Genomic DNA, 144,179 nt, shown 5'->3' with positions numbered 1-144,179 from the left:
TCGATATGGATATTCTCCACATCTACTTGAATAGGCTATATTTCAATAAATAATCTGACTAAAATAACATGTTTGTCTCTTTTTCATTCTTTGATTTTCTAAACAACACATCAACAGCGAAACGCACAGAACCTGCTTGACTTGTCATTTTACTGGAATAAAGACAGATGTGGGTCTGGGAAATCAATTTGCAGCATTACTTGTTCTACTTCCCATTAAAAATGAAATGTTTTCAATGTAGTGTTGTCACTTCTCGTGTAGTCACACTGTCTACAATGTTTGGGTCAGTTACCATAATTCACACTGTCATTCTACCACAAGCATGTTTTCAGTAAACTGTTTTTTATGTCTCCGTTGTTCTTTTTATACCTCTGATGCTTGCGTAGCCATCATTACAAATCCTATAGCTAAGTTGCCCAACGTCTATTGTAGGCATGGGTTTCTTATTCTATGTACAAACAGAAATTTAATTAGCTGAAATCTTTGTACTGTGCTGTCCTTTATAGAATTAAATTTACAGTTAAAGAACTGTCATCAAATGTATTTAATAACAGTACATGACTTCAGCTGGAATGATTTGTGCAGTTAACCCACTGCAAAAGACACAAACATGCACTTTAAATATAACATATTACTGCCAGTAATGAATACATCACCTATTACTGCCAGTAATATGTCAATGATAGCCAATATGTTGTTATATAATGTGTGTATGTTTGATGGCAAAGTGGTAGTAATATCATGCTGGAATATAACAATGGCATGCTATTGTCATAAGTTGCCATTACCTAGCTAGCATGGCATATTGCAGCAGTAGCAAAATGCAACTAGTAATAACATGTATATTCATATTTTTGAGAAATCGATAATGCAGTTATGCATTTACATACAAGACAGAAAAGCAAATGGAGTTATGGAGTTTATTCGGCCTCTGCATCACACTCTTTCTTCATACTCTCACTCTCTTTTGCATAGGAGCCCACTTGAAAGCTGAGATTGCTAATTTCTGCCCACATGATATTGGCAGTCATATAATTAAATGAGGGCATAATGACCATGTTCTTAGATGACGCACTGCATGAGTCACAACGCACCTTAATTTTGTTTACTCTGCTGATGGCATCTTCACAGGGATTATTTAATGAATGTAATGTAATGTTATCACAGGCTCAGAGGTCAAATGCTGTGTGCACTCTTGTGCTAAGAAAACCCGCCTCTGATTCTTACCATTCACTCGATTATGTCGCGATACATTATATTCTGTGGAAATGACCGGTGCAAGGTCTGTGAACAGTTTTAAAACTACCAGAGGCCAGTTCCCTGGATTTTTCCCCCCTTGCCCATTAAAATGTCCTCAATATCCTTTTGGATTCTGTGCACTTACTGATGGCTAAAATCCTCTCAGTATTAACTTTTAAGTCAATGTTGACCTCAGGTTGCAATTTGCTACATTTTTCATAGATGGCCAAACATTTGAAAATCACTAGAAATATGTAGAGGGTTGTTGTAAGTTTGACATACAGAACAAATGACCCAAGACGGACCCAAGAGTTAATTTCCCGAAAGTTGTAACATTTCTGACTCCTTCTAAAAAGTTTAAACCTACAAACTGGATGAACTTTCTAGATGATAATTGTGGGGTTGACTGTGAAGCTGTCTTTGCATGTTTAATCCTTGGTAGTGTTATAGTGTGGATCTTAAGCTTGTTTGGTCCTGGTAGGATCATAATGATCTCAGCACTAGGGCAGACAGTATCTGATCTGAGGCCAGCTCTCTCTGGACTACAGACCACTAGGAAGGAAGGAAGAATAATAACAGAAGAAGAAAAAAAAAGCAGTCGAATAGAGATTAATATCACAGCCTCTGGTTGTTTTGACGTTTTGTTCCTTCCGCATAAAAAGCACACCTCCCAGAGCTGACTCAACCAGTGATTTATCTAAACAGGATTGAAGACACCAAGCCCCCCCATTGATCTTGTCTATTTTCTGTGTGTTTTACTGCTTGCTTGCCTCCCTACTCTACAAAATAAACAACCAGAAGTTTCAACTCAGCATCACATGTTCCCGTGACCAGGTTTTAGGCAAACCATAATCATTTCAAAGGACAATGTTCTCAATTGGACGGTTTGTGGAAGGTCAGGCACTATAACATGAAGAAGTGTGATGGTGAACAGTGTAGTGTGGTAAGTGTCTTGAAGGTGAAGTAGAGGTCAGATCACTGTGTACTGGGTAAATCACAATAATTTGGAGCATAATCTGTTACGTATTGCTATTTGATTATGTTGGCTCGTAGACTTTAGGATATTAAATGTGATCACATGAAAACATATTTAAAAAACCATCCTGTATGAGTCATATGGTATGACTAAATGGAAATATCCCACTGTTCCCACCAACTATGATCTTCTGCATATAATTCATTAAAACATTAAAGCATTGTTAATCATATAGCAGCAATATTACTGTGTTTATTCAGGAAGGCATTACAAGCAGCCAGGGCTTAATAAACAGATAAACACTCATGCTTTAAACTAACTATGAATTTAATGTTGGAGAAATCACTGTAGTGCACCCATAAGTACCAGCACACCTTGCATTGCTGTATTCTGTTAGGACTGTATCACCAAAAAGAATATAAGAACAAGAGAGTAGGCTCCTGCAGACTTCTGTGTCTGGATCGTGCTGCACAAAGGGTACAAGAGTCATCACTCAAAAAACAAGATAAATGTAACAAGAATTTTTTTCCCCCCAAATCAAGAATAACCTATAAGAGCCATTCATGACCCAATCAAAACTACATTGTATCAGAATTTAAATATCATATTCCATTACAATGGACCTTGTCTCAACTATGCCTGTATTTTGGAGGTCTCCTCAGAGATGAACAATGAGATCAAATCAGTAGGAACCTGTGGTATTTGCGCATTTTATAATGATGGGAAATCACCTGGATAATTATTCCAACACAGCGGTAATTATCATACCCCATTCCAGGATGAAAAGGGAATGCTTTAAATGATACGTCACATCACAATATGACACAAACAATGGTGAAATATGAAGCAGTCCTGGGCACTAGTGTATAGTTGTTTCACAAGAAAAATATCTGCTTTAAACTGCCTTTGGAGGACAGTTATTTTAAACAGTTAAATTCTAAATATCATGTTCTCCAATGGATGATGCCCCCAGTGAATTTTTTATGAGGTTTAAATTGGATGTCTTCAGAATATGATTCTTTTTTTCTTAGGATGCCTTCATACTGTCCAAGGTAAAATGAATTAAAACCATTTTAATGAGTCGCTGATAACCGCCAGCGTGGGTGCAAATCAAGACAATATTCTCAAATAAAAATACAAAAATGAATTATATGCTGGTGGGTGGGCTCAATTAATTGCCTCTGACTTTGTGAAAAGTTGGGGACTCTGTAGCTTATAATTAGGTGTGCTCCACAGGCCAGACAATCATGCGCTAACCTGAGCTCAGTGCGTAATGAATGCTGGGGACACTTTGTTCCGGCATGCTAATTCAACTCTATGGGGAGGGGTCACAGAGAAGTAGAGACAATTAAAACAGGATGTCATTGTAATAGTGGGAGTTCTGATTCCCCCTCGTGGCTCGACCTTATTTTAATTCAGAGCAACGTTCAGACTCCAAAATGGACCATTGAATATGATATAATAGCAGCAGCAGCGACAACAACAGCAACAACAACAACAATAGTAATGATAATAATAACAACAATAACAATGACCAACCACCACCAATATGTAGCACCCACCTCTGTGATGCATGGCAGCCATTTTGTGCCAGAATGCTCAGAACATCAGTTGGAGAGAGAGAACTTTTTCATTTTTAGCCAATAGCCTATGTGAGGTTGAGCCAGGTTGGGAATTAAGCTAGGACACTTCCTACTCTTTGCAATAAGTGTCATGGGATATTTAATGGCCACAGTGTGTCGGGTGATACTACTATTATTACCAACACAACTATTTCCTATTACAACTAATAATAATAATTATTATTATTGTTATTATAATTATTATTAGTAGAACTAGTAGTATTTCAGACTACTTAAATAATTAATCCCGGTGATTTCAGAAAGGACTACTAACTTAGATAAAGCAATGGAAATTAGATGAGTACTGTAGTTTTTATTGTTCTGCTTTCTGCTGCTGCTGCGTTTGTTTCTGTCTCCCCTACAGGTGGCGATGAGGACGGCATGGTCCCATTGGGGACATCCTGGTCTGGAAATGCGCAGGAGCGGGAATGCATGGCAATCCTCTTCAGGACACACGTAGAGCCGAGGACACTGTTGACCATGGTCTAGCAGCCAGATTAAAAAATACCATTTCCTGGGAATGGTGAGGACCATCTCAGAACAGCAGAATTAAAAAGATGTAGGGTTATAAATAGTTACTCTGCGTCAGCTTCTGTCATTCCAATGATTCTGCCATAGTGATAACTCTCACAACTTTTTCTACAACAAGCTTGTTGTTGCACATTGGCTGTCCGGTCAGACTCTAAAACCTGTGCTGCGCTTGTAAATATACTGATAGAACATTTTATGTCTCTAGGATAGATAGCTTCCTTTAGTGTCTGTCATAATGAATACCCGTTTGTCTGTTTTTATATCACTGTGTGCTCAACTTATGCTGATGTGGCACAGTGTTTTGTCCATTACTGTACACATGGTTAGTGTAACACAGGTGGAGACCCCAGTCACTCTCCTGTTGAAGAAATGAACTCTGCTGTCCAGAAATATTAGCCAGTCTCTCCACTTCTGTTTTTCTCCAAAATCCTAAAATGTGTAGCATCGAATCAACTGTCTGACTTCCTCTCACAGAGTACCCTTCTTGACCTCTTTGAGTCTGCCTTCAGGGCTGGTCACTCTGCTGAGGCTGTCCTCTCCATCGCTGCACAACTTTAATCAGTTTCTGCTGCTCTAATTTTACTGAATCTTTATGCAGCTTTTGACACCATGGACCACATTCTCCTCCCTTTCACCCTAACCGCGCTCAGGGTCTCCGACACAGCACTTATTTCCCCATTTCCTCATCTTTTTGAAAAAGGCCTACTTTCTGTGATACTTTGAGGGCTCAGTTTTTTGTGTTCTTGTATTATACAGACTTTTTTTTTGGTCATTATTTTTTTCGCCAAGCATGTGAATGATTTTGGAGGGCACCATATATATATAAGTTATTAATTTACATGTTATTTTAAACTTTACTGGTCATGCAATGCAATCACTGATTGATAAAAGATGATTCACCCGATGATCATGCTAGTGCTCTTTTAGGTTCAACTGCTTCTTTAAAGAACAGCTTTTTGGCAAAGCAAAACATAATTAAATACTGGCCATATTTGCATGTGCATACATGTTAAATATCAGAAGTCATGATGAAAATGATAAAAAGGACACATAACTACAGACAGGCTTCACAGACGGGGAGGTGTGGAGGTGGTTGCCAATGATAAAATATGCCAGCCATGTTATGGTGGATGGGATTCATTGTTTGACAGGCCCAATCTTCTCTCAGGCATGGGTGCATGACACATCCTAATCTTTTGTCTAGAGCTTTCTTGCTATATTGTGAGGCTGATTCTGCAGTCAGGGAGGTCCTCCTTCTCCTCTTCTCTTGTGCACTCCCCCCCCCCCCCCCCATCCCCGCTCTACATCTTGAGCCCTCACAGTGAGTGGGTTCTATGGTTTCCCTGGCAACTGGGTTTCGAGGTGAACGACAAGATGCATCGAAGTTCCAGTCTGTTTTAATTGCAGATTCCCTCTGCCAATTTCACGTTGAGAGATTCTTTAGAGAGATTTCTAAAATTATCATTGCAAGGCTGAAGGATGACTTTGATGGAGCTATTGAGAAAATCATGTATTGAAGCATATGACAGTGTATTAAAAATGATCATATGCACAAGTCCCTGGCAAGCAATTATAATGTGATATTACTGATGGTTTCTTTATGAAAAAGGCATCATTATGATATTTAATTTTCTTATTCTGCACAGCTGTAATCTGTGGTCTAATGGTGGGTTACATGAAGTGGTGTGTCCCTCAAAAACTTCATGCACCCAAGCATACTGACTGTGGCTCTCAGACTCTGCAAAAGGCGGGCCCAATATGCATCTTTGGGAGAGTGCCATTGCTCAATACTGCAGACCACCATCACGGTGAAATCACAGAGCACCCCAGAGACCTCAGCGCACCCTTCCATTTGCAGTGCTGTAGTTTCATTTATTCAAATCGGGCGCTGTAAAATGCTCCAGAGTGCCAGTGAGTCACGTCACACAGCAGGAGGGAGGCGGATGGGGGGTAGATCACCTGGAATGGCTTTGGATAAGAAAAGGACCCCAGTCCGTCCCAACTGTCCATGTGGGGCATTACGCATAAGACCAGCTCCCATTTGATTACTTCTGTAAGACAAGGAAAACAATGAAATGCAAATGTGCATTTACAGCGCAGGAGCCAAAGCCCAACAATCATCCTCTTTCTGTGCAAACATACCAACCCATGTGATTGCTTTGGTGGTGGCATACATCCACCAATAAACAGTGTGTCGGGCTTAATATTTTCAATTAGATTCTTTATTCTAGCTTCTTGGCATCAGTATTCTCACTCAGTGTGCATTTTGTTCCTTTGTGTACATACTTACGTTGCTTTCAATTCATTTAAAAAAAGTCCTTTTTCAGTTAATATGCACTATGTAGTTATGCCCACATACCTTGAATCACTCCAACTATCCTGTTTCTTTGAAATGGTAATTTCTTTGGAATTCTAGAGACATTGAAAAAATTGTGAAAATTATGTAAATAAATATTATTATTTTTAAATATCACCAACAAAAAACATTTCATAACTGTCCTGTCCTTGACCTTTGATTTTCATTTTTTGATTTATCTTTCCATTTCTCATTCTTTTTTCATTTTCTGATTCACAAACTACATGTTAAAGATTTATATTCGAAGGCATAATGACAAAGGAGGAGTGTGTTGTATGTTTCCCTATTTCCATTTCCACTAACAAATAATCACTATTGTCTAATTCTGTGCAAATGTGTTTTTGTGCAGAGCCCAATGCCCTCATAAGACTACAGGACTACCTTTTTCTCTCATACCAATTATTGTCTTGTACCAAATGACACTTATTACACTTTTTCCCGAGCACATCAAAAATATTCCGTTGCAATGGCATCCTTTTTAGTGTCCTTTAGAGTCGGCATTATGTATAATGAAACATTATACCAATATGAAGATTGCAGCACAAATAAAAACATTATGTTTGGTTGCATTCTTTGTAATTAAATTAGCTAAAAAAACAAACTCTATGCTGTCGCTTCTACATATTAAGTAATCTTTTTCAAAAATGTTGATATTTGTCTGCAGCCTAAGAGCAAATTCTTTTAAGACAATTAAATACTGTTGCCCCGACTGTAAAGTAGTTGGATAATTTACATATGCGACGTGCTAATGAGAGCTAAGCATGAGCCTTCAACAAAGCACTGGGATACAATTCATTAATGTGACTGTAATGCATTTGCCTATTATTGTAAGCAGCAAGACACTATTTTCCATTTTTAACTCGACTTTTGTGCTACGTCTCATTTTAAAATGAAGCAATTACTGTTGTGCTCCAAAATTAAGAAAAAATTGGTTTGATCTCAAAACAAATTTAAGAAAGACAGAGCCTATACACAAATTACAAACATCTTGGGAACACAATTTTAATCATTTTTATTTTTAAATATATAAATTTGGCACCCAACAAAGGCCACCCCCATTTGGAATGGCCGACTATCTGCAACTGCAGCCTTATTCTTGCACGATCCTCACGGCTGATTCAGGAGAGTGTAGACATCCGTGGTTCTCCTTCGAAATGTGGTATTGCCAGCCTTCTTCTTTTCACACTATAGACTACAGCCAAGCATGCATAGAGTGGAGTCAGAGGAAGACCTTTTATTTGCGGCATGTACACAAAGTCCATGAGTGCCTGATCAACCATTAGGGGTCGCTAAAGAGCTTTGAAACATGGACCCCTTACTGACTGAACCCTCCCATGCCCTGGGGGACACAATCGGCATTTGGGTGTCGCCCTGTGGAGCTACCAGCCACAGCTGGTACTCGCACAGTCCAGATTCGATCAGAGACCATGTAGTAATTGTCAATTCAATTTGATAATTCACATTATGTCAATTGAATAATTATAAAATCAACAAATGTCCACTAAATGATCCATTAATGATTCTGTCTCTGCTGAATTAATCAAAACGGCTTTTCTGTCCACGTACACAGCAAAACGCCTACAACTCTAACAGAGTACATATGGGTCCAGCAGTGTAGACTGTCTTAGCAATGGTTTGTTACATTGACACTGCCTTTTGTTCTTCAGTACCTATACCTCTGCACCACCTTTTTAGGAAATCCTTATGGAATAAATGTTGTTTTAATATTAAATGTAATATTTAAATGATTAAAATAGAAATTAATACATTATATTTTGACTCCTGTGCATCCCTGCCACTTCCCTTTGCTGTTTTAGTGCTGTTACATCCTTATACTTACCTACAATTCATTGATTTTATATTGTAACGTGCAATATATTCCTGAAATGGGCAACATGTTCTCTGTTCCTTCATTCTCTTAGCCAACATAAACAGCACTTCAAAAGGAGGGAAATTCTCTTCAGCTGAATTTAAAATCGAATAAACCAAGCATTGCACTCTATAGGTACAGTATATCACCGCATTAGTCTATACAATGGATTTCTTTACCCCAAATATAACATTGAGGCTGTCCACACCTATACAAAGCAGCTGTCTGCCAGTTTGAGAAGGGGCTTATTCATTTGTAGACAAATCAATGAATGCATGTATTAGTGCTTCAATGCACAATACCGGTTTTAGCTCTAATGGGCTTAGAGCATTTTATTGAGTTGCTGCTCGATTATTATTTTGCTGTGCTGTAGGAACTGAAACCCCTGTTTTGTTTGGGGTGGGGGGGGGGGGTTTGTTGATTTTTTGTTATTATCTTAGTCATTGAAAACAGCAACACAAAAGAATAGCATCAGTGCATGGAGTGTTCAGCTCAGCACAGGTTCTTGCTGTGTTTTCATCCTTTGTCAATGGTGCGCATTGAGAAAAAAATGTTGTTTTGAGGGTGAGAGTGGGGATAGTGAACAGAGAGAATTTGATTCATATGCTTACTAAAAATATGTGCCTAAACCCCCAACTGTTTTTGAACAAAAAGCCTTAAACCTATAAAACAAGAGCTGCAGGATTTTAAAAGCTTTTAAAGGTCACAGAGTAAAACTGTTGACCACAGTCAATGGCATTTACAGCCATCAAGCTGAGTATAAACTTGTTGAAACTAAAATAATCACTTTTTTGAAGGCCTGGCCTATACTGTAATTGTAAAAAAATTGTCCACATTTACATTATCAAAAAAACTAAATATATATCACGACAAGCTTTTTTAGTGTTGATTCCCCACCCCTGCCATTTTCTCAGTTTGTAAAGCAGGTGAAAAGCAATCAGTGAAGTTTCGTGTAGTCATTAAAATTTTATGAATCAAGAGGTACAACACTCATACAGAATAGCACTTGACACAGTATTAATTCAAATTAGTTTACTCTGTTCAAAACCTCACAACGTCAATAAATCATTAATCATTACGAATGAGAAATTAAGTCAGCATTGTTGCTGACTAACTAACTTTGGGTGCAGTGCAAACACTGTACCTAAGTCAGTTTTTAGGACTTTGCCTAAAAAAAGACATTGCCATGAACAAAATTTCTGCATGACCTTGTACAATATAGTATGGCAATTTATATTCTGCTAGTTCTCCACCTCTTAACTGCTCAATATCAACTGACATCTGGCCTTTGCAGCAGGAATTCTACATTTCACACCTGCACAACATGTTTATAATCTGCAAAGTAGCCAGCGCCTTGAAGCCGTGAAAAATATAATCTGCGTATGTGTTCGAATGCATTGGCTGTTTTTGAGTACAGCTCTTTTCTGATCAAATTTAAATTATGCAAAGGATCATCTTCATATTTTTGTGATGTCCATTTCATATGTATTATATATATATATATATATTCTTAACTGATAAGGAATAAATGTAGATTTTTTGAAATGGTTTAGCTCAACTGTATAGGGATGTAACTGAAAATACAAAAAAGTTAACAAAAGTATGAGAATGGTTTGGAATCTGACTTTGATGAATAGTTGAGAGCTAGATGTTAGTTAGGAGTCTCCAAGAAAAGCAAACCAAGCCCACAAAACATTACTGCACAAACTATTGTTCTATTGCCTGATTGTAAGCATTACATCATTTGATGGTCAGCTGAACATAAAGAAGTCATTGTGTGGCTTCCAGATACATTCCTCCTTCTCCAGAGATCTTCTGGTTGTTGAGATTTCACCTTGTGAAATGCTTTGATTGAGGTTAATTATCTTCCTGCTGGGTGACTCAGAGGTTTTAAATGAATGTCACAGCCCAGTTGGATGCATATTCTCAAAGGTCGCTCTGTGAGGTTGAGTGGATTTTCTCCAGACTCCAGCCAAAAGAGCTCTTCAGGGCAAACAAACACCCGAGCTGCTGTCAGCCTTGACATGGCACTGATAGACCTAACATAGATGGATGAGGTTGGAAGCCTGGCATTTAGGCTGTGATGTATGGGGAAATAGATCTTACTCTCACTCCAGGCACATGAAGGCATCTGCTGGCCTCTGTGCTTGTGTAATGTCTTGGCTTGTTTCCATTTTGCTGTACATCTTGCTTCACCATGGGAAAATGAGTGCCTGATATGAAAGAGCCTTTGTCACGGTACAATATTTCAAGCCATCACTCAGGAGATAGAATGCAGGCCATGGGGAGATGAAAGATTTGGCCAGATATTGCTGGAAGAAAAAGGGCGGCATTGAGATGCTGGATTTATTCTGTCCTCGTTTTCCTTGAGAGGGTTGGAGAGAATGGAGAGAGAGAGAGAGAGAGAGAGAGAGAGAGAGAAAGAGAGAGGATTAAAACAGATAAATTAATTTCATCATTATTATTAATTGCTGAAACAATTAGTCTGGGGTCACTGGTTGTTGGGGTGGTCAGGGTCAAATAGTGAGAGGACACAATTGTGAGGTTGCTAAATGCAGGCCTGTCTACTCCAGCAGTCTGTGTATTGGATGCCCTGCTTCATACGGATGCACTCAAGCACACATAGACATGCACACCCTAAAATGTTTCGTGTTAAATAAGCCCTTACAGAATACATATTATTCCTATTGGACTCATATGTACTCTGTTAGAGTTTATTTAATACTGAACATTTTACTGTGCGAGCAAAATGCAAAGGAGTCCAAGCTGAGCCTTCTGTCCTCAGTCTAGACCCACGGATCACTGAGTGTGTGTGTGTGTGTGCATGTGTGAAAATATAGACACTAAAATTCATCAGTAACTAGTATATAGTTCTTCTTTTTGACCATATACTAGAGTTTCCACATGGCTTTCTGAGGCTTGGCATTCTCTTTTTGAGGACATCTGGACTCACAGTCTGAAGGATTACCAAGGAATTGTAAGCTCTCAAAGGGAACCAATTCAACTGCTTTCCTATGGAAAAAAAAACCCACTGTTTACTTATTTTGCCAAGCATAATATAAAACCGGACAAACATGGATTGAAAGATAAGAACATAAGACAACTACGCTGCAAATGTTGCAACAGTGCGGCCATAAATCTCATAAACTGCTCCATGAGATAAGAGCCTACATATGCGATATTTCGATAACCATTGTATATGGGTCCTGCAGGGCAGAATCAAGGAATACCTGAGGCCTCAGTGATAAAGGAGAACAAACAAATGTGACTTTGTAGCTACTTATTCACAGCTATGGTTGGACTCACAGGTCGATAGTGCCCTGTTATTTATCCTCTCGCAAGCATTCTGTCTTGTCAGGAGGCCCGAGCTCCATCAAAGGCACGAAGGAAATCGATGGCTTTGCTTAAACATACGTGTGTAAGTGAAAAGCGCAGTCGTGCAAAGTTTGGAATCCATAGGAGAAGAAAAAAGAGCCACAAAAAAAAGGCAGGACTTTAGGATATGAACACCACCCCCCCAATGCCCCCCTACCCCCATCCCCACACACACACACACACACCCCTCTCCAATGTCCATGTCTTCATTATTTCAGATAGGTTGAAGAAACCCTACAAAACCACAGAGTTTTCTCTGAAGTCCCTGGCTTTGCTCAGGCTGCACCTCCGGTGGTGAAAATGGGCAATTAGCCCTGCCACTTTGAGCAGGGAGATTAATGGGGTGAGTGTGCAGAGCATCGATGGCAGCGGCCTTATTGATAACCCGCATTCAGAGCTCCTCCGCTCTGCTCTGGGAGCCTTTGGTGAGGAGCAGGGGTAGCACAACAGGAGACGATCCCTTTTCTTTCTTTACAAAAAAAAAAAAAAAACAGGTTTATTGATGGGTCAGCAGTTGCTGGGTCAGCACTCCTGTCCACCCCTCCCCTGGTGTCTGTCATCAGCTTGGGGTGCTGGCACTACATCCCAAATAACCTTGGGCTGCCAGTGATGTCAGTGAGTGAGGAGCTAAATGCCAGCTGCTGTCATTTTATTAATTTATTTTTGCATTTATACATCTATTGATCATTTTCAGCCATGTGATATTAGTCAATGTCAAGTAACAACTGTTTACATTTTTTTACACAAATAGAAGGACCATAACAGCCGCAATCCGTACTCTTGAAACAGAAACAAGGAAATTTTACGTGTTTCTGTTTCAATTTACATTTTAACTGAGATTAAAATGACATTTTCAGTTATTCTCCATCTCAATTACATCAGTGCCAGTCAATGTTTGTTGACAGGACAGTTGAACAGGTGCAAGTCTCTAATGCTGTGACCATAACAGAACCAGGATGATAGCTAGAGGTTTTTACTTTTGAATACATCCTGAGGCACCAGACTGGAACTCACCAGCTGGGATTTGATTATGGTCGTGGGACTGCCTAGGTGTAAAAAAGCTGGCAGACAGTGGGATAAGAAGGACTCATGACCTGCATGAAGGATTAGCTGGAACTTTCCTGAAAGGTTATAAGGTGAACAAATGGGCTGCAAACCAATCAGAGAATGATTTGTAATGCTTCTGATACAAGAATCAGTGACCTTCACAGCCAACACTATTGAGTGTAAACAATGAGTTCTGCTCCAAAATTGGTTAAAGAACTTTTTCCTGTACTAGGCCAGCACATGCTAAAAATCATTAACACATCCCTAGTAACAGGAGATGTACCTGAGTCACAACACGTGCTGGTTATTAAGTCATCACTGAAGAAACCAGACCTCGAACCTGACAAAATGGAAAACTATAGACCTATTTTAAACCTTATGTTTTTATTGAAATTATTGGAGAATGCTGTTGCTAAGCAACTTACTGCATACCTTAGCTCAAGGTATCCATAAAATATTCCAATTAGGGTGCCACTGCACTGAAACCACACTAGTGAAGGTTACTGATGACTTACTAATATCAGCTGACCGTAACTCTGTGTCTGTTCTTGTACTTCTTGACCTAAGTGCAGCTTTTGATGCAATAGATCACAAACGTCTATTAGACAGACTCCAAGCCTGTGTTGGACTTCATGGACAGGCACTCACATTGTTCAGATCATACTCATGTGACTGGAAACAGTTTGTTAAATTAAAAGAAGAAGAGTCCAGCAACTCAATGATGAAATATGGTATTCCACAAGGATCAGTGTTAGGACCAGTACTTTTCTCATTATATATGCTACCCCTTGGCACTATTATTCGGGCACATGTCATAGAGTTTTACAGCTATGCAGATGATATATTTCAATGAATCCATGTATCCAGTACAATAGATATCAAAGTTTAGATGCTTTCTAATTTTCTGCTTTTGAACTCAGATAAAAACAAAATTTTGGTTATAGGTCCCAAAATACTAAGGGAGAAAATGTGTACTCTTACTCCAAATTGTGATGGTTGTGTTGTTGTACCAAATACGGCTATGAAAGACATTGGTGTTACCACTGATCCAGATTTAACATTTGACACGCTCATGAAAAACATTGTTTTGCTTTCTTTCAGTTGCGGAACATAGCTAAAATCAGGCACTTCCTTTCACTACCGGAGGGGGATGGGTTCCCCCCTTGAGTCAGGTTCCTTCCAAGGTTCCTTCCCATCTGTTACCAGGGAGATTTTCCCTGCCACTGTTGTCTTAGGCTTGCTCCTGTGGGGGTTTAGGCCTTGGTCGTCTGTGAAGTGTATTGTGATAATTCTTTGTGAAATGCACTATATATAATAAATTTAGATTTGATTTGATAAAAGCTAGTTTTGAAGCACTCCTCACCAAAAAACACAGAACAAGAGTTGCTAATTCACACTTTAGATTTAGATGGAAAACACCTGTGAAATTAACAGCAAGAGAGGGTGGGCAATGCTTGCTTAGGGTGGGTACGCTAGATTTTGAGTCTTTTAGACTTGAGGTTTAGATGCAGGTGTATTTATTAAAATTGAGGATTAGGAATAATTTAAAATGGGTGCTGGGGTAGGTTTAGCTGTATTAAAATAATATCTCTAATAGAATGAATAATGCATTTTTTTATGGAATTTATAATGAGAATTATGGAATGGCTATCAGAGTTGTTTCTTTGTAGTTATGTTTAGGTAAGTCAAGTGAAACAGTTTGAAGTAGACAAATTATACATGCAGCATTATTAACTGCTTGGAACTGCATTGATTCTTGGAAGAAAAGTAGATTCATCCACAAATATCCAGTACATATGTAGGTAAAGGACTCAATTTCATTACAGCAATTTATTTGGTATATACCGGAGCAGAAGATGTGATTCACATTCCCAGCTGAAGCTGAATGCATCTATCACAAATTCATGTATTCATAACATGGGCTTTATATGAAAACATCTGCTTGCTTTAGTATGCTAATTGACGTACTTTTCAATTTGTCAGAGAGGTGTAAAACATCATGTCAGTCTATCTGAAAAGATTGCCTATTAGCTCCATGTATTCAAGCCTATATTTGTGTATGTTGTAATTAGACTGATAGACAGAATGCTCTGCTTCAGTGCACAAAATCCCAAGAGGTCAGTAAGCCCCTAACCCCACGCAGCCTCACAGTGGCCTCAGTTAGATGGGGTTGAAGGTTGAGGGTTCGATTCCCAGGTGGTGCACAGGCTATCATACCATTGAGCAAGGTTCCTAACTTGAATTTTGTCTGTAAAATGCCCTGCTGGATCACTGAAATGTATGTAAAAAAATATAAGGTGTGTATGTTGCTCAGAATAACCACCTCTGCAAATGCCTAGAATATAAAAAAATATGGATGTCAGTTGACCTTTGCCGTGGCCTTTGTGGAAATCTCCTGCCTGAGCATATGTGTGCAGTTCACATACTATAGAACCAGATTTAATCTAGCCAGCACAATTGTCTCTGCATGTGAATGACACATCTACTCAAGCATTAGTGAAATGTATGTTAGTAATTCACAGGACACTGTGTTAGTTTACTTTTTGCAGATAAATAAATGAAAAGGACTTGTACAGCGTTCAGAGAACTGGGCCAGGGACACTGCTGTTGTTCATTTGAATGTGGTACTTAACCTGAATTGGTCCAACATTTTCAAATGAAAGCTGTGTACATTACCTTGGAAAAGAGCATCAGCAAGATAAATAACTATTATATGATCATCAGTAGAACAATGTCTATGCAGTGCTCTTATCTCCACAGAATAACCTGCAGTACATGTTTATCTGAACTCCATGGAATATTGAAAATTAAAGAGCAAATGTGTTTACGGATAGAGCAAGGAGGCAGTTAGGGTATGAGGTGGAAGTGGGTATGCTCAACATGGACTGCAGTGGGGAAAGGGGCAATGTGGGGGGGGGGGGGGGGGGGGGGATGAATCCAGCTGATCTATCTTAATTACTCATTACTTTATTATGTATCACTTAAAATGCACTCACTGGAATATGTACACAGTACAGTACAACCAAACAACGGCCATCTTAACTTAACCATTGCTGTTACTTCTATGGCATTTTGAATAAAAATCTATCCATTCCCCTCTCTGTTAGCTTAAAAGTTTATCCAAAAAGTAAAATGTAAGTAAAAAAGTAACCCTGATGGCTCTGCACTTTATATAAGCCATTTAGAAGAAACATTTTCCAGATATAAACACAGAATTAATCTCCATATCTATCTCATGCAGTAGAGATCCTTCAAACCTCATGATGGCAACTGCCAGCAGATTTGAATTATTCCTCCAATGAAGAACGCATTCAGCACTGTTCTAACAGACTCGGTTGGAGATACGACTTTTCACCAAGAGGGATCGGATATCTTTCAAATGTCACCATGACAACGAGTGTAGCTGGGGATTATTTATTTATTTCCCATTCCTGGCAAGAAGCAGACGGATGTGTTGTGTAGACAGTCATCTTACTGTGAGGCCTCTTTCCAGCTCTATTGTGTGTCAGTGCTTCTCTCCGGAGAATAGCTGCATAGCTTTCCAACTCTCCAGACCCCGTGATGCCTGACAGAGGTAGCCCCATTTGTTCTTCCAGACCCCCACGAAGGCCAGGGGGAGCTCGATAAAGCAATCTCAACTCTAGCAGATAAACTATTCTTAAGGACTCAATGGCAGTGGGAAGCTGTTCCTAAGAGGAGGGACAAAATAAGTAAAGGTGGTGTGAAGACCTGTGTGGAGGCTGTTAAATTTATGGCTCTATATTTTTTCTTCCATTCCTCCTGTTTTGTTTCTGTCTGTTGATAACCACTACAGCACGATGCCAGAAGCCAGTCTCTACAGAGGCTCAAGCATTGTGGGGATTACATTCATTGCTGTTTGTGAATGACATGGTTTATTTGTCAGATTTTATTGCAGGGGAGGCCCTAGTGGAACCTGATAGACACCCAAATGAACTCATATATTCTGGACCCTGTAGACAGGCAATGTGTTTATTACTATAAGCATTGGGACAGTGACACAATTTTTGTTGTTTTGACTCTATACTCCAGCACATTGAATTAGAAAAGAAACAATAAAATGAGAGGAGAAACCAGATAAAATGAATTGGTGAATACAATATACTTGCAGAAATGTGCTGAAAAATTGTACAAAAACAGTATTAGTCAGGGAGAAACCTTCACATCTCATTTTATCTCAATAAAAACTTTAGAGCAGTTATTTATTATATTATGAATTATATAATATTAATTGTTCTTTTACAGCAACCTTCCATTTGGGGATAATTTCCTCCTATAATAAAAACTTCTGTTGCACATCTACATAGGCAGGCGATGATCTTATATATAAAAAATTATATCTCAGATGAACATTGTTTTTGTAAACCATACTATTGATACAATTATCACAGGAAACAATCTGATATTAGTGGTGAATTTTAATAGCATTTTCTTCAGAGTTGGCTTTAGAGTACAGCTCTAGGAATGTTCTTCTTTGATTACAAACTTTGTTCCCCTGTCTTGAACAGCTTTATTTCTGCAGTCAGATTCAACCTGAATGTATTTTTGACATTTGTGTTGACTCTCTAGTATTTGTACTTTATTTTGGGTCAAAAGGGCTGAAATGAACAAACCGAACAGAGACGGAATTAGAAAGTTGTTGAGAATTTCTGTCACCACACTCACATTGCTAAACCTGTGTATTTCTGTCACCACACTCACGTTGCTAAACCTGTGTATTTCTGTCACCACACTCACGTTGCTAAACCTGTGTATTTCTGTCACCACACTCACATTGTTAAACCTGTGTATTTCTGCCAACACACCTGGTGCTCTGTGTTAGAATCTGTGAGAGTGCAGGGAGATTGAATGAAGTCACCAGAATGGTTTGCACTGTATTTCTGCCTGCAAAGGCAAACTGAGAATTAAATAATTTTGAATATTTATGCACTTTCATTACAAAATGAACTGCTGCATGCTTTCTGTATGGAATTGAAGTGGCTGAAAGTGCCTTAATTTAGGCCTGCTAGCCTCGCCCCCAGAAAGAAAGTGTTGTTTTAACAAATCCTTTTTGCCTGAACTTAAATCTCATAGAAGTCTTCTTGCATGAGTTCAGACAAGAGGCATTTATTATGTTATTGAAGCTTCTTTATGATTTTTTGACAAAAGATATTTCCTTAAGTTGTGTATTTTTATTGATGGAAACATATAAAAGCCATATGCACTATCACTATCAGCCTATGGAACAAATGTTTCATACCTCCTGCTCTCTATTACTTTCTCCCTCTCCACATTGAGAGACAGACGTCATTTTACCCCAACCTCCAAACAGCTAAGGATTATTCTTGAGGAATGATCATTTTAATGCTATTAAAATAGTCATACTGATATCCAGCATTCTGTTCTTCATAGCTTCCATGTGTGTACAACATAGTGAGGTACCATGTGGAAAACTGTAAAAAATTACATCTTAATGCATTACAGTGTAGACCACAATGTGGCAAATGTTAATATAAATTGTTTCAAATCCATCATTCGTCAGCAGGTTTGACCTCCAGCTAAAACACTAGTTGTCAGTACGAAGATGCACCCCACACTTTGGAATCAAATCCTAGCTAGGCTAATGCTATTTGTGCCAAGGTGTCCCAACCCTCACGTGCAATGATTGTGATGCTCAGCTAATTTTGTCCAGTACCTTAGTGAAAATCAAACTTTCAGATGTTTTCCCCACCAAATATAACGGTCACCACAACACAATGCAACACTCAAACACAAGGCTTTCATAACCAAGGGGAATACCCGAGAAAAGGCCTAGATGGAAACATGCAGTACCAAACCGTTAGGAAGCTTGGGCCTCCATTGACTAAAAGCGCAGCCATGTGGCTGAGATGAGCGCTCCAGAGATCTGAAACCATGGTGATAAGAGGGACACAGCTGCCCAAGTTAACAAATCATAGCACTCAGTAACTGAAGCCCAGCTGGACATGCTAAAGGTCTCTGTTCACGTGCCAAAACCAACGATAGCTTACACTGCATTCCATGATCATGGAGTCGCTTTAAAATCATCTCTCCTGATCCCTGCTACACTTTCTTTTTATCTATTGAAACAGGTAAAACGTTTTAAGTAATGGAAAGACAGTGTCATTTTTTAAATGTTTTTGCGATGTTTTATTGTTACCAGGGAGATTATATTACAGCAATTAGCCTGAAGGTACCTTATGCTGCAGTAACTCATTTTAGTCTACAAAAGCAATATGCTCTGGTTTCAAAGACAAATCCCTTTTGTGAAAATCCTGATGCATTATTATTGCTTCTGTAGCTGTTTTTATTTTTATTGTTAGTGGTAGAAGCAGTGTTTGGGGAGCATAGGCCTCTCTGTAGCACCCCCTTTTTTAACACAAAAAATAAATGGTTACTATTCTGGAATACCCTTTTGACTACAGGCATAATCCTGGTCTCTTCTGAAAGATAACCCTTGGGAGGTTGTTTTCCAAATTCAGAATTACTCTAAATATTTCTGAAACAAAGTAACAGAAGCGCAAACACAAGGGAAGTGGAAGTTCTGTTCTCATTTAAAAGATTATTTTTTAGTGGATACAGATGCTTCTGGCTGCGCCTGGTGGGTTTAGAAATACAATGGAGCCACCGCCCCAATGTCAGGGAAATCCTGGATAAAATTTGATCATTAACACCAGAAAGATCATACGACATTGTTTTCTCTAAAATTACAAACATGGAAGAAGTGTGCTGAAATTAGCTTTCTTGCCCTCTGCATGTCACACTCCCTGTCCATCTCCATCTTCCCCTCCCTCTTCAGCATTGTTTCTTGCTCTGCCCTTGCCAACTCTGGCAGCAGCGAGTCTGGAAGACTATAGAAAATAACTACATTAGCTATCTAGCTAACTAATCCACTGATTGAGGTTTTCATCAAATACTCCAACCCCTTTTTTCATGACTATTATTCAAAATCCAGCCCACTCTTTATTTATAAGCATACTGAAAAATAATGAAAATATTTTGAGAATGTATTTAATTAAATATGCCCTCTACTGCGGAGTCAAAGCTGTCTCTGTCCTGCTCAAAAATATTCACTCAGATAAGTGATTTCTTCTAAGGCTTCCAAATGCTGAGTCTTCTGTTTAGACTTACAGTAGGAATTGCAATAAAAAAAATTTGTTGGCAAGTGTTAAGAACTTTTTAGCCGGCATGTAACTTTCACAGCGAGCATACTGAAAAGATATGGTGGAGGAGAAGATTACGTAAAAAACAGAATGAATACAAAGAAACCCTGCCTGGCAAAACTTACGGTAAGGGGTTAAAATTAATAAAACCATTGTTCTCAGAAAGACTAATTTAATAGGTCTCACAAATAAATGGTTTACATAAAGTCATGTCATTGTTGAATGTAAAATGTTGATGTCCAATTGTCAAAGAAACTCACTTTACTGCACCATTTCAAGATGTTTCATTTTTAACTTGATGAGTTATTCACCTCTAACCCAGTGTTCCACTAACGAGACTTTAACTGTACCTTAAGAAGGAGAGCTCATGTGCAAAAGCAGAAAGATGAACAGAATGAAACCAGTTATACCACAAAAGGCTAATGGTATGGTGGGTATGAAGGAGAACCAAAGGAACCCATGTCTGGTCTTTTGATTGAGAAAAACCAATTAAGCCATAACACATTATACTGTCACCAATAATGAATAATCTTGGCTGAAGCACGCTGGTTATGTCCATGACTGTGGTTCAGGAAGAGCTCTTGATCAATGCACAGTTTCCACGATGGAAATACATTTTGTACATTCTGTGATATTTCTGATCAAATAAAAAAGTGCTTCACAGACTGAGCAGAGTGACTGTCGCTAGCAGGAAGGGCAGCGGGCTCATTTTCACATAAATCCTCTGGGATAATTCAAGGTTCCCAAGCAATCTAACCTGAGAGCTTAACATAAAATGCATCCTCCTTGTGACCCTTTAAAAAGATCTGCTTCACAGCCTTGCTGCAATTTGCTGTCACTCACTCTAATTCTGCCCAGATTTATGATACCAAGGGCTATTTCTCCTGCGTTGCTGGACCCCACCAAAGCCTGTTCTGTCTGTGCACTGCAGGCATCACAACCAAAGAAATATTCATGGCATTGCAAATGTCACCAAAATATAAGGAAGGGAATTTGAATTGTGAAAACGCTGATTCAGAATTGATACAGGAATTCTGTCAAGTTTATTGTTGTAAGAAAAATAAAAACAATTGGCATGAGAAAGATGATACAAAATTCAAAATGTTTTTTTAAAGAAGTCCAATAATTCAGAAATCTGACAAGAAAATCTGACGAGTACTGACAATTGCTGCTAGATTTCTAAAAGAACAATTATAATACATATTCCTGAATCACAGAACCTACCCTGGGTAAATAAAGGTTAAATAAAATAAAATAAATGAAAAGCTTACCTTGATAACCTTGAAAGCATTTCCTTTCAAAGCACTATTGGGCTATTAGAGAGATATTTAAATGCTTTAATGTACATTTTTGGCTTTGATGTGACTTGATTAGATAACTATACTTTTCATGTATGCATTAAATTCTCTGTGCATTTGCATGCTGTATTCAAAACACTCCTTTTGACATCTTGGATGAAGAGGTTTTCATTAAAGGCTTTCAAATCCTTATTTCTAATGTGCAAGAGAAAGTGCACAAAGGAGAGAAACAGAGTCTACATCACATGATATTGGCTGCAGTTGAAATGTTCAGAAATAAGGGAAAGCACAAAAAGAACATATAATTTTTATTTGATAATGATCTAATTCTACACAGCTGACCCCTGACTTATTTCACACATATTTCACACTTATTTTGCAATGTAAAGGACCTTTTAAGTTAAGATTTCTCATCTTCGGAAAGTTTATTTTCCTTCAGTGACAGTCAAAATCTCACCCTTGAACATATTCACCAGGGAAATGAGTGAAATGAGTTATTCCACTGGCTATCAATTGATGTTTTGAGTTGCTAGGCAACCCAAGACATGAATAAGGCAGCATGGACGATGATATCACCCCATTTGGAAAGCACAAAAGCATTTTTTAAATCATGAAACAGTTGTACTGGAAGAATGTTAGTTGTAGTAGTTGGCTAGAGACTGCCAGAGAATCAGACCAACCAGGTTTGGATGGGAGTTAGTCATGGGTCTGTTTACCAAGAAATATCTGCTTTAATAATCCTATTGCAAAATTCATGCTTTCTATTCTCATTTTGTTTGAGAATTAGAAATTTGGAATTGGCAGGTAAATGTGTCAAGGAGAATGAAGATGGGATGTGGGGGTGGGGTGGGTGGGTGAGGTTTCTGCCTCAGCTGAAGAAACTGTCTATTCTGAGCAGAGGTGCTAATGCAATCACCTCCTCCTGAAAAGGTCTCATCAGTGGCCACAACTGCTGCAGAGCTCATTTAGACATACTGCTAAGAAAGGGCTCTCACCTTGAGCTGTCACCCTTGACCTCGCTTGCCACCAGACACTTTGTTATGTTCAGAATTTCCAACGCTATTTTCACCTTCGCACATCTCTCTTCTGGCTCCTTTTTCAAGAGCTTGGCTTGGATGCAATTTATTTACTACTAACAAGGTCACTCTATCAAAAAATTACACAAAAAAGTCGTAATCATTAAGTTTTTCTGTAATTTCTTCCTATAATGTAGAATCCAAATAGTAAAACGAGCATTTCAGAGCAGGATTGGATGAGTTGTGGTTTTGTCATGTTTTAAATACACTTATTCTGATCATTTATCTCCCAGTTCCAAATCAGCATAGATTTGACTCATATTACATACTCATAGACATTGCTAAGCAACAAAACAGCAAGCCTATTCCCAGTCAGCATGGTTGCCACATCTACATAAAGAATTTAAATAGAACATACAGAAGGGTATAGAAAAGGTAAAACCAGGTTTCTGCCTCACACATGATTAGTAAGTAACTGGCCAACAAATGACGTAAAACCTACCAAAATTCATGATTGGCTGAAAAAGGTGTAACAGCTCACAACACACCATGCACTGGCTGGAAAATAGAACCCTAAGCAGCATTGAGGCATAGCGGTCCATGAGTTAGTCTTATTCATAATACACACTAGGTTTTTAAGTCACAATTTTGCAGTTTTCAAGATCTTGAGAAAATCCAATGCACCCACCTCTAATGGTCGTTCAATGTGAGATTGTCAAAGACTCAACTGCAGCTCTCCCAAACTAGTCTTAACCTAGTCTGCGATTCTTGGAAGAATATCAAACTGATTTGATTTTATCACAAGTCTTTAGGCATGGCCCATCTAGTGGACCCCCTGTGACTATGTGTGATGTAAGATTTCTTCGGATGGAAATACCAGGGAATTTTTTAAGAGATGGTCATTAAATGTGAGATGCTCTCTGTTGTAAGGATTTTGAAAGTCATGTAGTGTACACAAGGCATTATCCACAACTTTACAGTGCTGCATCTCCCGGGTTCATCCCTGATCAAAGTGCTTAACCTAAAACCCTTTGGGAAATACTTTTACAGCAAAAGGAGAATATATTAAATTGGAAGTTAATATATAGTTCATAAAAAGGTGACATTTCAATGGAGTCATTTCTGTAGAGAAAAATCCTCCTTTTTCTCCTCTTCCATCCTCTGCTGTGTTCTGTCCTCCTATTTCTTGTCACTATCCGCATGTCTCTTCGTCCAAAGATAAACATGTCTTCCTTTCCTTCACTCTCCATTGACCTTGAATTAAATTGCATATTTAATTCCTGGGAAGCGCTCAGAATGATTATATACCACAAGACTGCATATATTACATTTTGACAGGCACTTATTTGGTTCTTTTTTCCCCTGTGTTTCTCAATGAATACTGATTTACAAGACTGAATGTCATATTCCTTTACCCTGGAGTCATAATACTTTTCCTAGATGACATTGCACTCCAGTGTGGGCTGTAGCGCAAGAGCTGGAAAGTGCTTTGGAATTGGGCTAGCAAGCTAGTCGCCGAACCAAAATTTCTTTGGAGTAGTATGAACAGAAAATACGTTCAATGCAAAAATTGTCCATGATAATAGCATGGGATGGAAAAACAAATGCAGCTGAAGTAATACAGTGCTGTGGGTGCCTGCACAGCTATGACAATACACACACTGCAACAATAGTGTCCCTGAGAGTATCACTGTGTTCTGCAATTTTCTGCAATGACCTCAGTGCCTTAGACAGGTAGGGGAATATGCAAGGGGCACCCGCACTTCCTGTAGAACCATTAGCCCCCTTTATGACTGGATCCGTCAATCAATAACCCAATTACAAACACAATGCATGCAATTTACTTCGCTGGCGGGCATTGAATTGTGACATGGAAAGGTTTTGTGGACATCCTTGGTTTGTTCCGTGCGCCCGTTTCTAAATTATTTCTTGCCGTGAGATGGACGTTGCCGAATGGTGTATCTTGTCAGGGATTAATAGCTTTGGGAAATAGCGGTGGGAATATTATTGTGCAGCATTCGCTATCTGCGTGACGGGTATTGTGAAGGGGAAAACACCTGGTGTGTGGCTCCCCAGTCATTTCCTGATAGGAAGAAAGGTTTGGGGAAGATAAGATATGTCACCGAATCTTCTTCACAGGTCTGTATTACAAACTTAATAAAGCAGAGAAACCTGATACTTGTGAACTCTGCTGGTTATGTGTGATCAAAACTTCAATTGTGAAAGAATGGCACTAATGCTCCTAAATATCATGGCTCTTTTCCTAATGTACTCTTCCACTAACACTGCGGTAGTATATGGAAATTTACTACCATTGTGCCGTTTTTATGAGATGTGGTGTTTGAGATTCTGAGGTTGGAGGAAAAGAAATAACAACACTTATTCACTCCATTGCTCCCCTCTACCAACTCCCATACCTCCTGCCTCACCTCTCTCCTTCCTGAAAGCTTTCCCTGAATTAATGATGTCATTAACACCCCCTATTTGCGTGAGAGAGCTGCAATGGGTCATTGCTGTTCGCCGCCTGAGAAGAAACGAGAGAGCATAAGAGGTGATTATCCTCTGAGCCGTCCTTCCACTGCAAGGCTCTCGTCCTACGGCCTTGCTTTAACTCTCCCACCAGGGTTAATATGTTGCCACAGTCCTGATCTCCATCACAATGGGCAATACAGGAAATGGGTGTGAAAACACAGGTCAGGCGGCCACCGATCTTCGTGTTCATCCATATATCAGATAGAACATAAGTACATTGAAATAAAATGTAGATATGAAATTCCGACAACACATTAGATCAATGTGGATTAAGAGTGAAGATCATGGTAGGTTTATGTAGGTTTATATTGTTCTGTAGGAATTTTTATATTTAATTTTTCTTTGGGGCTGGGATAGAAGCGACATCACCAGAAGTTGTCACTCACTAATGAATTCATTGATAATTACTGATGGCCTTTTGCCCCTGGAAAACGTTCCAGCCATTGCACAGTACCTGTATTTAATCTTATGGGCAGCAGTATCCTAAGGGTTGAGAAATATCCTTGGTAGAACCTTGCAGTTACACTTGCTTAAGTAGATCACTTGCGCTGAATTATGCTTCCTTTCCAAAGTACCTGCATGCCTCCGGCACTAAAATCATTCAAAGATTCATATTGGACTCTGTTTAATGTTCACCAAAAAGTGCAAGTGTAATATAATCACTTCACATTCTGATCTATCTGAGCAAAAACAACTAGAGAATGAAGCAAGGTGGAAAAAAAACTATATATAGTGTTATTAATAGATAAATGTAAAAATTGTGATCGGTTTCTCAAGGAGACATTTTTGTTTGCTGCAGAAATGGAATCGATAAATAAGCATTGTTAAAATGACCGGTTGCACTTCCAGCATGCAGGGGGACAATCTCAACTGTATCACAAAATTGATGGCGCCACCATTAATCTCAACCTTTTTAGGTACTCTCCAAAGACCTCTTTCATTGGTGTGTACCCACTATGATATTAGTGTGAAATAGATCATCAGTGTTCTGTGTGGATAGGATTGAGCACAGATGGCCATTTAAGCTTATTGCTTACTCTGAGCTACCCACACAATTGCGCAAAGTTCTGCTCTGTGCTAGCGAGACGCACACTTAGAGGGTCCTGGGTACATTTGCATTTATTCATTTAGCAGATACTTTTCTCCAGAGCAGCATTCAAGTCATGACAAACATTACAAGTACAAACAACAAGATAAGTACGAACACCCGAACAGAGCTGATAGTGAGACTAGTAGATATGTAGTGCAAGCGAAATGAGGTAGAAAATATACATATACTTGACGTGATGCTTTTAGCACAAACCCATATCATCATGAAAGTAGAATTAAATCAAGTTCTCTCACTGTAATTGTAAACTTATTCAACTTAATTATAAATTTGTTGATTACATAGTGGTTGTCCACAGCCTTACCATCAATGTACTGATATCTTCTGTTGATAGACAGGACATTGAAGGAAATGTATACATTTTTTGTGCCAAATCAGATACTTGTGATCCTTAACTTCATCGAAAATACACTTTCTCCAGGACATGAATCAATGGTTAATTAGTAAGCCCCCCCCCCCCCCCCCAAAAAAAAAAAAAAATCACTTCTACAATGTCACGGCTATCTGGTTGTGACACCAGTTCATCCTGAAATTAAGCACTGCTTATGCAGCTGAAGCAGGAGATTGGTATTGACAGTGGGCTATGCAAAATGCATGCCTGCATCACGACGGTGTCCTGAGGATATAAATGGAGGGGACAACAGGATCAGAGGTGAGAGAAAAAATGCCCCCAGGGAAACAGCAATACAGAATACTGCCCAAAACAAAGCCCCAAGCATGTTGATGTTATTTCCTTTTTGAGCATGTGGGAGAACCGAGCAAATTGACAATATATTAGTCCTATTGATATAATCAGTCTCCATAAATTAATGCACTTCCTAAACAGCAGTTACACAAGTACAGGAAAATCCACTCACTGGCCCACCTGCTCAAATGACTTCTCAGTTGCTTTTGGCCTTTGTGTTTTTAGTTCTTCATAATTCCTCCTCTGCGTTTGCATGTCTGTCTGCTAAGAATGAGGGGAGAAGATGGCAGAAGCAAGCGGTTGACTGCCAGTCCCTGTGTAAATAGCACATGGAAAACATTGCAATACAACTTGAGAACTCCCTGCTGTTGTCTTCGCAGTGAAAACAGATGCATGTTTCACTGTGCAGGCCTATTATGGAATTATTTATTTGGTGTCAAACGAACAAACAAACAAACAAAGAGAAAACCCCAGATGAGATGGCAAACTGAATCAATATTAGTCTCATTTTTAGAACTCTTTTTTAGTGGACAGTTATTGACTCTGATTTTAAAGGCAATTTCAAAGGCGGGGGGGGGGGGAGCCATTCAGGGTGTTTCTCGCAAAGAAAATGTTCTCCCTCCCCAAGGCTGAAGCCACATCCTGTGATAGCTTCCAGGTGGGTGTGTCTGGCACGTTTTTCACACTGGAGACCTTAGTATGCCGGGGACACCACTAAGGGAAGGGGGAAATAACCTCAACAAGGTCACAAGCGGCCACCCTCAAGACCTTAATGAAAGGGTTACTCCCACAGTGGATTGGGATGCCAGGTATGCCATATGCCACCAAGTTACAGCTTGGTGTCAAACCAGAGTACCCAAAGGAAACCCACGCAGACACAGGGGGAACATGCAAACACCACACAGAAAGGCCAGATTCGAGCCCAGGACCTTCTTGCTGTGAAGCGACAGTGCTACCCACTGCACCACCATGCCGCCCTGCTTGCTAACTAATAATTGGCAAAAATGTAAAACTATTGGTTTTACAACTGTAAATTATTTGCGGGGAAATTCATTTATATTGCTGAAATGCATTCTCTATCATTTTATAGGCAAACCCCACATAATATCTTTTCGTGACTAGGGATGGGACTATTTGATGATGCCTGTACTGAAACGATACTTTTAAAATGGTACGGTCCCTAGACAGCGCCTGAACTAGTAGTGTACCTTCTTTAAAATAATACTTTTAACGGCTGGCCTAGATTTAGCAAGTTTTAATAAATGAGATAGACAGTGCTTTGTATGCATGAGTAACTTGGCATTTTTGTACGTTGAAAACATATTTTGTTGAGGTGTGATTTTACAGCGCCAACATATAACCACAGGTTCTGCCTCCTACAGCTTGAAAGCCCTAAAGTAAGACAGGGTCCCAGAATAGCACTTCAGAAATCCCCCCACCCTCCAGCATGTAAACAGCATTGTTGACCCTGTCCCATGGGAGGAACGCTCATTATGGTAATTCAATGTAAATACAAGAGACGTGTGGCTTGCGATTTATTGTCCTGCTGCCGCTATGACTCCTGCTGATTAATAGTATTCTCTCCCACGCACAACACTACAGTAATGCATTGTGCAAATTTTTCATTTGCCTTTCAGTGATGCTGCATAGAATCACTGCTGGTGGCATGTTCGGAAGGGGATAGGGTGAAATGGCGGGTCAAGAGTTCAAAACCTGAATCAGGCACTTTTGCTTGTATTTCATTACATTACATTATAGGCATTTAGCTGACGCTCTTATCCAGAGCGACTTACAACAGTGTAACCAAACTCAGGATCAAGTCCACTTAAGTCCATTGAATAAAATGCAGATAAAAAGCCTTTACTATAGTAGCATACAGTAAGGAGAAACAAGATAATCTGAACCAAAAAATTTTTTTTTTTTTTTTTTTTTTTTTTTTTTTTTTTTTTTTTTTTAATAGTTATGGGAGAGGGTTTAGGGAAGAGGAGAGAGGTATACAGAGAAGAGGTGCGTCTTGAGTTTCCGTTTGAAGGTGCTCAGACACTCTGCTGTTCTGACCTCCACTGGAAGATCGTTCCACCATCGTGGGGCCAGAACTGCAAAGAGTCGAGACCTTGTTGCTGCTCGTGTAGGGGGAGGAATCAGCCGCCCTGTAGTAGCCGATCGGAGCGATCTGGCCGGCTTGTAGGGTCTGATCATCTTCTGCAGATAACCAGGAGCTGACCCCTTGACTGCTTGGAAAGCAAGCACCAGTGTCTTAAACCGGATGCGAGCTTGCACTGGTAGCCAGTGGAGGGAGATGAGGAGGGGAGTGACGTGGGAGTCACGAGGGAGGTTGTAAACCAGACGTGCTGCTGCATTCTGGATGAGCTGAAGGGGTCTGGTGGCTGATGCTGGGAGGCCAGCCAGGAGGGAGTTGCAGTAGTCCAGACGTGACAGTATCATGGCCTGGACCAGGAGCTGTGTGGAATAATTGGTGAGGAGTGGTCTTATTCTGCGGATATTGTACAGGATGAACCTGCACGACCGGGTGGTTGCCGCGATATTCTCAGAGAGTGCCAGCCTGTTGTCCAGCACAACTCCAAGATTTCGGGCACTCTGCGAAGGGTGTAGGGGAGTGACTCCTAAAGAAATGGGCAGATGAGAAGTGGGAGAGGTAAGAGAAGGAATATGGAGAAGTTCCGTTTTGCTTGTGTTGAGCTTGAGCTGGTGTTTGGTCATCCAGCTCTGGATGTCACTCAGGCAGGCGGATATGCGATCGGAGACCTGAGTGTCTGTGGGAGAGAAAGAGTAGAAAAGTTGAATGTCATCTGCATAGAGATGATATGACATGCCATGGGCGGCAATAACAGGGCCAAGGGACCTAGTATACAGAGAAAAGAGGAGGGGACCAAGGACAGAGCCCTGAGGGACCCCAGTTGTGAGGGGACGAGGAGCTGATACTGCACCGGCCCAGGCAACCTGGAAGGAGCGGCCGGAGAGATAGGATGCAATCCAGTTGAGGGCTGGTCCGCAAATTCCCAATTCTGTCAGGGAAGACAGAAGTGTAGGATGGTCAACGGTGTCGAAGGCAGCTGAGAGGTCAAGAAGAATTAGGACAGATGAACGGGATGCTGCGTGTGCTGCGTGGAGAGACTCAGTGACGGAGAGCAGGGCAGTCTCCGTCGAGTGACCGGGTCTGAAACCAGACTGCTGAGGGTCTTGGAGGTTATGTTTAGAAAGAAAAGAGGAAAGTTGGTTGGACGCAGCACGTTCGAGAGTTTTAGATAGGACACTGCATTTCCTGCAGACACATGGCACTGGATCTGTAAAAAAAAAAAAAAAAAAAAAAAAGTCATACAACCATCTTAATGCAAGATAAGATTGGGTACAGTAGTATTTTTTAACCATTTTCTTTTTTCCTTTCTTTTTCACAAATCTGTAACGTGACAGTTACTAATATTCCTCACATGCAAGTGTTGAGAGATTTATCTGGCTCTTAGCATCTCTGTAATGCCATTTTCCATTAGCAGGAACAAGTAGCTTTGGACCAGAAGTAAACAGTTTCATCACTGAAGGGGCTCTCTGCCCCAGCAACCTTTAAGTCATTTACTACACAGTGTTATGCCAATGGAAACATGATTCACAAGTTTAAAATTGCCTTGCCCAAAATCGCCTTGGTGCGGGAAGTGGCAGGGATTACACGTAGGGCTATGATTACTGTACTTGTCTATTCTTGGGATGATTTTTGAAGTAATAAGAATCCTGACAGCAAAAACCTCAGCAATGATTCAAAAAGCACCCCATGAGTAAGTGGAGAACAGTGTACATGCATATGACACCAGCATACAATTTTGAATAACACAGTGGGCCATCTTGCAATAAATTAACAGTAATTTGCTACTTAAAAAGTACTTTTAAAAATAAATGTTTAAAATAAATTTGACACAAATTGGTTGATGTAAATGGTGTAAAAGGTTTCATTACTGTTATTTAATGGAGGTAACTCAATCAAGGGTGATGCTTTTTTGTGCTTTTATGACTATTCAGCCACAGCTCCTCAGCGCCAAACTCAGAGACATGCAGTCTATCTGTCTGTCTGTCTTTCTGTCTGTCTGTCTGTCTGTCAGTCAGTCAGTCAGTCAGTCAGCCAGCCAGTCTGTCTCTTTGTCTATCTATCTATCTAACACATTTTTCTCTGGTGTTTATGAAACTATTTCAGACACATTAGTGGCATTACACCAGAATCAGTTAACAGTGGTAATAGACAATGATAATTATAATTTCTCTGACATGACATCTAGTGAGTAGGGAAATCACATATTTTGAAAAGCTGCACACACAGTATGTGTACTTTTTTATGTCACCTGTTTCCTGAATTCATCCTTTCCTCCATATCTCCTGTACAATTCTATCAGTATAGAGGAGTGTTGGGCTGATGATCACTTATTTGTCTCCAAGCAGAAGATAGCGTTAACCAATTCTATGGCTGACATACTGAATCTGTTCTTGTTGTTTATCTCTTTGAAGTTCACTGAAAACTCATTTCTCGACTGAAGCACTGCCGCTCGGAAAGCTCCACTCTGAGGTACTGAGTCTCGTGCTGAATTTCACTGAAGAACAAAAATGTATGATTTCACTGCAGGACGAAAACACAAGCCTTACTGTGTGCAGTGCTCAACATTTCAGCACAGCTCCAGCCCATTTCCTCCTCAGGAGGGCACTTCTCTGTATCTCCGTTATCAGATCACATCACTCTGCAGTGCTGGCCCAGCTACCCCTTCCGGCCTCCCCGTGCACTTTGTGTGACGCCGGCCCTGATTTATGTGCTCGGTTTGAGCTGAATTAAGTACATTATGTGGTGTGAGGTTTCTCAGAAGCAGGTGCTTTTAGTTTTAATTAGCACTTTTCACCAGCGCACGGGGAGGGGAAGCTGGAGAGATATTTGGCTTCAGGCTGGAAGAGGAACGAGAAACAAGGTGCAAGGTGAAAGTAGGCCATCTTCATTTTGGCAGTGAAAGAATTCCTCTCTCCACTGTGCCTGCTGTCTGAAGTTTGCTTAATAACATGATATGTCATGAGAATTCTGGTGCGAAATGCCTGGAAGCTGAAAATAAATGTGCTGTAGAAATGATTGAAATTATATTATTATTATTATTAGTAGTAGTAGCAGTAGTAGTGGTAGTATTCTTCTCATTCTTCTTCTTATTATTATTATTAGTATTATTACTATTATTATGTGTTCTCTGCACTCTCTTTCATCACTTTTTGTACTCCCCATTTGCCATTCTCTCTCTTAGCCTCATGTTCTTTCTCTCTCGTACTCGCAGCCTCTCACTCTTGTCCTCTCTTTGCCTGCCAGTCATCTCTCCCCGTCTCTTCCTCTCTGCTCTTTGCCATCAGCGGAAAATGAACCGAGGCTCTGAAGGTGGCTTTCTGCAGACAGGCAGCGTGACACGAGCCTTTCTTGCATATCTGTTTCAATCACATCTCAGCTTCTGCCAGCTCGGGCCTCACAAGCGATGCATCTTGCTTAAAGCAAACAGACAGGCACTACGAGCTTGACAAGCGAAGGAGAACATTATGTTTTTAAAGCGCAGTACACAAAGGTTCTAGACCAGCTGGGCCCAATGGCCCATGGACCAAGGACTTAAAAGTCTGTTGGCCCTGGCCCTGGCAAAATAACACATTGATAAGAAAGTTCAAAATGACATTGATGGGTCTCCCAAGAGTTTGTTACAGCACTAGCTAAATTAACTGGTCAATTCAGCGTTCTGTACTGTCAAATCACCCAGTAGATTATTGCTGTTTTTCACTTGTTCACCACCCTCCCAAAATCCCCCTGATAACGGCCCAAACACCTACAGTACTAATCATAAAAAATCGAACAAGTTAGCAGTTTATGAGATGGTTATATGTTTAAAAAAATAGCTAAATAGCTTTTATGTGTCTGTGATTAGTGCTCTATAATGTGTATGCAGACTCTGCTTAATGAATATTCTGCATAGAAGGGAACCATTCATATGGATTCCAGGGCGAATCTTCTGTTTGGCTTTTATAATGAGAATTTGAGCATTACTCTCACAGCTCTCCGTGCTATTGTGCAGAATAATTAGAAATTTTACATGTCAGTGAAGTGATAATCTGCTGATTGTATGGCAAACAGTACTCAATGTACACAATAATAAATGTATCTATTGCATAGATTCTGAGGATTTTATAGCCTTTTATTGATAAAGCAGACAGAAATAGCATTCAAACAGTTAATGAAGTGCTGTTGTTTATTTGCTTCTGTATAATACATAGAATAGAAAAAATCTATAATACAAAAATAATACCTAAAATTTTGAGTCTATAATTGCACATGCAATTAAATATTCATTAAAACTGTTCATTGTCAAATGTGACAGTGAAAATATTGTATGCATACAGTTTCCCTGTAGCTGAGCTACGTGATACATTAAAATCCCCCCTTTTAAGAAAACGATACTCCGTATTTTAAAAAAAAATGTTTGCTTTATTGATTACAAAGAGTCAGATGGAACACTATATATCCATTTATTTCCAGCACAATTACGAAAGCAGGTTTCATCACAATTTGTTTATAATATACACCCAAACATAGTAAAATGATGACATCATAACAGCCGACTCATGGAACTGAGAAGATCGGTTATCTTACAGGTATTTAATGGTTATTGATTAACCTTGAATTACATTGTGAATAATTCTGCCAGTGTATTTTTTTACATGGTATTATATCATGTGGATCATGATGTTGCCACTGAAAACTAAAGGTATTAGAGGGCAAATATGATACACCATGCTAAAAATAACACATTTTAACCACGATCCTATGTATTATGCTTACATCCCTGAATCAGATGTATCACAGGTAAAATATGATATGCTATACTACAAATAACAGTTCATCCAACGATTAAAAAGCCATGTCCTACAGTACATGTTACACTATTAGTATATCCTATTAATTTAGCAGTAGTATTTAATATCCACACGAAAAATAGATTGGCCAATCAAAAAAGGATGGCAATCATGTCACATAAAAAAACATGATTATGTTACAACTTTGCTGAGACAACAGTATTTTTGAATTACCTTTTCCTTGCCAAAATTCAGATCCAGACAGCCAAATCTCCTCCAATTCTTAAAAAATATTTCTAATTATGAAAGTAAATGTAGGTCACAGCTGGTATTAAATAAGGATTCACTGTAAAAGTTAAAGTAATGCTTGTGTAATAGCAGGCACTCAGTTATGAATGGGCTTGTGTGTGTAGTTCTTCAGTATAACATTCAGGGGGAAATACATGAAGATATGAATCAACCAAGACACTTTCCAATGCTCCAAATGTACGGTACCTCAAAAATGTTACTGTACTTAAACTAGCTGACCAGTTTACTAACAAGAGTGGCAAACTGGTCAGCTTTGGTAAATATTTTTCTGTGTGACTGAAGTATGATAAACTAAATGTTAATGAAACTACGCCACTTTGTCACACTTTTGATGCTGGTGTGCAGGATTTGCATTTACTGGATATTGTGCCACAGTTCTGATGCCATACATCCACATTATAGAACATGTACAGAGACAATGAAAAATTAATGAGCTAAGTGAGACCATATGAGCTGTAAAGGTATTTCCTCAATTTATGAAATTTAATTTTGTAGAATTTGCTAGCCACTGTGAAATTTAAATTAAACCTGGAGGGAAAAAATTTAAACAAAATTTAACCCGCCATGCTTGTGCACATTACCACTAGATGAGGGAATAAGGTAATGTATTGTATTTTAGTGTTTTAATAATTAAGCAAACAACACAAAGATGTGCATTGGCAGGGTATAAGAGTACTAATAGTGAGAGGAAATAGGCGAGTGTATCAATGGGTGAGTGAACGGGATCAGTATTCATAGTGTGTCTGCAGTCTGTGGTTTGACCAAGGCTGGCTGGAGGAGGGTTATTTAATAGAAACAGCTGCACAGAATGTGATTTGCAGTTTTACTGATGATGACGGTGATAAGCAGGTGGCTTCCAGCAGGAATAGAGAGGGAGGGCATGTGTGCTACGATATGGCCACATCTGGCTCTGTGTGGGAGGAGACATGACACAAGCAGACACACAATCATGTGATTCCTACCATATACAGTGCAGTATGTAAGTATGTAAGTTTAAGTACAATTACACTATTTTTTGTTGTTTTGACTCTGTACTCCAGAACATTGGATTTGAAATGACACAAACATGAGCTTTAGTGCAGACTGTCAGCTTTAAGTTGAGGGTATTCACATCCATTTTGTGTGATCCTTGTATAAATTACAGTCTTTTTTATATATAGTGCCCTAATTTGAAGGGAGCACAATTGCATCACTGTCCAAATACCTACGGACTGCACTGTACAGTACAAACCTTTCCAGCAAGGTTACACACCAGGATACACACGGGTTCTTGTTTCCACAGCAAGCTGTGGAACGTTGGTAATAAATCATTTACAGACCACTGTACCGGTGGCTGTGCTGCAATATTAATGTCTTCTGTGAGATCACAGTCATTCTGACCCTTGCCGCTTTCCCCGGTGGAACCAATATGCATAAACTCTGGAACCATCTGCACAGACAGTCTTGTTCAATTGCTTGTACACACATCCACACTCTTCCATTGTCTCTCTCATGTCAAAGTTACTGCTTTAAGGGCATGAAACCTCTTTGGTCTGAGAGCAAAATCAAACAAGTTCTGTTCGACTACATGTCCCAGCTTCAGAAACATAATCAGCTCAGTACATTACAAAGAGCCGGAGTCTGTCCCAGGGAGTAATTCCATGGAGGTGATCCATCCATCGTGGCTCCATATCCACACTCAGGTCCCCAGCACATATACATACTCTTTAAATTGCTTTTTATATTCCAGTGTTCAGTCTGTACTCGCATGCTTTCATTTTTCACCCACACCAATCTGCTATCTACCACTTCTGTTTTCATTTTCTGTAATGCTAGTGGTGTCACATTCATTTTTAATCTAACCAAATCAATATTTAATATCAGAAAGATATATGGCCGTTTACCATGCACTCTCCTGTGTATTGACCAGTCTTTGGCTATTTTCTTTCACTTAGGCACAAATGAGGTCAGTGAAACTGATTGCTTGTTGAACCAAATCTATACTGCTGAATTAAAGGTTCTTTCTCAAAATCATTCAGGATCCAGTTCTGAAATAAATCTCTTTTTTGCCAATTAAATGAGCAGTTTTGCACTTATTTCCAAAAAAAATAGGCTGACATATAATTTCTGGCTTTACAGATGAGGCTTCTCAGGTGAGGCTTAAAGCCACAGCAGCTGTAGTGGTATTTTGGAAATGAAACTTGGACAGAAAAGAGTGTGTGGCTCTCTCTTTTTCCTTGAAAAAACCAATACAATGCTCTGTTTGCTGTATCACAAAATTCTGCCCTGCTCTATCTGGCTGTATCACAAAATTCACTCACCCCCACCCCCATGTTTCCTGTTACATAGGTACCGCTGATTTACACCATTCTTTGCCTCTTAGCAGCATGTTATCTCCTCTGATTAATGCAACATCACTATTTTTAGAATATATATAAAAGAATATATTTTAGTTTTTTTTGTGACCACATTTTTATTATCCATTTCATACATTGTAGGTTTGCACGTAAATATTTATATCATTTAGAATGCACTTTTTGTATCCTGCAATGTTAAACCCCAGGATATGCAAGGTATATAAAAAAATACAAGTGCAAATGTGCTGGAAATGTCACGGTGTAATGCATAGGACGGTCTTCATGTGAAAAGTGCTGTCGTGGAAAGAAGGGGTGGTGACAGGATTGAAGAAAGAATAAAAGATGAATGTGGGCGAATGTGTGGACGAGGGACAGGAGGAGAGAGGATATTGTGGCCGACTAATGCAGATATGCTCTGAATATAACCTGGGCAGTTGCTTGTCCTGCCATCATTATTATTGTCCAAAAAGGTTGATGCATTATAATAAAAAAACAATCTCTTTCATATAAATGAAAATGTGTTCTGATTTTTTGGTCTTCTGAGATTTTGATAGTAATCCCCTAATGTATCTATCCAGAATACTTTAAAGCCACATGAATAGGCTGACATTGAAAAGTAAGATTTTTTTAATAATCTGATGAAGTAATTTTGACAATGAATTATGTATTTTTAATCTGAGTGGAGTCCTGATAAACTGAAATGTCCATTAAGAGAACTAGAATGGTTAATGGTTAAAATGCATTCTCTGTTCGCCCCCTCCCAAACACTGTGATTGATTCAGTGTTTCTAAGTAATGGATCATGTTTTACAGACAACAAGCAAAACTTGCAGGTATCATACAATATGCTCTTTAATAGGTCAGCCTGAGAACTGATCTGACTGATTAGAAGTCCATAATTTAAAACAGGATACTCATTCTTTTTCTGCTATAATCGTTTAATTTATTTTTATTACGTAAGGTCAGAAACAATGTTTTCTGAAGGGTAGGAGAATTCTCATGTTTGTTTCACTAACAAAGCAGATGCCACTGTGTGCATATATCAGGAACCCAGAGCGGATGTGTGGCATCGTAATTTAGTCTTGTCAGGAAGAGAAGGTGGCACAAACTCATGAAGTCGTTTACATTACAGCCAAAATATATTAGTGCAGAGGTTCTAATTGGCCAAAAGTTGTAATCTAAGTTGTATTTTTGCGATACTGTGAAGGTATGCGACTGAAAAACTACTGGGGAAAAAAAATCATAGTTGTTGATTCCAGCAACAGTTCCTGAAATGTTCCTGAGGTCTCTGCAATTTTTTTAAATGAGTCCTGCAATCTAGCAGGAGAATATGGAATGTTCTGCTTTTTGAGTCATAACTTGATTTGAGTAACTTTTTGCATATTGCATGCTCAGACGCTTACAAAAAGTGTAATATATTTGCAATTTCAACCCGACATAGTAATTTTACTTTCACATCATTTTTGAAGTTACGAACATCTCCATTCTTGATACATTCATATCTCTGAGTTTCTACTGCATGTTTTCTTCAAAATGCACTACAGAAAGAAATATTTCATTTCCGTATTTTCACAAGGAAAAATATGTATGTCTATATTAATCAATTAGTACATATGTGCAAAAAGAAGGTGCAAAAGTACATTAAGCTAATGTTTCAGTGGAGCTCTAGTATGTCTATCAATGCTTGTATTATCAAGAATTCTGAGACATATTAATAATATAAGAATATTATTCATTGATTAAATCCAACTATTCATTGATTAAGTCCAAGATAAAGTCATCATTCAACTTTTGTTTTAAGTACTCAGGTGAAACACAATGTGATCATAATTCCGTAACCCTAGGTAAAATGAAATCTCTCTTTAGCTGAGTTCAAAATATGATGACTCAGGCCTCATTAATTTGACATATTAACGTGTTACTATAAAATATTTTCTTTTTTTTCTTTGAACCCTAAAGCCCCTAAATAATTTTCAATCATATAGAAATACAGAAGATAGTTTTAATTCAACTGAGTGCATGGGGGGCAGGAAAAGACTTGATTTGATATATTCTGACAGCAGGGTGGGGGCTGGGGAGAGGTAATTGCAGCTGGGGGGGTATGGGAAATGTCAGATCACGGTCCACAAAGGAGCCCTGTCTGTGCTAACATCAGAGCATCCCCCCTTCTGAAAACCTCTCCAATTATGACCATGGTCACCATGAACAGTCCCACGGGGTCAGTCCTGTAAGACAGCGACCTCAGTGAAAACAAACTGGGGAGGATATTAGTGTGATCTAATGAGGCTGGAGAAAGGGGAGAAAATGCTGTCCCAGGGTCAGAGAGACAGGTCATTAGGCAGTAAGTAGGCGATTGTGCAGCTGCATCGCCAACCACATCCCAATTCAGACAGAAGTGTGCGCAAACATATCATCCTTTTGTCAAACAGAGACAGAGAGAGAGAGAGAGAGAGCAAGAGAGAGAGTGGGGGGCAAGGGTTCGCTATTAGAAGAAAACAAAATAATTATCATCAGACCTTGTTGTGGTTCAAAAAAGAGCTTAATCATAAGAATATGACATTTTTTAATTAAAGTTCCTTTTGTTATTTGGCTGTTTTGAATGATTGCACCCCCACCTAAGGACCATGATCATTTTGAATGCACCGCACATGCCGTACACAGTGCACACCACAATAATCGAATGTGTGTTATCTTTAGCCAGTGGGCACTAGCCGGAAAAAATGACAACATTTCAGATATAAAGTTAAAATCACACGTTGAGCAGACTCAGATTAAGTCCCAGTAATGTAAGCATAATTATTGAGGCAGGACGGTCTTTGTAAATGGCTGTAATCCACGGTAGTGTCACTCGCTGCCTTGGCATTCTGGGTTTCGATTGTTTTGTTCCGTCAGTGGCTGTGTTTGCCGAAGGTTTTGGTGCACTGCTGGGCGAAGGCTGTCGATTCAAAATGCTGAAGACGGCACAGATGGGACCGGAGCAAGCCGCGTCTGAATTTCATCCCAACAAAACACAGCAGAATAAAGTGGATTAAACGAGGAGGAAAAGAGGATAAAAATCCCCTCTCCTTGTGCCGTGCTCAGATCAGACAGACTACCAAAGAGTCTTTGCTCCTTTGTTCATTGGTAAACCAGTACACAGAAGTTCAAGGACAGACTGATGTGTTGCAGAACCCTGCTCCTAACTTCAAATTATTCAACTGTTTGTGGAGATGTACACGTGCATACACACACACACACACACACACACAAAATGTATACCTGATTACGAATCCTCTTTGAGTCCTCCACAAAAGCCTTTTTACAAATTATTACACAAGTAAACCTGAAGATAAGGACAAAAAATGAGACCAGCGCTGGGCTTGTGCTGATATCTGCTGAATTATGTTCCCATTCCTTTATCAGTATTTATTTGGGATTTTATGTTTTCTCTCTGCAATTCTAATAGATTTCATCACCACATTTTCTGATATAGAGGTACATTTTCACCTGAGCAATTAATATAAAGAACTTTGGGTGATCCAAATAGAAGTGCCTTATCTAACCTTGGAATTCAAATTAATTAGCTACAGTTTCAGAATCCACTGACTTAACTATTACCTCACCTTTAGCCTTTAGGGGACCTCTTCTCATAAAGGCATCATGGGTGCAGTCTAGTTACTTTCTGATAGGCCTAAAGGGGTTAATCAATCTTAAACTTCTAAGCAAAGGTTCAGTTAGTTCATATGCATTACTTTTGCCCTGAGTAACTCACATTGGTCCTTTATTATATGAGCACATAGACAGCCATTCAGGTCGTGTGACCCTAACAATTAAACATCTACTGCTCCTTTGTACTATTGTACACTCCCACCTACTTAATTACATTTTTCATATTAACATTTTTCCAGTTTCAAAGCTAAATGTATTCAGAAAAAAAACTCATGCAAATTATTTTAAGATATTTTGCGAGGGCCGAAGACAGCCACAGAGGATTGCGATGGGAAAATAACCTGTAGAGAAGATGCTAATGGAGCTGCCATGGATTGGATACTGCACAGTGATACCTGGCAGCACAGTGACTCAATCAAAAGCCAAGCTGTGTTATTTTGATATCTCACTGTGTGCGGTCTCACCCAGCATGGCTCTGTTTTTAACGAGCTAATTAATGGTGACTTGTAGCCTCACCATGGGCTGTGTTTTCTGGACATTGTTATTTCTCTCATATTTCTCCTCCATTTGAGGCTGGCAGGCACAGGGAGTCCTGCTGTGTTTTTGGGGGCCCTTAAAGGAAAACAAACCATAAATCTGCGGGTCTGTTGGAGTCATTTTGCAGCCAGCTTGTAAAGTACCTGCCATGTTGCTGTGATATTATTGTGTTTGTGCTATACAAATGGCACTATGCAAATTATACGGAGTATTTGGAGGGGGAAAAAATGGCGTTAGTGATGGGTGATTTAGTCTACTGTGCAAAGCAAGATGCCGAGGGGTGCTGTCAGACGGTTTCAAAACGGTGGGGAAACAAAAGAGAGTGCTGCCTTTGCAGCAGTGGACATTTTTTATGAGAGGCATGAGGCGATCTTTGTCTGTGTCCAGTGGCCCAAAGAGTGCAGTTCATCTATCCTGGGTGATCTCATTCTCTCAGCAAGAATGTAACAAGCACCTCAAAACTTTAGTTTGGACCAATTAGGGCGCGAGGCACATTGTGCAGCCGCTCCTGTCCTCCTTTCTGGCTCTTCTTTTGAAATGAGTTGATTGGCACGTGTTCTTGACAACAGTGCCTTTCAGATTGCCATAGTGACAAGTCAGAGTGTCAGAAGCCTAAGCAATAGCAGTGCAGGTTGAATAGCCTCATTCCAGGATATCATTTCTTTTCTGAAAAAATATTTTACACGAGAGGGATGGAAACATGAATGTTAATAGGCAGTTAGATCCTTTCACTGTAATAGATTGGCGAACCTGTCCCCGGTGTATTCCTGCCTCTCGCCCAGTGCATGCTGGGATAGGCTCTAACACCCCCCGAGACCCTGAACAGGAACAAGCAGGTATAGATATGGATGGATGTATGGAAAGATACCCTCACTATGTAATTATTAAGACTGGACCTTGCTAATAAGATTTTGGCCCACCCAGAATGTTTTACTGTGCTATATGTCAGCTCTGTTAAAGATGTGATCTTGCCTTATTCTCTAAGTCAGTGTTTTTTTCAATCAGGGAAGGAATGTTTGAAGAACTTTTTAGTCTCATAATGATGAAATCCTGGAGTCAAACTGAGGGCTGTCTTACTACTTAGAGAGGAGAATCCTGCTGGCGTGGCTATTTTACTCAAGATATCTCAGTCCTACTCATCTTTTTACAGATTTGTCAAGTTTCAGAGGAGGGATTAAGAGGTAAAGAATGAAAGAAAAGCACAGACTGTCAGAGAGGGAAGGTGGGGGGACAGGCATACAAAAACAAGAGTAGAGAGGGGGGAGAGAAAGAGGGAGAGAGAGAAAGAGACAGGGAGGGAAGGAGGGAGAGGGAGGGAGGTAGCGAGAGAGAGGGGCAAGACATGCAAAATAACTTCAGTGCTATTATTATCTGAACCATGCCTGGATTACTGCAATGCATCTTGCATAAAACATGCAGTGAACCAATTTAATAGATCTCGGTTATTACAAATAAGCCATTGTAACAAATAAGCAAGGACCAGGGGGATAAATAATAATCACCCATGAGGAGACAAGGAAGCCAATTGGAGCAGCAGCCTGGCATCTCCAGATAGGCAGAGCTGTGGGCTTCATCCAGGCCTTTTGTTCAGGGCTTGTCATTTTCTCTGGGGATGGCTAGTTATTTACTGTGGTAAAATTGTCCAGAGAGAGACAAAGCAACTGATTTATTGTGTCTACACAGGAGAGTATGGGGGACTTTGTGAAATTTAATTAATGCTCTTATCGCTGTTTTTCAAATGCTCTCTTCAGGCAGGCCAGCCCTGGGTGCCAGAAGCCAATGAATCACGGAAATTGCTGGAAATTTGAATGTTGATTTCCACAGTGTAAATGGGCAAAGCATTCAATTCCGTTGTTTCAGTTCTTCATTGGTGAGCCTCAGTGACTGAGTCAATGACACAGAGGAATGTTCCTCGTTACCCCTTCACACATAATAAAGCAATTACAGACTGAAATAGGATGCCATGTTCATTTCCCTTTTGCATTACAATACTGCATACTACGAGGTGGATTTGCTTAGTTGTGGCTTATTCAGGGTGACCTTGCAGTTACTTGACTTCACAGATATAGAGGATGAAACCCATGCACCGATCTCTGCCCTGGTCACTGTATCACTCCTGCTCCATGTCATGTACTCTGTTTAAGGCCTGTTATTTCAGAGTGTTTAGTTCTGGTACTCTAACTTCATTAGGGTCTGTTATTAGAAGGTTTTCCCCCGCAATCAATATGTCTCTGTGCTAGTGACAGAGTGCATTAACCTCTGTTTCTGCAAACAAACTCCAAACAGGTGTCTGGGTGAATCTAAAGCAGTGTCACCACATGTCCCAAGACAATAAGCTGACATTTCTCCGGAAAAAATCTCTTCAAAATTTTGAACCCCAGTCCCAATATTTGAATTAAATATGCAAAAATCCAGAATCCAAAATGAGGTACCATATATTTCAACTATTTTCTTTTACCACCAAAAATATAATGTTTGCATATATTTGGAAGTGAATGCAATCAAAATTATTAGAAGCAATGTTGCACACTCACAATACAAACTCAGTTGGTCTGTGGCAGCTCCATTGATTTTACAGTAAAAGATCAAACAAAAAATATCACAAAACATAAATCAACAAAATAAAGTGGAATAAAAGAAATACAAAACAAACATTAATCTAGAATTGAGGATATCATCTAATGGTAAGCATTCAGGTCTCCTGCCATCCAATGAAATTATGGAAAACAGAAAAAAACATTCAATACTCCTCACTCCAGTAGCAGAAAAGAGTAGTCAAGAGAGACCGCTCCAAAAAATCTCAGACATAATTATGAAATTACTATCAGGTGTCCAGTTCATGTACATGCATTTCAATTGATAGAATGAATAATTTTTACAGTATGAATTGATGTGAATGGTGCTGAATTCCATGCTGAAAAGACTTTTGTTCCAAGCAGGATTACTGCTGACTTCCTCCTTGTGTTGGATCCAGAAAGCATGTAAAGACAGTATCATCAACTGAATGTATATAGTGTTTTTAATGACTAAAGCACTTTGCATTAAGTGGGTTGCCTTCACTATTGACATGTAACACCTGCTTGGGTGATGGATGCCATTTATTCTGCTGAGGTAGAGTAGTAGGGATTTGTTCAGCCAGTTCAGCTGGGGAATGGTCATATGGTAACAATGAGACTTCCAAATAAATTTGACCAGTATTGTCTTATGATGTGATTAAACGTCTCTGTAAATGTTTTTGCAATTTTTTCACAAAGCAATTTTAATGCAAAACAGACCTATTTGCTTTAATTTCATTTCTCTAAATACAAACAAAAAATGTCATAAATCCAACTCAATTCCAGTGTTTTCAGCAGTTAATACGGAGAAAACTGCACATAATGGTGGTCTGCAGGGAAATGCAAAAATACTCGTAGACCTGTCAGTTAATTAATCAGGCACCAGGAGTCCTCCTGAACCAACTGGGCATGAAATCCACTCTGCCAGTGCATTGGCAGCATAGCTGGTGGACTGCAGAATTAAAGTGGCAGTTGGGAGTCTGCACTGCTTGTCTGTCCTCTCTAGAACTACAGTGTGTAACAAAGGTTAATGAGACCTACAACTAAGACAGGCCTACGACGATTGTAAAAATCCTTGAAAAAGTGGACTGCATTCTGATTACAGTTCAGCAAATAGTATAAGTTCATTTGATTTTCCACAGAGCTCAGGAAAAATGGGCAGATGTTAACAAATTCACTGCTTTAATGTGGAATGTCTAGTACTCATTACTGTAACATCCTCCATTAATTCAAGGGGGCAGATGCTAACAGTCCCATCCTCTGCTTCTTTTCAGTCTGCACTCGCCGTGTTGTGCAGTAATTGCTCCAGAAGAATGCACCACTCAGGCATTTAAGGCTGAGAGCAGGTGCAGGCAATAGGAGCCCAACAGACCTGATGAAGTGCTGTGCTGTGGCTAATGCTATCCTTATTGCCTTTCAGACTGGAACTGTCCCTCCCTGAGTGATGCTATGTCATCATCATGCTGCTATGATGCCCTTCCCTGTGGGAGTCTGGGTTGGCACCTAGCTGGCACTGTCATAGTCAGCCATTGCATTGAGGACTGGTGCTATTGTTGGATGCCAAAGTATGTTTAAACGTCATTGGAAAAGCTCAGGTGCCAAGCAGTGACGATGTTAGTCTAAGAAACATGCAGTTGGGTCAAGTGAACGGCTCTAGACTGTGTGATCAAAGTTTGTAAAATATTGTGTCCAGAGAAGTTTATTTCCATCATTGGCTCCCTTCCAAGATCTCGATCCTGCTGTCAGGAAGAAAAAGAGCTTGCATGTTAGAACAATTTTCTTTAGAGAAACATATTGGCATAGCAGGACCGTGCCCCGAGAGTGCTGACTCTGACAGTTCAGTGCAGATGGATCATACCCATCAAATGCAGTACACCCAGACTAATGCATCTGATATTCTGCAATTCTGCAAGCAGGCTGGGGGCTGAGGCTATCAGTTTCGAAGCCCCTTTGGCATCTGTTTGATCACAAAACTAGATGCATTTACAGTATATCTATTTATTTGTTTATCTATGTTTTTATTTATTTATTATAGGGAGTTACTTAATTTATTTAATTAATGGATCTGACATTACTCTATGCCATGGTGAATAGTCTCCTTTCTGCAGAGGCTGCCTGTTTCTCTGTTAAACCATCTTAGTAAGATTATGCAAGAAGCAGTTTGGGGCTGAACAGTGGCATAGCCATTCTTTTCAATTACAGGACATTTACAAAGAAGTCTTTCGACAGCAAAAAAGCTGTTTTTTTCAATATCTTTCATAATTAACACTATGGATCTGAACAAAACAAGGTAGTTTATCTCAATGACACAGCCGCTGCGGCAGGTATTCAGTGCCTAACACCTGTAATGCTAAAAAGTCCTCTTCGAGCTTCTTGTAAAATCACTTTCCTTTTAGGATCTGAGAACCTTTTATGAAAGGACACCTTGGGCGGTTTTTAAAAAATGTTTTCTTTACCATTATCACGTATCACATAGGATATATTTCACTTGAGCTTCATGAAAAAAGTTTTAAGTAAGTATTTGAAAATGAACCCCAGAGGAAGTCTAGGGAAGGACGTGCTAAGCACAAGTCAGCTAACGGACCTGTGCAAGACTGATTTATGAATCCTTGGTGCTTCCAACCAAACACGCCCTAGTTTTTTTCTTCTTCTTCCCATTTAACAGCTCTAGGTGCCTTTGAAAGTCTTTGACATCTCACAGTTAAAGCCACCCCTGAGAATCCTGATATGGCAACTGTCTCCTGAGCTTGCTGAAAATATGGATTTCAAAGACCATCTTGCTTTTGTTGGATGGCTCCCAAGATGCCTCTCTCATAATCACCAACAATGCAAGAATGAGCAGCCTATCCCTGTCTCTCCCTGCAAATGCCAGGAGGCTGCGCTGAGAGCCATTAAAATGTGAATGCAGCTTAATGGCACAAGCCGCGTGTCGACAGTATTTCCTGTTCAGGCTTCCATCTGTGGCTGTGCCCCTGGGCAGCAGTACAGCAGGTTTTCAGTGCATGGCACATCTGGGCCAGCAGGGATAGGAATCCTGCCACCCTCAGGAAGACTCTCGCCAGGCCCTGTTCTGTATGAAACTACTTTCCTGTACTTACTGGCAGCTGGTCTGCAGTGTTTATCATTTAAATGCAATCTGGAAGCTGGCTTGGTGGTGCTTGGTGTTACCTTGAGTAATTATGTCAATGCACCTTATGAGTACAGCAGTGTATGAATGGTAACTGTGTGATGGACAAGCATGAGTTTTGCCTGTTATGGGGTTCATGAGGTCTCGTTTTCCCTTCAGTATTGATTTGAGCTCTTGCCTGTCTTCATGCTACAGAGTGCCTTGTGAGTGTGAGGTCAAACTCATCTGTTTGTTCTGTAATTATAAAGCTCAGGCATCAATAGCATGGGCAGGCAGACAGCAGACACCTAACCAGAGGCAGCTACAGCAACTTTAATCCCACTGCCACCACCTAGGGTGTTTAGCTCTTGTGTGCTCTTTGAGCCTCTCTCTTTGTGCAGGAAAATTGAATGAAAGATAATGTCTTTGCCGATTTAAATGAGAGTTTCTGTTGCGTTCCACTGAATTGGAAAATCAGATTTCATCTGACTGTGACGTGCTTTGTCCTTAACTTGTCCTTAGTTCTGAAAGCACAGACGGAAGGCATTTAATGAAAAAAAAAAACTATAAATAGGGGGCATGGTGGCATAGTGGTTAGCATTGTTGCCTTGCAAGAAGGAGGTTCCGGTTTCGAATCCGGGTCCTATCGGATCCTCTCTGCATGGAGCTTGCATGTTCTCCCCATGTTCGTGTGGGTTTACTCCGGTTTCCTCCCGCACTCAAAGACATGCATGTTAGGTGCGCTCCTGCAGTTGCCCTTGACTAAGGCACTGGCCTTAGAACTGGAGTTGGTCCCCGGGCGCTGCACTGTGGCTGCCCACTGCTCCTAAGTAACTAGGATGGGTCAAATGCAGAGGACAAATTACCCCACGGGGTTCAATAAAAGTATATCTTATCTTAAGTAAGAAATATTGAAAACATATGTTTGTTTACATGTGTTACTCAGATATTAATAATATAATATAATAATAATAATAATAATAATAATAACAGTAAATAAAACTTGTTTTCTGTTAGCCAAGGGCATGTTTTGAAGTTTTGTTGGGTTGATGTGGTGAAATATTTTTGAAAAGTCTTTTCTCTAGTGTAACAGTCAGAAATAGTTTTTGATACTATATCACCACCCTTTGGTGCAAAATGAAAGTATATTACTGCCTCAGAGATACAATCCTATCAGTTGGAAAATAAAAGTGTGCAGAACTTTTTTTTGCTTTTTGTATGTTTCATTTTATATTTAATATATTTTATTTATGTTATGATATTTTTATCAAGGCTGTTGTATCCTTTTTATTATCTGTGAAAGCAAAGTCAACTTTTAATATAATTGTAAATTAATATTCATCCACCCATCCATTATCTATCCCCACTTATCCTGGGCAGGGTCGCGGGGGCCTATCCCAGCATGCATTGGGTGAGAGGCTGCCAATCTGTTGCAGGGCACACATACCATTCACTCACATACTCATACCTAGGGGTGATTTAGAGTCTCAAATTAGCCTACCTGCATATCTTTAGACTGTGGGAGGAAACAGGAGTAGCCGGAGGAAACCCACACGGACACAGAAAGAACATGTAAACTCCACACAGAAAGGCCCCGGCCGGGATTTGAACCAAGGGCCTTCTTGCTGTGAGGTGACAGTGCTACCCACTGCCCCTAACTTTGAATGCATTTAATAAAATGACAAATTAAATTAGATTGTTTGTGTTCAAAAATGTGGTAGGAGATACATTTAGGGTTTTAAGGGAATGTCTGCAGTTCACCAACCAAGATTCAAATCCATAGTACATTAAGGTTCTCCACGGCACTACTCTGTTATAGAATGCATTCTCAATCATTTGCATTCCCTCCAATGCTGTTTTTCAGATTTTTCCGACAGCAGTGTGTTGCCCTGTGGAATTGGCCTGACAGCAGACAAACCAGTGCTGCATGTTTAATGCCTTCCCCAGGTAGAGCATGGTGCGACTCAAATACGCCAAGAGACACCTTTCACTATGACTCTGAGCTCTCTCTCCTTCTTTCTCTCTTTTTCTCTCTGTCTCTTTTTTTCCCCTCCCTTATGAGCCCCATGTCCCTCTCTTGTGTTCCCAACAGTAACCGAAGGACAGGAGGAAGCCAGTTCCGTGACACTGGGGGTATTCTACAGCTCTGCACAGACGGAATCTATCTTTGGTGATTAAAGACAGGTGCGTTTTAATTTGTTTTGTAATGAGTCTTTGGGCGGTCTGGGAAAAGGTGCAGAGGAAAAGAAGATATTGGACATATCCTACATCCTCCTCCTCCTTTGTTAATGCCTTGCTTGTAAAATGTGAGTCACAAATTAGTTACATTAGTAACTTCCCCCAATATATGTCCACCATTCAAAGGCAATCATGCTTAATACAGTGGGTAAAAATGCATCATTTTGGAATCTATGTCAGTTTTGTGTGTACTACATAGGAATGATGCCATTATAATTTCTCAGTTTGTCACTTTAAGATTGCTGTTTATTATAAATTAGTCGGGAATAAGATTCACAACCATGGTTGCCGTGGTTGAAGCTGTCTAAAGTGAAGAGAAGAAAATGTCTGTTACATTAGAACTGGTACAAGTGTTAGTAGTAGTATTGCCAAGGACAACTTACAATGTAGTGTGGTGGCACGGTGGTGCAATGAGTAGCACTATAAGAAGGAACCAAGTTTGAATCCCAGCTGAGGGCTCTTCTGTGGGAAGTTTTCATGTTCTCCTCATGTCCACATAGGTTTACTCCAGGTTCTCCAATTTCCTCCCGCAGTCAAAAAACATACATGTTAGGCTAATTGTAAAGTCTAAATTGTCCTTGGGGTATGAATGTGTGAATGAATGATGTGTGAGCCCTGCAATGGATTAGTAACATGACCAGCATGGATTCCTGCCTTTCACCAAATGTATGCTGGGATAGGTTCCAGCCCCCCTCTGAACCTGCCCAGGAGTAAGTGGTTTAGAAGTAAGTGGTTTAAAAATGGATGGATGGATGGAACCTACTGTACAATGTAAATTAGAAGGTACCACATACCCTAACAGACGCTTAGTAGTAGTTGTGACTGTGGTAGGAAGTATTGAGTCTAATAGCTAGAATATTTTCACTGCAACAAGCTTTTTCATCCAAGATACTTGAATTATGTCAAAAAATAAAGATACTTAAAAAGACTTTATTCTCTGTCGGGTCTCAGAAGTATGAAACCTGCCAATCAAAAAATAAATAAATAAATGCTAACACTGGGTTCAGATAACATTCTTCAACGTTCAACATTCCTCTTGACTTTCAATTAACTGTCACAACCTCTAACAAAATTAAGCTGATAACATTTTCCAAACATTCCACTGAACAGTTCATTCTCAAGACCAATTGCACATTTCCCTAGGTAAAATTAAGAGTGACGCGTCCCCCAGATTTTTATTTTCCTGAAAACTAGCTTAAAGGCCTTGTAATGGAGGAATGAGAAGCAAAGTCATAAGACTCGTCTAGAGAGACAGTGGAAAAAAGAACCCTGGTTTTCCGTTCCGTCGGGAGGCTGTGCAGAGGCACACTGGCTCTCATCATCGTCCACTGATGGTGCGCTTTGTGCCAAAACTCCTGTCTGATGAGCTAAAAAAACAGGTACAGAAGGAGTGAGAGTGAGAGAGAGAGAGAGAGAATATTAAGAATGTTTAGTGAAAAATGTATTTGTGGACCACACTTTCCCTCATACTGTATTCATTTTGAAGTTCACAGATCATTTTGATCAAACAAGGATGCAACAGAAGCTGCATTTAAAATGAATGAAGCCAGAGGTTTCCAAAAATAGACATTTTCGAGGCATTTTTGCCTGAATGTTTCAAGCATGTTAATGTTATTATTATTATTGACATGAAGGTGTTGCCAGATATGTAAGGGGTTTCAATAGTCATTGTCTTATCCATAAGAATTCAGTTAACATTAGTTTTACTGTGATATATCATATTATACCTTTATTGTTGCCGTTTGCAAATATGGATAAAGGGAGAATATGCAGACAGAGCAATGTTGTGGATGAAAACTGTGGTTTTAGTAGCCGTTATGTGTGCACAATCATATTTATGAATAAACTACATGCCTCCTTGTAAAGGCAGCCATGAATGCAGGTGCATAAATAGGTGTGTTTGGACTTGTTATCAAAGTCATCTGTGCCACTTCAGGCCAACGTGAGTGATATGGGGAAAGAAAATGCGGTGGAAGTAAAGTGACTGAAATTACCTTGCCGATCAGTATTGTGAATGTGTCTGCTGTATGAATGCACATTAGCAATGGATGGACTCGCAGGCAATCAGGGAGCTGTCATTGCGCTGACAGGCCAGCGAGCCGAGCACCGCTAGACTGATCCACCTGTCTTCAGCTCAAAGGCCCAAAGAGACTGGTTGCTAATTGAAATCCACTACCTACCTTCAAGCCATCCTGAAAATCTATTTCATGCTAGCGCAGTCATTTTGCTGGCTGGGCGTATCACTGTGGTCGGATAATAAATAGGTTTTTTTTTTTCTTTTTTTTTTTTCAAAATCCATTTTCCAGACGATTTTTCTTGACCGCTTTCATAGGGCAGCATATGACTGTCAGCATGCCCTCTTGTAAATTTTCAAGTCTTGTATCACTTTGTGGGGGTGTCTTTGAGCCTCCCAAAGAACTTGTCTCTGGCATATAACACTGTGTTATACTGAGACTGAGTTCTTTTTAACTGCTTTGAAAAACATCTCACTCATCAGCACAGTACAGAAGTGGTTTTCTATGGCCCTTTAGGTGTTTGAAATTGATGACTGCAACATTGCTTTCATACGCTTTTAAAACGTTTTTTCTTTTATTGGCGAGGGCAGTGCTTTCCATCACTAGCATAACACTTCTCAAGCCATGTATCCAGATTTAAGACAAATAAAATTAGGACCTTTCATACCAGTCAGAGAAATGTTTCCATTTTATAATGATTGTGGCCCTCAAAGAGGCTGACATCCCTCTGCCTGGCAATGCTCGCCATTTGCACTGAAGATGCAAGGAGCCCCTGCAGACACCCACTGGCGTGATACACTCAGTCTCATCTCTACCTGCAAGATGACACACGAGTCTAACCTCAGTGCGTGCAGCAACACTACACAGTTCTGTTTCCTGCGGGATAACATTGGAATGACCAGAGGGCCCTGATAACCAAACATCTGCAGGTTCCGTTCCCATATGAAGGACACATCTTAGGGTAAGTGCTCTGTGTAAGTGTGCAACAGCTGTGCCCCATTCAGGGTTTCTACCGATTACAAACTCAGGTCTGTTACCACCAGTCCACATTGGTTAAAATGATGCACATCAGATGAGCAGAACAGCTCTTAATAACATTGTCCTTCCCCTCCCACTAAAAGTGCCATTCCATTTCATCAACTCACTGCCCCTTCCCTTTGGCAACATAGTCATCTGACTTCAGAGAAGCAAATGGCATTAAACTGAAGACGCAGGCATGTTTATGCACCATAGCGTGGCGTAACCTTTTTGATTTCAAAACACTCTCTCTCTGTTGTGACATGTTTATGTAGGAAAGGAAAAGCAGCTGAAAGAAATGATTTTAGGCTCTTTTCATTCTGTGCATTCATTAGAAATTTAATAATAAAATACATCAGTATTGGATTCATTGTCTGCAGCATTGCATTGATTTCAGAAACCAGGACACAGTCACTCAAAGTCAATATAACCACATAATGCTTCCACTCATTTTATGTTCAAGGAAAATGTTCAGATCATTAAAAAATGATGAATTAACAAGCAAGCAAAAAACATTTATTATTTATTTCACAAGTCATTAATAGCAATTACACACAATATAGTAACCGACTGGCAGATCTGCTGTCCTCAGGGTTTTGAAAATACTGCTTACCTTGTGATTCATGCTCTTTCACCACCCCTTCTGAGTTTGTTAGACCTTAATTACCGATAAAGCCAGCTGCCCTGGTGAGTCTTGGGAGCATTGTCATTCATGTCTTTCCAAAAATTCAGATTTTTTTCCCTGTATACCTAATACCATCCCTGGTACCTCCTGATTTTCATTATCTTGTTATTCATGAAATATGTACGATTCAATGATAAGCAAAAATAATAATAATTTAAAAAAAAACGATAATGACAAAGACTTACTGACCAATGAAATGCAAGTGAGGATTGCTGAAATCAAACGTATATGATTCCAGGAATTGCAAATATTCTCTGTCCAGACAGGACGTTCCAAGAGGACTGTACTACTCACAGATTGTTCTGCTTTGCTCTTTAGGCCAGGAAAATAATGGCTATGCGATATTAATCAGCTTAAAAGGCAATAATTGATACACTTCCCTGCCTGGCTAATTTCTGGAAGCGATACATAATCAGAAAGAGACCTTATTTGAAAAGAGAAATTTCCGCACCACCTGATTGGATTAATTGTGCAGATATAGCCACGGCTAATTCATGTTTGTTCTACTTTCTGCAATGACTTTTACAAAGTTTTATTCTGAACTCAATGAATGTGTATTAACTAACTCCAATAAACATATCTAAAATTTGATTTGCAATGTTTGGCCATTCTCTGGCACCCCTTTGACTTTGATAAGGAAATTGTTCCACTCAAAGAGCAATTGATCCTAGATTTAAAAAAAAACACATTTCTGAGACTTTCTTAGGAGCAATCAGCAGAGGTGCCTACTGTCTTTGAGAGGCATTTCACAAAGACGCAGGCTGCCGTGCTTATGGGAGAAACACATTTTGATGGGCAGGCTGGCTGTGTTAGAAGTTACAGTTTTTATTTTTGTTTGTTTAGACTTTTGATGAGCTGTGAGATTTCTTTTGAGCTTGTCTTTGGTTTGTTTTACCGCAAGAACTACGGGAATAAAATGGTCACTGACCAATTTATCCATTCAAACACCTCTATGGCACAGTGGCCAGCACTGGCCACACTCGCCGCAGTGTCATGGAACATAGCACGGAGGGCCTTGACTTTTAACCTGCTCCTCTGAGGATCAGCTGGTAAAAGTACTCACACTGACTGCTGCCAGAGCCTGATAACGAAAGCATTGCAGATTCAGGTCCTCTGACTAAGACCGGGAGTCTGCAGTAGAGGGATCCAGGGGGCCTTATCCTGTCATGTAATGGCTGCAAACGTTCCCTCCCATTACTCACTTCAATTGCCTTTACCCCTGTGCATATGTTACAGCAAACCCACGAAACCTGTGATGACTCAGTGATATTGATGACCGTTGTTTCAGCAGCCAATTCATTTGTGGTCTTAATTTCCTTTAAGCTGCTCTAGATCTTCCAACAAACTATGACATTATTTTCTTTGGCAGTAATTATGTCAGTAAGTGTGGAAAATAAATTTTGCAGCCTGTCAGAGAGGCACTGTGTAACGTCGTTACAGCATCAATGCAACAAGACAAAGCACTGCTGCTTCCTTCATTTCAGGATCTCCCAATGATTCCCCTTAACAGGAGGAAACATGACGGCACAATCTGTTCTGCTTCCCTTCTTGTTTCACAGGTGCACGGCATTGGTACATTAAATTGAAATGTTTTCAGGGGATAACAACATCAAGACAGACGTGATGTATCACATCTATTCTATTGCATTTAAACAGCAGAGAGCAGGGTTATAAACATCTCAGTCTCTACATTTATTGTAAAGGGTTTCCACCTAGAACCGCAAGCAATTTCTTTGAAAAGAAGAAAGACAAGAACCATTCACGGCCAGTCAGCTTAATGCCCTCTCACACTGAATACAGCTTGTCCAGGATGGAGCCCAGAAATATCAGTTTCCTGGCTGCATTATTATTGTCACCAATCTGTGTCAAGCAATAGGGAAAATATCGATGGAGGCCCAGCTTTGTCAAACAGATGGAAATGAAATGGTCTGTTCCTCTCCATGAAGCATGCAAAACTGCCGGCATTGTGAAATCACAGTACAGAGTAAAAATGTCCGTTTTAAATTTACAGAGAGTGTGCCTTCTGCTCAAACTAATGCAAATTATGTGTGCTTATTCTCCATTTAATTGGTACTTTTTCATATATGCATAGAATCAAATATTTATAAGTTGCAGTTGTCAGATGATACATATTATAAGGCATTCTCCAGTGTCACAGCAATTTTTACTGTGTATAACTTGCCAGTTTATTATGGAAACCATTATTAAGTGCACTAAGGGTACATTGAGAAATAAATTCACATATTAATTGTGGTTTAGCTACCTGTGAAATGAAAGTGATACATGTAAGTGATCTCAATGATATGAGTAGGGTTGGGTATCGAGAGCCAAATTTCCAAGAACTGGAAATTTTTGAAGAAATGTGCATTTTGAATCTGCTTATCAAACCAAATGTATTTTCAATGCCAATTGTGATAAGTAAAATGCAAAAAAATGTACTCAATTGCCAGGACCTATAACGCGTACAGCTACGTCGCAGGTTACGTACATACAGTATGTAGCGATGCACCTGTAAAGCACTGATGCCAGATTTGCCCATTTGGGTTATTTTAAATGTTATTGTGCAGAGAAAATGGCTTCCGGTGGTTTGTCATAATTCGGGCTATTTTTGTTATATTGGGCAGGTTTTTTTTATCTTCCTCTTTCAGGTAATCATTTACATTTGTTTTTGCAGTTTGTCCCTCCTCTTCCTTTTCATAGGTTGCTATTCTACCTTTAGCAAATGATTGATTAACACAGCAGTCCACCAATCCCTGTTTAGAAATGGTTGCTATGTACTTCTTCCTTTGACATATACTGTAGCTCCAGCACTGTCTGCAGCAGTATAACTAGTCTAGCTGACTCCAGAAAAAACTAAATCAAAACTATTTATTTGCATTAATCAATTATATTTGAGAAATTGGCTGCATGTTCTTATTTTTTATTTTTAGAGTATTGTTTTCAACGCTCTGTCTTTAAAGCCTTTTCAATTATGATTGGATGGCTTTAGTCATTTTTTAGTCAATAAAATTCTAATGATTTCATCGTTAATACACTTAAAACATGACAGTACATTTAAATGACAAAATCAATCAACCTTTATTTATTTAGTGCAAATACTCACTACATGATCAAAGTACAGGATAGAGCAAAAATCCCCAGTGGAGTTGTTCCCTTATGGATCAATATGTATGCTTGCACACATGCTTTTTCCTCTGTGATAACAACTGTGATTTTTTTAAATTAAATACATAAAATGAATATACAATGCCACAGCATGCTACTGCCTGTTGTTACTCAGTCCAGTTGACATTGATATATTACAATACCTGCTAGACTGCTGAATTGTTTATTTATGGTTTACAAAGTCAAGCATTTGTGTTCATTTACTTTGCATAACTTTGTGCAAAAGTTTGACTGCAAAGTTTGTATACTGCTTGTGTATGCTATATACAAGTGCTGTTACTTTGTTCTGAAACTGAAAATGGACACATTGTAATCACTGTGTATTTTTTGAACTGATAATAACTCAATTGGTCCTGTGTGAGATTAAAGCAATTTCCCTTCAGGGGTAGGTGTGCTGACGCGGCAGAGTTTTCCTGGAAGCTGTTGCATTATTTATGAATTTCTTAGGTGTTATGCCTCGCTGTGTGCAGATGCACAGTCCAGGATGAGGGAGAGAAGGCCAGAGGAGGGACTCAGCTGAGCCCATAAACCACAGTAATGCCCATCAGAGGGGGATGTCCACAGTCCCAGTCTACTGAAAATAGAGACCGAAGGGCTATGAGGACAGTAAAAAATATTAATTAATTGATAACTGAAACTGTTTAGATGTGCCTGCACACTTAAAAAAGAGGAGTGTAGCCTTAAAGATAACATTTTCCCTATAATACTGAACTATGAAAATTTCACACCACCAATAGCAGGGACAGACCGCTGATGAACTTTGGTACAGAAATGTAACATAGAGATGGATAATTATTCTTCTACTTATTTTGGTTTATTCTCTGTTTTCTTAATCAGCTATTCATCATGTATAAACTGCTTTCAGTGACATCCTGTATTATAATATTAGAAAGGAAGATACATTGAATGTAGATTTTAAAATACCATTATACCACATTATACTATAATGTGCAACAAGACCAATTTTCACTATCTGAAAATCATAGATGCCTTAGACCCAAACAGGGTTGGCATGTCTCATTCATGAAACATGAGACTCTCTGGTCAGTGGATAGGCCATACACAGACACACGGTCACTCAGAGAAGAAAAAGAATTCAAGGCGGCATCCTGTTGTCTCCTGATGATGTATCGTTTGTAAGAGTGTGAAACTCAAGTGATTGGGAGTGCTTCATCTCTTGGCTGATGACACGAGGTCGCAGTGTCCTCTTAGAGAATTACGGAGATCTGTATGGGGTGGGAATTAGTGTCTGGAATCCTCTGCTAATGCTTAATTCATATAACATGGTCACTGCTCTTCCATTTTTAGTTGTTGCAGATTTGAAAGAGAGACCCAAAGGAGCACTGTGTGTGATGAGGCCTTATGAGTACGACATAAACTGTAAATATATGTTAGAGTAATGATTAAAAAGGTAATTTCGAATACTTTATTAGATCCCTACTTCAACACGAATTTGATGGTAGACTTCAATACACAGCCATTTCATATATAAATGTAATAATATAAACAATCGCTATAGTGTATAGTTATTCACGTAAAGGATTGCAGAGAGATCAAAAAAATTAATTTAGACTGCTGTGTGGATGCACCCTAAATTAAAAAAAAAAAGTGAAAAACAAGCAGTCAAAATAAAAATACAAAAGAAATCCAGTGTTAAAATCCCTTTCATGGGAATTTTCTTTAAAAGCTGAAAGTCAGGCATCACAGCCCAGATTACGTGTAAATAAAAATGCAGATGTGCATAGCTATGAGGCAGCGTGAGCAGATGAACATCACTGCTATATAATCTCACAAGAGTCTGACAGAGAGAAATCCAAAGACGTGTGACAGATGTCAGACGCTAAGGTCAGCCTGTCGAAGCCTGACTAACCCCTACCTAAATGCCACACAGTTTTTCTCCCATGCTTGGCTTGTTTTCCTTTCATGTTCAGAAGCGGCTGATTGAGAGGAAAGCTCCTCATTAGCACTCCTTGGACAGGGATCCATGTTAGCGTCGAAAGGCCGACTCAAGGAAAGGTCAGTTGACCTGGGAACATGCCCAGAGCCTCCATCCGTCACACTTTGAGAGTATGACCTTTTAAACACCTTTTTAAAATGTTAGAGGGAACGCCTAGCCAAATGAATCTGCAAAAAAAAACAAAAAAACATACTGCATAGTTTTAGCACTGCCTCTCTGTACCCATTTCAGATTGTCATAAATGCCCATATATATGTAAATATATATGGGCATTTTTTTAATGGCAACACCATAATCAGACAATATATACAGACACAAGTCATTTCCTGTCTATCAAGGAACAATCCATTGAACTATGATACACTGGATAAGTAATTCAGTACACTGTGGAGAGATTTTGCTTACTTCGGTTATAATTTATCATAATTTAACTTTTCTTCCTGTGTCAGCTCATTATGTACTGCCACAGCTCGGCACGATCGTTTGAATATTTTGACTCATTAAAATTAAACTGAAAAACTCACGACGGCAACCAGTCTTGAAAGACATTTAAGTGATGGAGAACACCTGTGAGCCCCCACACTCTTCACCCTTATAACAAATAATGTGTTAAAAAACCACATGTGAGCACTTAACATGTGAACTATAAAAATAATCCCACTTACAAGATGAGAGCAGGAAAAGGTGACCTATGCTACATGTTTTGTTTTCACATGTGAAAATTGTCACATTTTAAGAAGCCAGTGACATGAAAATGTAAAGAAAATGTAAAGACTTAATGTAACCTATTCTCTTTTTACGCATGGACTTATTCATTCACATGTGAAAAATGCCAATCAAATGTGAAAATGTCCAGTTCACACGTGATGTTTTCTTTTCAAAACGAATATTTTAATTCACTCTACTGTTCACTCCAATGGGCTAATTTTTTGAGTATTGGCAAATCATGGAGTCTGAATAGTTCCAAACATTGCAGCATTGCTGTTGAGCAGCAATGTTTTTGACTGTCTGTTCAAAGGTAAAGAAGATCAAATCAAGCATCATTGTTTTTTATACTTATCTTATTAGCACATTTGAATCAAAGTAACAATGTGAGTTAAAGGATGATAGCTCATTATTTTCTGCCAAATTAATAGTTTTTGCTCATGTTAACAGATAATGTTAGCTCAAACAATGGATGAAGTTAGCGACACATAATAATCTGGTGTGCTTTTTTGACTCTGAGGAAGACATCATAGACCTTGAAATGTCAGTCCCACCCTGTCCTAAGCAGTGTGCGCTCCATTGTTCCTTATTTTGGGCCAGTCCCCATGAAGTGTCCAGGAAAGGGTTTTTTCCAATACATGCCTCATCCAGCCACCTGCTGAGCAATTATTAAGACAGTATCAGTGTTTTGGTTGGCAGAATTGTCTTGATCAGTCCTATAATTAAAAGCAATCAAAAAGTTGCATCTCAGTTCAGAGAAAAGTGCTCATGGCAAGTATTTTCCAGTTTACTCAGCTGCATTCACAATAATGTGTCAATAATACATACATGTTTCCTAAGGGAATTTGTTTTGGCTGCTGATTGAAAGTCATTTAATCATTTAAACCCCTCTACTGTCATGAAGCAATGCTGGGTTGTAGAAAAGCGTGCTGTTTGTGCAAAATAACATAGTGTTGCAGCGATTGACTAACTAGCTAGCTGTTGCGTCTTGTGTATCGTTCATGTGCACGTGTAAAACTTCCTTGTGATGAACAGCTATTCTAGGACTGGGCTGAATAATAGCCAGTTTAAGGTCGTGGTGATTTGTGTCAGTGATTTGCATGAGGGACCGAATGTGGGGAATTAAAAGAGCTTGTAGTGAGCACGTGCGGCCAGTTCCCTCCAATCTCATGTTTATGATTGAAGCCGCATTTACATGGCGTGTTGATGAACGAGTGGTCAGTTTCTCAAAGAAGTGATCTGCCTGGTTTGTCCTTTGCTGAAATCGCTTAAATGTCAATCAATCTGTCTCCACTAGGCTGATATTTGCAAACACAATCTTATTCACTGAAAGGTTGCTGCTTCCATTATCAAGTACGATGCCTTCAGTTACCATGGTCGTATGTTGACCTACCCCAAACTGATGAATGGTCTCTTGATTGAATTCATGGCTTCATCATGGCCAGTTACTTTGCCATGTATTTGGCTACAAAGGCTACAAAGACACATTAAGGATATCAACTCAACTGCAGGTGTCATATAGAAATCTTACCACAAAAAATAAGAGCCCTATTTATCACGTATAAAGCATATGATCATAGTAACAATGGCAGCAGTGGGGCTCGTGAGCATGCGGGTTCATGGAAGTATTTATTTCTGCAAGCCTTGCTTGCATTCTCCGCCCTGGTCAGAAAGCTAGTTAACAACGATCCAAGGTTCAGCAGTAATTCGTAATTCTCCCTGCAATCACATTTATATTGACTGCAAGCTCTTTTCTCAAGCACTTGTGAGATTTTCTCCAATCCATGTGGGGTTTTTTTCCAACTCAATGCCATTAGAGAGAACAGCAGTCTAATCAGACACTGTAAATTGGGTATCACTATGTTCTCACAACATCGCTAATGTGTTCTTTTTTTCTGTTCTTCATTTTCAGGCTAAAGCCAGCAGTGCTCTTGTCTGATTTTCTCAAACTCGCACTAATGAAAAAAAATGTCCTCTCCCATTCGCAGTGATTGCTCTCTGTATTGTTCCCGTGTAAACTTTGTGATAGATGCCTGATTACTGGCTAATGCTTTACTCTCCGGAGATCAAATCTGACTTGAAATCAATATAGGTGGAAGGTGTCCATCATGACAGAGGAGTGACTATTCTAACCTTTATACTAATCAACCCTCCACCCACATGTCACCACAGGGGATGAAGGAGAAGGTGAAGAAAATCAGGACTTCCAATGAACAACCATTTTAGTTTCAGAAATGTGAAACTTTACATCAAGGATAGAGTCAGGTTTCCATGTGCTATGTATGCACCAAGTCCTTGGCTGTTGATAGGATATTATACAGTAAGAAATGCCTGATACATTCAGCCAAAGGTTAATGTCAGTGAATTTCACTCTACCCCACTGAGCTATCAATCTATCAGCCCATCAATCCATTAAATGCAACAGCAGTAACAGGAAATGAGCTTGTGGACAGCAGTCAGACAAGGACAATGAAGTGTTCAGTGCCACTTTAAACTGCCCATAGCCATACATCTGCCCTGCTCTGCTGACTGGTTCTGGGAGTGCAGGTGAGGCTGAGTGAGAGGAGAAGGCGACCAGGCAACGGCATCAAACGGTGCTGTCTTCCAACTGTCATCCCTGCTCGTCAGACATAGGGTCAGAAAAAAGACATGGCGTGAACTTGTGTGTGATGGACTGGTATCCTTGTAGGATTAAACTAGATTAAACATTGAGCTGGGCCTGTCTAAATGATTGGACAGAGAGAATCTGGACGTGTGGTGCAAATGTTAGAGAATCGCTCTCTATAGGAAGAGCTTGGGTAAATCTTGTTCAATAAAACTATTCTTCTCCTTTTCACTTTTCAAAGGGGCAATGGGGTCTTAACATCCTGTGAATGAACTGAAAAATTGAAAATGATCTATGACACTAACATATTAATCTAATTACCCATTATGCTAACTAGCACAATGGTGCCAGCACCATTATATTTACATGCTCAACTTCCCATCAGCCTTAGGAAGAGTTTTTGTTTCAAATAAGAAATTGTGTCTGGCCCTGCCTGGCAATGTAATGGAATTTGTTATTGGTTGGGGAGTTACTTTTGAGTTAGCTGACCTTCTGTCCTCTCTCTCTCTCTCTCTCTCTCTCTCTCTCTCACACACACACACACACACACACACACACTAAAACCTGAAATAACCTTTCAATGTAGTCTCTTACAGGATGGTTTTTCCTGCATGGTGACTTTCATATCAAATTTTATTTCAGTTGAAGGAATTGATGCCGGTCTCCAGGGTTCAGTATTTGTCTGTTCCAGAATTTCAGCCTTTGGTTTCTCTTGACAGGTCTTCAGTCCTTCTTTATAACCACCATCTTGCTTGCTGAAGGGTGAGCCACAATGACCAAGCTCATGCAGGAGGTACGGGAAACAAATTTAATGTTGCATAAAGTTCAAATATTAGCATGTTTAAGCTCAGTTAACAATGTGGTAGGTAATATTATTTTAACTTGCAGCATTTGTTTAATTGGCAAATGGTGTGGAAAACACTATTTACTGTAAGAATATTTTATCTCATAAAAAATGTTTGTGTGCTCTGAAAAAGCCAGACACTTCTTTTATGGTGCTTTATGATGTGTTGAAAACCGATACCAAAGGTGCATTACAGGCACTCTGAGTCTCAGTCAAACAGCTGCAACAACAAAGCAATGGCACGAGGGTATAGCCAGGAGGACATTTTTCGCTTAAGCTGATTCAGGAAGAAAATGTTATTTCCAGGTTAGATGACAAGACACAATGATATGTGGCAGAATTAAGATTTGTTTGGACCATTCTGTTAGCTAGGCCTCAATCAAATGACATTTGCTATTTGAAGCATATTTTGTATATGCATGCCATCTGTCTTATATCAGTAAGTTACTTCCACTTTACTAAATTATGAACCTTTGTTTGAATTAAGAGTTCATAATTTAGTAAAAAATAAAAAAAAACTTGTGGGTGTAAATACTGTCAGTGTTCATACCATGCAGTGTAATGGAAAGTTTCTTAATTTACAATATTAGAAAACAGTTTTAATGAATAGAAAACTATTTAGTGAGAAAGGCATGGAAATCGGCCTGTGACAGTATGGAACATGAAAGGACTCTGGCAAACAAACAGACAAATACACATACAGGCATCTCTTTAAATCAACACACAACTCATAAATGACTGTTTATCTGCAATGTTTACAAAGTTTTGCTGTTGTAACTTTAACTGTGTTTGAGCTCCAGGGTTCCGTTCCTCTGGGAAATCCATACACGTATCAAAGCATTACGAAGAATACCGAAAGCAATTTAATGCTTCAGACATTAGGCATCAGGCACATATGCATTTATATGCATTTTTAATATCTCCCTCTGGAGCTGAGATATTCTGCTTTTGGATGATGATAATCATCCTTCATGAAATTAGATTCAAATGCAAGATTACCAGTATGGCATAACAATTTCCGTTCTTTTATTTGGCAGGCTGCCGTATGCAGGACGACTTACAGAGCAATTACAGATGTACAGTGCAGTCACCAATTACTCTATGAAGTGCCATCTGCTGCAGGTTCATTATGTGTGTGCAACAAATGATTTATAATACTCAGACTTCATAAATGTCTGATTAGTTTCTATGAAAGCACAAAGGGCCTGCGTTTCTCCGACACGCGGAGTAAAACAGGGCCTCAAACTGGAATGCTGCACCCATAATGTTGGAACCAATGAGGCATGATGCTCCAATTTTTTGTTTTCTACCAGTGACCACTGAGAATGTGACTGACTGATTTAACTCGATGTACCCCTGGAGCAGCCCCACTTCCGAAAGGCAGTCACTGTCCCTCTCTGCACGCCATGTCTGCTCCTCCCCAAACTCCAGCGGAGACCAGCCGGAGCTCATCCGGTGGCTGTTGGGACAGACCTCTGTGCTGCAGAGCACATGGGTGCACGCTCTCTGATGAGGGGGAAAGGAGGAACGCCTCACCATGGCTGTTTGGTGATTGGCTGTGATATTTGTTTCTTTTACTAGCCGTTTCTAATGATCACCTGTGCATGAATGCCAAGCTCAAGCAAAATCTAATCTTGAGCCAAATGACATTCTAAATAAATTAGAAAATGTGTAAATAGTAGTAAATCTATTGACAGTGTGGCAATGCATCCTTCTGCAACATTTTTAAAGCTAGATATTTTTTAACAGTTAGAGGGTTAAATTGCAGCCCAGCAATAACAGAAAAATGTTTTTTTTTTTTTAACAATGTGTGTGTGTGCTTTTTTAAAACCAGAGAGTATAAGACAAATTCTGTGAAACCATCAGCACAGTACATCCACACCATCCAGTCAGACAGTCACATGTGAAATTTGAATTTTCACACAGGGAAATCACAATTTCACATGTGAATTTGAAATGTGGACCAAATTGCTTATCTTTTTCCATTCTTATCTTTTAAGTAAGATAGTTTTTTCATAGTTCACCTTTATGCCAGTAAAACTCACAACCAGTATTGAATATTATTCTGTAACTGAACCTCTTTCCTCCCAAGGCTTTATCCCCAGTATGCTTTTATGATGTTTGCCCTTTTCTGATTTAATATTATCTATTAATACTTAGCTTTATCTCAAGAAGCCCCTTAAACCCTCTGAATTACCCTTGGGGGTACTTATGCCTATGCTCAAAAACCCCTGATCTCACTGAATGGAATTGAATTGCATTTCATTCCTCATTAGCAACGTGGCGCTATCGTGTAAATTTCAAATTAACGTTCTCAAACCACAGTGGGATTACTAATGTTAGCTTGTAGTGCTTGTTTTGCATGCACATTGGGAGGCTGAGGGCTGTGGTTTCTACCTATCTTCACAGCACCTGTTGTTAATTGGAAAAAAACGTTTGATCAATGCTGGGGGGGGATCGGGGGGAGGGCACGGCTGATATCTGACATTGGCTGAACAATCCAAAAGGATTTTCTTTTCCTCATGGGAAGCATCATGTGCCTAGTTGTGCTTGCGTGCTACCAGAGCAGCCACCAGTCATGCTGAAGAGCAATGTGTTTAGAGATGGCGCTTCATGGAAAGAGATTCCTGTTTCCTTTTTTCTTTTGGTCTAAATTCATTTTAATCACGATCCACTTTTTCCCTTACTTTGAAGTTTGTCTGCCTTTATGTTAGATTTTATTCATTTGGACTTTGGAGCAATTGCTCTGTCATGAAAAGTAAATGTGGTCAAAAGATTTAAGATATTAATTAACAAAATATATGAAGACTATGAATACGATTTTGATCTTTTATTTACATTTATGGATGAAGTGCTTCACAATTTGATCAAATCTAGTTCTGCATATAAATGACCATGGTCAACAGGCTAAATGTGCACATGGTCAGAAAACTTGAGGAAGAGATTTTCTCTTATATAAATCATATAGATTAAATCAAGAAAAAAGGAAAAGATTATAAGCAGAGAAAGAAGCAGTTGCAGTGTGGGAATGCATTATTACATCATCTGCTAAGTATTGAGAAGACACCCTCGCTTAGGATAAATTGCACAAATGTTCGCTTTGTGGACATTTAACAAGATTAACATTTACCTGAATTTTTGCTGGGGCAATTGTCAAAAAGAATTAATCAGGGGTACAACTAAAACATCCCATTTGGGTGTGTGAACATCCACTAGACAATGCGGTGTCACCCCTGCAGGATCAAGAAGATGTATTTAGTTCCCTTGGATGGAGACCTTCAACATCACTTCAGTGGGATAATGATATATCTTGCTGTGTGGAGCAGTCAGCGAGGGCTGTAGTTCTCAGCACTTAGTGGACCTGCACCTGTTAAATATGGATATTGCGTAATTTGCGTCAGATTGGTGCTATGAGGCGTCTGAATTCATAAAGCATGATTCCGTTTTTCTAATCCATTATCCAATCTGTTATTCTAGGGAAGCTCCAATGACCAGTGGATCCTAGGTAGGTTTTCCTGTCTCTGTGAAGGAGTATCCCCAGTTTCTTCTGTCAAGGCTAGTCCCACCCTGCTTAATTCTACACCTCTCCAAACAAGGCCTTCATTTGGCCATGAGCATCTTCCATACACCACTCCACCCCAGGGGCCACAGGGCCTGCCCTGTGTAGACTATCAGGCATGAGAGACAAAATGTCAACAAGATCACAGCAGAGAGAAGGAACTCCTGATAAGCTACCTGGTGCTCGCACTAACAAGCCGGTCCAAACAACCAACAACTACCCTCTGGAAAAAAAGAACTTCTTCCAGATGGTCATAATACACATAAGGATATACTTTCAGATACAATTCCTCCATTCAAATGTTAGTAAACAGGGAAATCTGGGATGAAATGAATGCTGTTGCAAAGGGGGTGAAAGGAGAAGATTACTCAGAGGCAAAATTTGCATTTCAAAAGCCTCCATGGACCCAACAAACAGCAATTTTACTGCATAAGAGCCCTTTCCAAGGCTTTGGGGGCTTGGCCCCTTCTTTCAGTTCCTAGAAGTTTTTGAGATGCTCTCTGATTTATCTATACTGTATAAGTAAATAAGCCTCCAGAATCCAGACTCAATGTCTGGAAAAATCCTGCAAAATCGGCTTATAAACTTTGAGCAGAATTCAGTTTGGTTCCAATTTTATTTGTGTCTTTTTGGTTTGACATCTCACATCTGTGTGTGTGCGTGTGTGTGTGTGTGTGTGCGTGCGTGCACGCGTGTGTGTCATTGGGGTTTATGTGGGTTTACTCTATGACAGCCCTGCTAACCAGAGGCCTGACCTTTTGTTTCACTCCCGCAAAGAAAGTAATTCTCTTTGGGCTGTACACTGAGGTCACCCCAACCAGAGACTGAGATTCCCTGTGGCAAGTAAAGACAAAGTATGCTGGCACAAAGCCAAGGCCTAAGACAGGGTATTGTGTTCTTTTACACTGGGAGGTTGGGGGGGGGGGGGGGGATCAAATGATGTATCACAATATCTACAGCATATCTAAAACTATGAACAAAATATAAGATCACCATCACCAGCACTGCCCACTCCTGTGTATATTTCAGGCAATCACGAGACAATAGAGCTGCTACTTATCTTGCGATATTGAACTGCCACTGGTTAGCTTTGATAAATGAAAAATGAAGAGATGTCATAGAAACAGCAGAACGTGATCTTTTTTATTCAGTCTTAATGGTGATAAATGCCACCTTTTGCCATGTATCATCTGACTGTACAGTATGTGCGTTGTGCCTCAAAATGCAATCAAAGTGACAAAATTTGAAGGTTGACCTTTTTATTCTTTCATTAAGGCAGATGACAGCTGGGTCATGAAACAAACACCGTAACTGAAAATATGATTTAAGTTATTTGTGCATGTTTGAATCAAGCAAGCAAGCCATTTGAAACCATTCCATTTTAAGTTTCAAGAAGAAACAATATAGCTGAGTATTTAAAACATTTAAAGGGAAGGTAATATACTCCTCTTGTTTTAAGGATTAATTATGCATGACTTTTACATTATTTATTGTTATTAAATTGATTTTTGTTCTTAATCATTTATTAGCCGCAGCAGAACAGGTCAACCTTTTTTTTTGCATAAATGATGCTCGTACATACTGTTTCTTTTTATAATGCTGACCAACATGCGCTCCAGTCACTATGAGGTATTTTGCAAGACCTAAGTTTCATGTGGGGAATGTGAGCTCGCTTAACTTGTCCATGAGCATTTTAATGGCAGGCAGTAGACTTGCACTGTGAAGTGATGGTGGGCCCGGTACCACTAAATATACTATATGCCACTAATAACTACATAATAGGAGTTTTATAGCTGTATCCATAAAAAATCTTCACAGAGAAATATTTCACATCAAGTTAGAATTAGCTTATAAGGGGAGAAGCAAGCCAGTGTCGTTCCTCCCAGGAAATGTCTTTATCATTTACTGTGTGCATAACAGTTATGGCGTATTGATCCTCCGGCTTTATTTATTAACATTCCTAAGTGCTTTCCGATGTTAATCCCCTCGGAGCACAGTCCGAAAGTCGAAGGCCAGTGTTGTTTCCACTCGCTGTCATTATGAATACGGAAACGCAAGTCATAATCCCAGACCTCTGAATGTATTCACACCAATACCTTTTTTTACACTTCCTTTATAGCCAACAGCCCCTCACACATTAAAAACAGCACAGTGCGCAAATAGATACATATGGCAAAAAGTCATGTGCATCTTCAGTGCAAAAATGCACTAAATGTAGGTACTACTAAAGATTCTGGACAATGAAATGCTGGCGTTGATGCACTAATATTAATTGGAAAAAGAGCTCCTTAATGTATCAACTTAAATGGCGACAGAAAGTAGATAGCCAGCCAAAGGGGCACAGAATGCATGACCTCCCCAAAGATAAGAAATCTCTGTTCTTTTCTTGTTTTTACATGGCATATCCTAGAATCTTCCTAGGCACACACTTAAATGTGTTCAGGACAACCTGGCCCCAAAGCCCTTCATGCCACATTAGTACCTAATTGGCTGCCTGTCAGAGAGACACAGCACCCAGCTGCCCAATCACAGAAAAAGTCATATTTGCAGGTTGTTTTCAGTCTGGGCAAGATTTAATCCCCAAAGGGACTAGCATGTTCTAGACCTTTTTTCACTGCAACCTACTTTCTGTGTTATCTCTACTGACACCTTGCTGGCAATGTGTGAACTCCAGAGATAATAAAATGCAAAGACTGTCAATTTATTGTATATTTTATTAATAAATATGCTGCTTCCTCACATTCCAAACACCTCCTCTCACTTCACCCTGATTTATTCAGTGCCACCACACTGTTTCATAATTCAAATGTCTTCGTTCTCTCAAACCCAGTTTTAACTTTCTTCTTCAATCTTTTAAAGAAAACAACCAAAGATTTTAATATTCCAATGAAGTGAGTCATTTACATGTTCACTGTTGCTAGACAAGAAGAATAATCAGTAATCGTGATTTAGCATTGAAGTTACAATGGTGCATTTTACAGAAATCAAATATTTTGTTTCCGATGTATTGATCTAATTAACCCATTTTCACATTAAACGTGTTTGTTTTACTTTCTTAAAACAGATCTATAAATTTCACTAGCAACCAAAGAGAAAATAAATCACCATTAAAATAATAGTTCTTTGTCTCCTTTCAACTATAATTTGATTGGTCCTAGAATATTCCTTCATCTTGAACCAATGGGGCATGGTGAAAAGTCAGCCATAGTTGTTCACTGTTGAAGAGGCAGAGGAATCAGTAATTAGTGTGCCCCAGTGAAAAAGGAGAGGAGTTATTAATCAGCACACTCTTGTGAAAAAGTGGGCGAATTCAGTAATCACTGTCCTGGAGAAAAAAAAACTTGGAGTAGCCGTTACAGATGGCACAGCTTTCCAGCTGATTAACTTCAAAACACCAACATCAGAGGATCCTACATAGCTTGCACAATGTATGCTTATTTTAGTGCTTATGCTGCACACCACACTTTTTAATATACTGTATGATGATCCATTTTCAATTTAACAAACTGTATTAAACATCCAAAGGAAGAGAACGAATGTTGGCCATTTGTATCAACCAGCCTGACCCTTCTGTCACTGCAGACAAAAGAACATTATACAGAACACAATAGCCTCCCCATCTGAATCTCAGCAGAAGCATTGTTGCTATGCTTTGATGTAGGAATTTGCTGTTTTCTGCCATTTTAACTCAGTTTGCTCAGTCCTAGAGATCCACTGTATTGTGCATATTGCTAAAAAAAATTTCCAAGAACTGATTTTAAATATTGTTCGCTTTGATTGGCTTACCGTTAGCAGGCATTGTTATAATGGGCTTTTTGTGCCATTTTTGATTACAAACATTAAGATACGAAAAGCCTTTTATCAAGCATTTTGTGAACTATTAATTTATTTTAAGAGGCTGGTCATAGTTTCCTACCAGGCCAACAGATACCATGGGATGATACATGAAAATGCACATCACTGAAGCAACAAGAATGCCAATAGCATAAGTATGATTATACTATAATGATACAGCTATGATTGTAGCAGGTATCAATACAAACAACAGTGGATAACACTATAAGGATAACATGCCAATGATCTTTATTAGCATTTATATAATACGAAACCAAACATAGATTCAACTATTATCTATTAGCAATCACACAAAATGCCATATTACCACATTCATTAACCAAGTGCTCCTAAACAGCTAAACTCAAAATTCACTTATTAACAGGGACTTTGAGCATTAGTTGTTGTAGTATCAATTGTAGTATTAATAAAAATAATACGCAGATGAATAGCAAGTAATTAAAAAAATAGATTGAGCTCATTTTTTCATCCACATTTTTCATCCTGATAACTCAAATCTATGAGGACCATGAGCTCTGTTCGGCTCCACACAGTTGTGGGAAGAGCGCTGTCATGTGGATATTCTGTGCTTCTACTGGGGAGTAATGTGAATATAGGCACCCTTACACCCTAGTGGGAGGTGTCTTCCTGGCTGTATTTCCCTCAGAAAGGAATATATGCTCAGGATAATCATGCATTTCTATAAAGAACAGAAATAATGCAAAAGCACCTCAAGCTATTAAACCAGGGCTGGGTCCTACCCTGTGTTTTCATGTTCCGGTGTGTCTTCATTAGTTCATGCTATTTCATTCTTGTTTAGCCCAATTAGGAATAAACCCTTGTGCATTTCTGGGAAATATAATTTTGGTCTATGCCCCAGCAAAGCCATTTCATTTTCATTTGTCTCTTCGTACTTATATATGTTATGATTGTGTTTATATTAGGGTGGATTTATGCAACTTTAGAAAGTTGGTTTTCAGTTTTGTGTGACTTGCCTAATGGAAACAAGCACTTTGTACATTCAAAACGAAAGTATTTAGAAAGTATCATTTTCTCTAAGTGTACGGGGAAAATAATGTGTAACAGGTCTAAATGTGCATTAAGGCAAATATAGCTGCAACTCTTAAACTACCCTGAATTTAAAGAAGTGGTGATACCACTTTTTTGTGGCCAAGAAATTTGGAAATTGCTGTCTTGTAGGTGATCTGTGCACAAAAATGTTGATGTATATTTTTATTATTCAATAATTACATTTCAGTCTGTACTTTGGCTTTGGGATTCACAGACCTAAACATAATTATATACAAATATTCAACATTAAATCGTTAAATCGTCATAAAATTCTATGCGGACAATCAGGATGTTTTCAGAAATCCCAAGATGTATAGAGGACGACATCAAACAGGCAAACCCCTTCTGGTGCTACCCAGCTTTTCACCCATGATACTCATTGTTAAAAGTTTCATACATTTATTTTTTTATCCATACATTTTCTTACAGTATCCAGATTATATGTTTGCTTGTGCCTGCAGAGACATACATGCATTGCATAGGTATTACATAAGAATGACAAGTCTATAAGTCTAACTCAATGTCCCACCTAACAATAAAAGGTCCAGGGTATGTTTACATTGTCCTGGAAAACACTATTACATTTATGACTAGCGTAAATCACAATTAATCCACACGCTCAACCTTTTCTTATTAGTGAAGTCCTTTATCCTCACATGCAACTGCATTGGTTGGGCAATATTGCTACCAAGTGGTGACTCCGTGTAATAGCTTATGACATATAATAAAGTACCTTACAATGGTGCACAGTAATTCACCTTCAATTGCTCAGGGCAAACTCACTGCAGATACATTCCCTTTATTAGTGTGTCACATTCAATTTTTGTGCTAAGGATAGCATTTATTGCATTTTGGGGCAGGGCTGTGTTCAGCATATTGACATATCCATATTAAAGTTAGATTTATATATAAAGAGACATGGATTGAAAGTATGTCACTCAGCAATTCTTAGCAAGAGATTTCTGATTTAATAATTTAATCGATCAAAAAGTAATTATAGCAGAAAACATAAAATATCAAAGCAATGATGTCATCTAAAAATATTATGTTTGCTTACATTATAAAAAGCTGCAATAAAAATTAATAACACCAAATATGAAACAGTATATAACCCAGAATTTTTAAAAAATAAAAAAAAACACTTGAAAATACAAAAATATTATTTACAGAGACTGTTCACAAGTCCGATAAAAACAATAGCTGATTCACAAATAATTCAAATAATTATAGTACAATACTTCTACACTACAGGGAATACCTTGTCACTTAATCACTGATTCTGCCATAACATTACATTGTGTGATCTACAGATGCACGCATATTAGTAGCAAATATGGGAAAATAAAGCAAAGTGCTATTTGCTCGTTTTACCCTGGAGAGACATTTTACAACTGCAATTACTTTACAGCTATCATTAAACTTACTTAAATATAAATGCATAAATGTACTGGGGTTGTTGGGTGGCTCATCCTGTTAAGGTACTGTTCTAATTTGGGGATGGGACCTGCAGCCCGGCAAAGTGACACATGATTTGCTGCAGGGTGACCTAAGGAGGGAGAGATTCACTCGGGCCATGTCTTATCGCTCACCAGGCTTCAACCCAAAGTTTGCTCGCTTAGGTTGCACATGTCTTCCTCCAACTCATGTCTTTGCAAGCTAAACTCGCAGACTGTGGTGTGTAAAGAAGCAGCAGCTTAACATCATGTATTTCAAAGAAGAGCATGTGCTTGTCTGCACTCTGTCGATTTGATAGCAAAGGTTACTAAAGCTGGTGAATGTGATTAGGCATTTAAAATTCAGGGAAAGGGGAAATGTAGGGTAAATGCAGAACTTTATAACAAGTTTCATATTGACATACATATTATTTCAACTTTTAATAGACTTTGTTTAGGCATTACTAATTAGGACCTGGGTTGATATCACTGCAGTCAAACAGTGTTCATTTGAAACAATGTGAGTTACAATCCATTGTAAATATGTATCAAACACATAATTAATTATCTCCTGGTATGGAGAGTACACTTGCCTTTAATAAAAAATAAAAAGGACATTCCAAGAGAGTGCTAGCAACTAGCAAGTAATTTCTGAATGCCTGAATCATGTCATTTTAAATAGAAATGTAACTGTTTGTAAGTACTTGTATTGAGATGAAAATACACAAATCTACCCAGTGACATTATAACATGTTTGTGTTATGACATGGAAACGGAGGGCCCCACTCTTACCTTGCCTCATAATTAGAAATACCACAACGCAGAAGCGTCATGGCACTGGTCACAGGTTGTAAGCCATCTTACAAACCACCACACATAGTGGCCATGAACGATGGCCCTACAGCTTCACTTTAATTTTTTTACAATGATAATATAAATTTGATACATTTTTAAAATAACGTATAACTAAACAAATATTTATACCATTTCGTAGTCTACATGATATGCATTAGTTTAACTGCTCTAATTTCCCCCGCAAGAGTCATTTGCGATATTCACAATGCAACATAGCCACATATAAAATATAATGTGCACAATATTATGGAATGGATTTTTGAGCGACATTATCGATTCTCACAATTTGGAATCACTGTGGGGGCATTTCATATTAACGTTATAATACCAGGCAGCGTTTCGAGGGAAGGGGAGGGGAAAATAAATCTCCGACATCATATTTGTCCAAGCGAGGCTTCCGTTTCTCTCCGACATATTGTCTGCGGACAGCAAATTCTGGAAGGCTGAGAGCGCCCAAGGATTACGATTTATTTATCGTAAGAAACGGAGCTATCGGACACATCTGATAAAATGGGTGAGTTGCAAATGTTTGTCTTCAAGGCAGGGTTAGAAATAGCGTAAATTTTAAAATACTGGGTGAAAGAATACCTATGTCGTGATTGTCTGGCTGGTTTTCGGTTTTACGCTTGCTAATTTAGCTACTGTTGGGTAACTAGTCTAAGCTCTTGGTTGAGCAGCGGACTAGCTAGCACATTGTTAGCTAATGTTGAATGACGGGGACACGACATGCTTCCTTTAATCTTGTTAGACTGACTAACTAGCTAATTCTATTCAGACCAGTGATTTTGGCATTAGTTATCTAGCCAACCTAATCGTCTAAGGCTTGACCAAGCCTACCCAAACACTGATTTTGTGGTAGTTTGCTAACAGTTAGCTTTTGGGTAACGTGGTTGGTCAACGTTGGCTAACGTTAGCTAGCTGTAATGGAGACGGATGGTTCGTAACTGAACCGCCAGTCGGCCTTCAGATTGTAGCCGGCTAGCGCTTTAACGTAGCTAAACGGCTTACTAAAGGGGCAGATCTATATAAGAATCTAACGTCATGTCATTTTCAAATAAAAATATTGCTGGTAACTAGCTCGCTACGTAACGTTCCGTACAGTTAGTAATGGCTAACGTTTGTTTGTCAACTATTTAACTTCTAGATATTGTAATATTGATATAACAGAACATTAACCTTAAATTTTCAAAGGTACTGCGACTTGATGTAAACTCAGAGAACGTACAGCGTAGCGCAAAGCTAGACAACTGGCGGCCCCAGGTTCAAGTGCGGCCCACCGTTAGCCGTAGTTTACTCTTGGCCCTGTCAACACCGAGGGAAATAAGCAGGTTGGCTAACGTAACATATGCGTTGTCAGCCTCCTTAGAAGCGATACCCATGGGTATGTTTTTTTAAAAAAGATGTCTACTATGTTTACATAAACTTGCATTTCATTTGCACATTGTTTTGTAAGTACGTCAATGTGTGGGAAGTGTTTAACGGACTATTAAGGAAAAAAGGAATCTAGACTCTAACCCCCAAAAAGAAGCAAACTGAAGAATGGTGGTGTAAGGGCTCCACAGATGATGGCTGTTTTGGATTATGGTGTAGGCCTATCTGAGATAAGACTTACTGGGTGGGGTAACGTTATTGGAGTGTACTTTGTCTTATTGGTGTTTTTGCCATTGTAGTTATATGAACGTGTACAGTAGGAATGCATTGTATCTGGGTATGTCATTGTTTGCAAAGCAGCACATTCAAAATATGGTTTTTCTACATTTGATTTTTTCTATGTTTGCCTCACTTTTTCTGTGCACTTTATAATACTTTGCTGTAAAGTGTTGTCAACAACTTGAGTTTTTCCTTTAATGGGAGGTCAACGGGTTGATTTGATGTTATTCAGCCATTCTGGTCCCTACCAATGAGTACTGAAAAAGTGCAGTGATGGGAGGCCTGTAGATTTACTATAATAATTATGTCAGCATCATTTCAGCCCTGCTCTCGTGCTGATGCCCTTCTCTTTGGATGGTGTAGAAAGACGTGTCTCAGCATTGCTGGATTGGTACAGGGCTCACCTTTTGTCTTTTTTTCCCAAAAAACAAGGTCCTGAACTTTATCTTTGAATGGGTGACTAGTCAGATACTACACATGTGTTAGGCCTGTATGTTACTTGCATCTTTTGGCCCATGGATACCTCTCTTGTGTTGTTTGGGGGAAAGGATATCTTGGAAATGTTTAAGGGGTGAAAAAGCAAGGCTTTTTCACCCCTTAAACAGGCATAAGCCTGATTTATCTTTTGTCGTGCAACCCTTTTGACAAGTGTTTTGTGTTTATGCTTCGGCAAAGGGCTGTGGAGAGGGTTCTGTTGCCTATGGTAACGAGACGCGAAACTGCTGATGTTTACATCCGTGAAAGCATTGCAGCGCCCCGTGAAATTACTGAGAAATAGGGGAGGAATAAATGTAATATCTGCTTTTGTTTTGTTTTTTTTAAAAATGATGCAAACAGCAGGAAGAAGGCGGTCTGTCACTCAGATAAACCGAAAATAATGATATAGTCAAGACAGTGAATTTTGGTGTTCCATTTGGCTGTCCAGTCAACACTGTGCGACAAAGTATGATGTTTTAGTTTTACAGGCATTTAGCAGACACTCTTATCCAGAGCGACTTACGTTGTATCCTCTCATCTGAAATAGCTCTCGTGTGACGGTCTGTGGGCGCCCTTCTATTTGTGAGAGCCATGTGATAGTGCACTATAACAGGAACACTGACTGATCAGAGTCGGTGCTTAACTAACATCGGTTGCGCTTAACTAAAAAAAGTCCTGCTGCAATGGCTGTTTCCCCCCTCCTCTGCGTAATACCAACACACTTTTAAACCGGCTGTGCTGGATGTGTATTGAGGCCATGCAATCAGTGGATTTGGTTCCTTGTTAATTATCAGTAAAATTCTTAGACAAAAGAGTCAGGTTTTGAGAGGGGGTGGGGCTGCTGGCTTACTTCCTCAAGTAAGGAGCCCCCACCCTGTGATGTCATTTGCTCCCTGAATGACTCAGGATGTGCCATGCCAGTGGAGTGACTACATATGCTGAGGGTGGACAGTTTGGGCATTTGTATAAAATCTGTGATTAGCTGCTCAATGAAAGTGCTTGTTTAGGACTGCTGGGGGTTTATGTGCAGGTGATAAATGAATGGCCATTTATTAGGGCTGGACGATATACCGCAGCGATAATTATCAAATGCAGTAACGGTCTTCTCCACCATATGGTGTATTGTCCTTCTTTTAGTCTTTTTCTTTTTAATTATACCTGAAACTATAGTAAACTCCCAAATTAAAGAGGCTGCATGAAATGCTTTTGGAAAGAAAACGTAACCACTGTTATCAGTTGGGTGTTGATAAGACAGCCAATCAGCACTGAGGTCGTACAGCTTCCATGTGATCATGTGATGTGTTTTTGTCAACCACATGGAAGCTGCAAGGGCCAATCAATAACTGTGGTTAAGTTTTTTCCAGAAGCATTTCACACGGCCTCTGATGCGTGGTTGTATACTACCGCTTCAGGTGTAATTAAAGAGAAAAAATGAAAAGAAAGACAATACACCACATGGTGGCGATGACTGTTACTGCTTTTGATAATTGTTGTCATGGTATATCCCCCACCCCTGCCATTTATTTGTCCTTGTGTTTTTCCCTGAATTCTTGACATCAGGGATGTGCTGGAAAACGTCCTGCATGTTTCACCATTTGGCTTTTGCTTGGAGGCTTTTGACATGCATTGGTTTTCCCTCAGAATACAGATACTGAAGCTAACGTAAGTCTGAGTGAATCAAAGGCATTTGGATTTGAGTCCTCTCGGATAGGTGGATTTGCAAACCAGCTCTGTTAAGACATTTTTGGCAGGAATTGCTTCTGTCTGCGCTCTCAGAAGTACGGATTGAGGACAAACAACGGTTTGTCTTCAATCCGTGCTTCTGAGATTCAACAATAGTTATAATAAAACACCGCAGTCGCACACAGTCCTGTGGTAGCACTTTGTCCAATACCGATGTGGTGCTGTTAAAGTATAAAGCTTTGTAGGAGCGGAAAAAAAGTAGGTTATAAACTTGGGTGCAAGGGCTTTTCTAACTGCCTGCAGAATAGAACCAGCTTGTAGGTATTAACATTTAGTGTTGTTTCGAATTGTAATGTAACCTATCACAATTACTGAATCTTAAACAGTTGAATGCAGAAAGCATGACTTGGCAGTGAGGCTGATTGTCTCTCTGAGCTGACCACTTGCATGAATTTAGCAGTTTTGAGTAGTTTCATGTGTATGTTAGGAACTTAACGCATAATGAGGAACTTGTATAACCACTGTTGAAAATTGATGCATATTGGCCTACGTGAAACCAATTTTTCATGCATTTTTTTCAGCCATAAGTGACAGGCCTACATGAGAAGGCAGTGAATGTGAATGTTGTATGTGAACAGGCTGGCTACAGTGAAGTGAAATGAATGACGCTGTCAGTAGCGTTTCCTCCCCCTGCCTTGTGTTTCTGTCATTCTCAGGCCATTCAGACGTGTGCCTCTTTCGCAGTAATGAACCGAGTAATGCCTGCCTCCTGCGGGTGGAGTCAGGCACAGTGCAGAGGTCCACTTCTTTCACTGGTGAAGCCAGCAGTTGGTTGCTCGCTGGTTTTGGAACCATGCACAATGTTAGAGGCTTGTGTGGGTGCTCAGCTCTGATGCAGTAGCCTGCGATCTCTGATGTCAAGCTGCTGTTGATATTGTCTTGAAGTTGGAGTGGACAGGGATAGCACTGCTGTCTTCTGATTCCTCATTTAAGTGTGTCTTTCCAGGTTACTGCATTTTATTCATGCGCCATTGTCTTTAATAGTGAGGGCCTGGAAAGTGATGGTAAGCCCTTGTGCTGAGGGTACAGAGCAGGACACTAGCGGCCTGTCAGCTGGGCCGATGTACATTCCTCTCGTCGTCTGTAGTCAGAACGAAAGCGGAAGCCAGCATGAGATCAGCACTGACCTCGACGTGTGAAAGTCAGAACGAGATCACTGTCAGACCTTCAGTCGGCCCCGCGTTTGTCGCAGTCGCGTTTCACGGCTGGAGGAACTGAGACGCTGACAGAGGGCTGTTTGTGTCTCGCGAGCAGAAACCACAGCGAGTCCCGCGAAGGATAACTACAGAATGAACCGCTACAAGAACAAGGCCCTGAACCTGGAGGAGATGCGCCGCAGGCGAGAGGAGGAGGGCATCCAGCTCCGGAAGCAGAAACGAGAAGAGCAGGTACCCCCACGCACCCCTCCCACCTCTCAGCCCTTTCTCTCGCTCTTACCCTCTCTCTTTCTGCTTCCCTGTACATCTGCATCTTTTTGCGGGCTGCACTGCTGTAGACTGAGAGAATCAGTTTAGTACAGCATCCTTTTCAAAATTAAGAATATAAACTGCAGACGTGTGCCATTTCTATCCCTGTCATGTGTTTACTGCAGTTGAAGTCATGTAGCTTGCTCGAGGACATGACAGCAGTTCAGCTCGGAGTCAAATCCGCTTAATCGGTGTGCTACATGGCTGTCACTCTGAACAATTCGGTTAGGACGAATAATTGGGTTCGGTGTGTGCATTGAACCCCCCCCCGCCCCTTTGTGATTAACAGCTGTTCAAGAGGAGAAATGTGGAGATGCTGAATGAGGAGGTGGGAGTCTTTGACAGCCCCCTCATGGATGCCTTCATCAGCTCCACTACAGCTGGGGTGAGTTTCTGCCCCACTACCATCAGGCCCGTCCTGAGCAGGGTGCCACTGTTTCGGCTTGATGCCGTGGCCAGTGCGTCCAGTCTGGACTGTTGAGCTGTGCCATGCTGAGAACTGGATTCTTGACCATTGCTTGTCAGGTCAGGTAAAGCACTGGTGATTGTTTTCCAGGAGGGCGTCATCACCAGAGACATGGTGGAAATGCTCTTCTCTGAAGATCCTGAACTCCAGCTTGCCACCACACAGAAATTCAGAAAGCTTCTGTCAAAAGGTACTGCCTCACCTCTCTCTCTCTCTGTCTCTCTCTGTGAGTGTGTGTGTGAGAGAGGGGCTGTTCTAGGTGGGAGCAACAGTATGTTCCGTTTATATCTGTATCCTAATGTCTCTGTCTCCATTGTGTCTTCTCTAGAGCCGAATCCTCCCATCGATGAGGTTATCCACACCCCTGGTGTTGTGGAGAGGTTTGTGGAGTTCCTGAAGAAAAGCATCAACTGCACACTGCAGGTGGGTGTTGTTGTGACTGGCCAGTTGTGACCAGAGCGAGAGAAGCATTAGCACTGACTCCATCTCTTTCTCCTCCCCAGTTTGAGGCTGCCTGGGCACTCACCAACATCGCCTCCGGGACGTCCCAGCAAACCAAGATTGTGATCGAAGCTGGGGCGGTGCCCATCTTCATCGAGCTCCTCAACTCTGATTTTGAGGATGTGCAAGAACAGGTAACCCTGGACTGTTATGACCAGATCCTTTCTTTCTTCAGTTCTATCAGATGTTCTTGCTTCTTTGCTCTTTTGAGTCCATGGTTTAAATGAGGCAGAAGTGGTAATACAGAATAAGTTGTCATAGCTCTTCATTAGTTCACACAATGAACAATGGGTTAATATTACTTGCATTCATCAAACAAAGGCAGTCAAGGGTGAGTTTACTTGCCTTTATTTCAGAACACCAAACACAGTTCTTCTCAAAGGTATCTTCTGTGTTTCCCATCTCTTTAGGCCGTGTGGGCTCTAGGGAACATCGCAGGTGACAGTGCTCTGTGCAGAGACTATGTACTAAACTGTAACATCTTGCCACCTCTTCTAATGTAAGTACTGACCTCCAGCAAAACTGCCACAATCAGCGTTTCTTCAGTGGTCTCAAGTCTATTCAAGGGTCTTGTCTACCTTGGCGGAAATCGTTTTCATTACATTTTTCCCATTGACTATATGTACCTTGTCTTCTGTTAATATGTTATATTTGTGAAATTCCAAGTAATAGCAGTGTTATTGAGTTTGTTGAACATGTCTTGGATAAGTTTGGTTTCGTGGAAATAATCACACACTATATAAGTGCTCAAAAAGTATAAGCATACTATAGTTAAAACATTTAAACCTGTGTGCATGCACATACGCTAGTCATTCTAAATGTAGGTGGAAGCAAGTCTTATGTTTTTAAATATTATTCCATTCCCAGGTTGCTGACCAAGTCCACCAGACTGACAATGACCAGGAATGCAGTGTGGGCGCTATCAAACCTGTGCCGAGGAAAAAGTCCAGCGCCTGAGTTTGAGAAGGTGTCCTATGATCACACCTTAGAAATTTAAATGCCGTTAAATCTAATTGCTGTGGGTCTTTTTCAGTAATGGATGTAAACGGGTGTTAATTAAAAAAAAAAAAAAGATTCACAAACTGCCAAACTCATGAGGATCTGACGTTAGAGAAAAATGCATAACACTCTAGTTGGTACTCAAAGGTAGACTAAGCGAAGGATTGAACAACCTCCTCCCACTGTGAATTATACACAGAGAGGCAGGAGTGTGGAATACAGTAGACACAAGTGCCTTGGCATAACCTCTCTGTTGTGCCCTTTAGCGTAATTCAGTTTCTTCTTGCTCCACTCCACATTTGAAGTGACTAAATTTCTATACAGATCTCCTTCACATTGCTGCAAGCTGAGAAATCTGAACCAGATGACATATCCGGTACAAGGCAAAAATCTAAGTTGTTTACGTCATTCACATAAGACTAGATAAATAAATCTGCTAGCGAACCAGAGAAGTTTTTATTATTTCGCTGTACATCATTGAAGCCGTCTCATTCGCCAAAGCAGCTTGCACAGTGAGTGTTAGTGATGTCATCAGACTTTGACGTCGGTCCTCTGTAACATTTCTGAGCTATTTCACCTCTCTGGAATGCGTCTGTTCCTCAGATGGTGAGGGATACAATACTCCCACACAGCCCAGATATGCAACAGACAATACTGCAGGAATCTTTATTTTCAGATTAAGTTTCACCACAAATCCCAGATACATTTATATACATTTCTCATATTTTTTGTCTATACGTTTCTCATCTTTTTTATTTTTTTAAAATTACTTTTTATTTGTCTTAGTGAAAAACCTGTCCAAACATTAAATTGCAGTAAATCATTTTTGGTCATTTATTGTTGCTGCATAATCAAATTTCTACATAAAAATTGCAAGGAAGCCTTTTGTGTTTTAACACCTCTTTCATTCATTTATTCACTCACGCACACACACCCGCCTGTCTGCTCACACTGACGGGTCCTGTTCCCCAGGTTTCGCCGTGCCTGCCCGTCCTGTCCCGGTTGCTGTTCAGCAGTGATCCAGATCTGCTGGCGGACGCGTGCTGGGCCCTGTCCTACCTCTCAGACGGGCCCAACGAGAAGATCCAGGCCGTCATCGACTCTGGGGTCTGCAGGAGGCTGGTGGAGCTGTTGATGTGAGTGGGCGGCCAGTGTAATGGAACAATCCACAGGGCTGTGGGCCGCAGAGAGCAGGGGAATGTTTCCTTGCTTGGGGCCTATGCTCAGGGGGTGACAGGGCAGCAGAGACGCATTCCCTTGTAGAAGAAACTACAGGACGAGGGGGAGGGGTAGAGGGATATAGCATAGTGTATTAGAGGCACCATTCTTTCAGAATATTCCAGACTACCCTTGTTGAAAGGTATCGGCAGGGCTGGGGATGGGCTTACATAGCTTTCATTTTCTGAATGTGCAGGAACAAACATTTGTTCGAAGCTCCTAATTTTTCACTGTCATTAAAACTTGAGCCGTCTGTGGAACAGACTGTACAGCACTCAGGGAAAGGTCAGCTCAATGATTAGTGAGCTCTGTGTTTGTGAATTCATTTAGTTCTGTGGTAATGTAGCACTCGCTGATGTCCTCTCTCACTCCCACAGGCACACAGACTACAAGGTGGCCTCACCAGCCCTGAGGGCTGTGGGGAACATTGTCACCGGTGATGACATTCAAACACAGGTAGGCACTCATGAGAACCTACCTCCTGTTCAGCAGAGATGTGGAATAGTTCTTTCAGGGGGGATGGCTAATGTAACACAAGGGAAGTGGGCAAACTGTCCCTTAATCCTCATTGTGGTTGGAGTAAAACATGAGTTAACTCGGTTTCTCACGAGTCCATCAAAGGAAATTTCTCTCTGTAGCAAAAAGTAATTGTGCTAAATCTTTGGTAAGACATTGTGACTCCACCCATCTTTGGGTTAATGAAATCTTTTAAAGTTATGGAAAGTTAAAGTCTGAAATCAGCCCCTGCATGTCTTGCGTTTCAGGTGGTCCTGAACTGCTCCGCCCTGCCCTGTCTCCTGCACCTCCTGAGCAGTGCCAAGGAGTCCATCCGCAAGGAGGCCTGCTGGACCATCTCCAACATCACGGCGGGGAACAGAGCACAGATCCAGGTACACGGCCAGAAACCGCTTCAGCAACCCCCTTCTGAGTACAGACCTTCTTCATTTTCATCTACAGCTTGCATACCACAAACAGTATGGAAGCACTGAAATAGTCTTCCAACCAAACGATCAGATTTTGGTAGATGTGTCAGAAATGGGAGCCCCATTAAGGGGGAGAAAGGGGGAAGTTTTCCGGGCTGCAGGCTGGCCCATTGGGGTTTCTGGGAGTGGCGTATGGCTTGAAGCCTCCAGTGATCTGAACCCCATCTCCTCGGTTCTCTCTCCCCGACTCCTTCCAGACGGTAATAGACGCCAACATCTTCCCCGTCCTGATTGAGATTCTCCAGAAGGCGGAGTTCCGCACACGGAAAGAGGCGGCGTGGGCGATCACAAACGCCACCTCGGGCGGGACCCCCGAGCAGATCAGGTGAGCGGGGGGCTCAGGGATGGTAGCAGGACCACCTCACTGTTGGAGGCCACAGTGCAAATCCTGAAGTTCTAGCTTTTATCAAAGATGAGTTGAAACGTGCAAGGATTGGTGTATGAAGACTGGATGACTGGGCTCGTAGGCAGAGCCAGCAAGGGGGAAAGAATCCCACGTCTATCATCATTCTGCATCAAGCTAGCTCTCATTGCTATTTTAGTAATGTCAGCAAATTGCTTTATGTTGTTTCCTAAACATCAGCAAAGGTATTTTGGCTAAATAAACTGAATAGGTCTCAAGTGCTCTTCCTACCTGCTTACAGACTGGACAAATGATCAAATGCATGAATATTATGGGCTACGTTTGTACAGTTTAATGGCCAATTTAAATGTAGCAGGCAGAAAGAAGAGACGTTAAATGCTCTGAGCCGTGTTGATTACATAACCTTTTTTTTTTTTGTATAAATTTGAATGTCCTAAAATATCATTCTATGCTTTCACATCGTAGTAGATATTTTAATCTAATGCGTTTTGAATGTGAGTGAAAAGAAACCCGCTCACAAAGCTTTTCCTGGAGTCAAGAACACTATCGCCTGTCGTGTCATTCACATTTTTATTAGTGTGCTATATAACTTTAGCTAATGGAATTTACCCGAATGACTCTCGATTATTAATTCATGAAAATGAATCGATCAAAGGAATTATTGAAAATTAGCTTCCCTAGACACAACACACAACGTTTGGATTTCTGTGGCATCACATTGCTTCTCGAAAGCTTTAAGTGGTATTTTCACTGCTAGAAAGAATGCAATTAAGTTACACTCTAGGACTCCACTTGTGAGTTTTACACTATTGCCTGTGGCTTAATGTAACAGATTTCTTAAGTATTGTTTTATTTTTTGCCTGCAAAGGAGGCTAAACTTGATTAACATATTGTAATTTGAGGCATCTATGCTAAAGCAGCTGTTCTATGAAACCGAGCTAGAGTACAGAACCAAATCGCAGCAGTGTAAACTCTGCTCAGAACTTGGCTGCCTACCAGGCCACAGAAACGGTGACGTGCTCGACGGAGGCCATTTTGGCCCCGTTTGCTCGATGTCTATCGGCCTGTCCTCCCCCTGTCCGTGCAATTACTGTAATCTGGAGCAGGGACTGACAGCAAAAACGTCGCAATCTCTCTCCTTGACAAAGGGGCCTCATTATCGTCACGCCGCAGGTCCAGCCCGCTGGCTGCGCTTCCCTCCGCATGCTGCTGAGCAGGACACCACGGGCCTCTGTGTTTACTTTAATTACATGCAATCAGAACGGAGCCTGCAGCGCAACCACTGCCCATCTTCTCTTTTTATGGACATTTCCCACAATGCCTCTGCAAAAACGATCAGTGTTCTCTCTTCCCCCTGTTAATTGAAGTTCAGTACTGGGGGTTTTGATGAGGCGTCAGTGACTTTTTGAATTCCGGCACTGCTTTTCTTAATTCGGATGCATGTTATGGGTTGTTCTCCCTGTTTCTGTAGCGTAGTAGTCTGCTGTTGGGACACTGATACTCTCACATCATTAGCACGTCAGACATAAGATTAACAAGTCAGGGTAATTTGTACTACTTTTATCCCTTGTCGGTGTCTTGCTTGGCTGCTAACATGCCACACTTTGTAATTAATTGGTTACACTCAAGAACACACTTTCCTCAGTAATGCATCAGGAACAGACAAAAATGTTTAAGCCAGTAACCAATTTGGATAATGTCAGTTGTAAGATTAATTTGGGTTGTAATTAGATCCTAGTGGAAATGGAAAAAATAGTGGTTGTTCAAAAAAACTTTTCTTTTTTTAAGGCAATCTACTATAATACTCAAATACATTTGAATAAACAGCAGTTGTAACCATCTCAACATAAAGCTTGGAAACCATGTAAAGAAATGGATAAGCTGGGTGATGCTCTCCTCTTCAACGTTTGAAAAGAAGATATCCAGATGTAAATGCATCGCATTGGAATTTACATTGTTTGGTTAAGAGGTCTATGACCTTCATCAGTTATATTGTGAAGGCAGTTATGTACTGTGATAATGATCAGTATGTATGGTCCCTCTCCATATCGTTGCTCTCACCGCAGCATGGCCTGGGTTCAGGCTGGCACATTGAGCATCATTTCTAACTGCAACAGCTTGCTGTTTGATTCAGTTCAATTTTGTTAACATAGTGTATTCTACAGAGACTTTCCCAAAGGCCTTTTACAGAAAAACAGGAAATGACTCATTTCCAAAAGACTGAGCCTGAACACCCAAAAAACCAACAACTGAGTTAAATAAATAAATAAATAACCAATCGAATCCAATCAAAACTCAAAGTGGCAAGTGGCAAAACTCTGCAGTGTAGAGAAATCTTGGGAGGTGTACAGCTGTAGAGGGGGAGCCTCTCCCCGCGGGCCCGCCCAGTGTCAGAAGTTAAAGACAGCTTAAATGGTAATCGGGAGGAAATGGGGAATCTATCGGCAAATAATGATAGTGGTTGGACAGATTATAGCCTGGGGTATTAAACTAGCTGGTACAGACCGTCCTAGCAAATCAGTGTACGTTAATATACCAGTCAGAAAAGCAAGGACATACAACATACAACTAAGCCTCCTGGTCGCATCAGGGCACAGGGTGGGGGGAAGGGGCCGAAGCCCCAGGGTTGCAGGCATCGGCACTACTTTTTCACATAGACAAGAACCTGCTGTATTTAACTCTCTGTACAGAACTGACCTACTGTACACATTTGTCTTCCACCCCCTGCCTTTGCCCCGCCCCTCCGCAGGTACCTGGTGAACCTGGGCTGTATCAAACCGCTGTGTGACCTGCTGACCGTCATGGACTCCAAGATTGTGCAGGTGGCACTCAACGGCTTGGAGAACATCCTCAGGCTGGGGGAGCAGGAGGCCAAGAAGGACGCCAAGCAAAATGGCAGCGGCATCAATCCCTACTGCGGCCTGATTGAGGAGGCCTACGGTACGCACTCTCACAAACCTCCTGACTGTGTCCACACTAAAGAGGCCTACTGTATGTGAATGGGTACAGTCAGCCTCTATTGCAGGAGAGCTGCAGTGTTCATATCCCTACATCCAGCTCCTTTTGTGGCATCTCTGAGGAACCTACAATATTCAGATGTGCTGTTACTATTGTGAACTGCTTAATCTGTTTTTATTGTGAACACCTAATGGCCTCGAGAACATTTTGAGTGTATGAACAAATGTTTGATAATTGTGCTTCTAGGGACTAGAACAAGAACATATAAAGGCAGAATTTATTTATATTTTTTGGCTTTTTTAGCATAATTTGATGACTTTCCCTCTGCTTATTCCCTTCAACAGGGTTGGATAAGATTGAATTCCTGCAGAGTCACGAGAACCAGGAGATCTACCAGAAAGCGTTCGACCTGATCGAGCACTACTTCGGCGTGGAGGAGGAGGACCCAAGCCTGGCCCCGCAGGTGGACGAGAACCAGCAGCAGTACCTCTTCCCCCAGCAGGAGGCGCCCATGGAAGGCTTCCAGCTATAACTGCTCCGCCCCTTTTCGGCCCCCCTCCCTCCCCCCCCCCCCCGCGCGCAGTCACACCATCGAAACCTAACGGCACGCAGCCGGGCCCAGCCGGGACGCCGCCACCATTCCGATCCAAACGCCCACCACCGAAGGCCCAAGCCTGCCGAGACGACGAGCAGCACCACACCACCACTGCTTCTGTTGCCCATGGTATATTCCTACTGGTTTATCCAGTGCTCACGTTTTCACTATCTCTAGAGCCACATTTTGCCAGACACCATTTCAGAATAGCACTAGGCAGCCCGGGTCGGAATCCTTCGGGAGCACAGTGCATGCTTTTTGGAGAACTCTAGGATCCCAACGCTGTAGGATCAGAATAAAACCTGTCTGACGTGAGGAGAGATCTTCCTTTTGGGAAAGAAATGGGTTTTTTTTTCTTCTCCCCTCTCCGTTCTGTCTGTGCGGGTAATGTCAGTGAGCCACGTATTTATATACTGCAACAGAAAATGGTGCTCAGCTGCGATGTGTCCCAGAATCTAAAACGTATCATTCGTTCTCAGACCTTCTGTCTTTTCAACATAAGATATAGTATGTGTCACTGAGTGAGTTTGACACTGGATATCTAAGGTTCTTTTGCTACTGATACAGAAAGTATTTGTTTTCCTTATATTTGTTTTATGTTCCCACAATTTTTGAATTTGCAAGAGAATGACCTTAATTTGGTTTAATTATTATTATTTTTTTTTGTGGGCTTTTTTGGGGGGAGGGGGGAGGGTCTGAGAATTAATTTAGGGCAGGGGCCTGGGGTAGAGGCAGCATGAATTGGTGGTTGGAACATGGGTTGGGGCTACTGGAGATGTCTTGGAAGAGGTTTGTGAGTTTCACAATGTATAGGTTAGTAGCTGATCAAAGGTGATATAACTAGTGATATAATATTTGTTGTGTGCCGTGTTATTAATAACGATAAATTTAAAGTATCAAATAAATTAATGAATAGATGCAAGATTTAAAAGTACACATCTGAGGGGGCAGGGCAGCTGCCTGCAGCAGCACATTATGTACATTTGTCAAACGGAGCTTATTTTTTATATATGCATATAGGTATAAAGATCTTTACATTTTGAGAGTCTTAATTTGGCTTTCATGGTTTTTTTTTTCATTTGTTTTTTGTTTTTTAAATTGAAGCCCAATGTAAATAGAGATGCTGTTAGCATGTAGCCCAGGCCTCACATACCCCCAGTTTGTGTACTTTATGGTTTCGCATGGTGTTAATATTATATTGCCGTCATTTTGCCTCCCTTGCCAAACACTTGGAGATAAATAGGATGTGGTGTTACACCACTCCTGTCAGCTGAACATTGAAAAATATTAAAATAAAACATAGTGATGTTCGGGGAAAAATAGTCGCAAGATAAGTTACAATTAACCTGAAATTGCATGTGTCTGACCCATAGGATGGTGAGTAGGACCTACAGCTTTTGTCCAAAGATGGTTCTGGACGATGAGAATTTTCAGTGCAAGGCTCCAAGTTTTTAAATTGTACCGAACCACTTTAAAAAAGATGCATGTAGCACCATCGATTCATCTTTTCTCCAGCAGTTATAGTGCCCAGTTGCATTGTCCCTCCACATTGCTGAGGCATAGCTGGACTATGTGTATACCTGTGTGCGAGAGCTTGAAGAAGTACAAACCAGTTCACTGGTGAGGACATAGTTTTTTTTAGGAGACGCTGTTTTGGGGCTTTGGCTCGGTCTCGTTTAAGATGTTACAAATCCTGTGGCACTTGGAGGTGCTCCTCGGCTTACTGCCCAAGGTCCCAGACTGAATCGGAGCAACCAGGCAGCCTTTCACCAGTGTAATGGGATACACAAGTTCTTGTGCCGCCTAGCTGGGTTTATTGGTAGTGATGGGAAAGAGTGGCCTCTATAAATCTGAAACCCTTGAAAGGCGTTGCCTCATTGACCGTTGTATTATTGTTAGACACAATTTGAATTGCGCATGTAGTTGTTGCTTTGATTTCCTGATGAAAGAAAGGGAGCAGTTCATGTGGAATATTGGCCAGCCTTTCACTTTTAGGTACTCTCAAGCTGTCCTGGCTTGGTGCAGATATGTCTGCTTGCATTTCAGTTGGCATGACAAACTTTCTTGCCCATTGTTAGTTTAAGGATAATAGTTAATAACAGATGCAATTTATTTGCGTAACTGTCAAAAAAGGGTTTGCAACAATCCCGAATACTATATTACTGACCAGTACCTTTGTTGTTAAATGTGGAAAACCTCTCCAGACACAGTAATTTAAGAATGTTGTTTCAGACCTACACAATGGCAGCTGAATTGTAAGATCTCTTCAGTCTAGTTACTAGGCGGTGTTTGGATGGGAAATGTATTAGGGCGTTTGATGGGTCAGATTGATGCATGGTTTAGGGAGACGTCTTTGTCTTCCAATGTTCCTCACCTGAAAAGCTCTTGCTGTACATAGTTTATTACTATATATTTTTATATATTTGTTCTTTCCCCCAAAATCCATCTAGCTGATTATTCTCAAGCTTTGGCAAGGGAAAGAAGTCTTGCATTTAAAGGCAAATGTAACCAGAAATTTAAAATATATATATATATATAAATATATTTGCACACACTACTTTCACACATGCATACAAGACCAGCCAACACTGTACACACTTATACCCACCATAGCTACACAACACAACAGAGGAAAATGGCTTCCATAATCTAGCCTTGAAGGAAAATCTTTGCATGGCTTTTTTGTGCAGGCTAGAACAGAATTGTCTTTGACGTTCATGTGTAAATGCGCTCTGGATTCTTTTCTTCCTTTTCTAGATTTTCAGCTTCCTTTAAAAAATAAAAATGAGAGAAAAAAAAGAGAGAGAGAGGCACCCTCACTCACCCTGTGATCACATTGGTGGGTCATGAGCCCTTGTGAATTTGGAGTAATGCTGGCTGTTTTTTTTAACATCCCTTTGCTTACCTCTTTAAAAAACTGTGACTCTGCTGTTTTGTGGTGACAGTATAGCCACCATATTCTCGAATTGTGGAAGCGTTTTTCTCTACCTCTGCGCCATACGGACTGGATTGGTGCTTTATCGGGTTGGGGAGGGCGTGGTTGACAGCTAAACATTTTGGCGGTTGACATTGACAGACAGGTTCTGTGTGAAGGGCAAGTTTGTCCTATATGTGTATGCCCACCTTTTTTCACCTCAGACTGTGGGTCTTGCTCTGCGGTTGGTTAGTTATTGAAACCTGAACCAACCAGTTTGTGCATATACCGTTGACAGTTGGTGGACAGAGTCCGTTTTTCTTTCTCTCAATATGTTGAGAATTTCAGTCATTATTTGGATGTGACAAGCTATGGTTCTTTGACCTTATTCCTTCCTTAATTGACTTTATACCTGAACATTCTAACCCTCTTTGATTTGTAGTAAATTTGTCAAGACCATTGCCTGAACTATCCTGTTATGAACCAAGTCACAATGCGAGCTCTTGGGTGTGTTATGTCAGTTATTGGTTAGATGGCCAGCAGGTAGCTCCCAGAGAAATGGGTTTCCTGGTTACCCTGAACATGTAACATTTTAAATACAGTGACTTGCAGAAAAATAGAAAAAGAAAAAAGAAAAGACAAATATCTGCAAAGTGGCAACAAAAAGCAAAAAATTAAAAAAGTGCCATTGATCAGAACTTGCAGAGCATGTATTTATTTTCTTTTGCCTGACAAAGTTGATCAGGTTACTGTGGGATGTCACTGTATTTTTACCCAATGGAACCATCGCCTCTGTCTAGCTTTCTTGAATCTGTATTCTAAGCACAATCTCTAAAATTGATTTGTTGATTGTTACTCTCTGTACACCTATGAAACATATTGTTTGAGACATTTAACCTTTCAGCATACTTCGTTTTTGAAGTCAAAGCCTTTCATTAAATAATTCATTTCTTTCAATTCAGTCCTCCTGCTTGAAAGAAACACAAAATCCTTTGTTCCTGGTTCAGTACCCTCACCTGATATTGAAATCTGCTGTTAACTATGCAAAATGGGAGTGAGGCCTTCTGACCGAGGGCACTTGCTTGGATCCATGTTATTTCAAATTATGTAGAAGTGTTCTTTTTTTCATTGCCCCCCTTCTCTCTTATTTGTTGCATGCTGTTTGGAAAATTTCAGATTGTCAGCAGCTAAAGTGTTTAGTTTTTGGAGAGGTGGGGAAGGTGTTTTCACCACAGTCTCTTCAAATAAAAGAGCAAGAATACTTGCCAACTGGCATACATTTTTTGAGGTGAAAAATAGGGAAAACGTTATTTTAAATTTAAACCGCTTATAACTGCATGACTTACAGTGTAGATAAATTATTGCCCTGGTTGAGTTTAGCAGGCGATCTGTTTGTGGTTTATGGATGACGGGTCAGCCCACGGCTGCTTTGGAAGTACTCCCCAACCTCCGACTATGCTTCACCTCATTGGCTCGCTGCTAAAACCTCGCTCAACCTGTGCCTGTTGAACACGCTCCAGGTTCTTTTGTCGCTTGTTAGTTTTTGTCCTGTTATTTTCAAGACCAGTGAGGTATAAAGAAAAGAGGAACAAACAAATAAAAAAAAATTAAGAAAACAAACAATGCACTCCTATTCACAAAAGTGCCAATCCGACCAATAAAGACTGAAGGTTGATGTATATCGTCTGTCTTTACGACTTTGTTTTTTACTTGAATATGCACAAATAGTGTGCAGATTGTTGCTGCTTTTTTCCTTACCTATAAAATTGCATTACCCACTACAATTTCTGTAAAGAAATGTGGCATAGTTGCAGTTGGTGCACTAAATTCTTTTATCGGATCAGAATAGAGGAATTAATCATTTAAGGTGTATATTGTTCATTTTTCTAATTTATTCTGTGGTACTTCATTCAGAATTCATCAGACCGAAGTCAGTGCTGTTGTAATTGCTTTTTTTCCCCCTGTCTGCTTTAATGCTGCAAACCCAAGTTGCAAATGTGTTCCAGGAGTTCAGTGTCTCGTCAGTTCCCAGTGTTAGTCATGATGTGTGTACTTTTGACACTGTTGCGTACTTTCATAACTGGGTTTTGCAAGGTGGTATAGGCTCTTGAATATGATCAGCCACATTTTGACGAGTGATAGTGCTAGTCAGTTTTTCAGGGATGTAGCTTCAAGCAGTGTGAATACAAACCATTTTGGTGTAGTGATCGTCCGACTAAATGTATACTTTTAAAAAATTGCAACATTTAGTCACCGGCTTTGACGTTTTCTTGTATTTACCTACATGTCTAATGTCTTGTTTTGTTCTACGTAAAAATTTATTTCAAACAGAATCATTTATAAAGTTTCAAGACATGATTTATAAATTGAGTGAAAATGGGTTATTTTTCTGAATTTAAAAAAATGGACATCTATTTGGAGTAGCAATAAGATGAGGATTTCAGACTAAATATCATCAACTCTCCTCTCAAACACTCCTTCAGGTATATTGTTCAGGCACTTGACCGTATTGTTGGTGTACATAATTGAAACCACTGCTTGACTACATAAAGTCCTGGCTTCAAATGTAATGAACTCGTTTACAAAACAGAGTATCGTATCAAGTAGAGCTCTGGTTATAGGGTATTTCATATGAATGAATACAGCAATTGTCCTGATGTAATTGCATTTGCTTCTGAGAAGTGTTGAAAATGATTCAAATGTATTTTGCTTTATATCGACAAAAAAGGAAATGCAAGTTATTTCTTGTCTTCCGTCCTGGATATTGTACACTTTGTAATGATCCATAACAGACATATCCATTGTCCCATTACAGAATATCTTCCCACAGTTTTTGTTTTCAAACTTCTAAGAGTGCTGACCTACAACTGTTTACAAAATGTTTATCATATTGGTAGAAAACTAATTTTCATATATTTAAAGTGGACAGCCCAGATATTTTGTTTGCTCCTTCAATTTCCTTCCTTTTAAATGTTTTTATTTTGAGTCCTTTTGATAGCTTGCTATTGCCCATGTTACTTGACGTGCGACGGACTTTACTTTACCGACCGTATGAATGAGTGACAGCACACTGATATACATGTAAACTGATCATGACACACAAACATGAACACACAAAAACAAACATGAAATGCATTCAAATGTCCAGAAGTTTTTTTCTTATGGTTACAAGTAATGTACAGAAAAATGAAAAAAATAAAATCATCTTGCAATTCACCAATGTCCTGAGTCGATGCTGTTTTGTTGTATGTGGCTTGAGTTTTCGTTCACTGTATGGTAAATATGTATGTGGATCCATATAGAGATATTTCTATGTTCTGATTGCGATCAGGCACTAAATCCAGACCTTATGAATCAAAAAATTGGTTGCTCTTGCAATGAGGCTGCAGATGGAGGCAATTGGCAGTAGAGAAAAATGGAGCACTGACATGTAGTTTCGGGATGATTTGCAAGAGCACAGTACATCGTATATTTGAAAGCATGCTGCAGTCACTAATGGCGCTTTTCCACTGCATGGTACCGGCTCGACTCGACTCTACTCGCTTTTCTGGTTTTCCATCGGGAAAAAGTTGTGGATAGTACCTGGTACCTGGTACTTTTTTTGGTATCACCTCTGTCGAGGTTCCAAGCGAGCTGAGACGATACCAAAAGGTGACGTGAAAACACTGCAGACCACTGATTGGTCAGAGAGAATCGTCACTAGGTTAGCTTACCATCTCGCCTTTTATGCTAATGAGCAACCAGAGTCGTCTCGTTGTCTGAGCTCTGATGTAGGATTTCCCAAACTTTGCTGTTTTTTTTCAGCAGTCTTTTGTCTTGCTGCCTTCAGCCTCTTCTGAAACAAAATTTATCTCCTTGCTGTGATAAACAGCCACATACTGAGAATCAAGAACACCATCCCTTCGATATCCTCCATTGTTCCTGTGTGTTGCATTGAAGATGACGTCACGGCTGTTTCATGCAGCGTCGCTATGATGACCAGCTACACTGACGGGGGTACTATCTGCAGTGGAAAACAAAGTACCTGGTACCAAAGCGAGTCGAGTCGAGTTGAGCCGGTACCATTCGGTGGAATGCGGCTTGGAGCAATGAGAGGAGTTGAAAGGGTGTGGGTGGCACAGCTATAAATGGAGAGGGGAAGATGCTGGTTTTGATGCATATTATAGATCAGTGGTGTCAAACTCGTTGCCATGGAGGGCCGTGTGTATGCAGGTTTTCATTCCAGCCTCAGATCTTGATTATATAATTAGTTAAATGATTTGCTGAATTAGGGATGCAGGTTTGTGCACAATGGTGACCCGACGTCTATGGTGACCCGCATTGTCTAAATAAAAATTTTCTTATATTCTGTGCTTCAATGCAGTTAAACGCATATGGCTGAATGAGTAATTGGACTCAATTAAGGCAGCATTAATTGGTTGGAATGAAAACCTGCATACACACGGCCCTCCATGGCAACGAGTTTGACACCACTGTTATAAATGGAATAGAGCTGGAAGGCAGTAGTTAGCTTCGTGTCAGGTGGAAAGAGATGGGTGAGTTTTGCATGAATAGAGTATAAAGAAACCACGGGTGTGTGATGTCAGAATGGAGGTGAGTTTTTTTTTATTGTTGGTTGTACATAACTATTTGAAATTGTCTCAAAGTAAAACAAGTATGGCAAGCATTTTCTGGTCAGGAGCTGTTGGCATATTGATAGGGAACCCACACTAGGACATCTCATTGTCCTGGGGCAACCCTAAGTATGCTTTTTTATTTCAACCCCTGTTACAGCCACTGAACTTTTAATTGTTTTAATTGAACTTTTAAAAACGATTTGCCCCCTTCCTGATTTCCTCCATTGTTGCAAATTTGCCACACAGAATGGTTTTGGACGTTTAGAAAAATGTAAATGTAATATGAGTAAAGGGAAAATTAGTAAACATAAAATACATTTTAATCATTTCATTTATTAATGAACAATCAGACACCCACATCACCCATGCGAACGAGTAATTGCCCTCTTAGTTACTAGATTGCAGCTAGTCCTGTTGAGTCTATACTTAACTCATATTGAATCTTACTATCAGAGTGAAGTAGTCATCACAATGTTTCTACAAGCACACTATGCCATGATGAAAGGAAATTCCAGAAGAGAACTTATCAGTCCGGAAATAATCTCTAAGCCATTTCTATGGCTCTGGGACAACTTATCCCGGAAGTCACAAAAGATCTCAGAAAAACATCCAAAGAACTGCAGGCCTTTCTAGCCTCAGCTAAGGTCAGTGTTCGTGACTTCACAATAAGAAAGAGACTGGGCAAAAATGGGTTTCATGGGAGAGTAGCAAGGCTGAAAACGCTGTTAACCAAAAGAAACATCAATGCTTCTCACATTTTCAAAAAAGCACTTGAATGAAGCCTTTTGGGATAATGTTCTATGGACAGATGAGTCAAAAGTAGAACTTTTTTGAACTGTGAATTCCATTATGTCTGGCAGAAAGCAAATGCAGCATTTCACAATAACATCATACCAACAATAAAATGTGGTGGTTATGTGATAGTATGATGATGCTTCGCTGCCTTGGGACCTGGACGAACAATGAATTCTGCTCAGAAAATTCTTAAGGAGAATGTCTGGTCAGCTGTTCATGAGCTGAAGGTGAAGTGTAATTGAGCTGTGCCACAAGACAATGATCCAAAACACAAAAGCAAGACCACATCTGGAAGGCTGAGAAGAAACAAAACGTTTTGGAGTGACTTGGTCAAAGTCCTGATTTGAACCCAATAGAAATGCTGTGGCAGGACCTGAAACAAGCAGTTCATGCTTGAAAACCTACCAATTTGTCTGAATTAAAACAGTTCTGCAAAGAAGAGTGAGCTAAAATTCCTCCACAGCGATGTAAAAGACTGATATCAAATTATAGAAATTATTTGGTTGCAGTTATTGCTGCTTACAGAAATCAGCCCATAATTTCGCATCACTCAGCTTGACATGACACTCAATCAGCCTCTCATACAAACTATGGTGTTGATGGCTGACCTCAGATCCACGCTATTCCAGCCTAAACCCCGTGCCCGCCCGACTAAACAAAGCTAGGTAGTTAGATAAGGCAGGTCACGTTGTTCATAGAAATCAGAAGAAAACAGGTACAGTACAGTGCCCGCTACATTAAACAGAATTTACTTAAATAACCAAATAATGCAAAAATCAATTATTTACATGGAAGTCCCAAATCCTGAACCAATTCCCATTCATTCCTTTGAAAAGAGATCACATATTTGTATAAACCATTAGAAACAGATGTGGTGAGCAACACCCCAGGAACAGACTCAGGAACCCCAAATGATGAAATGACAACAGCGGGTACAGCCAGTGACAATTACCCAATGTGTGCACACAGGGAGATCACCCCCTAAGCAGTCCAAGAGAGCTCTGAAGAAACTTCCTGATACATTCACCTTTTATTAGCAAGAATCGGAAACCCTGCACTTTACTTACACACACAGAATGTGTCCACCAATTTCTTCTCACCACGTTTGCAATCACCAATCTCCCAACACCACTTTCTGCTGAGTACCTCATCTGGCCTTGAAGTGACTGTGCTCATCTGCACAATTAGTCATAGGATAGGAGTGATAGAATAATTGCAAGGGATAGGGCACCTGACCAGGGGATCAGGTCCATCTAAGGCTACCAGATGGAATGAATACACACTTACACACACACACACACACACACACACACAAACATGGATGGCGATCCCTCGGGAGAGATTGAAACCCTTGCACTAAGAAACTGGAAATATTTTTGCATGTGTGAAAGTGTAAAGAGCAGATAATTTCGCCCTGGATTTTCAGGCAACTTGTGATTCGGGGCATTTAAAAAAACTGATTCACAAAGGATTTAAAATAAGCATTAACATGCATTGTTTTCTTATTTATGTAAAATATGACAAATTCAAAAACATAACATTTTTAGCAAGTTAACATGCTAACTCAGTGAAAAAAATTATAAATGAACAGTCTGCAGTCCTGGTAAGTGATTTGGCAGCAAACAGAAAACTGAACACGGTTTAAAAAAAAAAAAAGGCTTTTAAACGAAGAATGTAAATATATCTTCCATAAAAACAACATTTCCCAGTAAACCCTACGGGTCCGGTCAGCCTCTTTTTTATTTTCCGTGCGCGTCTTTTGACGAAACTTAGCAACTTCCGTTGCTCTTTAACCAATCACAGTTCGCATTTTTCCGGCATTTCCCGTGTCAGTTGGCAGCGAAGCTCAGTTGAAGTGAAATTGTTGTGGTTACTTGAAACGACTCAGGTAAAAACCCAACTGTTAGAATGCTACATTGTAATAAATTGATTCGTTTTACCTAACATTAGTCCTTAAACCTGCTAGCATTATATTTTCGTTTATGTCTCGCTATTGTCTCAGAATTTGTTAAATGTTACTAGTTTAGCTTCTTCAAGACTAGTCTTACGTTAGCTGTCTATGCTAATTTACATGGGCTGTGTTGGCTAGCAATTTATTTCCGTAGCACGGCTAGCTTGCTAACTAGCTGGCGAAATGTATTTTCAATTTTTTATTCGTTTCCTCTTATTTACAGCAAAAGCAACATATTGGATAATCTTACTTAGCTAACTTATATGTATCTGTTTGCCTTAAAGTAGGTTACAGGATAACGTTAGCATTCCTGACTTTCGTTATCCTGTTTGCTCGCTTGTAACTTGGCCAACTATCGTCAAGGCTGTCGTAATTCCCGTTAGCTTATCGGTCGTCAATACGCATGCTAGTTTTTTTGTCATAAGATCAACGAAATGCTTGCTTGATAGGAGTTTCTTCTATGTTTGCGAAGGGCAGGATGACATAATTGCGTAAACCGGAGAGTGAACTTAAGCGGACACTGGGCAACGGCTGTCTACCAGTTTAGTTTTGTTTTCGAGTGGCTGCTTTCAGTAGACCTTTATTTACGTTAAGCGATGTATTAACTTGATGATGACGACTATGGTGGGAATGTAGCTGCCGTATCATGCATGTAGTCAATGGCCTGTACCAGTTCGTTTTCTTCCCCATATATTACAGTAGTTCACTTACAACACGCACTGGAGGACACTTGCTTATTACATTGTTGTTTTCAGCAGACATGTTATTACAATTTATTAGCGATTCAGAGCGTCAGGGTCATTGTGCCTTGCACTGTGTGTATTCAGGCTGAAACATGAAGAAGCAGAATAGTGAGGGCCAGGAGCAGGAGTGCGGTGGAGAGGCACAGCCCAGTTCAGAGGAGGTGACTGGAGGAAGCGCTGTGGCTCCGGAGAGCCCAGGCAGTCCAGAGGGAACAGATGAACAGCAGTCTGTCACCCCGCCAGTGGAAGAGCAGGCAAAGAACGGCGGTAAGGCACTCTCCCGTCTCATCAAACATGCAGTCTGATACACAAAGGCATGTAAGCCCCAGAGTGAAAACACAGTCCATTGTGAAGGCTGTGACTGGCCTGGTTGAATGTGTGGCGGGTTTGTGAGAGCGTGTGTTTGTGTGTGCGTGAAGAGGTGCCGAGGTGCAGTAAAGGATGTGTCCCTCCTTCGTCACGCGCAGAGGTGGAGGCGGTGGTGCCGCCGTCCTCCTGCGACATGGCCGAGGAGCTGAGCAGGCAGCTGGAGGACATCCTCAGCACGTACTGCCTGGAGGACAGCGGCGAAGACGGGGCCCTGCCCGAGGTCCCCGAGGGCTGCAACGGCCAGCCCGACGGCCTCGAGGTCAACGGCGTGGCCGACAAAGAGGGCGGCAAGCCAGAGGTGCCCAAACTGAACGGAAGCATCGCGGAAAAGGACCAGAAGAAAATGCAGGAGAAGAAGAAAGTCAAGGGATTAGGTAGGCCCCGACAGTCTGCTGCCGTGGAGGCCAGATTTGTGTCCTCTCGATATTTTCGCCGTTAACAGCAGCAAAGCTTAGGTTATGTGTTCTTAAGGGTTTGTGGTCAGGTGTTTGAGTGGTTTGTGCTTTGATGTCTCAGGAAAGGAGATCACCCTCTTGATGCAGACCCTCAATACTCTGAGCACACCGGAAGAGAAACTGGCAGGCCTCTGCAAGAAGTATGCTGAACTGGTGAGTCTGAACTCCCTGCCCATCACTGAAATTGCACCAGCAACCGTAATACCCTATAGCCTTCTCATGTTACAGTTCTTTAAACTAAGTGGGTTTAGATTTGGTTGGTACTTGGCTGGGAAATGCTCCTTAGAAAGAGGGGTTTTGTTGGGTCAGTTGGGGGGGGGGGGTACTCTTTCTTCTGGACCAATAAAATGGAATATCCTGGAGCAGTGATGGGGTGTTGTGTTGCATAAGGTTTTTTTGGATTAGATGTTAAACCAAGGTCCTGGCTCACTGTTTTAACTCTGAAAGCTCATCACCAACATAGTAAAAACTCCCCCAACAGAATTCCATGATTTCATCCTTGAATGCATACACAGTAGTACTTCAATCGCCTTTCTTAAAATCAATGTCAGCAGAAGTATTTTTAGAATAATGTTCAATTAATGGCTTTTAATGGTGGATTCAATCAGTTCTCAGTTGCTTTTGCTTTATCTGGTTATCGAGAAGGAAACTTGGAGCTCATAGCACTCATAGTGCCTGCCAGGGAGGCAGTGCTTAGTCTCTTAAAAAGCCTGGCAGGGGAGCAACAAACCCACATTGTTTCTGATTTCAGAGTACCTGCCCCAGCCACTGAATTTCAAAACCTCATCGACCCCAAAAACAGCATCTGTAATTGTAACCTGTGAACACATAATGTAATATTACTCGTGGAAAAACGTGCTGTGAGAGATTTCTTGGCTAGCAGAGGAGAAGATCTTTGTTTCCTCAGCCTGCGAATTGTGCTGTGGTATTGATCTCTGAGCAGCAGCGCTGGGTAAGGGAAACTGGCATGCAGCCAGTGCCAGACAGCCTGAGCAGGTGTAGCAGGAATGGGCACAGAGCTCATGAGAGCTCATGAGTGCAGTGAAGAGGATGGGATACCCGCTATTGTTTCTTCTCATTCCTTCACTGCCTAAAAACTAAATTAATAAATATTTGAACGTTGAGCAAATGCTTTTCTCATCGGAATGTGTGACGTGAGGAAAGCACTGTGACATCTGGTTTAGAGCATGCAGAAATGGTTCAAGCCCTGTGATTTTGATAGAAATTTTGTGAATTAAAATCACAAGGTGTATTTAAAGCACTTCCTGAAATGCACACTGATTTAAAAAGCCCCATGTGCAGTTCTGGGGGTGGGGGAGGGGTTGGGATGATGTACAATTTTAGATTTACATTTTATTTTGTTGCTGTAATGTAATGTACACTATAGTGTAATCTTTCCATCTCTCTCTCACTAGTTAGCTACCTAGTTAGCGATCTCTCTATCTCTCTCACTAGCTAGCAAGCAAGTTGAAACTGCCGTCCAAGTGTCATTTTTAGACGCTTGTCCCTGTACTCTTTTTTTAGAAACATTGTATAACACCAGGTGTGATTGTACCATAATGATAATTTGTTTGTCCATTTTTCACCTCACTGAGCGGAACAATATTTTGCGAAATGATATATCGGTTGGGGAAATAGGATGCCTGAAACTCATCAGGCAATGCCCGTGAAAAGTTAAACTGTGGTCAGCATTTTTCGGGCAACCTTGGTTGCTCAGTTGCTCATTTGCTCGTGTTGCTTCACGCCGCTCAGCTACATAGAGAATGAATGGACTTCCGGCAACTCGTCAACTGAGTTGCTTGCTGTGTGAACGCACTGTATGAGTTTCAGTCGCATGCAGTGGAAAACTCAGAGGAATAGCTTCAGTGATCAGATGCCCTTACGGCCCCACATCGGTCTGCCTGTGACGTTTGTGTGGAATGCCTGTTTCAGCTGGAGGAGCACCGTAACTCTCAGAAGCAGATGCGGGCCCTGCAGAAGAAGCAGACGCAGCTCATCCAGGAGAAGGACCACCTGAGGAACGAGCACAGCAAGGCCATCCTGGCTCGCAGCAAGCTGGAGAGCCTGTGCAGGGAGCTGCAGAGACACAACCGCACGCTCAAGGTCTGGTCGACCGCTACTTGACCGCACGCCACTGCACATCGCACTACAGCAGCGGACATCATGGCAGTTTCTGTACCTGGAAGTGCAGCCTTCAGATAAACACACGATCAGGCACTCGACCAGAATGGCACACGACCACAGAGCACAAAGGCCTGATGCACAGCTACGTACTACATGTTGTAGATCATTTTAAGAAGCATAGGGAAGGTGGAAAGGCACCAGCACAACTCAATGGATCATATTTAATGCTGTGAGAGCCTCTGTGAACGTTCTTTGTGGTCAAGCAGTACAGATCACGGTATAGGGAACAAGCACATGCTGACAGGCAGTATTCAGAAGGAGAAGCACATGCGGTAAAATGGAGACTGTACAGTCAGCACTATCCACTTCTGAGGTTCGCCCTGCAGTTAATTTCTTGCATGTTTGATCTGTCATGTTATATCTACAAGCAGAGTTTATTTAGCTGTCACGTGATATCATAGAACAAAGTAGGAGGAGCTGGCTGCCCTGTGTCAACTGATGCTCTGCCAAGATTGGAAAGGATCTTAAAGGCGCATAGTGGCGAAACATTTATATGAGCGCATTGATGTAGTGTAGTGTGATGATGACGTAACTGAGCTTGTAACACAGAGGTTGCCGGTTTGATTCACAGGTAGGGCATTGCCATTCTACACTTGTACTTGATACTTGAATTGCTTCAGTATATGTCCAGCTGTATAATGTGTAGATGTTAAAATGTAGTTTGTGTAAGTTGCTGTGGATAAGAGCGTCTGCTAAACGGCTTTTGTGTAGGCTGTAAATGTCTGCCTTTGATAATGTGAAGTGCTTTTCCCCACTGCCACCGGCGGCTGTGCAGGAGGACGGGATGCAGCGCGCCCGGGTGGAGGAGGAGAAGAGGAAGGAGGTGACCTCGCACTTCCAGGTGACGCTCAACGACATTCAGGCGCAGATGGAGCAGCACAACGAGCGCAACGCCAGCCTGCGGCAGGAGAACATGGAGCTGGCCGACAAGCTCAAGAAGCTCATCGAGCAGTACGAGCTGCGGGAGGAGGTGAGCCCACCGGGGGGCGCTGTGGCCCCCGCCCTGCCTCACTGCAGCGGCTGGAGGAGAGACGGGCGGCAGCACCCTAAGGAACGTCCGGGGCAGCTGGGAAACCGATGCCATAACAGGCTTTTCTGCAGCTAAATGAGCCGCTCTGCAAGTAGAGTTAGTTGCAATTCTATTTCAATTCAGGAAATGAATGGAGATTCAGTTGAATCATTGATAAATCTTTTAATTAAAACTACGGGCCAGTTGAATTTCAGTTTCAGTTCTTGAATTGACTGAATGAAAATGAAATAGACTGGCTGCAAGACGCACCAGCCACCGAAGCAGGAAAGCTCCTCTGCCCGCTTGGGTTTTCTGCGGTTTGCAGTCTCAGTTGGGTGCTGCTACAGATGGAGGCCTCTGTCTGGGCACAGCGGCTTGAGCAAACACTGTAGGCAGGCCGTGAAGGCCGTTTGTAAACCAGCAGTTACAAAGTGCAGGAGCACAGAGTGTTCCTGCAGTGGTGGGGAGGGAGGTGTTGAGAAGGCCAGTGTGGATGTAGCCTAGCGTACACACGCAAATGCTGCTCTCCCTGTCTCCCCCAGCATATAGATAAAGTGTTCAAACACAAGGACCTGCAGCAGCAGCTGGTGGATGCCAAGCTGCACCAAGCCCAGGAGCTGCTAAAGGAGTCTGAAGACCGCCACCAGAGGGAGAAAGACTTTGTGAGTGAAGCCACATTTCTTTCACATTTAGTATAATGTCACTCTAATGTTTTAAAGGAGTTCAGCACAGTTTTCGGTTTGGTTATGAAAGAGGTTTTATTGGACCTTGACCTGGTCTAACTGACCTCAAGAATTATAGGACTTCTTGAGGTCAGTACACCTGTAGTAATGTCCGTTTTTAACAACAGGAAAACATGTATTCAGCCAGTGCAGGAGTTATTCAGGATCTGGATCTCATCCGTCATCAATATTGGTTAGACCAAAATAGCCAAGTTTGCAGAGAGGCAAACAAAAATAAATGGCTTCCCAGTCAACCCTGGAAGACGACCCGGATTGCGTGTTTGCGGTGGTTCCCTGTCACCGACGTGGTCAGGCTGTTCTTACTGCTGTTGGCGGCTGGCGCTGTCGCGTGTGCTGAGGCTGGTGTCTCTGCCCTCAGCTCCTGAAGGAGGCCGTAGAGTCCCAGCGGATGTGTGAGCTCATGAAGCAGCAGGAAGTCCACCTCAAGCAGCAGGTGAGGGGCAGTCGTGCCGAGTGGGTCCTGTGTGCTCCAAACAGCTTCACTTCAGAGCACTGTAGTTTGTCCGTGTGTCACAAGCAGAACGCATGGTCCTTATGCGTAATCGATTGAAGGCTGTGACCGTAAAGTGCTTTCCATTGTGCCAGGGTGCTGCATTTATACTTATATTTGTATTTTTTAATATTTATTCATAACGTCTGTGCATTTCACTGAGAAACAGTTATCGGATGCTGTGGTAATACCTTTTCTGCACCCTGTAGTGCAGGGCTGCCCAATCCTGTTCCTGGAGATTTTACCATCATGTACGTTTTCATTCCAACCCTAACAAAGCACACATCATTCGACAGATAGAGATTTCATCGAGCTGCAAATTAGTAGAGATAAGTGTGCCAAATTAGGATTGAAATGAGAACCTACAGGATGGTAGATCTCCAGGAACAGGATAGCTAGCCCTTCTGTAGTGACTGTATAATTAGGTTGCAGATGAGAAGAGCTTAAATTACCCTGGACATTGATTAATATAATACCCTGTCAGTGTAATGAAGTATACAGTTGGGTCCTTTGTGTTCAGTTATGGTAACACTTGTTAAATATAGGAGGTTTAAATGTCATTTCAGACCTACTGCATTTTATCTTCATGATGACATTCCCTTATTAAACATTTCTCTCGCCAGTTGTCATTGTATACAGAGAAGTTTGAAGAGTTCCAGAACACACTTTCCAAAAGCAACGAGGTGTTCACAACATTCAAGCAGGAAATGGAGAAGGTGAGCGAGCGTGAGCGAGAGTGAACAAGACTGATGTCCGGGGGAGAGCTTGCTCTGCCAGCCGTGTCACGGTGCTGTACTCCAGCTGATCGTGCTTTTGCCTACAGATGACCAAGAAGATTAAGAAGCTGGAGAAAGAGACCACAATGTACCGGTCAAGATGGGAGAGCAGCAACAAGGCTCTTCTGGAGATGGCAGAGGAGGTAAGAGCAGCGCCTCTCATTTTGTCAAGAAATTCAGAAACACTGGTGGGCCCTGTCGCTGAGTGGTGGGTACAGTCTGCAGCTGAGTTTAGCCAATGGTGCCATCTCTCCTCTCTACTGCTAGAGAGGGACGAAAGGTCGATATGCTAATATGTGAAAGTGCTTTCTGCACCAGGTGAGGCATGCCTTTCTATTGTTGTGTGTATGGTTTAAGGGAGAGGGACGCCTGTGTTTTTGTTGTTATAACTATTTACAGATGAGGCTGTTGTGAGTCATTTGAGGCCAGTGGTCTGGAGTGAGTGAGTGGGCGGGCGGGGCAATCGTGTGTCCTGTAAGGTTTGTGTGCGCGCTCATGACTAACGCAGCGCGATGTGGCGGTGTGTTGTACAGAAGACGCTGCGGGACGGGGAGCTGGAGAGCCTGCAGGGGAAGGTGCAGCGGCTGGAGAAGCTGTGCCGGGCCCTGCAGACCGAACGCAATGAGCTCAGCAAGAAGGTGCAGTGCGTGGGCAGCCAGGGCCCGCAGGCCACGGACTCTGACGAGGGCAGCCCCAGAGTCCTCAGCAGCCCCGACCCAGAGACTCCGCCCGCCCACGCCGCCTGCCCCCCGCCGTGCCACTGCGGCCCGGAGGCCCCGGGCGAGGCCTGCGCCCTGCCGGCCCAGGAATGAGCCGCCGGTCTCCCGCTCGCCCACCTCCCTGTCCCCCTTTCCCAGTCTTCTGCTGCAGCAACATTTCACCATCTTTGTTTTTGGAGGGACCACATCTTGACAGGAAACTAACTTTCCCTCAGGATCGTGCCTCCATTGTTATTTTTGCCTCCCTCCCCCCACCCCTAATTTCCTTTCTGTAAAGCACACATTCACGAACATTCCCTGCTTTTACATGCCGAGCAATGCAAGGAGGCAAGTGGCTGTTTGCCCAACGCGATCACAAAGCGCTTTGAGTGTGTTGGTGTGTGCGTCCGCGCTGTACTTGTGTGGATATGTCTTGGCTGACCACCCCTTGAACTGAGCTGCTGCTGTTGCACTGGATGGCCAGTGATGCAGGGTGAGCACTGCGCGTTACAGCAGCGAGAGCATGGCTAGTACCTCCGTCAGGCCCTTTTTCATTTGCTGCCTTAACTTGTGTTTGGAAAGCTGCTGTGTGACGGTCTGGCTTCGCAATTTGTGGGGTGAGCTGTCCGTGTAGAGTAAAGAAACGTCTGCTTCATAGCCGGCTTTGAATAACGTCCAAAGCCTCAGAACTCAAAATTGGCTTGAGCTAGGATTTGGGGGACAAAGTAATTGAGCAAAGACTCTGATTCACATAACTATTAAAAACCTGTAATCCTGGGGCTTCAAGAGCAACACAATTATGAAGTTCTCTTGAAACTCCAAACTTTTCATTTACAATGTTTTTGTTAATCTTTTTTTGCACCTTTTTATATGTTGCAGAGTTCACCTACAGTTGTAGTTTATATTTATCTTTTCTATCACACAGTGAGTTATAAGTCTGTTTCTGCAACAAGAACACAACTATTTTCCTATTTATACGATTTTCTTAATCATATAAAATGTTGATTATTACGTTTTTAAGCTAATAGCATAATTTTTGGACCAATGTTTCAGTTATGTTCACTCTCATTCCTATAACTGCAAAAAGTCATAAAAATCCCAATACAAACAGGAATAAATGAAGGTATTTTCTACAAATGCATTATTTTGCTGTTCATGCTCAAGAAAATAAACACACAAAGTTTAAAAGTTTATACAGAGAAGCTGCAGTTTTTGGCCTTGCATTAGAATTTCCTAGATCAAACAATTTGAATATTATTATTTTTATTTATTTTTGTAAGATCTGAGGAAATGAAGCGTAGATATGCAAGGGATCCTTTTTTTATTTATTAAAGTACCCTGTAGTATAGTGGTGGTCAGTCTCCTAGATTTTCAGTGCAGGACAGCAAATGAAAGTCAGTGAAACCAGGTCTCTTTTTCTATGCAATTCCAGCCTCTCAACTGTGTGTGAATTGTTTTGTTTTTTTTATTTAAAAGTACTTTACAAGGTACTGGTTTCCATCAGTCACCAGAAAAAAAGAATGTATCTTTCACTTAATATGACACACTGTTCATTTGCACCTCGTTGCCCAGTTTGCTGTCAATGACCTCATTTTTCGGAATAAATCTTCAGTTTGTGTTTATCTTGGTCAGTAACAGTAAATGCCCAGGAGGATAATTACTCCCCTGTTGGGACTACAATGATGTGCTGTAGTTGTGAAATGCATTTCAAGCCACTGTCTTCTCAGTGAAGCCCAGATTGTAAACTCTCCTTTTTCTAACACTCCTGATGTGTGTCCTGTGGGGAAAATGGAGATAATGACACTTGAAAGAAAAAGTGTTTTAATTTTATGTGTTTGACAGCGTAATATCGTGTCATTTCTGGGCAGTTCGCCAGAATGATTTATGTGATGCATTTATACATATCGGATGCCAGATGCATCTGTTTGTTTAACACTAATGTCCCCTAAGTCAGATTAAGGCCATTGACCTGAGTCTTCCAGAATTTGGCTTATAATGTTTTTTTTTTTTTTTTGCATAGCCTTTTAGTGTAGGCTTCACTTAAACAGTAACAATTTTGAAGCAACTCCAGGTGATTTTATTCAGATTCTGCATTATCAATAAAACACACGCTTTATCCAGTTTGTTGTCTCTTATTATCTTTATCCACATTATACTTGTTTCATACTTACACCTCATGCTCATTTAGGGGCAACACTATATTCATCAGGTACCAAAGATTGCATTGCTATGTTTTAAAAGGTGTGTGCTGTACTTCCATTTCCGTTGTTTTGTCTCTGTATGTCTTTAGAATTAAAACATGAATGAAAAAATAATTTGACTTTGATCTTCTGTTATTACTTTTATTTAGTCACATTCAGTTTAACTGAGAATTTAATGCTCAAAGGTAGTGTGAGTATATTCTATGATGGTCATTGTGAACTGGCCTTAGACCACAATAGAGCGTTCCATGATCGACACCACAGTTCTGTGCATTAAACCGGACACCGTTTAATCACAATCTCTGTTTAAACCATCGAGATATACAACAACTGGAGGTAGTTTCCGTTTACCGGTTCCATGAATTCCTATGGGAGCTGCTCATGAAGCCCGTTTATGAGGGCTGCCATGTTTGACTATGAGCCTTTTTGGTATCATAGCATTCGCACTAGGTACCTAAAGGTGAAGCGGTGAATAGGATTTTTGACATTTTTTTAACGTCACTGAAGAGTAATTCAGGGTGAATAACTTAAAATGTAAAAGCACTTCCAAAAATAGCATAATTTCGCCTGGGTAAATTAATAGTTTTGAATAGATTTCAATTAGTAAATTTGCTTTTTGGCACCCAAGTCTTAGACTGCAACGCCTCCAATAACCACTGGAGTTTGGGAGCTTCACTGGTAATGTTAAGTCTTCTGAAGAGTTCAGTGGCTTAAACGCACTTCCTGTTCCTTTAACCTCTGATACGACGATTACTTCCGCCCTTTAGTTTTATGCCGGATTGGAAAAGAGCACGCTGTTGTTAGGGCCTTGGAAAAGAGTTCGCCCGATTCATATTTTAAGGAAGACGATAGCTTTGGTTGCTTCTCTGAAATAGGTGGAGAGACATCTACCCGTGAAAATGGTAAGCAATTTGTCAGGAAAATGCTGTTTTGTTAGTATGGCATAACGTTACCTTGTGTAACATTAGCGTTAGCTTGCTAGCTGAAGGATTTCTGTTTAGCTAATCTATGCTAGGAGGATTGATTGAGCATGTATGATCTCATTAAAAACACGTTTTCAACGTACAAAAATGCCAAGTTACTCACACATACAAGACATACACCGTCTGTAACTCATTCATTCAAACTGCCAAAATCCAGGCCTGCCATTAAAAGTATTGATATCAAAATGACGCCAAGTTACGGTACTACAAACAATATAGGCTATCTTGCCTCACCGAAATTTAATAACATGTATTCCAAAGCAATGCTACCCAATATTTCCTCAATTCTTTCAAGTCACTTGGCTCTGTGTGTATATAAGCGTACAGTACATGGACAGGCCAAACATATGTGTGGATGGCTTTCTCACAGTCAAGATTGATTGAATAGGCATCTATATGTCCAATTTGTATTGGTGTGTATGTATTTTGGTGCCCAGCCTTTCTGTTGCGTGATAGCCGACTTTGTTTATGGGAGGTTTAAGTCTAGATTTAAAATGGTGCAACTTCATTGTCTTTATTTGTAAAATGTTAATGCTAGTTGACTAGACTAAAAATTGTTGTAATTCGTAATGCATCGCGTTTGCACGTAGTCCTCTGTCTGTCAACAGCAGTGTTTGACTAGCTAGCTTTATAATTTATCTAGTGCTATGTATGGTGGGAATATGGAATTTTTGAAGGTGCGTAGGTTGCGGTGGCGAGTTTTCCCTCGCCTTTCAAAGTTGGTATAATCATTTAGTTAACGGAGAGGGACCTATATGGGCAGTTTTGCTTACCAACACGATGAAGTGACCAGTTATTCACACAGGGAAGCTCATACTGACCACCAATATCAATGCCTCCCATGTCACTTCTGCATTTCATCTGTATGAGACTAATTCTTTGAGCTGTTTCACATTGTTATCCACTTCTCCCTCCTTGTAGAAGCCAATCCTCTTGCAGGGACATGAAAGGTCCATAACACAGATCAAGTACAACAGAGAAGGAGACTTGTTGTTTTCTGCCGCCAAAGATACTGTAAGTACATAAGCTTTTTCTTCTTGGGCATCATGGGTTGACCTGTAAGGATTAGCCCCAGGTAAAATGGATGGACCAACAGGCGTGACTTTTATCCCTGTGATTTCTCTCTGTAAATATTTCTAGACCTGTAACCTAAACTGCATTGAGCAGAAACTACAGCAAGCCTGCGGCATGTACCTGAGGGTGTCTTTTTCATTTCCAGTATTCTGATTCAGTATCCAACCAAATCACGACTGTATTTGTCCAGTTAGCTGGCTATTAAATTGGCACTCATATTTTTCTTAAAATGTACTGCAGTAAATGGCTAACTGGGTATATGTTGTCATTGTATTTTGGTATTTTGAATTGCATTGTTTTATCAAAATACTGGCCTCTTTCAGAATTTGAATGTCGCTGAAACAGCATGCATTCACAATTTATTTTGACACCTGATATATAATAATAAACATGTTATACAGCCAAACCAATTGGTGGATTACAAGTCAAAATGTGATATTCTTATTTATATACTGTTTGTAGGGCACTTTAGATTCATTCAAAATTTTACATTTTGAATATGCATATTAAATTAAGATAGTGAGAGCAGTTACTTTCTTTTAATGGAGTAATGAGTCCAGGTTGAAATGTTAGAGCATTTTGAATATGTCGTGATGTTATGCTTTTAGCTGGTCCTAAGTGTTCACCACGGTTTGTTTTATGCAGGTTGTTAATGTGTGGTACTCAGTCAATGGGGAGAGACTGGGCACTTACAATGGTCACACAGGTGCTGTCTGGTGTGTGGATGCCGACTGTATCCTTCCTGCGAAAAAAAAAAAAAAGACTGGGTTCTGCGGCATTGACAGCACAACACGTTTAATGTTTTAAACCTTTGTCATGTTTCTGGGTTTATCTTGGTAACTGTTCTGTGGGACTATGAGTGTGTTTTGACATTTGATTACCAATTTAACAGAGGATTGCTTGTATTATGTTTAAGGTTACAAAATAGACTATTTAAATTACTTAACTGGATATGCTTTATAATTTGAGCATTTTACTCCGTTGAATTCAGTTATAATTCTGACTGTCCTGATTTATTGGAGGGGGCTATCTGGGGATGATTGCAAAGTGTATGTTTCCTTTAACTGAAGACTTAGGGGACACCAAGAACGTGCTGACCGGGTCTGCTGACAACAGTTGCAGGCTATGGGACTGTGAGACAGGCAAGTAGTACAGTATGCTACTTTTGTTCTCACAAAATATTTTGAAAGTAATGTACCTCAGAATATACTGTATGTCCACCTTGAAAAAGTAGCTTAATAGCCCAAACAGGCCTGGTTGAGTAAATGAAAGGCTCTGACTGAGAATGCTGTATGTTGCTGCATTGAATCTTGAGAGGAATATTTTTTTAAATGGAGAGATCATGGTGAAAGGCTGCTGACCATCAGGGAAGAGTAAGTGGAGCAGTCTTATGATTGTTATACAGTAATGCTTGTGTGGTTGTACAAGGCTACGTTTAGTGCAGGGTGATTCACTGACTTGGCACTTGAGTTGCATATTAGATAAAAACAGAATCGAGTTCAACCTGACCTTAACATCTTTTTTTACCTTTGAGCAGGTAAACAGTTGGCCCTGCTGGAAACTAGTTCTGCAGTCAGGACCTGCGGGTTCGACTTCAGTGGGAACATCATCATGTTCTCCACAGACAAGCAGATGGGGTACCAGTGCTTCATGAACTTCTTTGATCTTCGGGACCCCCAGCAAATAGGTAATCCCTAGCCCCAGGTCATGTCTTTTGTCAGTGTTATTCAGCTTATTTTACTGTGTTGAAACACACAGCATGTTAATATGGCAGACATTCACATGTGAGACTTTATGCACCAAGTAGTTGGTGACTCCCAAATTAGCGCTGGTTACTGGTCTAATGTGTTATTTACTTTTGTGTGACACTGACTACTTTTATGCAATTCAACATTTATGCAATTCCTTTGTTTACACTTTTTTAACCACCTCCCTCTCTTTTGTACCCCTCCCCATCCTCCGCTGCCCCAGAGGACAACCAGCCTTACGTTTCAGTGCCCTGCAGCGAGTCCAAAATCACCAGCGCTGTGTGGGGGCCGCTGGGGGAGTTTGTCATCGCTGGTCATGAGAACGGAGAAATCAATCAGTTCAGTGCCAAGGTACTGTGGCTTTCACCAGGGAATGTGGTCCTTAACTTCTGCTCTACTGTTTGTCTGTGGCAAATTCCTGAACTTTCAGTTAACAACGATGTGTTTCTCCTGTGCAGTCCGGGGAAATTCTTAAAAAGGTGAAGGAGCACTCCAAGCAGATTAACGACATCCAGCCCTCAGTGGATCTCACCATGGTCGTCACCGCCTCCAAAGACAACACTGCCAAGGTCTGTACCAACTAACTGAGGACGGAAGAATCCAAGCTTTTTTTTTTCTCCACTGGTTCTAATTAAGGTGATAAAATGACCATTAGGTACTGGTTGTTTTTGTCCTGAGCTGCTTTACTCTGTGATTGGCCCTTCAGTTTGGGTAGCCTATCCTGATTTGTCTCTGTGCACTGTGTGATTGCTATGTTGAGTTGCTCTGTGCTTATTGGCCCTCTACCTGCAGCTGTTTGACTCTACATCGCTGGATCACATCAAGACTTTCAAGACCGAAAGGCCTGTCAACTCTGCTGCCATCTCTCCAATCATGGACCATGTAAGAGAGCTGTTTTTATCTTCTGTACCATTCTAGCATGTTCACATGAAGGACACTTGGATCTTACTGATGTTTGCTGCCTGCGTACGGTGTACCTATTAATTGTGGAGGGTACAGATTTCCAAACATTCCTCCTCCCCATTCCAAATGTTATAGTTGTACTTATTGTGATAAGTCCTATTCTATTTTTTGCTGTCTTGCACGTGGAGTTAATTTGGGATAGTAACTGCGTCTGTAGTTCCTACTTATTAGCTACAGTCAAATTAGCAGTATGATCCATGTATCTAATGTGCCCCTCCACGGTTGCTGTTCCTGTGTTACAGGTGGTCATGGGTGGTGGGCAGGAGGCTATGGACGTCACAACCACCTCCACCAGGATTGGCAAGTTTGAGGCCAGGTCAGTCCGATGTCAGGGAACCACATTGCAATACTATTTGGTCGGCGATGTATATGCTCAGTCGGTTGAAATTTTAATGGGATTCTGCTGTATTTAGAAGCCTCAACAGTGGTAGCTCTACAAACCAGAAACTGAAATTGTGCTTTCTGTGGGGCAAACTCGGCCCATTCTGGTACATTTCTGTCTGTCAAGTTCATTTGGGAAGGGTCAGTTTAATTCTGGTTTTACAGCCTGTCAAAGCTTCATAAATAATCTTACAAGCTACTAAGAATTTAGAGGCTACTTAAATTGTGGCCTGCAACTAAAAGGCCATCTGGTGGCAATATCATCTTTTTAAGATTACCTATGAATTTGCAAATTGAACTCAGGGAATGGTGAAGGCCCTGTGGATTGTGTGAGGTAGCCACTGTCCATCAGACCCAATATGTACTGGAGTCTGGTTTTCAGAGAAGCGATGGCTGGCCTTCAGGTGCCCAGATGTTCATATTGTGATGGTTTATTGGTATGGATTCCTCCTGCCCCAGGTTCTTCCATGCTGCCTATGAAGAGGAGTTTGGGAGGGTGAAAGGACACTTTGGCCCCATCAACTGTGTGGCATTCCATCCCGATGGGAAAAGGTTGGTTCTCCCGTAAACCTTGCGTCCTCTCAATCAAAGTTTTGTTGCTCAGTCCACAGTCCTTGTCTTTATTCAGGAAAACCTCCATTTCCAAAAACAAGTTGTGCGTGTATCCTATTGATTAGACAAAGCACTGCACTCTGGACAAATGGTGTGAAAATCTTTACATAGGTGTATAGAACCAGGAAGAGTACCTGCTAAACAAATGTTTATATATTGCCGATTTCATATAGCAGTCATTCTACTGGCCAGATCATAGTAATCCCATAATATTCACAAAACATTACACTGGTTCAGGTCCTTAGCATTGCCAGCATGTATGTGTGCATGTGCCTGAACACCAAATTCTTTGTGTTACAGCTACGGCAGTGGTGGAGAAGATGGCTACGTCAGGCTACATTACTTTGATCCACAGTACTTTGACTTTGAGCTGGAAGCCTAAGGAACAGCAGCAAAGTCAGTACAGTGCTGCGATAATAAAACCGCTCTTGGAAACAATATACAGGACCCACGTAACATTCCTCAATTTCAGCTTTGCACACGAACATCAGTAGGACCGAATACCTCTGTCGGAGGACACTTTCAATACTCTTGGTATAAAATGATTTATGTTGAATACCCTGATAACCAGGGCTTAAGCCCTGGTGTTCATTGACATTTTGGTGTGCTACTTTGAAAGGGCTTCAGGAAGGCTGTGGATGATGAAAAATTGGTCCTAGAGAACCCTCTAGAACTGACATGCTACACCTTTGAAAATTTATTAATAAAACGTTTCGCTCCCAAGTATTTGCTTCTTACAAGTTCCAATTTCAACTACTGCAGATTTTACCTCTAAATACAGATTGTATCATCATTTAAATGATTACAATGAAAATGTGCTCCTGTGCAATCATTGGCCAGTGTTGTCATCAAGTTAAGCTACTAATTCTGAACATCCTAGCATTTCCAGACCGAATAAACCTCATGGTTTCTCATTACACATTTCTAAATGGTCCCTTTGGTATTAACAAGCCTGTTTGTATGAGGTCAGAAATGGAAAACGGCACAGTTGGTGACAAAGAAAAAGCATTAATCCTGAATATGAACAGTCTCTTGCAGCGTGAGACCAAAACTGAAAACGGCACTATTGGTGAAACTGGTTACCATCTAGTGTTCAGTACAACAAAATTTGGTTTGATTGTGAACCGCTCAGCCATCAGTTGGCAAGAGTTGATGCATGTACAGCCTGAAACCCTACTCAAACAGGAAGCCAAAACAGCAGACTGATATCATCCATGAATATGTAAATATCGGATGGTCCGTTAGTGTTCACTGTCTGCGAAAGAAATACAGTGAGTGTGGGCAGTGCAGACTAGTCTTGCTGGATGTTGTAACAATGAAACCTGTACAAATGGTTATGTTATTTCCCTAACTTGACTACAGATCAAGTTTGAGGATTCTTCCATATTGCATTTGTCTTTCATAATAGCAGATAAATGAAGGAAAGGACACTGTTTAGAGAAAAGCAGTTTGCTCAATTTTAAATTCCTAAGATCCACCTCAAGGTAAACCCTGTGATTTGTGAATGTAAAAAAAAAATAGACTTGGATCAGCAATTCAGGCCCCTGAAAATGGGTGGTTCTGTCCAACTTCTCTAGCAGCTGATAACATCTGCATATTTTGTGTGAAAGGTTGTCCAAAAAAGTTTAAATTCCAGATATTAATATACATATGAAACGCTTGTTTTTCAGCATAACGACATACTTTATTTAAAATACAGAACCAAATGAGTAGAAATACGTTTCCCAAAAAAGAATGTCCCTCTAACACCAAACTGCTCTTGCCAATTAAACCAAACAAACAAAAGAAAATGGTGCACAGTGCAGACACAAATATGCAGTTAAATATTTTATAACTCTAACCTTTCATACGCACTTCTGTGCTGCAATCTGTCGCTCCTTTACTGGGAATAAAGACAAAATAATGAAAAACAATGCTGAAGCCGGTATAAAATCTCAAGTATCACAAAATAAATCCAGATTTTTGACAAGATCACTTACGCAGTCCACAGTTAACCTAAAAATATAAACGTAGCCTAGTTCCTTAATAAAGAAACCCAAAAGGTAAAAAAACAGGAAAAACCTAAATGTCTCATTGAAAAACCCTCAAAACATTTTCACTCACCAGATAAGAACCTAAAACCCCTGCACACGTTCAATGAGTAATGACTCGGACAGGGGTGCACAACTCCTGTCATGGAGGGCTGGTGTGTGTGCTGATTTTTGTTCCATCCAATTACCTTAATTTTAGTTGATTAAATTTTGTTTTCTGACAACTCTATAGACCACACCGGTTCAATCCTGTACGTGAGCACGCCAAAACCTTTAGGGTACATTTTGCAGTCTGTGGCTGTAGCTGCTGCTTATACAAATTTCAGACTTAAGATATAATTGAGCTCATAAAATCATTAAGAGAAGTAGGCACAAAATCCTGAAATGGATCAGCCCTTGTTGTGCACCCCTGGACTAGGGTCACCCGATAGGAATTCAGTGTCTGAGCTATACAGAGATGCTTCCAAAAGATGCTTCTTCAGGACTAAAAACAGTCAACTCTAAGGTTAAAAAAAAAACCTGGCAGCCCCCTTCAGATTGTATGTGTGGAACATTTATACAATTTTAGAAAACTTCACATTTGTTTAAATCAAGCGATGTACAATATAGCCTGCCAAAAAAAAATGACAAGCTGTACAGGCACATTATAAGTAGCTATCCAATGGTTTATGAAGCACCTCAGTGGCCATAAAGCTGATGCAAACTGAAGCGTGTCCAGTCTTATCCATGCAGTCCACTGGTGGCCCCTCACGCATGCTGGCTGTGCTGATTTACAGTTCCTCTCACAGTACCTTGCAACTCATACAGGGTCCATTTTCAGTGTAGCCAATTTTATGTAGGGAATGTAAAGGGGGTCCAAACAATGCTAAACCAGGAGGGACTAGACGGCAAAGGACAAACACTAACACACACACACACACACGTATATAACCATGTGTGTTATTCTGTAAACCACTGGACCCTCAGACTGCATACAGTAATACCTAAAAGGCTGTGCCATCCTTATTTCCTTACATTCCCATTTTCAATAAAACCAATCACAATCCTTTGAGAGATTTCTCAATAAGGAGACATTTTGACGTCTAAGATAGTACGAAAGCAGAGTAAAAAAGTAATGGATGAAATGAGAAAGTGCCGACATTTACTGACAACAAACAAAAAACTCATGATTTTAGTGACTTGCTGGTAAATCAAACACTAAAGAAAGAAAGATCAACAGGTGACCGTTTGCTCACTTCGCACTGACAAAGCTGACTGGTCCTGCAAGCCTGGAGTACACAAAAATGCCTGTGATATTTACACGATTTATACAGAGGGAAAGCAGCAGATGTAAATATTTCACACCAACTGGCATTTGGGAGAAGAAAAAAAATATCATACTTGCAATTCAATAACATTTCCTTGAAATCCTGCCAGAACGCAAACAGTACAATGTTTTTTATAAAATAATTTACAGTTCTTCGTTTTGGCTAATGTTCTAGGTCGGGGATTGGGGTGGGGAGGTATTCATACTACTGTAAAATCATGCAGATCTGTATAAGTGGGGGCTTGCAGCTTCTCAGGTGCTTTTCAACTCTTCTTTTGCCCTGTTTCACAAGAAATAATTCAGTTAATACAATTCTTCCTGCCAACTGTAACATTTACTATTTCCTGAGACTAGCCAAGAGATGTTCCACAGTGAAAACTGGGCTTCAATCAAGTATAAGGCACTCCCATGGGAGGAATAAACAAGTTAGTGTAGAATAGCAATGACAAACTAGACATTTCAGAAAACCATTCTCACTATTTTTTAACCCCAACTCCCTGTGCCAAAAAACCATCCCTATTGGGTCAACTTTTTTTTAAAGGGGGGGGGGGGGATAAACCATTCAAAATCTTACCCCTTTGTGTCCATTTTCTCCTCAACCATTTTCTCTTCTTCTTTTACATCTTTGAAAAAAAAAATTGAGCACAACAATTATTTACTCAGCAAACATGGATAAGCATAAGCAACAATAAGCTACAACCTGACTAGATTTTGTGTCTGTGAAACCAGCAATAATGGTGCATTTCAATCAGTCCCTAGTTCAATGGCACACCTTTCTTCTCCTCTCCATCCTTCTCTTCCTCCGTTTTCACTCGCTTGGCCTTCTTGTAGTTGGCTGTGTTCCTGCGCCCGCCCTGGCCTTCGTCCTCAGAATCTGAGAACTCCTCTTCGCAGGCTATCCTCTTGTCATGGGCACGGACTGTGGAGTGCAGACGGGCACACGCGCACACACACAGCATAAGGGTTACATTTACAGCAATACTAATAATAGCCAAAGTGCTGAGTTTTCACCAACAATAGCCAAAGTGCTGAGTTTTCACCAACAATAGCCAAAGTGCTGAGTTTTCACCAACAATAGCCAAAGTGCCAAACAATAGCCACCAGTGCAAAAATGAGAACGACAGTTTCTAAATGAGATTACGGGGTAAAGGAGACCGTTACACATCCGGAGGGGAGAAAGAGCTGTGGCAGGGCCTTACTGGAGATGCGCTTGTCGGGGTCTTCCTCCTCCTCGTCTCCGCTGTCGTCCTGCACTGCGTCCTCGGGGATGGCCTGCATCTGGACGCCCGGGGCGTGGGGGAGCATGCGCAGGTTCTCAAACAGACGCTGCCTGGGGGCGGGGAGGAGTGGATCAGGGATAGGCTGGGTTTGCGCAATGCCTAGTGGTTTCACTTTCAGAAACCGGGACTGAATTTTGTTTCAAAATGTTTCTATGAGTCCAAATACTTTATATTCCAAATGCAAAAAATACCTGGCATTATGTTTGCAAAACTAGAAGTTTAAATATTGTTTTCATCTGGGAGCAACATACTTAAGCTGAAGTGCTTTAGTCCATACCCAGTTGGATAAATGGCTAGTGTGTACACATGTAAGCTGTTGAAGTCGCCTCTAGATAAGCAAATTCTGTCATTTCTATACATGAATACAAAAGGATTTGCTGTGTAAATGAAACTTGCTCAGTCCAACTGCGGATAAGCAGTTGCACATAACTGCATTCTGCAGTAAACTACAGAAGGGAAAAGTCACTCGGGGGTGAAGCTGGGGCCTCTGATACTCACTTGATCTTCTCCAGGTAGTCGTTTGTATTCTGGTTGGTCATGTTGGAAGGGCTGATGTGCAGTTTGAAGTCAGGCCCAAAGTACTCAAAGTAATCGTTGTATGGGAGCTCTGAGCAATGACAAAAAGGACATTCTAGATTATATCCATCATCTTGAATATTAGACAGTGTTTAATCTGACTCATAAATGATGTCAGGAAAAGTTATCTGATAAGGTAATACAATCCAAAATGAATAGGGGCTGGAGGCATTATATCCAAATACTAAGGTATGTGACTTTCCACTTTGCCAAACATATTAGCCAGCGCTAATTTTTCATTCAGTTTGTTAAGTCACTGAAATGAATAAAATGCAATGTATGGATGGAAACTGTACATGTAATATTTGCCTACATTCCTTACAGAAAGGCTTGTCCCTGAAAACCCAGTTTTGCTCAGGCACATTCAATTCACCATTAAGGAAATGGAATATACTGTCAATACACTTGAACTGAATACATTATGAACATTTTGCAAAGTTTCCTAATATCTGGTCTGATATATAATGTATTGCCAGTTTCACTTTCATCTCACTTAGAGACTAACTCCAGTGCCCAGCCCCAGTCCCTCGGCGTACCGTTGGGAATGGAGCTGTCCAGGGCTACGGCCGTCTCAAAGGTCCAACAGCGGGCCACGTTACGGATGGTGTACCCTCCCCCACCCAACATCAGCAGTGGCAGGTTGAAGCTCTTCATGTATTCCACACACTTGGCATGGCCTAACACGCACAAACAGAGATACTTTAAAATGGCATCTGCACATTCACTAGGGTACTGGTAAAACAGCAGGCCTGAGGTCAAGATGTAGCCTATCTGTAGGATTGTGGCTTTTCAATCCATCAAAGACATTTTTGGGCCAAAAACAAAAACTTCAAATAAGTTGACTAGTACTTCAAATCACCATTAACAGCATCTTTTCCAACGGTTTTAAATAGGAAAAATTTCAGTGTTAATTCTTTCAATTGAAATAACAAAAACAAAAAAAAACAGTCCAAATATGCACAAATTCAGGCAGAAATACCTTTAATAGTGAGGTTAAAACAGCCAAGTCGATCCCCAGACAGAGAGTCTGCTCCACACTGTAGCACTACTGCACTGGGCTGGTACATCTCCATCACTTTGGCCATAATCTAACAGTAAGACATGCACACAGCGTTGCTCAGTCAAAAACAGAGTGACTTTTCCACTAATGCCAATGTCTCTTGCTTGAAAATGTTCAATGAAATTAAAACTGGAGGATTTCAGCACAAGTAACACAAAAAAAGACCCAAAATGATTTGGGAGATTTCAGCAATAATAGAGTTTAACAATATACATGCTTTATAACGGGCTTAAAAACTTACAGGTTTGAAAATGGCTTCATAAGACTCGTCGTCTATTCCATCCCTGAGTGGGTAGTTTACAGCGTAGTACTTGCCCTTCCCCGCTCCAATGTCCTTACAGAGAAACACACAAGTTATTTAAAATAAGAGCCAAAATGGGACAGAACCAACCTGACTTTAGACACAGTACCTCACTTCACATCTGAACAGAAGTCACAATGTCCTCTTAACGTCAATTTGGGAGTCTAAAAAAGGCCATGGGGTCTATTCTAGTGTATTCTAGCTCTTCCAGTCCCACGGTGATGACATCAACTTACTCTGAGGTCTCCGGTGCCAGGGAAGTACTCCCCGTACTTGTGGAAGGACACGGTCATGACACGGTCTGTGGTGTAGAAAGCCTCCTCCACTCCATCCCCATGGTGGATGTCAATGTCAATGTACAGCACTCTTTGGTGGTACCTGAGGGAGAAAGAGAGACATGGGTTTTGGACGGAGTGTGGCGCAGTGGGTAAGGAACTGCGCTTGTAACCGAAAGGTCGCAGGTTCGAATCCCGGGTAAGGACACTGCCGTTGTACCCTTGAGCAAGGTACTTAACCTGCATTGCTTCAGTATATATCCAGCTGTATAAATGGATACAATGTAAAGTGCTAAGTAAAAGTTGTGTAAGTCGCTCTGGATAAGAGCGTCTGCTAAATGCCTATAATGCATGCAAACTCCACTCCCAGTGACTAAGGATACCACTGCCACAAGATGATTTCAATCTCACACTGAAATCATGCCTGTTCAATGATTGCTTATCATTCAGTGGCTATAAAGGCACCCATAACATGTTCATTTATTCAAAGTTTATACTATACAGGTAAAATTTCAAGAAAATGGCTACCATATCCCAACACAGAAATCCAGCAACCAACAAATCATGGGCATCGAACCCTTATCACCGAACCCAACTAATGGGAGCTTACTTAAGCAGCTCCAGGATGGCCAAGACGATGTCATTGACATAGCAGAACCCCGACGCCTCAGACTTCTTGGCGTGATGAAGCCCTCCGGCCCAGTTAATGGCAATGTCCGTCTGCTGTTTGTTCAGCTTCACGGCTCCAGCTGGAGGTGGGAGAGACAGCAGTGTGAGACAAGGCTACTGAGGGACACAGCCTCCTAGGATGCATGTCCAGCCACAGAAATATGAAGTCATATCTACTGCATGGAATCAAACCCTGACCCTGTTTTTTTGTTAAACCCGTAGGACTCCCCACAGTAAGCCAGACTCACCTACAGACCCTCCTGTGGAAAGCTGACAGAACTCAAATAAGCCGTCAAACACCGGGCAGTCCTCTCCCACGTTAACTGTGGAGCAATCACACAAAACCCGGACAGTTAAATCAGATGACTTCAAAGGTAATACAACCTATTAATACAATTATAGGTTATACAACCTATGAACATATTTGGAACACGCTGCAAGCAATTACCTTGATCAAACCTGTTTTCACAGCATACAATTAATCAAGTCTCCAGGGAAAAGGGTATAGTTCTGATCCAAGTAACAAATTCACTTGTATTCACTTGGACAATTTGCCCAAAATGTATTCCTTCACAGTAGTAGAATAACACTTAAAAAGCAAATGGTGGGTTAGATTTTGGGTAGTGCTGTAAATGTGTTCCTTCCTACCATGATTCTTTGCTGAATGAAAAAAAGAACACTTCTATGACTCAGCACAGTTCCTGGTGAGTTTGTTTACCCTTTAGCACTAAGGCGGGTTTCCACTACAGGCTGTACTCACATCTCTGCATCTGCTTGCTGTACTCAGACATATTGTCGGGGCGAATGGACCGCAGGAACTTGATGTAGTCGTCGCTGTGATATTTGGTCATCTCTTCTGCATTGGCTTTGTGGGGCCGCTTTAGGATGGAGGGAGACATATTCAGTGACCAAAGAGGAGGACCTCATCCTTTCCAATCATCCAATAAATAAAACACACTGGCTCACAGAAAGAACCCATAGCTATTCTCTAGTTGTAAAACTTCCAACTCAAGCATTTTCTAAGTCAGATTTTCCTCAATGAGCCAGATATGCCCAACAATTGTCATTTATAAATAAGCACAGAGGTTACAATAAAATGTTACACAATTTCAAGCAAAACTATATCTCGCTGTCCTTTGATGAGTCAACACATTATAATTACACCTGGAGGGTACTCATAGATGTCGAGTTACCACACTTACGTAAATTTCCATCTTCCTATATAACCCATAGTTGAGCAGGAGGTTGTGTGTCATGCGGATTCTGTGTGGCTTCATAGGGTGGCCCTGGCCATAGTAATAATTTCCAACATCGCCTGCAGACAAAAATGACAGATTAATTTATACAAATAAAGCATCAAACAGGTGCAGAGTCCATTATTTCAGGTTTCTGGGAATGGCATCAAGACAACCAATTCACTGTTGTCCTCCACCACTAGAAATCGCATTGTGGGTTAAAACACTTTCGAAATGGGCTATGATCTATGCCACCCAAGAACACTAATATGCAAACCTTCACTTTCAAACTATAAAACAGAAATAAATAGAGCCAATTAGAAATCCTACGTTGGTACAAAGTTTGGAAAAAACGGTTCCAGGAAAGTTTATAATCAAATGCATAAGATACACTGCCCTGAACATGCCATGCTTCGGGAAACACTCAAGCTAATTAACGGTAGCCAATCTGCACATACAACCTATGACACAGAAGTAAGACACACTACATGGCAAAGAGTATATGGACACCCCTTCTAATTAGTGGGTTTAGCTACTTCAGCCACACCCACTGCTAACAGGTGCATAACATCAAGCATACAGCCATGCAATCTTCATAGACACACATTAGCAGTAGAATAGGTTGTACTGAAGAACTCAGTGACTTTCAACGTGGCACTGTCATAGGATGCCACCTTCCCAACAAGTCAGTTTGTCACGTTTCTGCCCTGCTATAGCTTCCCCAAGCAACTGTAAATGCTGTCATTGTGAAGTATAAATGTCTAGGAGCAACAACAGCCCAGCCTCAAAGTGGTAGGCCACACAAGCTTACAGAATGGGACCACCGAGTTCCGAAGCGCGTGCACGTAAAAATCACTGTCCTCGGTTTCAGAACTCACTACCAAGTTCCAGACTGCCTCCGGAAGAAGTGTCAGCAAAAGCCTGTTAGTCGGAAGTTACGTGAAATGGGTTTCCATGACCAAGCAACCGCACACAAGCCTAAAATTGCCATGCACAATGCAAACCGTCGCCTGGAATGATGTAAAGCACACCACCATTGGACTCTGGAGCAGTGGAAATGCGTTCTCTGGAGTGATGAATCACGCTTCACTATCTGGCATTCTGACAAATTAATCTTGCGAGTTTTGCGAATGCCACCTGCCCGAATGCATAGTGCCGACTGTAAAGTTTGGTGGAGGAGGAATAACACTCTGGGCTGTTTTTCTTGGTTTGGGCTAGGCCTGTTAGTTCCAGTGAAGGGAAATCTTAATACCACAGCATACCATGGTATTCTAGAAACTTGTGTGCTTCCAACCTTGAGGCAACAGTTTGGGGAAAGCCCTTTCCTGTTTCAGAATCACAATGCCCCTGTGCACAAAGTGAGGTCCACACCAAACCTGGCGACTGCACAGAGAACTGGGCTGGCCTTTGCAGAGCCCTGACTTCAACCCCGAACAACACTTGGATGAATTGGAATGGCGACTGCAAGCCAGGCCTTATGGCCTAACAACAATCCCCAAACCCCCTAATGCTCTTGTGACCGAATGGAAGCGAATCCCTGTAGCCAAGTTCCAAAATCAACTGGAAAGCCTTCCTGGAAGAGTGGAGGCTATTATAGCAGCAAAGGGGGTAACTTCATAATAATGCCCATGGATTTGGTATGAGACGTGTGATGTTTGGGTGTCCACATACTTTTGGCCATGCAGTATATCAGACAGGGTCATCTGTTATACACAGACACTAGATACCACTTTCGGCTAGAGCAAGAATAGTCAATGATGGCGTTTGTATATAGCTATCTGGTCTAGTCAACTAGTCTAGTTCTCATTATAAACACAAGGCTTAGTTGCCTTGGCTAGTTTTGAATCGATTAGCTCGATAGCTAGCACTAGCGAATCGATTCAAACTAGCCGGTGAACATTAATTAGCAATGTAAGAACTAGCCAGTACCAAATCAGTGTTACTTTATTGCTAAGTTAGTTAAGCAACATGCAGCTTGTAACATTTATGTAACAATGCTAGCTGGCGACTGAGTTAGTTAGCAAAAATCAGCAAGTTAGCTAATGTTAGCTGTACATCATGCTGTACATGCGCGAGTACTTGCCAATAGGTATGATAGCTTCATACCGATCGCGCGGGACTTTGGAAAACCAAATGGCGTATGCAATATGATAACATTATCAAACAACTAAACTTAATTTGCTAGTAAACGGTATCCCATCCACTCAATTAACCTTAGGGACCCAAACACCGCCGTGTTAGCTAGCTGACTAGCTGCCCACTCAAACCCGGCGACTGGTATCGAAACCAGTGTCGTAACCAAAAGCTGTAAATCATTGTTTTCACGCATTGGTTGCTGGCAAATATTGCATATGTTGTCGTAAAATAAAAGGTAAAAATAACTTTGCGCTTACCATCATAATAATAACAAACTTTCTTCTTTGTTCCTTGAGTGGTAAGCGCCATTTTACGTCCAAATACAGTCCCAAACCACTGGAGTCTCTACGCAATGACTCTAACCACGATCAGAGACATAGATTGACATTGTTTCTACCAATCATCGCGTAAATTTCACCTTTGGGGGGCGTTGAACTGTATGTCGGGACCAATCACCTACAGGTAATGTATTAACTTCGTTCCACTCTCTTTGCTTGCAGAATCCTAACGCCGACCGGCGATTCACGTTTCCTATGTCGAGACGGTCAAGAGGGGTAATATTTTACGCGCAGTGAAATAAAATGAAGACAGGCCTTGTAGGCCATCTACTCTCTTAGCGTGTAAAACGGAACTATATGGGTTATCTCACTTCGCACGCAGACTAATGTAGCTCTATTTAATATTTTTGCACGAACTGATCGGCCTCCGCTTTGCCAAGTGGTTCTGTAATATAGTCTAGCATCCAGTAACAATGTACCTCTTGGTTTAATAGAAATCGGTATTGTGAACAGCCGCATTGTTACAGCGTTTTTGTTCAACCTCATATAACATGGATTACAGGCTGACAAAATCAGCATACAATTGTCCAGCATACAATATTTAGCTTGTTATTTTTGAAAGCCAACATTGGGTTAGTTTAACTCAGCTGAACCCTGCAAACGTTCGTTCACTCTAAATAAATAAATTGTATGGGGATGCATGCACATCGTTTTCTGAGGTATTCTTGTAAATGATAAAATGTAACAACTCAAAAGGCTGCCGATTATTATACAGAGGAACGAATGGGTCAACTGATGGCACATTATTTTCAGTTATTGTTATATTAATTGCAGCAAAAAACAAGGGGAGACCTTGTTTTTCTCTCATAACATAAAGTTTTGTTAGGATACCTAATTGGACGACTGCTGTTTATTATCTCACCCTTTGATTAGGGTTCAGGATGACCAACGAACCTTCCTGGAAACACTGTTATAAGATTATTACATTACATTACATTACATTACAGGCATTTGGCAGACGCTCTTATCCAGAGCGACGTACAACAAAGTGTATAACCATAAGCATTATTATAAGTAATAAGTAATTCTTACAGGGATCACCCAATATGGATGCAATTACTCTCACATTAAAGCTGGCACTCTGCACTTTAACCATATGTTTTCATATTCATACTTAACATTCATTGTTTTATTTCAAATCTAATGCGCTGGAGTACGGAGTCAAAACAACAAAAATTGTGTCACTGTCCCAAAACATTTTTTTTTATCAAACTGTATGTAGAATGATCTATTGATAATCAATCTCTGTTGCAAAGAATTCATTTGATATGTACATCCAGAAGAAGTACCTGAATGGGGCTGAATTGCATTTTTGTCCTCATATGGTGAATTCCTACCTGGTTGGTTTAGATACTACCTGTGGTGCATATTATTTGCAAAGAGTAATTCAACTATTCCACTCAGGGAAGAGCTTTTTGTTCAAGTCAGAGTTTATTTTTGGACTTGTTTTGTTAAAAAAAATCACACAATAGTTGTGGTCATCTTTTTTTCTTTTTTTATTTCTGATCAGAGGTTGTGGATGCATCCTTCACTCATGACCTCACACTGGGTTCAAACCACAGTGCAGATCATGAAGAAGACTTCAGTTTCAGTACCTTTGCAAGACACTGGGTGGTACTCAAGGCTTTCCCTGAATTTCAGACCTTGAAGCAAAAGCTGTTTAGCAAACATCTCCACATTATTCCTCAAACTATCAATGTCTTGAGAAGCTTCCATTTTTTGAGTTATTGCACTTGAAATTAATGAATATATATTCCAAATATATGCCTGTGTGTATGCATATGCAGTCTACTAACTGTGCAGGTACTACTTTTCTGGAGCTTGTGAAAATACATGTTTTGTGCCATCAGGATATCTGGGACAGCATCAGCCTCTACACAAGGTCTGTGATGATAGTTTCACACTCCTCATTCAGGTAGTAATGACTCACCATCTGTGCGTTACTATACTTTTCATCACTGCATTTCCAATGGTTTGAGTCACTGGTGCTGCTACACATACTGAAATACCTTCCATTTTAACATACTTTATCTACAAAGAATAAACATCAAGATTAAATATTTATTTCCCATAAGCAAGACAATCACCAGTATTATTTGAAGATGAAAGAAACCCACATAGGTAGTTGTACCCTGGTGGAAATGGAGCTGGATTTATAACCAGAAAATTGTGGCTTTAAATCCCAGCTGAGGCTGTACTATTGTGCCATTGGGCAAGGTGTTCAACCAGAAGATGAATAATTAAGCAACATTATAAATTTAAAGCTAAGTCAGTCAGAAAATAAACAATAGGTGTTACACGTTGTCACAAAATCACCAGAGAATTGGGCAAGGCTTCCCATGTTTGATTTGTGCTTCACATCTTAAGTCATACAGGTCAGTTCCAATTATGGCATTAGGTGAGCGCATCCCTTCTCTGCTGAAGCTGAACTGGGCTTAACAGAGTCAACCCTGGGGACCCAGTCCACAGATTTACAATTGATTGCTACCTGGTGTGCTTTTACGTTTCCCTCCTCGGTGATCTCTTAAACCATGGTGACGTCAGAGCTCCAGTTCCTCTAGTTTAATTATCATGCTTACCCTGCAGGATGCATAATCTACTGTGCAGGTTGGGCCAAATAGAAGCAAAAATGCTCTAAAATGAATCTAATCTTTTTCTTATAATTCACACAATAAGCAGTAAATATACATGTCTAGAGACTATACCTCCTGTTTCATGAGATATGACTTAAAAGTCATGTTTAGCAGTCACGATGTGGTTTGCTTCACATCTCATTGAACACACTTTGTAGTATAGGCTTAAAATGTCTTTCTGCTATAATGCTAATTATTTTAAACTAAAATAGAAATGTGTATTCTAGCACTTTTCATCCAACCTGCAACTTTCATTAAAAAAGGTCTCAGACTATGACTTTAAGACAACCACATTCAGTAAGGTAAATGTGCCACAGAGAAGTGCTAAATGCTAAGAATGTTTGTTGCAAGGTCTGAAGTGTAAGATCATCATTTTTTAAATTAGTTTTAATAGTAACGAAATACCTCCCATTATATAAAAATAAATGGTGCAGAACCAGCATTCTTTTGGACTTGGAAATGCACAGAAGTGGGTCTTCATGTCCTCCTTCCATTTTGAGTGAAGCCACAACCCCCAATCCCCTGACAATGTGACAAATGATTTAGACCTCACACAAACAGCTGTAGGGATCCAACATTTATTTACCCCCATTAACTTTACAATAAAACCATTGACATTTTTAAATGTTAGCAAAAAAGAGAACAAAATTGTCAAGAACTTATTTACAGACAAAAATGCAGAGTAAAGGCTTACGTTTTACACATGACAACTCCGCCTCCTTTAAAACAGTGAACACAGTAGACTGAAAGCTCAAATGTGTTTTTTAGCCAAAAAGAAAATTTAAGTACATTGTAAACAAGCAAAAAGACAATGCTTTTTGAATCTTTAAAAATGCTTATTTTCTCTATACAGCACAAAATAATTGAAATTGGGGTAAAATATAGGAATGTAGAACTCTATAAGTTGGTCATATTTGTTTTAAATTCCTTCTAACAGTCATTTAACATGGAGAAATCCATTCTGCTCCATGTAGTTGTCATTTTTCAGATCCTGGAAGATGATAAAAATAAAATGTTATAGGGGTGCCACGCTATTAAAAAAAGATGTAGCGTTTTTGCCAAGTATTGGAAAAAATGGGACATCTGATTCCATCCATCAACGAACAATCCACTCCTACAATTCCATCAACCCCTGTACACATTAACAAAAATTATTTATGGGAACAGATTTATTAATTGTTTTGCCAGAAACGTGATAGTTCTATCTGTAACAAGCATACCAGGGCAGTGAACTGTTGGTCAAATTGACATAGTGATCTTTCAAATTATGTAGGGTCTTTCGTATTATCTAGGATCTTTTTAACGAACGTGGCACAAGGAGTCTTTCACGCACATACATATATACACACACATATATACACATGTATTTTTACATGTATATATATGTGTGTATATATACACACATATATAAATATATATTTTTTTCCTTGAAAAACAGTTCAGAGTTCAAGATAGCAATCACTCCTGTGCGGAAGGTGCGGCAGGTGTTGAGCTGGTGTCCTCTGCAGGTTTTGCAGGCTCAGCGGCTGCGGCCTCTTCTGCCTTGGCCGTTGCGGTGGCCTGTGCCTCCTCTGCCTTGGCGGGGGTCTCCTCAGCCTTGGGAGGTTCTTCTCCCTTGGTTTCCTCCGCAGGCGCAGCCTCCTCCACCTTCTCTGCCGCGGACTCAGCCGCAGCACCATTGGCCTCCTGCTTCTCCTCAGCCACCTCCTCCTTGACCTCTCCGCTGCTCTTCTTTGACTTTTTCAGCGAGATCCCCTTGAACTTAAAGGAGTTCTTCAGAGAGAACTTCTTCTTCTTCTTCTTGGGTGCCTCCTTGGCGGCCTCGCCCTCGGGCTTGGCGGCCTCGCCCTCGGTGACAGGTGCTGGCTCAATGGCATCCCCAGCAGCCGGCTCCTTCGTTGCCTCTGCAGAGCCATTGCTAGCTGCTGCGTCCCCATCAGGTTTAGCAGACACATCCCCATTTGTCTTGACATGACCGTTCTCCTATAGCGAGAGTGGGAGGGAAGGGAGCAGAAAAATAATCAGTACCGCCTGCTTTGTGAACAACACAGAATTACATGAAAAACATGCCTATACTTATATTCAGAAAATAACATTTTGTTTTTGAGAGAAATTAGAGAAAACTGTCACGAACACAATATTAGAATGAATTGCTCCTAATGTCGAGTTTATTCTGCGGTTTAATAATATGTTTTGGCAGGCTTACTAAGCGCATATCGAAACGCTGGCAGGCGACGCCTTGCAGTTTCATATAGAACCGTAAGGGGTCTGTCAAGTTCCAGAGATCTAGCGCGAACCACATCGGCGGCAGCATATTCAGACAAAAGAGCGAAAATAGCGTTGCTCCCCCGAGTCATAGCAATCTTTAATGCTCGCCAGCCAGCCACGCTTATTTTTAATTCACCATGAATGAAAGTCATCGAGTTTCTACACAGAGTGGCCAGTGTATAATATAATTTCATGAAATGTAGTCTATTCTGGCATGACCACATGCAGTTTTAGGGGGGCAGTCAGATTATCAACGTTAGCAATCCAGCAAACGCTAGCCATCTTAAATACATTCTGCAGGTGGGACCTTCGGCATAGCTAAAATGTTCATCAACTGATAGGCAGTAAAATTGCGACAACCTTAAGAAATGCATAAATGGAGATAAACTCTAAATGGCTTTGGAAGAATTATTTCTAGCTAAAATTCGCAGTGGGAAAGGGGTGGTAGTCGGCTAACGTTAGCTGATCCCGATGTTCATTTTTTCACTGAAGACGTTACAGGTAGATAGCAAGTTCCTCTGCTTTCCTGGTTCGTGTAACGTGTCATATATCGATAATATAACTTTTGCATACATTTAGATAATATTTTGTGTACGTTACTGTATTAATTAATTCCCTATATTTTAAACACTAAGTTGGGTATTAAGTTGCAACTTGTGACAAAGTCGTATAAAATTAAAGTTACGTTACATCGAATACGACTCTTTTTAAGCAATACGAGCAAGATAGTTAGGGTAACTAGCTAATTATAGGCTACCTGATGCTCAAGTTAACGCTACGACCCCTCATCTGATTTCCCCTAAGCCATTCAGCCACCATACATATCATTCACTAACGATACTATAACGTTTAGTCAAATAAATAACAAAAAACGGTATTGTTACCATCTTTTGCCTCAGAACCTTGACCTTTCACACAACACACAATTAATTATAATTTCAGCTAATTTCCATGGCAACGTTTTTCAGCCCTAACTAGCTCATCAGCATGTTGTGGGTAAGATAATAACACTAACGTTGCATAGGTAAGATCGGTTACCAAAAACTGTCAGTAACGTTGGCGTTATTTCTGGATGTGCAATGCAAACGCGTGTGGGTGCCTACCTGGCCATTGGTTTTAACTGCAGCCGGATCAGCAACGGCGGCTTTTCCATCCACAGCCACTCCTCCCTTAGACACTTGGGATCCCATTTTATTTTATTGTGCCTGTAGATAACAAAACAAAAAATCTCAAAAGCTAATTTCTATTAAATCCAGCCCGTGGAGGGTTATGTGCATCCAAATGTGGAATCAGAAAAAGCCTTGGTTTTTATTTTTCTTTAAACCTTGAGTCGAAAAATTGTAGTTTGTCCAAGCTTGCGATCCTAAAGTCCCCGCGCTCACACCACGGACACTAGACGCTCTATACAATTATATTTTCTACAACAGTGCTTGAAAAATAACCCTAGACTCCACCCATGGACGTCATAACAAAGCAATACCCAATCGAAAACGGCGGGCTGGGACACCATCGACTACTGAAGGCTTCTCTTTGCTTTGAGTAGTGCTAGTAATAGCTAAATGGCTAACGGAGATAGCCTGGTAACTTTGGTGCTTGAAGTTGTTGTAGGGATCTTTCGGACAAAAATCAACGAATTCAAGACGAAGCACGATAGATTTAACAATATAGAAGAAAATACACTTAGGCTGTAAAAAAACAGCGTCTTAGGGCTGAAAAAGGAACGTCAACCGCTGCGCTGCCATGCGTTCAATTTCAACAAGTTAATAATGGTCTGACCCATGGGCAGTAACGCAACTGTTGATGGATAATTGCTTGCATTAATTTAAGCACAGAATGGCCACACATTGAGTTTAATGGTGTGTTGCAACAGCAAGGCACGTAATACCCAGTCGTACGAAGTATGGGCAGCTTTGGATGCGTTGTTCGCTCTGGTTGGTAAGAAAATATTTATGCGCCAGTGTAGATTGAGTATGCCAAATATATTCACATTGGAGAAAGAAAACTGCAAGATGGAAACCACTTAACATTATAAAAATCATCTGCAAGACGTACTTCATAGTAGTGATGTATAATTTGTATATGCACACAGCCTTCTAGCAGAGACGTTTTTGGAGCATGACACTTTACAAAGTTTACACTTTTACAGTTTACAAGGCAGGAATGTGAACACGGTTAGCCAACGAACAGTGCTTATTTTAAATACAGAATGACTGAATATGGCAAAGCAGTTCAGGATGTTCTCATTCATTAAAAAAAAGGATAAAAACTTGATAGTGGTAAATCAAAGCAGTTTTGTTGTATATTGTACACAATCTAATCCTTCTTGGCTTCTTGAATGCTTCAGTCATGTGTGTGGATTGAGATTCATTGTATTTCATGCATTTCGAATGTGATTCGCTCCCTTTTCTCAGATTAGACAGATTGCGTCTGTTAATTCACGCAAGTGTGTTTAATGTAGCCTGCATCTATCACAGTTACGTTTATTTCGTAGTAAATGTGCTGTTCCAGTAAACGTGCTTTCTTCTCGTCTAATTAGCATGGTATCGGGACTGCTATGAGGACAGTAACTAAAGTATTTGTGAAAGGTCTTTCCCAGTGGTCCTGTTTGCTGTTTTACACCCAGTGATACTGTCCTACTGAGCTTTGGCCAGTCCTGCCTGACGGCTCATTCCACCCCACCGCCCACACTCCTATTGTCACACCCACCTAGTGACTATCATTTCACATCTTCATTAAATTGCTATGGTATGTTTCAAGGCACCTCCCAACTGGTTTTACAGTATAGTCCTGCCTCTTGATGTCCTATGGAGAAATAGCCTGCAGTGGTCATTAATACTCCACCTTGTTAGTGAAGAAATGGTATCCCTAGACATATGGTCCTCTTCCTCTGCTTATTTTTACTACTGGACTTCACTTAAATGACTTTAATAGCCCTGGTTTCCACTTGTTAAATGTGCACTTCAAGGTCCCACTTTCACTGTGAGAAATGAGAACAAGCTTTTATGTAGCCCTATATATAAACTAGTTTCCATGGACTTCTTGAATGGCATAAAGTCCCTACTGTCTTATTGAGGAATGCGTGGCATGCAAATGATACCAAAGACTTATTCCCGTCATTTATGTGTGTCTGTTTCCAAGAATGGAATAACCTTAGGGGTTAAACATTCCTGCTCTCTTGTTAGTGAGGGAATGCTGAAAGGGTGTTTGAAAATAGCCAGATTTGAAAATACCCCCCCCCCCACCCCGGAATTCTTCAGTGCCTTTGTGATGTGGTTTATTTTTCGATGACGAGCCCACACACATCATTCTCATCTTGAATGCGTCAAGTGCTGTTTTTTCCTCCAGTTTATAGACACAGGCTTTCTTTGTCAGGATGTCACTCAGTGAAACACAAGTAACCCCAGTCCTTCACAAAGAGTATCACTTTTTTCATATTAATTATTTGTTTGTTTATTTATTAATTCATTCAAAATCCCTTGATATTTGGAGAGAAAAGACCGTGACAGTCAGGATTTGCATGAGAGTGGATGTGATCATTTGTGGCTTGAACGGTATGATATGCTTTTGAGCAAAAAATCTGGATGCATTGTGAACAAATCAAATTTACACCAAGGGCTGTGCTAAAGTGACTTTTTTGACCCCTCCAATCATAATAAATGTAATACTTTTGATAATTTCAGCCTGTGTTTGTCGCAGATGTGCAAGCGGGTACAACATTTGTCACTGGGAATCAGTGTGTTTCCGATTTCAGCTCCCAAGATATGAGGAGGTACAGCAGTGCATTCTGGGATATTGTTGAAGTGCTTGAAGGAAGGCTAGGCCACTGAGAGTCCTAATTCCCTCTGGCTGTGGTGGGGTGGACTAATTTCAGTAGCGTTCAACACAGGGTTTCTTATCTTACTCTTCTTTTTTTTCTTCTGGGAGTCAATGGTTCTTTTTGTTTGGCTTCCCAGATTTCATGCCCAAACACGGGGCAAGATTTACATCCTCAAAAGGCCCTATTGTTCTGTTTTCAGTCAGCCAGCTGATGAGCATCACACGCCAGGGGGAGGGCAGATGAGAGAGAATGAAAGAGATAGGTAAGAGCAAGTGAAAGGGTGAAATAGTAAGAGTAAGTGCTAGTGAAGTGGAGAGTAAGTGGGAAAGTGACAAGGAAGAATTGTGTAACACATCTGTGGTGGAATTGTAAATGAATCTAGATGTTTCTGTTGGTACACTTTCATTTCCTTCAAAACAAATACATTTAAAGCATGCACAAAATGCGTGTTTACTATCGCGGCTAGAACAAATAGCCCATCCTGTGTTGTTTTACATATGTTAAGCAAGAATGCACTCTATATCTGCATGAAGTCCTGGTTTTAACAAATTCAATTTAAAATGAATTGTTTAAAATTCAGAACTTAGGAGACGGTTCCTTAATTTATAAATGCATACAACATAGCATGCTATATATTTACATCATAGCAACGTGAGGAGAAGGGTGTGTAAGCATGGGGCACATTTGTCATGTTTACACAAGCTGGAAGATGCCATTAAAATCTCTTCCAATGTTGTTGTGTTGGTGTTGTTCAAATTCAGTATGCATGATTGACTGCCGAAAAGGAAGCAGACCCTGGAGGAAACTCAAATTCATTTGACAGTCATGCTCAACACTTTCTTCAAGGTGACATTATTCATGCTCCAAACTCCTCTACTTCCTTTATAAATGTCAGTTGCGATAGCGCTGCAGATGGGGCTCTGTGTAGCACGGCTCATAACGAAGCTATGTTGTAACGGGTGGCTCCCTTTCAGCGCAGCCTTGTCACCACAACTGCGTTTTCTCTCAGCGCCTCCTCTCTCTCATCGTCAAAACTGAACAACCGGCATTGTTGGGGTTGCATGATTTAATGTGTACTGGTCACTTCACAAAGCGTATACAGTTATAATCACCCAACCAATTCTAATGATTACCTCTTGATTAAAGGCAGCTTCCCTCAAAGTAACACAGAGATACATATGGCATGGCCCAGGACAGGTTTCTAAGAGGGAAAATAAATGTACACAACATGCAACTTTCTTACAATGGTTAAACGATTAAAATAAATTATCATATTTTTCTAAAGGCTGATGTAGGGAAATAATCTAATTTGGTGGGCCGAAGTAAGTAAGGACTAGTTTTGTTGTTATAAACGGCATATGTGTGTTTCATAAGTTCCATACCTCTGTGATATACTAGTGATTTTTTATTTATTTAAAAAAATCTAATTTAGAGGCTATCAGATTTTGTTTATTTTTAACTGAAGCTTAAACACTAAATATTTCTAAATATAAAATTGAAAACATGAATAGTTATTTTCCTTTTAATTGGGTTCTCATATGTCATTGGCATGTTTTCAATTATATAGAAACATTCCACTTAAATTGAATCCTTAGATCATGTGGATCATATCGACATGGATACTCTATATGCAGTGATGGTGGTGGAGGGCAAATCATGTCAGGTTTATTACCTGTGTATATGTCAGGTAAAATAAAGCTCTAGTTTCACATTGTTACAGTTCAAGATTAAATACAGCTGAACGTTTGAATTCTGGGAAAGGGCAAGGTTTTTGGATGAAGATTTTCACAATTACAAGAATAAATGTGCATTGACACCAGGTCCTCTCTGTTGCTTTTCAGCTGTGAGCCCTGGCCTGGGGCAGAAGTGGTAGGGATTGTGGTGGATGCTGTTTGATGCTGAAATTCAGCATTACTTATCGAGCGCGCTTAGTGCCTGAGACCAGTCTTAACTAGGCCAGCAGTCTTCTCTCAGCTGCGGAGAGGAAAAAAACGCGGCTGTGCCTGCCAGCTGCAGACAGTTGTTCCTTTCACAGCCCACACGTACACGCATGTGCACATGCACAGTCGTTTGTATGAGAAAGGGGAAATATTTCCCCATGTCTGCATTGTTCATTTTAGCACCAGGTTATCGCGAGAAACCATCGTTTCCCATGTTGCACTTGAATCCATGATCAATTCTGTCTCTCAGTCTTGGAAACAGACACACAGATCTCTCAAAATACTATATGTGAAAACACACTTTCTATGGTGTATACAGTATATGCATAGGTGGCAGTGTAGTATAACATTGGGAAACTGGGCTTCTAATACAAAAGGGTACATGTTTACTTCCCAGCTGGGGCATTACCAGTGTATATTTGAGCAAGGTTCTTAAATGGCATTGCTTTTGTAGAAATATCCCGCTTTATGGATTTAATGTAAAACTATTCTGTGTACAAGCCATTTAGGATAAGAGCATATTGTTAATGTGTATCACAATCAATTATTTGTAGCTACCCATGCTTCAGTCACTCTTACACTATTTCCATGTCCTAGTTTTTATTTTTTTTATTTTAATGCATAGGTTTTACCACATGTAAAATTTTTAATGGTGTGTATGTTCCTGTAGGTCAACTACACATTAAAGATGGAGCTGCACACATTTCTCACAATGGATTGAAAGCATAAGACTCAGGTTTATGGCTCAGAAGCCTCAGAATTATACCCTTCACTGGTTTGTCTTTGGAACAATGCATTACTCCCTTGCTTCCTGCAAAAATCCAATCCTGTTCCAATAGAAAAATCTGTTCTTTTTGAATAAGGAATGCACTGCATATTACATTTGATCAGCTGGAGTAGTGATCCCACACACTCCATTCACTGCTTTTATTGGAGAAACATTATATTGCCATGTCACTGTGCTACACATCCTCTGTTTCTGCCATGTTATGTTAGGGAAAGATTAATGCTTACAGGCCCTCACTTACAAGTAGAGTGACAATCTTATGTGTGTATGAACTGGAAACTCCAACCCTGTCAAAAAGGATAAGCAAGTAAGTTAAGGAACTGAAATCTTAAGCCGCGTTTCCACCAAAATTACCCGGAACTTTCAGTCCCAGGAACTACTTTACCAGGAACTAAAAGGTTCCTTCAGCCAATGGTTGTCTGCGTTTCCACCGGGGTCTAAAGTACCGCGAAGATTAGGCAAATTAGCCCACTGACGTATGAAAAAGTTGTCGTCGGTCCATCTGTCATATGATTTCTTCTGTAACCCCATACTACCACCGAAGTAGCCTACATTATTATTTTCTAATAACCGGGACAGCCCGGAGGGGTTTATTCCACTTATATACAACGGGTTACCAACAATGACCATATATGGTTACTTTTGTATTTATTGATTTTCATATATCGTCTCAAACACATTCATTATGTTTTTATGCGAACATTCGCTTTCATGTCTTGACATCCGTGTCTGTATAACTGGCAACAACAGCAGAAAACATGCACACGTTGTAAACAATTTGCTGTTTGATTATTTTCTCGTCGTCAATTCCATATAGGCTAATCGCAAAATGACAAGAATAGAACGAAAACTCGGACTTGCGTGAAAATGTAAATAGTAGTGGTACAGCCACCGTTGGCTTTCCTTCGAAGTTACTGCTAGCCGAGCAGCGAAGTGTGCCCTCCAGATGCGAACCATGCACTATAAATTAGTCCATAGTCTTCCTGGTCTTTTCGTGGAATTGAAAAATGGCAGTAAAATTGAGTAAAATTACGGCAGTCTGAAAAAGCTAAAGGGAAGATTACTAGAATTAACCTGTTATTTTACCCGGACAAAAAGTGCGGAAGGTGATTTCCAGTTTGCTTGTACTGTATCACCAATGTTAATTACGCAGAACTACCGCATACCTCTCATCTGTATCAAACGTTTTGAGTCAATTACAACGGGCTAACAAAGAAAATCCGGAAGAAAATATTCAGCAACCGAATTAATCCGTTTTAATGTTTTGGTAGCCTACGTAATATGCTGTCCCAGCACGAATGCTTAGCATTTTATAAAACGAATACTAAAGCAAGAAAAGAACAGAAGAGCACACGTTATAAGACGTTGGCAGGCTATAACCAAAACTAGGCTACTGCGCCGCATAACATACAAGTTTGATTTGAAGTTATTATGAAAATAAATAGTTGGTTTGCCGCTGCATATTTTCAAACATGGCGGGTAATGGCGGAAAATAAATACAACACAAAGGCTGCGAGTACTCGACCAATCAGAAATGTTCAGCGCTGCAAGCTCCACCCAAAAGGTTCCTGTACTTTCGGAAAGTACTACCCCCCAAGCAGGAACGTTTTGGGGGGTAAAACAAAGCCCCCAGAACTAAATTTAGACCCTAGTTCCTGCGGTGGAAACGCACTGAGTTCCTCAAAAGGTTCCTAGTTCCGGGGTATAGTTCCTGCGGTGGAAACGCGGCTTTAGACAGCGAAAACAAAGCATTTCCTTTTTGATGGTGATGGAAATCAATAGGCTTGCTTACTTTGAAGCTTCTTTATTAATAGTGGTCAATTTGCTTGCTTAAAGCAACATCCTGGTCCAAGTGACTGCCTGTACCCAGCAGGTATACAGGCAGCTGGTGGGTGAGGTTAGTTTTGGGCATCAGGAAGCCTTTGCTCTGCCCTGTTCACAAGTGACAACCTTTTGCAAGTGCACAGTGGGTGCTCTCTCTCTCTCTCTCTCTCTCTCTCTCTCTCTCTCTCTCTCTCTCTCTCTCTCTCTCTCAGTGCTGCCCTGAGTCCCCGTCTCCTGGGTTCAGACAGGGCAAAGGGGAAAGAGAAGACACGTCAAACTGAGCTTTTCTTTCCAGAAAGGGGAAGTGGTTATTTTTGTATTTTTGCTCTTGGTGTGGGCTGGCTCGCCACTCGTCGGGCACAATAATCACGCGCACTTGCGATGGGAGGAAGTGAGAGCCCTTCTGCCCGTTGCACTTTTAACACACGACCTGGGTTTGATGAAAGAAAAACCATCTGTAAGAGTAATACGAGGGTTCCTCTAACAGACTTCTGCAATCGATTCGACTGACTACTTCAGTTAGGAAACCAAAACTCTGATCAAAGCCCTGTAGCAGAATGAACTAATGTACTTCTGGACTCAGGCATTCATCCAGAGAGAATGCAGTGGTTCACATATTACATTCTACCCATTTAGACATCTGCATATTAACTGGTTAAAACTTATTAAATTCAGGTTCCTCTCATTTGTTCAAGGGAAGTGTCCCACCTGTAAATCCAGCTGAAGCTGGATTTAGCTGAAGCAAAATGCAAATGCTGAATTCACATCACCCAGAGCTGCTTAGGTTATTGCTCCACAAGTTCTTTCCCACAATTTACTGGGCACCAACAGTTATCATCAGTGAGGAATCCATATTTCCTCTGATTGGTTGTGCCTCTTCTGTAGTATTATGTAGCCTGTGTGAAAAAAGCAGTCATTGGTTTGCTGGGAGGTGCGTTGGAGGAGTGCACGTGCTTCAGCTGCAGCGTTACATGTGTGGGTGCAGGTGGCACAGCAGTAACTCATAAGGCAAATTAGTAAATTCCAGACTGAGGGGAAAAAAAATAGAAAAATGTGTACATATTCACTACATGCCCACTACATGTTTGATGTGATTTACACTATATAGAAAATCAGTGCCCTCTGCAAAGTGGGTGTGAGGAAAAAACTTTAAGACCAAGCAGACTTGAAGGAAATTCCCAGCATATGCACATGTAACAGTGCTAGAGGGTATTGTTAGGACATGGGCATCTTAGATATAGTTTCCCCCAAAACCTGTTTTCTTATTAGCATTACACAACAGGTCCTTGTGTCTTGAAAGGATGCCAGACAAGCCTGTCCTCCCCCGCTACTCCCTTCCCCCACCTCTGCCTCTGCCCTAGGTTTAAAAATAGCCTGTTATCGTGCATTCCAACATGTCAGATTGTATGTAAATTTGCCTTAATGCTTTCTCATTTGCATCTATTGTTGTTGTAATAAGGTCATTGTCATGCTCATATGTCAGAAGGAATTTTCCCAGTACCTCACCATTTAGCCTCAGACGCCGTCCCCTTACTCACTAGGGGGAGGGGTTGTACAGGAGGGCAGATCCCACCCCGTTATGTGGCACTGCTAGGGGCTAGGAAATGGTGGCTCATACATGTTACAGCCATACCGGTCTGTTTTTGCTTTGCGTGGAAGTTATTTGGCAGAATCAATATTTGTATTTCTAATTGTCGTTCATAATATGTCCATTAGATGTGTTTTATGAGTGTGCTTTCTGCGAGAACCCCACCTGGATGAGTGAACAGGTAGGGATCCTGTCCATCAGCCCTCCCTCTCATTCAGGCCTCATAGGCTCTCTGTTTGAAATCACAAAGGAACATGTGGGAGGGAGTGAGAAAAGAGAGAGGGAGAGAAGTGCAGTACTGATGAATGAGATGATGGCACACTGACCCACTAATGCTGCAGTTGCAGAGCCAGTGGGCCTGCTCTGTCCTACTGAACTGTTTGTGCATGCACACGCACACGCACACACATACACGCACGCATGCACACACACATACACACACGCACACACACGCATTCACACGCCCACACACACGCATACCATATTGGCTGGATTGATTTCCTTTTTACATCAGAAACAGTTTGATGTAATTCTGGTGAATTAATGTCATTCCATTTTGCACAATTTACCTTGTCATGAGGGGATACTCATGTTTTGAAATGTGTGTCAGAACTGAACTAATTCAGAAACAAAATGCAAAATGAAGGTAAAGGTATTACAAAAATACACAAGCAGTCTTAAACAGGTAAGACTCACAGCCTGGGCCTATAAACGGCTGATGAATGATGTACCTTTTCCCCCTTTATACTTCTACGCAGCAAACTGATCAACAACAAACCAGCACTGATAGAGTACATTTTACACTGATTTGATCAGCTTTACGTTCATATGAACTCTGTCATAGTTGAATTAACTCAGAAGACGTTTCTGTGTAACAGTCCCATTGGTGTGAATGACTCAGACCCAAAGTGAGGGACGGGGGAATGTTTCTCAGCTGTAGCACTAATTCTCAATGTCATTAAATGCCCTAGACGACAGGCACAGCATCAAGCCTTTTGAGCTTGCCTTCCTCCGCTGAAACGGAATGAAAATGATTTATTTCTGATTCTATTTCTGAGGCTCAATTTCCGTCTGTGCTCCAGGATGTCCACTTACCAAGGAATTTGTAAAGATGCGAAGGGGAAGATGGGAGAGTGACAGCAGTAAAAGATTAAAGGAAAGGCTCTAAGTATAGCCCAGTCCAGTGAAAACATGACATATGCGTGGAAGCTTGCTTTCCTCCCTCATTCATAAGGTGAGCAAACTCTATCTCCCTCTCTGGCATCTTTAGCTTGTCCCCTCTGCCAAACTATTTCTAGCCTCCCATGATTGTTAGCATATTATTCAATACAAAATAACGTTCATGGTTTGAGATGAAGGGGGGGCCTTCCTCAGATGTTCATGTGTTTTCCACACAGCCGTCTGGTGTATGACTAACAAACTATCTTACACTGACATCACAGACATTAGACTAGCTCAATGATCTCCTCCACTCATAATATAGTACTAGATGCCACAGATCATGGAGGCAGAGGTTGTTTACAGGCGGCTTGGTAATGAGCAGTGCTCCCGGGCTGGCTCTCATTCCCATTCTCATTTGACAGAAATCCCCCCTACCAAGCTTAACTACTGTCTCTATGCTATTATCATAGTGAATCAGTGTCAATATGAAGCGGAAGGGTGCATGCTAATTTTTGGTGCTGCCATGTTAAAGTATAAATGCACAAGGAAACACAATGGTGATAACCAAACATGGTAGTCTGGCATGGCAGTGGAGCTGTGGCTATTGTCTGGGCTAAAGCCTCACACAATAGTTCATTCTCTGCTGGAGGTTTAAATAAATTGGGAGAGTCTCGCACAATCCAATGTGGACACTAAATCATGTTCATACGGTGAGCCGAATTCAGATATGAATTTATATGATATTAATATAACAGCTGCATTAGAAGAAAGAATGTACACAAGCAACACCAACAATGGAACTAGTTATTGTAAAAAATTTTACAATGTGAAACTCAAATGAGTCAAGTCTTTGTAGAGATTGAAAATCAACTTCACTTCATCAATATAGAGAATGACTATCCATATTTGTAACTGCTGATATAAATTCTAGTGGTGCTGGCTTGAAATTATATATATATATATATATATATATATATAATTACTGTATGTCCTGACATTCTGCAGATTGTGGAAACCATTTTTTATTGCTGTCATTTCTATCCAAATTATTCCAGTTGTGTTTATCAATGTTTGTATTTAGACAAAACAGGATTTGAAAACCAGATATGGTTTTATCACACTGTTTCCCTCTTAATACAATGATATCTCCTATAATAGTAGCAGTAAAACAGGAAACAGACCATGATAGTGTTGAGGAAGTAGAACTGCTGGTTTTTATGACAACATTTCTATTCTTGTACTCATCCTTTTGTATTTTTGGGCTTTCCTTTGACCGAGTCTATATGTGGACACATTTCAAAGAGCTCAGGTTATATAAAGTCTCTGAAAATATGAATTTTCCTCCTGTAGGTTTGAATTGGTTGATAGCATCCAAACAGATTTCTTGCTGCAGATCATCAGTGTACATGGTGGTTAAGGAACTGTGTTTTTAAATCAGGCTTTAGGTTAAAACTGACTGTGAGACACTGCAGTAATAACCTTGTGCATGGTGCTTAACCTCAAGCTGTTTCAGCATACATCCAGCTGTACAAAAGGGTGGAATGTGGAGAATGTAAGCAATGCACGTATCTGTGTATCTCAGCGTCTGCTACGCAAAGAAGTAATTGGAATTACAATGGCTGGATTTCAAGCATTGATTGCTGATTCCCAAATGAGAGGGGGAGGGCTATTGATAATAAACTCCATTGGAATTTCAGCACAGCGTACTTGCTCCTCTCTTTCCGCACATCCATTTTTACCCTGGAGTGCTGCCATACATACTGCCTTTCTTTGGTCAGACGTTTTTATTTACATTTAGTCTGGCTGGCGGGGGTGCCTATCAATGCCGTCTTCCTCAGACGTCCACTATAAACAGTCAGTGAAAAAACCCAAACAGCTCCCCTCCCCGACACAGAGGCCAGCTTGCAATGTGGGCATAAGGCCGCAGGCTGACAAAGCTCAACTTTGTCTTTGGTTGCGCAGCAGAGTAGTGAAAAAGTATTCTGCCTCTCAGTTTTCGGGCGTGAATGGGAAACCCATCCTTCAGATACCATGGGCCGTCCGTGAAGCATTTTCTTCCCGCATTGAAATCAACTCGTAAGGAGCTGCAAATGAGCCGATGCATTGCAGCAAACAAACAGCAGAAACACCTAAGAGGTAACACAGCTCCACACAGATAGCCCGATACCAGACCATATGTAGCAGTCACTGCTAATGAATCAGGGGGCCGGTTTCGCGCAGACAGTCTTGCTGTGGTGCTTCCAAAATTATACAAAACACTCTCAGTTCAGAGGAATGCTGTGACTGGACCACAGAGACAAGCTAACAAGGAGCTAATGTGTTAACAGCATTTATACACAGCTGATAAGGTGGTAGTAGTGCACCTGGAGCAACGCTGATAAGACTCAAACAACTCTGCCTTATGTGTTTCATTGCAGCACTGATAAGCATAGCCTTGTAGCTGGCTGATATTTAAGCTACGGAGGTCAGAGCTTCTGACGGGTTGCTTCAAGTTTTGACTTCGTTTGCTATGTGATAAATAAATCCAGGAAATGTTATGGAAATTTATTGTCCAAGTTTGATGCATACAGAAATAGAAAACTGAGCTGAGCTAAAGCCCTGTCACCTCACTGAGTACTAGATTGCAAGAGAAAGTTACAAAGAAGAGGGGAAAAGACTGATGGAGAACTAAGTTGCCTTGGCACTAGAAATCATCAGGAGTGAATCACCGGCCATTTTGGTTCCCACCAGGCATGATCACATGATCAGCGAGTGGGAGCACCACCCTGGTGTGAGAGCCAGCTCTCTGTGCCTCATCCTGAGTGGCGTCAAAAAGAGAAGCAACAGGAAGAAATAGATTCATATACAGCTGGCTACAGTCTGCGAGTCTCCTTTCCTCTCAGTCTCAGTGCAGCAAAATAATTACACACTGTGTAATAACAAAATAATTACACACTGGTAATAGCCACACTGTTTGTAGTAATATTGCCTTGACCATCAAAACCACTATCGCTCATGTGTATACCACTGCTGAAACTATCACTGCTTCACTTCTGCTTTTAATACTTTTTCTGCAACAACTGCTACTACTAGAAGCGCAACTGTTCCTGTTGCTGTCACTATTACTACTACTACTACTGAACTACTACTAATGGCACTGCTACTACTAATACTTGTGAAAATGACCAGAGTGTACATAGGTTCTAGAGTGGAAAACAGTGGGACACTGGGATTCAGTGGAGAAATCCCATCTCTCCTCTGACCTTCCCTATGATGGTATTCACCTCACTACCACCTACACTGGCTCTGTGTGAGAACTGAAACAGAAAAATATCACTGCATCAAAAAGCACTTTTGCATATTAATTGTGTCAACCAACAAAAGCCTCTGAGCAGTTGGGAAGCTCTACCAGAATACCAGGAATTATTCACAAATGTTGTTCACTGGACAGGGTGAACCAGCTTCACCACAACTCATTAAAGAGATGCTGTAATAAATAAATAAATATGCTGTAATCTAAATAAGTTTAAATCTTTGGGCCAAGCAAGGAGTGACGTCTTACTCACTGGGAGAAATAATTTATTTGGTTTTATTGATTTCTTAGCAGACATAGGTTTCAATTTATGCATTATTCATTTGTACATCTGGACATTGTTTAGAAAGCATTCAGTTTGAGTACAACAGCAGTTCCTAACCTGGGAACTGCACCTGACACCTCCTGGCCACAAGCCTAGTTTCTTATCCACCATGCCATATTGCTACCTCCGTAGGATCTTCATTCTCATTCAGTGGATATCACATTACACATTTGAATACAGAATTTCAAGACAGGGCCAATTTAACATCATCATGGTATTTTAAAGAAGTCCAACATGTCAGCACTAATTTTGAAATATATTTACTTTATAATGTGTAATTTATGATTTTAATTTATGGTGTGATGATTTCTGAGGGCTTACTTAAATTAAGTGTTGTTTCCAAGGGCAAAATATTGCCATTTTGGTTATGAGTGACATGGAATGCACAGAGGTCTATCTCAATCGTCTACTCATGCATTTCCATAATCAACCAATCACACACACACAACACATTTTCTCATATCCATCCAATCATATGCACACATCACCAGTGGAGCGCCTTTTTTAAACCAACAGTCAGATCTCTCCAGTGCTGCTTATTGTCTGTGCTGCTTTTGCATGCTTTATGTGCTACTGCACAGAATTGTGCTCACCCCAGCTACCACCTGTTGTTTGGATCTGCTTCTAGGTACGAGGGGGGGGGGGATTCATTCCCCCTTTTCAGAAGAGGAGATGAATTGTTCCCCCTGTTAGATAGGGTAGTGCACGTAGGTGCATACATGAAGCAGATCCATTCAGGAATAAACCAAAAGATGTTCTTACATATTCCTAAAAATATTTAATATGTTGTCGTGACTGAAATTAGTTTGAAAAACTGGAACTGCTATTCACACCTGCGGTTTGCGTGCGCTGTATGTGTATGTGAAACTCTTGAGCGTTCCTTGAGACCCTTTCGTGAAGCACCACAAAGAAAGAGGTCCCGGTTCCCCATTAGCCAGGCCCTTACACACGCACTCTGCCTATTAACGCACAATCACTATTGAGAAAATGGTTTCATTTGGCCATTGACCAACATGCCTTGTTTTTCTCTCATTTAGGTTGTTGCCATTTTATGGGGGGGGGGGGGGGGGCTGTCTTTTTTTCCCCCATCCTCCCACTCTCTCTTTCTTGGTTCGTCTCTCCCTTGTCCTTCGTCCTTGCGTGACCAGCCATCTTTATGACCCTTTCTATTCATTTTGTCTCTTTATTTCTGTGCCCACCGAATCCCCTCATCCCCGTGGTTTCGCTCTCCCTCTTTCTCTCTCGGCTGTGTGGCAGCCGGCAGGCCGCTGGTGAGAATGTGGGGAGGGCTTGAGGGACAGAGAGAGGGCACGCCGAAGCCGAGCGATGGCTGTGACCCGGCGGATTGCCACTGAGTCAATAACACTGGCCCCTGTGTTCAATGGGAACAATGGGAGGGAAGGGAGGCAGGGGGTGGAGCTACGGCCTGACAGCTGGGGAAGAGCTTGGCTTCAGTTAAGCCTCAGACTCTGTCAAAGCCACAGACACACACCACACCACACAGACCGGCTTTTTATCTCTGACAATGAGGAGGGCATACATCCGTTTGTGTGTGTGTGTGTGTGTGTGTTTTGTGTGTGTGTGTGTGTGTATGTGTGTGTGCGGGTGTGTGCGCATGTGTGTGTGTGTATGTATGTGTGTGTGCGTGTGTGTGTGTGTGCGTGTGTGTGTGTGTGTGTGTGTGTGAGAGACCGAGAGAGAGAGAAAATATGCTGACAATATGCTTTTGAAGAAAGAGAGATAGAGGGAATTAAGAGAGGAAGTATTGGTTAATTTTATGTTTATGAGTATGCCTACGTCCTAAGTCGAGTTTCTGTTAAGGAAAATTACATAAGCAAGTAAAAAATGTACATTTTTCAAGGTACAATATATTTCTTGCATATACTGCACCTGTGTGAATCTGAAAAGCCGAAGGACAATGGCAACATAAGTCTAAACATAAATAACACAGTATTGAAGATCAATACATAAAGAGCGCTACATATGACCTTGAAATATCGATATTGCTATAAATTCCTAATATGCGCCAAATTTGATTTGGGA

At 40.8% G+C, this 144,179-nt stretch overlaps 5 protein-coding genes across 5 annotated transcripts; 3 read left to right on the top strand and 2 right to left on the bottom strand.

The window, feature by feature from the left end:
• The first annotated feature begins 72,526 nt into the window (after positions 1-72,526).
• On the top strand, positions 72,527-91,724 carry LOC118233368 (importin subunit alpha-7). The gene is made up of 14 exons (XM_035429025.1): positions 72,527-72,684; positions 77,295-77,428; positions 77,796-77,891; positions 78,063-78,162; positions 78,301-78,395; positions 78,476-78,607; positions 78,884-78,972; positions 79,341-79,440; positions 80,445-80,608; positions 81,068-81,146; positions 81,455-81,580; positions 81,871-81,998; positions 84,787-84,977; positions 85,340-91,724. Exons 1-14 carry the CDS (start codon positions 72,681-72,683, stop codon positions 85,525-85,527), a joined length of 1,626 nt encoding a protein of 541 aa, XP_035284916.1. The 5' UTR covers positions 72,527-72,680; the 3' UTR covers positions 85,528-91,724.
• A 4,001-nt stretch (positions 91,725-95,725) lies between these two features.
• Positions 95,726-105,648, top strand: txlna (taxilin alpha). The gene is made up of 11 exons (XM_035430539.1): positions 95,726-95,803; positions 96,694-96,876; positions 97,077-97,352; positions 97,495-97,586; positions 99,366-99,536; positions 100,393-100,587; positions 101,169-101,288; positions 101,728-101,802; positions 102,483-102,575; positions 102,683-102,778; positions 103,169-105,648. Exons 2-11 carry the CDS (start codon positions 96,702-96,704, stop codon positions 103,445-103,447), a joined length of 1,572 nt encoding a protein of 523 aa, XP_035286430.1. The 5' UTR covers positions 95,726-95,803; positions 96,694-96,701; the 3' UTR covers positions 103,448-105,648.
• A 621-nt stretch (positions 105,649-106,269) lies between these two features.
• On the top strand, positions 106,270-112,021 carry LOC118233349 (eukaryotic translation initiation factor 3 subunit I). The gene is made up of 11 exons (XM_035428971.1): positions 106,270-106,436; positions 107,439-107,531; positions 108,237-108,324; positions 108,668-108,733; positions 109,129-109,278; positions 109,563-109,690; positions 109,798-109,908; positions 110,132-110,221; positions 110,545-110,618; positions 111,143-111,235; positions 111,596-112,021. The coding sequence occupies exons 1-11, from the start codon at positions 106,434-106,436 to the stop codon at positions 111,675-111,677; spliced, it is 978 nt and encodes a 325-aa protein (XP_035284862.1). The 5' UTR covers positions 106,270-106,433; the 3' UTR covers positions 111,678-112,021.
• Positions 112,022-112,957: 936 nt separating this feature from the next.
• Positions 112,958-122,574, bottom strand: LOC118233348 (probable histone deacetylase 1-B). The gene is made up of 14 exons (XM_035428970.1): positions 122,421-122,574; positions 119,995-120,107; positions 119,553-119,670; positions 119,041-119,115; positions 118,734-118,872; positions 118,085-118,226; positions 117,789-117,881; positions 117,467-117,575; positions 117,024-117,164; positions 116,410-116,518; positions 115,831-115,961; positions 115,404-115,550; positions 115,206-115,254; positions 112,958-114,911 (listed from the first exon to the last, which is right to left on the bottom strand). The coding sequence occupies exons 1-14, from the start codon at positions 122,470-122,472 to the stop codon at positions 114,884-114,886; spliced, it is 1,446 nt and encodes a 481-aa protein (XP_035284861.1). The 5' UTR covers positions 122,473-122,574; the 3' UTR covers positions 112,958-114,883.
• A 3,122-nt stretch (positions 122,575-125,696) lies between these two features.
• Positions 125,697-128,825, bottom strand: marcksl1b (MARCKS-like 1b). Its single transcript, XM_035428972.1, has 2 exons — positions 128,506-128,825; positions 125,697-127,117 (listed from the first exon to the last, which is right to left on the bottom strand). The coding sequence occupies exons 1-2, from the start codon at positions 128,590-128,592 to the stop codon at positions 126,593-126,595; spliced, it is 612 nt and encodes a 203-aa protein (XP_035284863.1). The 5' UTR covers positions 128,593-128,825; the 3' UTR covers positions 125,697-126,592.
• Between the last annotated feature and the right edge of the window lie 15,354 nt (positions 128,826-144,179).

Source organism: Anguilla anguilla, chromosome 8, assembly GCF_013347855.1.
Source record: "Anguilla anguilla isolate fAngAng1 chromosome 8, fAngAng1.pri, whole genome shotgun sequence".
Classification (NCBI taxonomy): domain Eukaryota; kingdom Metazoa; phylum Chordata; class Actinopteri; order Anguilliformes; family Anguillidae; genus Anguilla; species Anguilla anguilla.
Note: the sequence above shows the minus strand (reverse complement) of the source record. Positions and strands in the feature narration are given on the sequence as shown.

Coding starts and splice junctions, on each gene's coding strand:
- txlna (XM_035430539.1), top strand. CDS start 96,702: ATGAAGAAGCAGAATAGTGAGGGCCAGGAGCAGGAGTGCGGTGGAGAG. Junction 97,587..99,365: donor GCAAGAAGTATGCTGAACTG/GTGAGTCTGAAC, acceptor TGCCTGTTTCAG/CTGGAGGAGCACCGTAACTC. Junction 101,803..102,482: donor AAGTCCACCTCAAGCAGCAG/GTGAGGGGCAGT, acceptor TTCTCTCGCCAG/TTGTCATTGTATACAGAGAA.
- marcksl1b (XM_035428972.1), bottom strand. CDS start 128,592: ATGGGATCCCAAGTGTCTAAGGGAGGAGTGGCTGTGGATGGAAAAGCC. Junction 127,118..128,505: donor CAGTTAAAACCAATGGCCAG/GTAGGCACCCAC, acceptor CTCTCGCTATAG/GAGAACGGTCATGTCAAGAC.
- LOC118233348 (XM_035428970.1), bottom strand. CDS start 122,472: ATGGCGCTTACCACTCAAGGAACAAAGAAGAAAGTTTGTTATTATTAT. Junction 119,671..119,994: donor ATAGGAAGATGGAAATTTAC/GTAAGTGTGGTA, acceptor TCCATCCTAAAG/CGGCCCCACAAAGCCAATGC. Junction 114,912..115,205: donor GAGAAAATGGACACAAAGGG/GTAAGATTTTGA, acceptor CTTGTGAAACAG/GGCAAAAGAAGAGTTGAAAA.
- LOC118233368 (XM_035429025.1), top strand. Junction 78,163..78,300: donor CAGAAAGCTTCTGTCAAAAG/GTACTGCCTCAC, acceptor TGTCTTCTCTAG/AGCCGAATCCTCCCATCGAT. Junction 78,973..79,340: donor ATCTTGCCACCTCTTCTAAT/GTAAGTACTGAC, acceptor TTCCATTCCCAG/GTTGCTGACCAAGTCCACCA.
- LOC118233349 (XM_035428971.1), top strand. Junction 109,909..110,131: donor CCAAAGACAACACTGCCAAG/GTCTGTACCAAC, acceptor CTCTACCTGCAG/CTGTTTGACTCTACATCGCT. Junction 110,222..110,544: donor TCTCTCCAATCATGGACCAT/GTAAGAGAGCTG, acceptor CCTGTGTTACAG/GTGGTCATGGGTGGTGGGCA.